Source organism: Oncorhynchus keta, unplaced genomic scaffold, assembly GCF_023373465.1.
Source record: "Oncorhynchus keta strain PuntledgeMale-10-30-2019 unplaced genomic scaffold, Oket_V2 Un_contig_1254_pilon_pilon, whole genome shotgun sequence".
NCBI lineage: Eukaryota > Metazoa > Chordata > Actinopteri > Salmoniformes > Salmonidae > Oncorhynchus > Oncorhynchus keta.
In genome coordinates this window covers 410962-555140 of record NW_026277910.1, presented here as the reverse complement: position 1 = coordinate 555140, position 144179 = coordinate 410962, and the positions used below count along the sequence as shown (strand labels likewise).

General features: G+C 44.5%; 2 protein-coding genes, 1 long non-coding RNA gene and 1 other non-coding gene across 4 annotated transcripts; 2 read left to right on the top strand and 2 right to left on the bottom strand.

The window, feature by feature from the left end:
- Positions 1–4884: 4884 nt before the first annotated feature.
- On the bottom strand, positions 4885–4966 carry trnas-aga (transfer RNA serine (anticodon AGA)). The gene has a single exon. It is a non-coding gene; the product is annotated as a tRNA-Ser (tRNA).
- A 17650-nt stretch (positions 4967–22616) lies between these two features.
- Positions 22617–67589, top strand: LOC127917967 (histone-lysine N-methyltransferase NSD2-like). The gene is given in 23 exon segments (XM_052501127.1): positions 22617–22744; positions 22746–23274; positions 23513–23678; positions 23851–24020; positions 24285–24791; positions 26483–26551; positions 26587–26647; positions 26930–27039; positions 32878–33183; positions 37245–37371; positions 38681–38866; positions 44127–44207; positions 44210–44305; positions 45102–45258; positions 46655–46857; positions 56097–56200; positions 56353–56622; positions 61032–61148; positions 63216–63291; positions 63294–63356; positions 63504–63613; positions 65296–65497; positions 66842–67589. Coding segments are annotated over 23 exon segments (3975 nt in total). The 5' UTR covers positions 22617–22643; the 3' UTR covers positions 67006–67589.
- On the top strand, positions 43200–44112 carry LOC127917984 (uncharacterized). The gene is made up of 3 exons (XR_008098236.1): positions 43200–43316; positions 43359–43573; positions 43616–44112. It is a non-coding gene; the product is annotated as an uncharacterized LOC127917984 (long non-coding RNA).
- A 762-nt stretch (positions 67590–68351) lies between the features above and the next one.
- LOC118376266 (protein Jade-1-like) lies at positions 68352–141231 on the bottom strand. Its single transcript, XM_052501126.1, has 11 exons — positions 140949–141231; positions 139406–139486; positions 133265–133329; positions 130466–130623; positions 125937–126034; positions 120166–120377; positions 107883–108050; positions 107554–107670; positions 105474–106016; positions 101536–101653; positions 68352–69585 (listed from the first exon to the last, which is right to left on the bottom strand). The coding sequence occupies exons 1-11, from the start codon at positions 141019–141021 to the stop codon at positions 68522–68524; spliced, it is 2697 nt and encodes an 898-aa protein (XP_052357086.1). The 5' UTR covers positions 141022–141231; the 3' UTR covers positions 68352–68521.
- Between the last annotated feature and the right edge of the window lie 2948 nt (positions 141232–144179).

Sequence of the window (144179 nt, the reverse complement as noted above, 5' to 3'; positions counted from 1 at the left end):
CCTGGCCTGGCCTGGCCTGGCCTGGCCTGGCCTGGCCTGGCCTGGCCTGGCCCTGGCCTGGGCCCTGGCCTGGCCTGGCCTGGCCTGGCCTGGCCTGGCCCCTGGCCTGGCCTGGCCTGGCCTGGCCTGGCCTGGCCTGGCCTGGCCTGGCCTGGCCTGGCCTGGCCTGGCCTGGCCCCTGGCCTGGCCTGGCCTGGCCTGGCCTGGCCTGGCCTGGCCTGGCCCTGGCCTGGCCTGGCCTGGCCTGGCCTGGCCTGGCCTGGCCTGGCCTGGCCTGGCCTGGCCTGGCCTGGCCTGGCCTGGCCTGGCCTGGCCTGGCCTGGCCTGGCCTGGCCTGGCCTGGCCTGGCCTGGCCTGGCCTGGCCTGGCCTGGCCTGGCCTGGCCTGGCCTGGCCTGGCCTGGCCTGGCCTGGCCTGGCCTGACCTGGCCTGGCCTGGCCTGGCCTGGCCTGGCCTGGCCTGGCCCTGGCCTGGCCTGGCCCTGGCCTGGCCTGGCCTGGCCTGGCCCTGGCCTGGCCTGGCCTGGCCTGGCCTGGCCTGGCCTGGCCTGGCCTGGCCTGGCCTGGCCTGGCCTGGCCTGGCCTGGCCTGGCCTGGCCTGGCCTGGCCTGGCCTGGCCTGGCCTGGCCTGGCCTGGCCTGGCCTGGCCTGGCCTGGCCTGGCCTGGCCCTGGCCTGGCCCTGGCCCTGGCCCCTGGCCTGGCCTGGCCTGGCCCCTGGCCTGGCCTGGCCCTGGCCTGGCCTGGCCTGGCCTGGCCCTGGCCTGGCCCTGGCCTGGCCTGGCCTGGGCCTGGCCTGGCCTGGCCTGGCCTGGCCCTGGCCTGGCCTGGCCTGGCCTGGCCTGGCCTGGCCTGGCCTGGCCTGGCCTGCCTGGCCTGGCCTGGCCTGGCCTGGCCTGGCCTGGCCTGGCCTGGCCTGGCCCTGGCCTGGCCTGGCCTGGCCTGGCCTGGCCTGGCCCCTGGCCTGGCCTGGCCTGGCCTGGCCTGGCCTGGCCTGGCCTGACTGGCCTGGCCTGGCCTGGCCTGGCCTGGCCTGGCCTGGCCTGGCCTGGCCTGGCTGGCCTGGCCCTGGCCTGGCCCCTGGCCTGGCCTGGCCTGGCCTGGCCCCTGGCCTGGCCTGGCCTGGCCTGGCCCCTGGCCTGGCCTGGCCCTGGCCTGGCCCTGGCCTGGCCTGGCCTGGCCCCTGGCCTGGCCTGGCCTGGCCCTGGCCCCTGGCCTGGCCTGGCCTGGCCTGGCCCTGGCCTGGCCTGGCCTGGCCCTGGCCTGGCCTGGCCTGGCCCCCTGGCCTGGCCTGGCCTGGCCTGGACCTGGCCTGGCCCTGGCCTGGCCCTGGCCTGGCCTGGCCTGGCCTGGCCTGGCCCCTGGCCTGGCCTGGCCTGGCCTGGCCTGGCCTGGCCTGGCCTGGCCTGGCCTGGCCTGGCCTGGCCTGGCCCTGGCCTGGCCTGGCCTGGCCTGGCCCCTGGCCCTGGCCTGGCCTGGCCTGGCCTGGCCTGGCCTGGCCCTGGCCTGGCCTGGCCTAACCCCTGGCCTGGCCCTAACCTGGCCCCTAACCCTGGCCCTGGCCTGGCCTAACCTAACCCCCTAACCCCTAACCCTAACCCCTAACCCTAACCCCTAACCCTAACCTAACCCTAACCTAACCCTAACCCTAACCCTAATGTGTACCATTACCTAACCAGGGTTCTCATCCTATCTCCCTCCCTCACCCTAACCCTGACTCCCCTATGGAAAGTGATCTGCACCAACCACTAAACCGGAACACTTCCTCTGTCTCCCCTCCTTTGTCATCAATACTCAATCAACAGACAACTATCATCCCCCTAGTAACCACATTTTCACATAGAATTAGACCCCTACATCAATCATTCAAACACAACTTCTCTACAGTTCAGCACACTTACATACCACTCAAACCATACAGAATTATCTCAGCATTTAGAAAGAACAAAAACTTAAAGGATATGCTTACCAAAGCAAGATTCAGTAGCAAGCCATCACAAGACCTCAAACCTCATAACTTCCATTTTCGACAGATAAAGTTCATTACAAATATACATAGCCACACATCAGCACCAGTACAGGAATCCTATTCATTGAACACACATAACACCATTTATATCATTACATGTACACTTTGCAATAAACAATACATTGGAGAAACCAAACACACCATAGAAACAAGACTCAAACAACACCTGTATAACATTAAAAGGGCACACCTACAAACGGAACTCATAACCCACTTCCAGGAGCATCCCATCACTCACCTTACCATATCAGGGTTACAGGCACATATGGGCTGGACCTGTGGGTAGCGAATAATAACGCCAAATGGCCTGAACGAGAGTTTTAGAAAATGGGTTTTAACAAAATGGGTTTTTAGCCTGGTTAGTACTTGGATGGGAGACCGCCTGGGAATACCAGGTGCTGTAAGCTTTTGTCAATGCCTTGTGGAATTTCAACTCTTTGTCCGTTTCTTCCCACAACGCTGAAATATGTGCCCTCGCTTTGAAATAAGTAAGCAAGATTAGTTTGTATTTCATCCAACAATCTGTGCTACAAATTATGGCTGCAGTATATGCAATTTCTTCCACTTTTTGAGTGACACAAAGATGCTTATCTACATGGTGAAAATGCAACAGCTGTTAATCACACTCACTTTGACTTTGTATAGTGCACCAAGAGACCTATGACCTTCAATGGAAAGAGTAGTAAATCGTCATTGAATGAACGCTAAACTGGCCTCAGAATATGGCCATTCTGATATAAATGATCAAATTCCTCAGATAAGACCGAGAAAGTGTATGGAAATATCAGCAATCATCAGGGTAAGAGTGACAACAGGTCCACATGGGGGAAATCTTAACAAATGGCTTAACCTCTTGGTCCTACCTGGCACGCAGGCGTCCCATCTAGAGCTCTGGAAATGCAAATGCGCTACGCTAAATGCTAATAGTATTAGTTAAAACTCAAATGTTCATTAAAATACACATGCAGGGTATTGAATTAAAGCTACACTCGTTGTGAATCCAGGCAACAAGTCAGATTTTTACAATTATTTTCGGCTTTGTAGCATGAGAAGCTATTATCTGATAGCATGTAACACCCCAAAAGACCCGCAGGGGGGACGTAAACAAAATAATGAGCATAGTCGTCGCTACACAAACCGCACAAATAAAATATAAAACATTCATTACCTTTGACCATCTTCTTTGTTGCCACTCCTAGATGTCCCATAATCACTATTGGGTCTTTTTTTTCGATTAAATCGGTCCATATATAGCCTAGATATCGATCTATGAAGACTGTGTGATAAACGGAAAAAAATAGCGTTTCATAACGTAACGTCATTTTTAATATTCAAAAGTCGATGATAAACTTTCACAAAACACTTGAAATACTTTTGTAATGCAACTTTAGGTATTAGTACACGTTAATAAGCGATAAAATTCATCAGGAGGCGATGTCAATTCTATAGGTGTCTGTTTCGAAAAAATGTCTTGGAGAGAGCTCGACCAAAACATCCGGTCGGAGACCGGAGGGAATCAATTCCCTTGATTCGGTTAGACCAAGAATCAATTGCGAATCAAATGACAAGACTCTAGACAACGTGTGGAAGCTGTAGGCACTGAAACCTCGGTCTCATGTAATTCGATTCACTTTGAACAATTCCTTGAAGTCGCGGATGGATATTTATTTCCATTTTCAGTGATCAGATATTCCTGCACTTTTCGATGAAACGCACGTTCTGTTATAGTCACAGCCGTGATTTAACCAGTTTTATAAACGTCTGAGTGTTTTCTATCCACACATACTAATCATATGCATATACTATATTCCTGGCCTGAGTAGCAGGGCGCTGAAATGTTGCGCGATTTTTAACAGAATGTTCGAAAAAGTAGAGGGTCGACTTAACAGGTTAATGGGTATTTTCAACGCAATCGTGTTATTGTTTATTTTTCGGGTTTAACAAGGCAGCTCACCTGTGACCTGTGGCTTGACATTAGATGCGGCGACTTCGATTACCCTGCAGACGATATTTTTGTTCTTCCCGCCAATACAATCCACTGACAACGACCGCCGAGTTGTGTGTTCCGAGATGCTTTTGTTATTCGCATGTTTGTGGCCCGCCTGTGAAATTGCGCGATTCTTGCAATTCTCTTTCAGCCTCTCATCAACTAGCTGTTTTTGCAGAATATTAAAAATACGATAGTTATTCACTACTCATATTAACGAGGTGTCATTTACATTACCTTAAGTCATTTATTTTTCAACTGGATTTTACAAGGTGCATGACATGCAGGCGCTAAAAGTTGTCAGGAGTGGGTTTCAAACCATGCCTATAGGGGAGTCTGCGACCTGAATCACTTAATGGTTATTTTCAATGCAATTGTGTTTTTACTTTTTCTTTTAGGGTTTAACAAGGTTTCTTACCAATGACTTTAGATGTGGCCAGTTCGATTACCCTGCAGACTTTAAGAGTGTCTTCAGAATATGGCCATTTTGACATGAATTTAAAAATGCCTCAGATAGGACCAAAAAGTGTCTGGAGCTATCTGTCGGGGTAAGAGTGACAACAGGTTTCCACATGTGAAAATGGGTGAAATCTTAGCAAATGGCTTAATGGTTATTCATGAGAATCGTGTTGTTGTATTGTTGAGTGTATCATGAGATCTCACCTGAAATCTGTGGCTTGACTACAAACCTGTAACCTATGCTACTGTGGCCTATAGAGCTAGAAGGATGGATAACCAGGTGTGTAAAGGTGTGAGCCTATCCCAAATGGACAACTAATCCCTATGTACTTGTGGAGATCTGTTAGGATATGATTGGTATAAGAAACACGACTAAACTTCAACCTCCGGTGGGGTCAAGAATATCTAATTTCGTTGTCGGCAGGATTCGAACCTGCGCAGGAAGATCCTAATGGTTTTCTAGTCCATCGCCTTAACCACTTGGCCACGACAACAGGCTTGCCAGCAGTGAATGGGCCACCAGGCATAGCCTACAGAAAGTGATAATTTTACAACTGAAAGACAATGCAGTAACTCATTAACTCATTATGCAATAACATGAATTGTTCCCCTCATTCATTTGTTATTATGTACAGCTGTTTTCTTATTTTCCTTGATCTTTGCCCATTGTATTGTTGTTAGGTGTGCTTGATCTCTACTCTAACTGCCCATCCACTTTACTGCATCTCCATTCCAATCTCACCTTTATCTGAACCCTCCACACCACAACCTGTTACTGGCTATACTACCTAGTAACAGTACAGACCAATCAAAAATAACCTAAGCCACCTGGCTCACACATGCACACACCAGAGAGGTAGCACTCCTCACAGCTTACAGGAGACCACCGGACAGGCAGCATTTCGCTCCATACACCCAACCAGGACTACATTCAAGGCAAGTAAATTACACAGTACACCCTACTGTACATGTAGATATATATACATACATTTTTACTACTTTTTGCACCTTTTATTTCAATTTTATTTATATATTCTCCTCCCTGCTACCTGATGAAGCCGAGCAAGGCAGAAACGCGTCGTGGCTGGGTTGCCCCTAGACCCGTGTGAGACTGTAAGGAAGGCAGATTCCACACGGACTTCCTTTTGGCTACTCTTTTATTTGTACATTTTGCTTTCCTTAATTGGATTTTTACACAGCTCTCATATATATGCACACACTAGGATGTAGTGGATTGTGACTTTGTATGTTATCCCTCACACCACTTGTGGTGTTGTATGTGTATGCTTTTGTATATGTTAAAAATATGTGTATAGGCACATCCCCTTTTATGTTCATGTTGGTATACATGTGTACCCCCACCTCATCCTTGGCCCCAAGCCTACTGACAGACAGACATCAATACTTAGCCATCGGGCCTTTTTACCAGTAGGCTCCCTAAAATTATAAAGGTGACCATAAGGACCGTAAAATAGTTCCTTTATAGTATTCCAGAGCTACAATGACTACGGACTCTTAAAAATGTACTTTATATTTATCCTTATTGATCCCTTGGATCCTGTAACAATAATCACTAGGGAACCAATTTATATTTAACAAAATATCTCATTTTCTTTTCTGGGGTTACCATGACCATGGAGCCTTGACCAATAGGAAACAACTACATTTAAAAACAAAAGAATACAATAAAAATAAAATAAAAAATTAATACATGTGTACGTAAATATATGTATTATTTTATTTTCAAAGTCTCTTGAACTCAGGGTTACCATGACCATGGACCCTTGATGAAAATAAACAATAAAATAGAACACAAATAGACCAAATTTAAACCAAAAAACCTTCACCAACCCACCATCCCTCTAAAATATTTTTGGAGACACCCACCAGCACCCCCAACGGACGAGAACCTTTTTTCTCCAACAACTCTGGGGACCCCGACCTTGGCGACTCCCCGCAGCGATTACACCCTAAGCAATTAGGCCCTTCCATACACCAAGCAAGAAGACAGGAGGATATGGATAGACCGGACTCCTTCGGGACCTCTCGGGGTTCTGTTGGCAGACCAATCAGCTCAACCTTCCCGGCCCCATTACATACGGGAGACTCACGTACCGCACTGGACGACTATCTACCCCAGTTTAGAATTGGATTGGCAGTATGTTCAGTAGCGCGTGGGTGGTCCTAGCGGGTTGGGGCAGTTAAATCTTCGAAAAGAGGGGCTTTTGGGTCAGGCGCTGCGGCTGGAGGACTCGCATTGGCCGTGTAATCCCTGGGGTGCCCAGATAATGTCTGGCGGAGAATTGGATCCCACGGAATAATTTCCCATGCGGGGATCCCTTACCCCGCCGTACTTAGCCTGGACAACCGAACCACTTTTTTACCTGGACTACGAACAAATTCACTGTCTAGGGATGATATACCTCTGGAAACATTACGATCCTAGAAGGGAGTAACTCCACTGGTCACTATTACCCAAAACCACTGAATCACCTACGACTGAGATGGTGGGGGTGGACACATGACAATGAACTTCTACTACTGCCGGACGTTTTATACGTAAGCCAGAGAAGGTTTGTCTGTTCCTAAACCCTCCATACACCGACCGTAACACAGGACGTGACTCCAAGGGTGGATGCATGACAACCGTAGAGAGGGCTCGCCTTCTGGGTTTTTGTCTGCTCAAAGCACTGGTAGTTTAAAGACTGACCACTTGACAGGGACACATGGCAACCGACTGAGGTACGGACCTGCACAAGGTACGCAACTCGATGGTTTTGCCTGATCCTACGCCGAGTATACCCATACAGACCAGCTGGATTCGACTAGACATGGGTTAATTTGGAATTAGGATCCTGGAAGGGAATAACTCCTAATCACACACATAATTGAAAACATCCAGGACCAAAGACTGACGAACACTGAAGTAAATACATAGACAACGTGGAGCTAAAAAAGAAGGATCCGAAAGAGAGTAAACTCCTAGGTTGCACTATGCTTTCCACTTCCGTTGACATAGCGGACCTAGACATCATGACCATACCACTCGACATGGACACATGGCAACCAACCGAGGACCGGACCTGCATAAGGTACGCAACTCAAGGGCTTTGCCTGATCCTAAGTTGAGTTGACAGACCTACCTAAACCTAACCTTAACCATTCTGAAAAACTATACCTAACCCTAACCTTAACCACTCTAAAAAACCTGACCTAAACCTAACCTTAACCTCTCTAAAAAAATATATATATTTTTTTTTAAATATATAAAAACAAAAAAAAAAAAACTATTCCTTACCCTAACTTTAAACCTAACCTTAACCACTCTAAAAACTATATCTAACCCTAAAACCTACTGACAGACAGTCTTTTAACCCAACCAACGGGTTAATCTACAAGTGGGCAACCATGGAGCCTACTACTTTGGCCGGGCGCGCCCGGACCCCTCCGGCCCGCGCGTATATGATGTGGAGTGCACCCCTCCCTTCCCCCTTCGGCTTCCACGTGTCAGAGATGGAAGTGGATCAACCGACTCAAAACTAGACAAACTAACCCTAACCCTAACCCCTAACCCTAACCCTAACCCAACCCTAACCCTAACCCTAACCCACAGCCCCAGTTGTGGGCCCCAGCAGTGGCCCAATTTGGGACTAATTTGACGGGGAAGGAGAATTTGACCAGAAAGCTCACCTCGCTGTCTCTTTACTCATGAAAGGCTGTATGGCTTAATGGTTAGGGCACTTGACTCACAATCACCGGGTCAAGTGTTCATGCCATGCCTGGGTAATCTTTTTTTTCCCACAGGGGCCTGGTAACCCAAAAAAGGCCCATAGGCCCATAGGCCAGAAAGCCACTGGCTTGGCCTGGGACAAAAGCCACTGCCCTGGCCTGGGACAAAAGCCACTGCCCTGGCCTCAAGGCCTTATTTGACCTAACCGGTTGACATGCCTTTTTCTGGGAATGAGAGGACACAGAGAGGCATAAAAGGCCTTTACACCCCTACCCAGGTTATATGCCTCTATCTGGGCATCAGAGGTCACAAACAGGCCTCAAGGCCTTATTTGACCTAACCGGTTGACATGCCTTTTTCTGGGAATGAGAGGACACAGAGAGTCATAAAAGGCTAAACTCTCTCTCATGGGATGAAGGGACAGACAGGCCTAAAGGCCTTACACCCCTACCCAGGTTATATGCCTCTATCTGGGCATCAGAGGTCACACACAGCTTGTCCACTCTCTCTCTGGGCCTATGGACTATTGACTTACCCACAAGGTAATAGCTGGGATAGAGCACCTGCCCAGGACAAGGCTCAATATCCTCCCACCACCAAGCTGGGAAACATGGATCATAAGTTAGGACAAATCGGGCGCCGAAGGGGCTGGTCAAACCCACTAAATCGGTCGCCAGCGGAAAATGTCCAAAGTACCATGGTTCTGAGTGGCTCACATCCCTCAAAAGTGTCCATTACTCATTTTCTATCCGGGCTGAGCAGTTTGACACCACCCCGTCTCTCTAGGACATGGAAGTCTGTTTGTCAAAACCAGGTTACTGATTTCGCACCGGTACCTGTCTGGTCGACCCGCCACTGAGTGTGTCATCAACGGGCAGGCCAATCTATCGATGGAATCCCGGAAACTCTCAGGGCTACTGTGTGCTCCGCCATCTTGGATCACATTCCGTTACACCAAAACGTGAATAAATCAAAAAGTACATATCCAATCTGGATGGTTTTTTTTTGCACGAAAGGACACACATAGACGAGCATTTTCTATTGAATTCAAACCGTTTTTGTATAAAACCTTTTAATAGGAAAAATGTGTTTTAAGTTTTGGGGAAAAATTGCATGTTACCGGAAACATAGGTGCCTGTGGATGCTAAATGTTTTTTACATGCTCTACTTGTTGCCCATTGATTGTTGCCCATTGAGAGAGAGGGTATGAGACGAGATTTGGGACCTCTTGAATGAATCTCTCACCACATCGACTTCTGCACTGCCACCCAGAAAAGAGGCAACTTGGAGCTTACGTCAGTTTAATTTATGATCCTAGGAGGACATCTACGGGCCTTTTTAAGTACTACACCTATTATATTAGATCATCAGAAATGGGAGGGATAAACAGGAGATAGTTTTACGGTGCACAGGCCTAACTAGTTGAAACGAAACACATTTATATTCAAAACCTAACCCTAGCCCGTGCCATCCCTGGGTTGTCCCTCTACAAGCATAGCACTGCCCTCAGGTGCTGGCTTCTGCTCCCCGGGTGGCGTGTTGCTCCTCCGCTGTCCACGGGTCATACACATCTGGACGCACCGGGAGAGCAATAGCGCTTGTCAATCACAGCAACATATAACATTGATTCACTCTTCTCTCCCCCAACACTGTTATTCATTTTTATTTATTTGATTTGTCTCATTGTGCTAGAGGGATCGAATTGTATCCATATATAGAACCACACATAACTACTATGGAAATAGAAAATGTAATATAATTGAACAGAGTAACAAGACGGGGACAGAATAGGGAGGGAAAGTTAGGGAAGTAAAGTATCAGAGAGGGAAATATTGGGATAAATGAGGGACTATCATGACAAAGGATATTTAACTGATAGAAGATCTGACTGGGGATATCGCTAGGTTAATTTAGAACAAAGTCTGGAAACTGAACGGAAAAGCAAACAGAAGAAAGAGGAGCTCAACATATAAGCTCTTGTAAGGCCATACATTTCCCGCCTTTGAGTATCTCCCGTGGGTAAATTGAACCAATAAGATAACAGAAAGATAGAAACGCCCAATTTGGGCGCAGTGGTTGGGTCTCTCCCTCCTAATTGCGCCCATTTTAAAAGGTACGGGGTTCTCGGTCGAGGAAAAGATCCCTCTGAAGAAGCAGAAAATTCTGCGAAACGTCAGGGTTTTTGCAAACAGGACTTCACAGTGGATTTTAACATTGCTTGGCTTTTAATCACCTTTTTGATTTTAACCAATATAATTAAAAGTTACGTTTTAGAGTTAAGATGTGGAGGGGTAAGGGGAGCTCATTGCCTAAAGGTGCACAGACACTTGGGGAAACAATCGGGATTTTAACCTGTGGGATCAGATCTTTTAACAGGATTGAACCCAGAAAGAACAACGGATCACTGCCCCAGCCTTTGAACTCGGGAACGTTAAGAAACAATCGGTACACCTCATCTCCATCTCTATATGGCAATAACCCGGTCTGCAAAGAACACGGCGAAAGAACAACGGATCACAGCCCCAGCCCTGGAATTCGGGAACATCAAGAAACAACCATAACCTCATCTCTACCTTCATACTTCAATAAACCCGGCAGACAAAATAACAAGGCGGTAAGGATTGGCTCTGAGCAGCACAAAAGTATCGTGCTGTTAAGGCCTTCACATCTTCTATTTCTAAATATAGTATTGCCCTGCTTTTTGAATTACACTGTCCGGTCCTCCTCGACCGAGAACAACCTGATTGTAGTCTATTAACTAGGAAGCGCAGTATTTAGGTATTTTAGCCTCAGGGTTTAGGAACAATGCAGGCACTAATGAATCTAAAGACCAGGTCATATGATAGGACACCACAAACCCAACCCTATGCATACAGACGGCCGGGCCGATACGAACCCCCAGATGAGGAGACAAGACAGACTGCCAAACTGTATTTTAAATTAATACAGGCAACCCACCACATGGAGGTGGTGGAAAAAGCATTTAAAAACCAGACATTCCCCACTGGCATGATGAGACAGGTGCATCGTGTCACCAACTTTATCAAACCATCTTCACCCACAGATAACACCACAACAAAATTATCACAGAACACACACCAGTGGATGCAAAACAACATGAACATACTACAGGCACATTACCGGTCAATCACCTACACTATTACACAACAAATAAACAGACCCAACACTCTGGCACTGACAATCGCAACAGGCTGGGCACATAAGAGGTACAAACATAAATTGACACCCACCACCATCATTAGAGTCGAAACCACCCTGAAACCCCCTCAGACCACTTCCTCTCCCCAACAAATAACTATACAGTCAACTTCTTAGACACAACAGTTTTTTTCAGTAATAACAATCAATCACAGAAAACACTACACACTAGAGTTTACTTCAAACCAACAGACACACATGCTTTACTTCATAAACACAGTTACCACCCCAAACATACATTTAAGGGAATAATAAAATCACAAATTATACGGTTCTACAGGATATCATCTTGCAAGCAAGACCTGGATTATGCAATAAATATACTATTCAACGCACTTAGAAGAAGAGGATATTCAAAACGATTTTTAAGAACTATTAAAAACAACACATTGGCCGCCCTCCCTCCCATTCATCCAACACTCACAGACCACAGCAAATCATCCACCTCTCTTAACCTTAACCTCAATCCTACTCCTAACCTTAACCCCTCCCCAAACCTCACGCCTAACCTTAACCCTTCCCTTAACCCCACGCCTAACCTTAACCTTTCCCGTAACCCAACACCTAACCTTAACCTCTCCCCAAACCCCACGCCTAATCCTAACCTCTCCCAAAACCTCACGCCTAACCTTAACTTTAACCTTTCCCTTAACCCCAAGTGTAACATTAACCTTTCCCCAAACCCCACGCCTAATCCTAACCTCTCCCCAAACCTCACGCCTAACCTTAACCTTTCCCTTAACCCCAAGTGTAACCTTAACCTTTCCCCAAACCCCACGCCTAATCTTAACCTCTTCCCAAACCTCACGCCTAACCTTAACCTTTCCCTTAACCCCACGTCTAATCTTAACCTCTCCCCAAACCCCACGCCTAATCCTAACCTCTCCCCAAACCCCACGCCTAATCCTAACCTCTGCCCAAACCTCACGCCTAACCTTAACCTTTCCCTTAACCCCAAGTGTAACCTTAACCTTTCCCCAAACCCTGCGCCTAATCTTTACCTCTTCCCAAATCTCACGCCTAACCTTAACCTTTCCCTTAACCCCACGCCTAACCTTAACCTTTCCCTTAACCCCACGCCTAACCTTAACCTTTCCCTTAACCCCACGCCTAACCTTAACCTTTCCCTTAACCCCACGCCTAACCTTAACCTTTCCCTTAACCCCACGCCTAACCTTAACCTTTCCCTTAACCCCACGCCTAACCTTAACCTCAACCTTTCCCCAAACCTAACACTAATGTGTACCATTACCCTAACCAGGGTTCTCATCCTATCTCCCTCCTTCACCCTAACCCTGACTCCCCTATGGAAAGTGATCTGCACCAATCACTAAACACTTCCTCTGTCTCTTCTCCCTTGTCATCAATACTCAATCAACAGACAAGTATCATCCCCTTAGTAACCACATTTTCACATAGAATTAGACCCCTACATCAATCATTCAAACACAACTTCTCTACAGTTCAGCACACTTACATACCACTCAAACCATACAGAATTATTTCAGCATTTAGAAAGAACAAAAACTTAAAGGACCTGCTCACCAAAGCAAGATTCAGTAGTAAGCCACCACAAGACCTCAAACCTCATAACGTCCATTTTCGACAGATAAAGTTCATTACAAATATACATAGCCACACATCAGCACCAGTACAATAATCTTATTCATTGAACACACATAACTGTCATGTATTGTCATATTATGTCTTGTTCCTGTTCTTTCTCTTCACTCCGTCTCCCTCTGCTGGTCGTATTAGGTTACCATCTCTTTCTCTCCTCCTCCAGCTGTTCCTCATCTCCTCTAACTACCTCGTTCACCCTTTTCCCACCTGTTCCCTTTTCCCCTCTGATTAGGTCTCTATTTCTCTCTCTGTTCCTGCTTCTGTCTTTGTCAGATTCTCGTTTGAGTTTCTCATGCCAGAACCAAACTATCGTCTTGTTTGCTTCACCCTTGTCCTGTCGGAATCTACCTGTTCTTCTGATGCTACATGTGATCAGGTACCTCTGTCCTCTACGACCCGCGCCTACCCAGAGAGACCAGCAGTCTGTCGCCGCTCACCCAGCTATTATCCTCGGCTGCTAGAAGGGGACTCTAACCCAGCTACTGTCCTCTGCTGCAAGAAGGGGACTCTTCTGTCATATTCAGAGGGACTTTATTATTCTTTTGTCGCCCTCTCTGCGGGTTGTCTATATTTTGCCATTTTTATACATCTGAAGAGGATCTATGTCTTCCCTGTGATTTGACATTAAAAGACTCTGTATCTGTTAAACCGCTTTTGGGTCCTCACTCACGTGCACAACACATAACACCATTTATACATGTTACATTACACTTTGCAATAAACAATACATTGGAGAAACCAAACACACCATAGAAACCAGACTCAAACAACACCTGTATAACATTAAAAGGGCACACCTACAAACGGAACTCATAACCCATTTCCAGGAGCATCCCATCACTCACCTTACCATATCAGGGTTACAGAGGCTGGACCTGTGGGCAGCGAAAGAGGGTAGAACGGGAGTGGATCCAGCACCTACAGACAATAACGCCAAATGGCCTGAACGAGAGGTTTTAGAAAATGGGTTTGAACAGACAGGAAAATGGATGGAGAAGAACATGGTTTTATTCATAATTTATTTTTAATCTCTATATATTTATGGTTTGTTTGGTTTTAGTTTGGCACTTCCTCTTTTAGGTTTTCCTGTCCTTTAACAAAACAATAAAACCATTTAAATGCACAATATGGCGTTTATGTTCACATTTAACAACATTATGGTTGAATGAATCTCTCACCACATCGACTTCTGCACTGCCACCCAGAAAAAGAGGCAACTTGGAGCTTACCTCAGTTTAATTTATGATCCTAGGAGGACATCTACAGGCCTTTTTAAGTACTACACCTATTATATTAGATCATCAGAAATGGGAGGGATAAACAGGAGATAGGCCTGTGCACCGTAAAACTAACTAGTTGAAACTAAACACAATTATATTCAAAATCTAACCTTAAACCCTAACCTTAACACTAAACCCTAAACCTTAAACCCTAACCTTAACACTAACACTAAACCCTAACCTTAACACTAAACCTTAAACCCTAACCTTAACACTAACACTAAACCCTAACCTTAACACTAAACCTTAAACCCTAACCTTAACACTAACACTAAACCCTAACACTAAACCCTAAACCCTAAACCCTAACCTTAACACTAACACTAAACCCTAAACCCTAACTGCAAGGAGCTGTTAATGATGATGCATATTCAATGAACTGATGAAAACTAACCAAGCGCTCCAGGACAAGTTGTCTACAGAAATAAAGGAACTTAAAATCAAGAAATTCAACCAAGACAAAAAGACAAGGCCGAGGACAAAGTCTACTTCTGGAGAAACCCTGATAAAAGAGGTCCTCCTCGTCATGACAGACGCAGGAGGGATGACGCTTACTTCTATCCACCCCCGTCTGACCAACGCTCTACAACTAGCGCCTCTTCCGCTTCCAGTGGCAGTTTTTTATCCAACGAGAGACTGGGCCGATGGAAGTGCGGAGGTGGCCGCGGGCGCCCGCACCGATGAGATGCCGCACCCGACTATCAGAGGCAGAGGAGACCGTTCCTACGGGACTGAGTGTGTCTTCATTTATCAAGCAAGATATTGAGCCCTGCCCATATCTCCTTGTTTAATAAAGGGTTATATTTTGTGCCTACTACTCAGTGCAACGATTTGCAAGTTAAGTTGGACATGTTTGTTTTTTTTAGAAACATTGTAAAGGACACCACTAGCATGATCTCCATTATTGAATATCTTGATCCTCTCCCTGAGAATACTTTGTTAGTGACGTTTGATGTTGAGTCGTTATACACAAATATTCCACACGAGGGCGGTATTGAAGCTATTGAGCATTTTCTTCTGCAATGTGACCCTAATGAACTACCTTCCAGTCCCTGCATTATAACATTGGCTGAAATAGTACTCACACACAACTACTTTATGTTTCTAAATTATTTCTTTATTCAGATGAAGGGTACTGCTATAGGATCCCCCATGGCTCCTAACTATGCTAATTTGTATGTGGGTTACATGGAGAAAAAGTATATTTTCATCCCTCTCAAAAATGTTTTCTTGCCTCACATCATTATGTGGAAACGGTATATTGATGATATTTGTGTTCTTTGGAGGGGTGATGCAAAACAGTTCCAGGCGTTTTATGCTTTTCTTAACTCCTGTTCTGAGCATCTGAGATTTACTATGCAATCTGATACACGTCAAATCAGTTTCCTTGATCTTCTGATCTTGTGTGAAGATAATGTTCTATACACCGATCTTTACAGGAAACCTACTGATCGTAACAGTGTGTTGAGGGCTGATAGTTGTCACCCACTTCCCTTGAAAAACAGTTAGCCCTACAGCCAATTCTGTCGAATCAAAAGAATTTGTCAAAAACAATCCGACTTCGACAGAAATATGGCTGAGACTCAAAGAAAATTCAAGGAGAGCGGGTACAAAAATGGTCAGATTAATACGAGACGAGATTAATACTGCCATTGAGAAAATTCTAAACAAAACATGACCTTTTTCAAGGTCAGTCTCGCAAAAAGAAGCATTCTTGCATTCTAACTGCTCGCTATTCAAAGTGCTCTGAATAAATTAAGGGAATCGTTCACAAACATTGGCACATTGTAAGATCCGATGATAGTATTTGTAATGTGTTTTCAGACCTTCCCTTGGTCGTATTCTCTCGGGGCAGAAATCTCAGAGATCAAATGGTAAACTGATTTACCACCCCAATATATCCCTGCACAACGTCTATTTGCTCTCCGACTGGATGGAAACTACAAATGTAACGGCTGTGCTCAATGCAATGGCACTTATACATGTAGATCCTTCAAACACCCCCAAACAGGGAAACAGATCCCAATCAAAGGCGCTATCACGTGCTCCACTAAAGGCAGTTATTTATCTTATAACTTGTCCTTGTGGTAAAATTAATGTGGGTAAAACAAAGCGCGAATTAAAAGTACATATGTCGGAGCATCGTAGAACCTTTAGATGCAGAAACTCGATTTTGGAAGAAAACCACTCGATTTCGTCTCTACGTTAGGTTGGCATCGAACATGTTACCCTCCCTAGAAGACGGGGTGACCTCGACAATTTATTGTTAAAACGAGAGGCTGCCTTGATCTTTAATTTAAAGACCCTTCGCTCACTTCGGTCTCAACGTGGACTTTGATCTGAAACCATTTTTGTGATTATTATGATTTTGCTATTGTAAATGTTTGTAGGTTTATGTAGCCAAATTGTATCTATGATCGTACACTATCCATCCAGGTCGCAGTTGCAAATGAGAACTTGTTCTCAACTAGCCTACCTGGTTAAATAAAGGTGAAATAAAATAAATAAATAAAAATATGGACAGTATATAAGTATAGAATATATAGTATATCTGAAGAATAGTATATTACAGCAATATGAAGTGGGTATAAGCAGTAGGTAAACATTATTAAAGCGACCAGGGAGGGGCGGCAGGTAGCCTAGTGGTTAGAGCGTTGGCTCAGTAACCGAAAAGTTCCTGGATCGATTCCCCAAGCTTAGCTAAAAATCTGTCGTTTTGCCCCTGAACAAGGCACTGTTCCCTGGTAGGCTGTCATTGTAAATAAGAATTTGTTCTTAACTGATTTGCCTAGATAAATTTCAACAACAAAAAAATCCCTGACTATGTACATTGGGCAGCGGTCTCTAAGGTGCATGTTAAAGTACCTGGGTGGTAGCAGGGTGACAGTGACTAAAGGTGGGTACTGGGCAGGTACTGCATAAAAGTTGTATCTCCTTCTATCTTTCTACGACAAAACACAGAAAAGCACAGATGTTGGGGTGGTATTGGAGATGATGATTTTTCCCCCCTTTAACTCCGACCACTACCCTTACTATAACCCTTACCTGACCGTATCCATTTAAAATGTAAACTTCAATGGGGTAGGGACGTCCCAAGGATCTCAGATAGCACAGACATTTTTGAAAGGGCCGGTTAAACGCGTCGCTCCTCCCAACCAATCAGAAGTGAGTATTTTTCGCGCTGATTGGGAGTAGAGTTTCCCGCAAGCTTTGATTCAAGTTGAATGAAATCGGGGTTTTCAAGATGATTCAAACAGACTATTTTCAAATTTGATAACTATTCGAGAAATTCAACAGGTAATTTAACACATTACTACAATTATGGGAGGACAATGCGAGCGTGGTCATCTTTCAATAAACGTGTTTATTCTAACATAGCGAGTTAGTTAGCAATGTAACGTTAGCTAGCTAGCTGTAGCTGCGCATGTCAGTCAAGTTGGCACGTCGCTAGCTAACGTTGAATGGTGGCTAGATGGCCAGCTAGCTACTCTAGTTCTAGTTAGCTACTCCAGTTAGCTACTATAGTTAGCTAACTTTGAATGGTGGCTAGATGGCCAGCTAGCTACTCCAGTTAGCTACTTTGAATGGTGGCTAGATAGCCAGCTAGCTACTCTAGTTAGCTACTCCAGCCAGCTACTCTTGTTAGCTACTCCAGCTAGCTATTCCAGTCAGCTACTCTAGCCAGCTACTCCAGCTAGCTACTCCAGTTAACTACTCCAGCTAGCCACTCTATCCAGCTACTCTAGCTAACTACTCTTGTTAGCTACTCTAGTTAGCTACTCCAGCTAGCCACTCTAGCCAGCTACTCCAGACAGATAATTTTGCTAGCTACTCTAGTTACCTACTCCAGCTAGCCACTTTAGCCAGCTTCTCCAGTTAGCTACTTAAGCCAGCTACTCTAGTTAGCTACTCCAGCCAGCTACTCCAGCCAGCTACTCTTGTTAGCTACTCCAGCCAGCTACTTTTGTTAGCTACTCCAGCTAGCCACTTTAGCCAGATACTCTAGCTAGCCACTCTAGCCAGCTACTCCAGCCAGCTACTTTAGCCAGCTACTCTAGTTAGCTACTCTAGTTAGCTACTCTAGTTAATTACTCTAGCCAGCTACTCCAGTTATCTACTCTAGCCAGCTACTCCAGTTATCTACTCTAGCCAGCTACTCCAGTTATCTACTCTAGCCAGCTACTCCAGTTATCTACTCTAGCCAGCTACTCTATCCAGCTACTCTAGCCAGCTATCTACTCTAACCAGCTACTCTAGCCAGCTATCTACTCTAACCAGCTACTCTTGTTAGCTACTCTAGCTGTGTCATTGAGCGTCGGTTAGTTGAAATGCTTTTTGGATGCATTTCATTATGTTTAGTAGCTAACAGAACATTCATGCCATGGTTTAGTTGACGCTACGGCTATGGTTTAGTTGACGCTACCGCTATGGTTTAGTGACGCTACCGCCATGGTTTAGTTGACGCTACGGCTATGGTTTAGTTGACGCTACCGCTATGGTTTAGTTGACGCTACCGCTATTGTTTAGTGACGCTACCGCCATGGTTTAGTTGACGCTACCACTATGGTTTAGTGACGCTACCGCCATGGTTTAGTGATGCTACCGCCATGGTTTAGTTGACGCTACCGCTATGGTTTAGTGACGCTACCGCCATGGTTTAGTTGACGCTACCGCTATGGTTTAGTGACGCTACTGCTATGGTTTAGTTGACGCTACTGCTATGGTTTAGTGACGCTACCGCCATTGTTTAGTTGACGCTACCGCCATGGTTTAGTGACGCTACCGCCATGGTTTAGTTGACGCTACGGCTATGGTTTAGTTGACGCTACCGCCATGGTTTAGTTGACGCTACCGCCATGGTTTAGTTGACGCTACCGCTATGGTTTAGTTGACGCTACCGCTATGGTTTAGTTGACGCTACTGCTATGGTTTAGTTGATGCTACCGCCATTGTTTAGTTGACGCTACTGCTATGGTTTAGTGACGCTACCGCTATGGTTTAGTTGACGCTACCGCTATGGTTTAGTGACGCTACCGCTATGGTTTAGTGACGCTACCGCTATGGTTTAGTTGACGCTACCGCTATGGTTTAGTTGATGCTACCGCCATGGTTTAGTTGACGCTACTGCTATGGTTTAGTGACGCTACCGCTATGGTTTAGTTGACGCTACCGCTATGGTTTAGTGACGCTACCGCTATGGTTTAGTTGACGCTACCGCTATGGTTTAGTGACGCTACCGCTATGGTTTAGTTGACGCTATGGTTTAGTGACGCTACCGCTATGGTTTAGTGACGCTACCGCCATGGTTTAGTTGACGCTACCGCTATGGTTTAGTGACGCTACCGCCATGGTTTAGTTGGTTTACGCTACCGCCATGGTTTAGTTGACGCTACGGCTATGGTTTAGTTGACGCTACCGCTATGGTTTAGTGACGCTACCGCCATGGTTTAGTTGACGCTACGGCTATGGTTTAGTTGACGCTACCACCATGGTTTAGTGACGCTACCGCCATGGTTTATTGACGCTACCGCTATGGTTTAGGTGACGCTACCGCTATGGTTTAGTTGACGCTACCGCTATGGTTTAGTTGATGCTACCGCCATGGTTTAGTTGACGCTACCGCTATGGTTTAGTGACGCTACCGCTATGGTTTAGTTGACGCTACCGCTATGGTTTAGTGACGCTACCGCTATGGTTTAGTTGACGCTACCGCTATGGTTTAGTTGATGCTACCGCCATGGTTTAGTTGACGCTACCGCTATGGTTTAGTGACGCTACCGCTATGGTTTAGTTGACGCTACCGCTATGGTTTAGTGACGCTACCGCTATGGTTTAGTTGACGCTACCGCTATGGTTTAGTGACGCTACCGCCATGGTTTAGTTGACGCTACCGCTATGGTTTAGTTGACGCTACCGCTATGGTTTAGTGACGCTACCGCCATGGTTTAGTTGACGCTACCGCTATGGTTTAGTGACGCTACCGCCATGGTTTAGTTGACGCTACCGCCATGGTTTAGTTGACGCTACGGCTATGGTTTAGTTGACGCTACCGCTATGGTTTAGTGACGCTACCGCCATGGTTTAGTTGACGCTACCGCTATGGTTTAGTTGACGCTACCGCTATGGTTTAGTTGCTATGCTACCGCCATGGTTTAGTGACGCTACCGCCATGGTTTAGTGACGCTACCGCCATGGTTTAGTTGACGCTACCGCTATGGTTTAGTTGACGCTACCGCTATGGTTTAGTTGACGCTACCGCTATGGTTTAGTTGACGCTACCGCTATGGTTTAGTTGACGCTACCGCTATGGTTTAGTGACGCTACCGCTATGGTTTAGTTGACGCTACCGCTATGGTTTAGTGACGCTACCGCCATGGTTTAGTTGACGCTACCGCCATGGTTTAGTTGACGCTACCGCTATGGTTTAGTTGACGCTACCGCTATGGTTTAGTTGACGCTACCGCTATGGTTTAGTTGACGCTACCGCTATGGTTTAGTTGACGCTACCGCTATGGTTTAGTTGACGCTACCGCTATGGTTTAGTTGACGCTACCGCTATGGTTTAGTGACGCTACCGCCATGGTTTAGTTGACGCTACCGCTATGGTTTAGTGACGCTACCGCTATGGTTTAGTGACGCTACCGCTATGGTTTAGTGACGCTACTGCTATGGTTTAGTTGACGCTACTGCTATGGTTTAGTGACGCTACCGCCATTGTTTAGTTGACGCTACCGCCATGGTTTAGTGACGCTACCGCCATGGTTTAGTTGACGCTACCGCCATGGTTTAGTTGACGCTACCGCCATGGTTTAGTTACGCTACCGCTATGGTTTAGTGACGCTACCGCTATGGTTTAGTTGACGCTACCGCCATGGTTTAGTGACGCTACCGCCATGGTTTAGTTGACGCTACGGCTATGGTTTAGTTGACGCTACCACCATGGTTTAGTTGACGCTACGGCTATGGTTTAGTTGACGCTACCACCATGGTTTAGTTGACGCTACCGCTATGGTTTAGTTGACGCTACCGCCATGGTTTAGTTGACGCTACCGCTATGGTTTAGTTGACGCTACCGCCATGGTTTAGTTGACGCTACCGCTATGGTTTAGTTGACGCTACCGCCATGGTTTAGTTGACGCTACCGCTATGGTTTAGTTGACGCTACCGCTATGGTTTAGTTGACGCTACCGCTATGGTTTAGTGACGCTACCGCTATGGTTTAGTAGACGCTACCGCTATGGTTTAGTTGACGCTACCGCCATGGTTTAGTTGACGCTACCGCTATGGTTTAGTGACGCTACCGCTATGGTTTAGTTGACGCTACCGCCATGGTTTAGTTGACGCTACCGCTATGGTTTAGTGACGCTACCGCTATGGTTTAGTAGACGCTACCGCTATGGTTTAGTTGACGCTACCGCTATGGTTTAGTGACGCTACTGCTATGGTTTAGTTGACGCTACCGCTATGGTTTAGTAGACGCTACCGCTATGGTTTAGTTGACGCTACCGCTATGGTTTAGTAGACGCTACCGCTATGGTTTAGTGACGCTACTGCCATGGTTTAGTTGACGCTACTTTATCTATCTGCAACTGACCTGGGCCATTAACGAGAGATCCTAGCAAAGTCAGTATCTCAAAATAGGAAATATGTTACCATATTCCTAAAGAGTGAGACTTTAAAAAAAAAAAGTGTATTGACTTTTATTTATTCGTGATATGTGATTGGCAATGTCTACATTTTTCTGTTGAAATATAATAACTAGTTAGTCTGTCTTTTCATGGTCGGCGATTCTGGCTGCGTTACTGTTGGTTTGGGCCACATTGCATGTGGTTAGCAAGCGAGCTGTTCCTTGCATGTATTAGCCATTCATTCAATGTTGGGACATTGCAGTAGTAAGTAAGCCAACTATTATAGAGTGCTTAGCGACCTGGTAAGTTTTCTGATTGCTACATTTCACATCATATACTGTAACAAAAGTGTCCACTCGGTGCGCATCAGATGACCAAGTTTCTAGCTGTAGTTGGTTGGCATGTTATCAAAGTAGCTAACTGTACTACTAGCTAATTTGCACTGTTCAGATTTGAATGTGGAGCCATTTTAGTGCGTTAACGACGCAGCTTAATCAGCTTTCAGTCCAGTGTTTGATGTATCCGCCTGTGCATTTTCACTCACTATTCGTTTGCACTATTGTTTTGTTATATTGGAGTGTTGAGTTAGACTTTCTGCATCACCCTAGATCCAACATGCATTGCTAAACCACTCATTATTTCTCTCCTTCCCCCTCTGTGCAGTAGCTGAGTGAGGCTGGAGTTGGATGGGATGGACCGTAAGGGATGGTCTGGGATGGACAGTACCAGTAAGGGGCGGTCTCTGCCCTCGGTGCCAGAGGCCCTCAACCCAGTCAGCATGAAGCAGCCATCTGAGCCCCTGGGGGAGGATGGGTCGGGGTGGGGGTGACCTGGGGGTGGACCCTGCCCTGCTGATGGACAAGGCAGCTTCCCAGTTGGCCGTGACGCTCCAGGACAGTGTTCTAAACCAGATGGCCTCTCATGGTCATAGTCATGAGAGGCTGAAGGACCTGACGTCCCGCATGCTGAACGGAGACCAGGACAAGCTGCCCAAGCTGTGCCCCTCCGAGCCCCCCATCCTGAAGGGTACTGAGGCCCCCTCCTCCCACCCCAGCCCCCAGAGGAAGGCCACCTCCCCCGAGATTAAACTGAAGATCACCAAGATGGTGTCCAAGGGGAAGCCGGCGCGCTTCGAGACGTTCTGTGGAGAGGGGCCCAACCTGCCTACTGAGGACCTCCTGGTTCCAGCCAGTAGGGCGGGGAGGAAGAGGAGACTCATCAAACCCAAACCTCTGCACAAACTTGCCTCCAACCATGACCCAGTTCCAGGGGAGATGTCAGCTGCCAGTCAGCCAGAGGAGGGCACTGCTGCACCACAACAGGTGGGTTCTATAGTTCAGTACACAGAACGCCAGATCATTGACATAGAACAACTGTTGTGTCTCTATGGGCTGGACCCTGACCAAATGAAAGGTTGATCATAGAGTGTCACTTGTGCCTGTCAGTCTTTGTGATTCAATAGAACTTTATCGTACACTCGTTGTGAGTCCTTGTTTGTGAGAGTCCTCCTGATCCTCAGTGTTAATATTGAGGTTTCTGACAGCATGCTGTTCCTCTCAGATCCAGCAGGCCAGTCCTCTGGTGGAACAGAGACAGGAAGAGGAGCTCCCTGTCAATACAGTGTTCTCTGTGGGTGATGTCGTGTGGACCAAGGTGTCAGGATACCCATGGTGGCCCTGCATGGTCTCTACCGACCCAGAACTCAACACACACCTCAAACACAAAGGTAAAAACACGTAGTAACAGAACAGACTACCTGCCAAGTCCTTATACACACAGTTTGGTTAGATTGAAAAGAGACATTAGAAATAATGTTTTAGATGGCAATATTAACCAGTGGAATATTTTTGCACAGAAGTTCTAACTAATGTTTTTAATTTAACTTTTTTTTTTTTTAGCAATTAACAGCCATACGCCTGGCATCCTATATCACGTCCAGTATTTTGGGAACACCCCGGAGAGGGGCTACATCTTTCAGAAGAACATGGCCTCCTTCAGTAGGGAGGAACAATATGTTGAGCTCTGCCATGGCAACAAACAACCATCTTCCCAGGTCTTCCACAGAAAGGTACAGTAACCTTAAACTCTTGCTCAATTACTCAAGTTTTCTTCAGGAAATCTACCTTTTCTAGCAATGTCATCGCTGTCCTCTGAGCTGTACTGTCAGCCTGAGCTCTACTGTCAGCCTGAGCTCTACTGTCAGCCTGAGCTCTACTGTCAGCCTGAGCTCTACTGTCAGCCTGAGCTCTACTGTCAGCCTGAGCTCTACTGTCAGCCTGAGCTCTACTGTCCTTTACTAGTAGTTCTGAGTTTTACTGTCCTCTGTCCCCAGAGTACCACTTCTTCCGTACCTCGGAAGCTCCATGCCCAATGGGTGGTGGGCATCACTCAGGCCAAGGAAGCTGCCAGCCTGGCCCTGGAGGAACGCCTGGCCAAGTACACCTTTACCTACGATACTAACGGGCCACACCTCAACCCCCGCCTGCAGGCTGAGCCCGGCTGTGCTGAGCATGTCCCCGCTGAGCTCGGTCCCGCTGAGTTCGGTCCCGCTGAGCATGGCCTCGACCTTGGACCAAAGCAGACAAAGGCCCAAACCCCGGACCAGGAGCTATCCAGGCTGACCCTCCTGTCTCCCAGCCCAACCAGTTCCCAGGCCCAGCCCACCCCCACAGACTGCAGCACTTCACTGGAGAAAAAGAAGAGCGGCAGCCCCAGAACAACAGATGGAACTGAGAAACAAGGGAAATGGAAGCAGACCACTTCAACACTGAAAAAGGAAACAACTAAGAAGACTAAAGTCCTGGTCTCCCATAAAGGACAAACAGAGATGCCCTCTCAGGTCTGGATAAACTAGAATCATTTTCATGGTCTTATATACCTGTCCCTCCAGGATTTCGCAACAGTTTTTTGTGATTTCTACGGCAAAAAATGCTTGATTTTTGCGGCAGCTTTTCTGAAATCCTATGTTTTTTCTGTTTTTTTCCACGTTAATTTCATATAAATTAATAAAAAGTCTCATGTGCTCAGTTTTAGGATGGTTTCCAGCAGATAACAAAAACAATTAGAAACATCTAAAGTGCCCATTTGTGTTTATTTTCCTGAACAAATCCACACACACCTCTCCTCTCCATCATGCTTGGGGCTTGCTATCAGCACGGATGCACCATTCCTTCTCTCTCTCAAAAGCCCCCAAATAGATTCAAAGGTGATCAATCACTTTCAATTTGAAGATCGATATTTCTTTCTAATAATTTTTTAATGAGATTGTGATTTAAAAAAAAAAAAAATCCTGAAAGGGTCATAATGAAGATGTACTTTTAAAACAGTATTACAATTTATTTATTTTTATCCAGAAAGATTTGTTAATTCGTGATCCGTGTAAATGTTTAGAGTTTAAAACGGCTGGCAAATTGCACTCGGTGCTTTGAGCAGTGCTCGCCATAGACAGACTGGGGAGAGCAGAGTGCCGACCGCCCTACCAAAGCCAAGGTTAGCAGAGTGCCAACCGCCCTACCAAAGCCAAGGTTAGCAGAGTGCCGACCGCCCTACCAAAGCCAAGGTTAGCAGAGTGCCGACCGCCCTACCAAAGCCAAGGTTAGCAGAGTGCCGACCGCCCTACCAAAGCCAAGGTTAGCAGAGTGCCGACCGCCCTACCAAAGCCAAGGTTAGCAGAGTGCCGACCGCCCTACCAAAGCCAAGGTTAGCAGAGTGCCGACCGCCCTACCAAAGCGGCACTCCCTCTGATTCTTTCAGCGGGGATTGGTCAAAATTGCGAGCTCTCGCACTATGCGCTGATTGGTTGATTTTTGCTGTGAATTATGCGATTGCAGAATCATGGGAATCCTGGAAGGGACTGAAATACTGTTATTTACAGGAAGGGGCTGATATACTATGTTATTTACAGGAAGGGACTGACATACTGTTATTTACAGGAAGGGACTGACACTACTATGTTATTTACAGGAAGGGACTGACATACTGTTATTTACAGGAAGGGACTGATACTATGTTATTTACAGGAAGGGACTGACATACTATGCTATTTACAGGAAGGGACTGACATACTGTGTTATTTACAGGAAGGGACTGACATACTGTTATTTACAGGAAGGGACTGACATACTGTTATTTACAGGAAGGGACTGACATACTGTTATTTACAGGAAGGGACTGATATACTGTTATTTACAGGAAGGGACTGACATACTGTGTTATTTACAGGAAGGGACTGACAATACTATGTTATTTACAGGAAGAGACTGACATACTGTTATTTACAGGAAGGGAATGACATACTATGTTATTTACAGGAAGGGACTGACATACTGGTATTTACAGGAAGGGACTGACATACTGTTATTTACAGGAAGGGACTGACATACTGTTATTTACAGGAAGGGACTGATATACTATGCTATTTACAGGAAGGGACTGATATACTATGCTATTTACAGGCCAAATGTATTGTGTTTAGAAGGGACTGTTTTCACTCTTGTGTTGTCCTTATTTTGAGGAAGTTGTTGTTTGTAGGATCTTGTCTCCCTAGCTCAGAGACTGAACTACTTGAACCTCACGAGCAGAAACAGAAGACGTCCAAACTGAAATCTCAACTACCTGCCAAGACAGGGAGGAAGAGGTCCAAGGGGGTTGCCTTGACTACCAACATGCTAGAAACCCTGTCACATGCACCTGTAGGTAAGTTGGGGTCATATCAAAATATCGTCAGTGATAGGTAGGGGTTAGTTTAGTTTTGTAAAAAGTGTCAGAGATTAGCTAACATTTTCGGTTTTCCACCTAGCTAAAAAAAGGTACCGGTACATTTCCTGTTAAAGAACAGCTGAAGGCAGAACCTAAAGGTGAAAAGTTGTTGTTCATACTTGCCGTTAGTTCCACAGTCTCTACTGATCAGGTGAATGTTTCTCATGAGGGTCTGTCAGTTGTAGTTTTACCACAATCTGGCCTCTAACTTGTTTCCAGCTGAGAAGGATTGTCAGAAGAAGCAGCTGCCTTGTAAACAAGCTCTAGAAATCGATGAGGACAAGGACCAACAACCCAAGAAGAAACGCGAAGTTGGCGACAAACAGAAGGTGAGTTATTATACGGTATGACACAGTGGTGTGTCCAGTGAGTTATTATAAGGTATGAAACAGTGGTGTGTCCAGTGAGTTATAATACGGTATGACACAGTGGTGTGTCCAGTGAGTTATTATAAGGTATGACACAGTGGTGTGTCCAGTGAGTTATTATAAGGTATGACACAGTGGTGTGTCCAGTGAGTTATTATAAGGTATTACATTTACATTTAAGTAATTTAGCAGACGCTCTTATCCAGAGCGACTTACAAATTGGTGCATACACCTTATGACATCCAGTGGAACAGCCACTTTACAATAGTGCATCTAAATCTTTTTACGGGGGGGGGGGGAGAAGGATTACTTACCCTATCCTAGGTATTCCTTGAAGAGGTGGGGTTTCAGGTGTCTCCGGAAGGTGGTGATTGACTCCGCTGTCCTGGCGTCGTGAGGGAGTGTGTTCCACCATTGGGGGGCCAGAGCAGCGAACAGTTTTGACTGGGCTGAGCGGGAACTGTACTTCCTCAGTGGTAGGGAGGCGAGCAGGCCAGAGGTGGATGAACGCAGTGCCCTTGTTTGGGTGTAGGGCCTGATCAGAGCCTGGGGGTACTGAGGTGCCGTTCCCCTCACAGCTCCGTAGGCAAGCACCATGTTCTTGTAGCGGATGCGAGCTTCAACTGGAAGCCAGTGGAGAGAGCGGAGGAGCGGGGTGACGTGAGAGAACTTGGGAAGGTTGAACACCAGACGGGCTGCGGCGTTCTGGATGAGTTGTAGGGGTTTAATGGCACAGGCAGGGAGCCCAGCCAACAGCGAGTTGCAGTAATCAAGACGGGAGATGACAAGTGCCTGGATTAGGACCTGCGCCGCTTCCTGTGTGAGGCAGGGTCGTACTCTGCGGATGTTGTAGAGCATGAACCTACAGGAACGGGACACCGCCTTGATGTTAGTTGAGAACGACAGGGTGTTGTCCAGGATCACGCCAAGGTTCTTAGCGCTCTGGGAGGAGGACACAATGGAGTTGTCAACCGTGATGGCGAGATCATGGAACGGGCAGTCCTTCCCCGGGAGGAAGAGGAGCTCCGTCTTGCTGAGGTTCAGCTTGAGGTGGTGATCCGTCATCCACACTGATATGTCTGCCAGACATGCAGAGATGCGATTCGCCACCTGGTCATCAGAAGGGGAAAGGAGAAGATTAATTGTGTGTCGTCTGCATAGCAATGATAGGAGAGACCATGTGAAGTTATGACAGAGCCAAGTGACTTGGTGTATAGCGAGAATAAGAGAGGGCCTAGAACAGAGCCCTGGGGACACCAGTGGTGAGAGCGCGTGGTGAGGAGACAGATTCTCGCCACGCCACCTGGTAGGAGCGACCTGTCAGGTAGGACGCAATCCAAGCGTGGGCCGCGCCGGAGATGCCCAACTCGGAGAGGGTGGAGAGGAGGATCTGATGGTTCACAGTATCGAAGGCAGCCGATAGGTCTAGAAGGATGAGAGCAGAGGAGAGAGAGTTAGCTTTAGCAGTGCGGAGCGCCTCCGTGATACAGAGAAGAGCAGTCTCAGTTGAATGACTAGTCTTGAAACCTGACTGATTTGGATCAAGAAGGTCATTCTGAGAGAGATAGCGGGAGAGCTGGCCAAGGACGGCACGCTCAAGAGTTTTGGAGAGAAAAGAGAGAAGGGATACTGGTCTGTAGTTGTTGACATCGGAGGGATCGAGTGTAGGTTTTTTCAGAAGGGGTGCAACTCTCGCTCTCTTGAAGACGGGAGGGACGTAGCCAGCAGTCAGGGATGAGTTGATGAGCGAGGTGAGGTAAGGGAGAAGGTCTCCGGAAATGGTCTGGAGAAGAGAGGAGGGGATAGGTTCAAGCTGGCAGGTTGTTGGGCGGCCGGCCGTCACAAGACGCAAGATTTCATCTGGAGAGAGAGGGGAAAGAGGTCAGAGCATAGGGTAGGGCAGTGTGAGCAGAACCAGCGGTGTCGTTTGACTTAGCAAACGAGGATCGGATGTCATCGACCTTCTTTTCAAAATGGTTGACGAAGTCATCTGCAGAGAGGGAGGAGGGGGGATTCAGGAGGGAGGAGAAGGTGGCAAAGAGCTTCCTAGGGTTAGAGGCAGATGCTTGGAATTTAGAATGGTAGAAAGTGGCTTTAGCAGCAGAGACAGAGGAGGAAAATGTAGAGAGGAGGGAGTGAAAGGATGCCAGGTCCGCAGGGAGGCGAGTTTTCCTCCATTTCCGCTCGGCTGCCCGGAGCCCTGTTCTGTGAGCTCGCAATGAGTCGTCGAGCCACGGAGCGGGAGGGGAGGACCGAGCCGGCCTGGAGGATAGGGGACATAGAGAGTCAAAGGATGCAGAAAGGGAGGAGAGGAGGGTTGAGGAGGCAGAATCAGGAGATAGGTTGGAGAAAGTTTGAGCAGAGGGAAGAGATGATAGGATGGAAGAGGAGAGAGTAGCGGGGGAGAGAGAGCGAAGGTTGGGACGGCACGATACCATCCGAGTAGGGGCAGTGTGGGAAGTGTTGGATGAGAGCGAGAGGGAAAAGGATACAAGGTAGTGGTCGGAGACTTGGAGGGAGTTGCAATGAGGTTAGTGGAAGAACAGCATCTAGTAAAGATGAGGTCAAGCGTATTGCCTGCCTTGTGAGTAGGGGGAAGGTGAGAGGGTGAGGTCAAAAGAGGAGAGGAGTGGAAGGAAGGAGGCAGAGAGGAATGAGTCAAAGGTAGACGTGGGGAGGTTAAAGTCGCCCAGAACTGTGAGAGGTGAGCCGTCCTCAGGAAAGGAGCTTATCAAGGCATCAAGCTCATTGATGAACTCTCCAAGGGAACCTGGAGGGCGATAAATGATAAGGATGTTAAGCTTGAAAGGGCTGGTAACTGTGACAGCATGGAATTCAAAGGAGGCGATAGACAGATGGGTAAGGGGAGAAAGAGAGAAAGACCACTTGGGAGAGATGAGGATCCCGGTGCCACCACCCCGCTGACCAGGAGCTCTCGGGTGTGCGAGAACACGTGGGCGGACGAGGAGAGAGCAGTAGGAGTAGCAGTGTTATCTGTGGTGATCCATGTTTCCGTCAGTGCCAAGAAGTCAAGGGACTGGAGGGAGGCATAGGCTGAGATGAACTCTGCCTTGTTGGCCGCAGATCGGCAGTTCCAGAGGCTACCGGAGACCTGGAACTCCACGTGGGTCGTACGCGCTGGGACCACCAGATTAGGTGGCCGCGGCCACGCGGTGTGGAGCGTTTGTATGGTCTGTGCAGAGAGGAGAGAACAGGGATAGACAGACACATAGTTGACAGGCTACAGAAGAGGCTACGCTAATGCAAGGAGATTGAATGACAAGTGGACTACACGTCTCGAATGTTCAGAAAGTTAAGCTTACGTAGCAAGAATCTTATTGACTAAAATGATTAAAATGATACAGTACTGCTGAAGTAGGCTAGCTGGCAGTAGCTGCGTTGTTGACACTACACTAATCAAGTCGTTCCGTTGAGTGTAATAGTTTCTACAGTGCTACTATTCGGGGGCTAGCTGGCTAGCTAGCAGTGTTGTTTACGTTACGTTGCGTTAAAAGAACGACAATAGCTGGCTAGCTAACCTAGGAAATCGCTCTAGACTACACAATTATCTTTGAAACAAAGACGGCTATGTAGCTAGCTATGTAGCTAGCTACGATCAAACAAATCAAACCGTTGTGCTGTAATGAAGTGAAATGAAAATGTGATACTACCTGACCGGGTTGTTGAATTCGATTCAGTAGACGTGTGTGTGGTGACGTTGGCTAGCTGTTAGCTGTTAGCTGTTGGCTAGCTAGCAGAGTCTCCTACGTTAAGGACGACAAATAGCTGGCTAGCGAACCTCAGTGAATTAAGATAATCACTCCAAGACTACACACTCTAAACTACACAATTATCTTGGAAACAAAGACAGCTATGTAGCTAGCTAACACTAAACTAATCAAGTCGTTCAGTTGAGTGAATAGCACTACAGTGATGCTAATCTGTGGGCGTTAGCTAGCGTTTGCTAGCTCCTGGGCGAATAGCAGTGAAGGCTACGTTAGGGCGACGAAATACGATAATTATGCAATTATCTCTGATACAAGGACGGCTATGTAGCTAGCTAAGAAGAAATTGCTAAGATTAGACAAATCAAGGTATGACACAGTGGTGTGTCCAGTGAGTTATTATGAGTTATGACACAGTGGTGTGTCCAGAGAGTTATTATACGGTACAAAACAGTGGTGTGTCCAGTATGACAATTTGCACTGGTTGTCAGCTAAACAGCCGGTAATACTTTTTCCACTTCATATTAACCAGTCTACCTTTAATTTAAAAGTTTAAATTCTGTAGTCAGAAAATTAAGTTGAGCCCTCTCCTCCTAGAATGAACGATATGCATCTCTTAGCGATCTATTGAGAGGAAAGTCACCCGTCAGTCACAAAGCGAGCAATGACAGGGGACACTGCTGGTTTGACAGTCTGTTCCACCTCCTGGTACCTGTGTGATGTGTGCGCTGTAGCTGGTTGCAGTCAAATTTCATTACATTAAAGAGGGAGAGAGCATGATGCTCCTTCGAGTGAATTTGCACATACATTACAATGGTAAGGGGTAACGAATGATGAGTCGAAATTAACTTAGCCTAGTTTTCTGGCAAATTATTTTCTTTTCTTTTGTGTTTCACATAGCCAGCCACGCAGAGTCGTGGTGCATAGGCCATTTACTCAAATTTGAATTGCCACATGCTCTGTAGACAACGGGTGTAGACGAACAGTAAAATGCTTACTTATGGGTCCGTTTCCAACAACGCAGAGTTAAAGATATTATTAAATAGAAATAGTGACCTGAGGAATAAAAATAACTTCGCTATACACACACAGTAATTAGAAAAGACCATGGCTGTGTGTAGGGAGCATGAGAAGACCATGGCTGTGTGTAGGGAGCATGAGAAGAGCATGGCTGTGTGTAGGGAGCATGAGAAGAGCATGGCTGTGTGTAGGGAGCACGAATACGCACTGCATCGATTATATTCAACGCAGGACACGCTAGATAAACTAGTATCATCAACCATGTAGAATTACCTAGTGATTATGATTGATTGATTGTTTTTTATAAGATAAGTTTAATGCTAGCTAGCAACTTACCTTGTCTTCTACTGCATGCGCGTAACTGGCAGGCTCCTCGTGGAGAGCAATGAGAGGCAGGTGGTTAGAGCGTTGGACTAGTGAACTGTAAGGTTGCAAGATTGAATCCCCGAGCTGACAATGTAAAAATCTGTCGTTCTGCCCTTGAACAAGGCAAGTTAACCCTAACCGTTCCTAGGCCTAGGTCATTGAAAATAAGAATGTGTTCTTAACTGACTTGCCTAGTTAAATAAAGGTGTAAAACAAATTAGGCCAAATCTGTGTCCATAAATACCGATTTCGGATTGTTAAGAAAACTTGAAATCGGCCCTAATTAATCGGCCATTCCGATTACTCGGTCGACCTCTACTACACATCAATACGCACACACGCAGCCCGACAGCTGCAGCTTAACTAGGTCTATCCTTGCAGCACTCGACCACAGGACTGGACAATAATCAAGATAAGACAAAACTAGACCCCGCAGGACTTTTTCTCTGGGAAGTAAACTCAATTAAAGCATTAAATCATTTAGCTGCGTGTTTTGGATGGAATCAAGGCATTAGAATGTACCGGAGGCCACCAACACCAAGCTGGCCCGTGGGGACCTGTCTGGCCCCTTTTTCTAGTTGGCTGGCTACTCCATATGCTTTTGGAAAACACTGCCAGTATGTTGCCTTTTTAGATGTCCATGATGATGATGACGAGTCGGATCTTCCTCTCCTAACTCTAACCCCAGGCTGTGTCAGCAGAGTCCTCCGCCCCCACGAAGAAGAGAAACAGAAAGAAAACAGAGACACATGTTAAAGGATTCCCTTGTTCTAAAGAACTAGAGAAGACAAAGCCAATCAGGAAGAGGAGGCTGGACTCAGCCAGCCAGTTAGCAGCCTCCCAGACCAAGAAGAGGAAGAGAGCAGCAGCCAGTCCTGAGCCAGAGGGCTCTGGCAGTGAGGAGCGTCCAGAGTCCCCCAGTGACAGCATAGACCAGGCCAACGGGGCCAAGAAGACTAACGGAGGAGGCCCCAAGAAGGAATCTGTCTGTCAGGTGAGAACAGCTCATCTCCTAGTGTTGGGGGAGGAGTTTCAGTGTGTTCTGTTTGTAGATGTGTGGGTCACTATGTTGCTGTCTGTTGTCGGTGTGGGGTTCACTATGCTGCTGTCTGTTGTCGGTGTGGGGTTCACTATGTTGCTGTCTGTTGTCGGTGTGGGGTTCACTATGTTGCTGTCTGTTGTCGGTGTGGGGTTCACTATGTTGCTGTCTGTTGTCGGTGTGGGGTTCACTATGTTGCTGTCTGTTGTCGGTGTGGGGTTCACTATGTTGCTGTCTGTTGTCGGTGTGGGGTTCACTATGCTGCTGTCTGTCGGTGTGGGGTTCACTATGTTGCTGTCTGTCTGTTGTCGGTGTGGGGTTCACTATGTTGCTGTCTGTCGGTGTGGGGTTCACTATGTTGCTGTCTGTTGTCGGTGTGGGGTTCACTATGCTGCTGTCTGTTGTCGGTGTGGGGTTCACTATGCTGCTGTCTGTTGTCGGTGTGGGGTTCACTATGCTGCTGTCTGTTGTCTGTGTGGGGTTCACTATGCTGCTGACTGTTGTCGGTGTGGGGTTCACTATGTTGCTGTCTGTCTGTTGTCGGTGTGGGGTTCACTATGTTGCTGTCTGTCTGTTGTCGGTGTGGGGTTCACTATGTTGCTGTCTGTCTGTTGTCGGTGTGGGGTTCACTATGCTGCTGTCTGTTGTCGGTGTGGGGTTCACTATGCTGCTGTCTGTTGTCGGTGTGGGGTTCACTATGCTGCTGACTGTTGTCTGTGTGGGGTTCACTATGCTGCTGACTGTTGTCGGTGTGGGGTTCACTATGTTGCTGTCTGTCGGTGTGGGGTTCACTATGTTGCTGTCTGTTGTCGGTGTGGGGTTCACTATGCTGCTGTCTGTTGTCGGTGTGGGGTTCACTATGTTGCTGTCTGTTGTCGGTGTGGGGTTCACTATGTTGCTGTCTGTTGTCGGTGTGGGGTTCACTATGTTGCTGTCTGTTGTCGGTGTGGGGTTCACTATGCTGCTGTCTGTCGGTGTGGGGTTCACTATGCTGCTGTCTGTTGTCGGCGTGGGGTTCACTATGCTGCTGTCTGTCGGTGTGGGGTTCACTATGCTGCTGTCTGTCGGTGTGGGGTTCACTATGCTGCTGTCTGTCGGTGTGGGGTTCACTATGTTGCTGTCTGTTGTCGGTGTGGGGTTCACTATGTTGCTGTCTGTTGTCGGTGTGGGGTTCACTATGCTGTTGTCGGTGTGGGGTTCACTATGTTGCTGTCTGTCTGTTGTCGGTGTGGGGTTCACTATGTTGCTGTCTGTCGGTGTGGGGTTCACTATGCTGCTGTCTGTTGTCGGTGTGGGGTTCACTATGCTGCTGTCTGTTGTCGGTGTGGGGTTCACTATGCTGCTGTCTGTTGTCGGTGTGGGGTTCACTATGCTGCTGACTGTTGTCGGTGTGGGGTTCACTATGTTGCTGTCTGTCTGTTGTCGGTGTGGGGTTCACTATGCTGCTGACTGTTGTCGGTGTGGGGTTCACTATGCTGCTGTCTGTTGTCGGTGTGGGGTTCACTATGTTGCTGTCTGTCTGTTGTCGGTGTGGGGTTCACTATGCTGCTGTCTGTTGTCGGTGTGGGGTTCACTATGCTGCTGACTGTCTGTGTGGGGTTCACTATGCTGCTGTCTGTCTGTTGTCGGTGTGGGGTTCACTATGCTGCTGACTGTTGTCGGTGTGGGGTTCACTATGTTGCTGTCTGTTGTCGGTGTGGGGTTCACTATGTTGCTGTCTGTTGTCGGTGTGGGGTTCACTATGTTGCTGTCTGTTGTCGGTGTGGGGTTCACTATGTTGCTGACTGTCTGTTGTCGGTGTGGGGTTCACTATGCTGCTGTCTGTCGGTGTGGGGTTCACTATGTTGCTGACTGTCTGTTGTCGGTGTGGGGTTCACTATGTTGCTGTCTGTCTGTTGTCGGTGTGGGGTTCACTATGTTGCTGTCTGTCGGTGTGGGGTTCACTATGTTGCTGTCTGTCTGTTGTCGGTGTGGGGTTCACTATGTTGCTGTCTGTCTGTTGTCGGTGTGGGGTTCACTATGTTGCTGTCTGTCTGTTGTCGGTGTGGGGTTCACTATGTTGCTGTCTGTCTGTTGTCGGTGTGGGGTTCACTATGTTGCTGTCTGTCGGTGTGGGGTTCACTATGTTGCTGTCTGTCGGTGTGGGGTTCACTATGCTGCTGTCTGTTGTCGGTGTGGGGTTCACTATGCTGCTGTCTGTTGTCGGTGTGGGGTTCACTATGCTGCTGACTGTTGTCGGTGTGGGGTTCACTATGTTGCTGTCTGTCGGTGTGGGGTTCACTATGTTGCTGTCTGTCTGTTGTCGGTGTGGGGTTCACTATGTTGCTGTCTGTCTGTTGTCGGTGTGGGGTTCACTATGTTGCTGTCTGTCTGTTGTCGGTGTGGGGTTCACTATGCTGCTGTCTGTTGTCTGTGTGGGGTTCACTATGCTGCTGTCTGTCGGTGTGGGGTTCACTATGCTGCTGTCTGTTGTCTGTGTGGGGTTCACTATGTTGCTGTCTGTTGTCGGTGTGGGGTTCACTATGCTGCTGACTGTTGTCGGTGTGGGGTTCACTATGTTGCTGTCTGTCTGTTGTCGGTGTGGGGTTCACTATGCTGCTGACTGTTGTCGGTGTGGGGTTCACTATGTTGCTGTCTGTTGTCGGTGTGGGGTTCACTATGTTGCTGTCTGTTGTCGGTGTGGGGTTCACTATGTTGCTGTCTGTCTGTTGTCGGTGTGGGGTTCACTATGTTGCTGACTGTTGTCGGTGTGGGGTTCACTATGTTGCTGTCTGTCTGTTGTCGGTGTGGGGTTCACTATGCTGCTGACTGTTGTCTGTGTGGGGTTCACTATGCTGCTGTCTGTTGTCTGTGTGGGGTTCATTATGCTGCTGACTGTTGTCGGTGTGGGGTTCACTATGTTGCTGTCTGTCTGTTGTCGGTGTGGGGTTCACTATGCTGCTGTCTGTTGTCGGTGTGGGGTTCACTATGCTGCTGTCTGTTGTCGGTGTGGGGTTCACTATGTTGCTGTCTGTCTGTTGTCGGTGTGGGGTTCACTATGCTGCTGTCTGTCTGTTGTCGGTGTGGGGTTCACTATGTTGCTGTCTGTCTGTTGTCGGTGTGGGGTTCACTATGCTGCTGTCTGTCTGTTGTCGGTGTGGGGTTCACTATGCTGCTGACTGTTGTCGGTGTGGGGTTCACTATGTTGCTGTCTGTCTGTTGTCGGTGTGGGGTTCACTATGTTGCTGTCTGTTGTCGGTGTGGGGTTCACTATGCTGCTGACTGTTGTCGGTGTGGGGTTCACTATGTTGCTGTCTGTTGTCGGTGTGGGGTTCACTATGTTGCTGTCTGTTGTCGGTGTGGGGTTCACTATGCTGCTGACTGTTGTCGGTGTGGGGTTCACTATGCTGCTGACTGTTGTCGGTGTGGGGTTCACTATGCTGCTGACTGTTGTCGGTGTGGGGTTCACTATGTTGCTGTCTGTCTGTTGTCGGTGTGGGGTTCACTATGTTGCTGTCTGTTGTCGGTGTGGGGTTCACTATGTTGCTGTCTGTTGTCGGTGTGGGGTTCACTATGCTGCTGTCTGTTGTCGGTGTGGGGTTCACTATGTTGCTGTCTGTCGGTGTGGGGTTCACTATGCTGCTGTCTGTCGGTGTGGGGTTCACTATGCTGCTGTCTGTTGTCGGTGTGGGGTTCACTATGCTGCTGTCTGTCGGTGTGGGGTTCACTATGCTGCTGTCTGTTGTCGGTGTGGGGTTCACTATGCTGCTGTCTGTTGTCGGTGTGGGGTTCACTATGTTGCTGACTTGTCGGTGTGGGGTTCACTATGTTGCTGTCTGTCGGTGTGGGGTTCACTATGCTGTTGTCTGTTGTCGGTGTGGGGTTCACTATGCTGTTGTCTGTTGTCGGTGTGGGGTTCACTATGTTGCTGTCTGTTGGTGTGGGGTTCACTATGTTGCTGTCTGTCGGTGTGGGGTTCACTATGTTGCTGTCTGTCGGTGTTGGGTTCAATATGTTGCTGACGGTGTTTGTTGTAGGTGTGTGAGCAGGCTGGAGAGGATGTGGTGCCATGTGAGGGTCAGTGCTGTGGGTCCTTTCACCTCTCCTGTCTAGGATCCACCCTGAAACCACAGGACAAGCTGCTCTGTCCAGACTGCACCTCAGGTAAGAACAGGGTCATCCTGTCTGTAGCACCTCAGGTAAGAACAGGGTCATCCTGTCTGTAGCACCTCAGGTAAGAACAGGGTCATCCTGTCTGTAGCAGCTCAGGTGATGACTGGTTAACCCCATCTCTCCGTCTCTCTCCAGTGTTTCACCCTGACTCCGTCTCTCTCCAGTGTTTCACCCTGACTCCGTCTCTCTCCAGTGTTTCACCCTGACTCCGTCTCTCTCCAGTGTTTCACCCTGACTCCGTCTCTCTCCAGTGTTTCACCCTGACTCCGTCTCTCTCCAGTGTTTCACCCTGACTGTGTTTCACCCTGACCTGACTGACTCCGTCTCTCTCCAGTGTTTCACCCTGACTCCGTCTCTCTCCAGTGTTTCACCCTGACTCCGTCTCTCTCCAGTGTTTCACCCTGACTCCGTCTCTCTCCAGTGTTTCACCCTGACTCCGTCTCTCTCCAGTGTTTCACCCTGACTCCGTCTCTCTCCAGTGTTTCACCCCCTGACTCCGTCTCTCTCCAGTGTTTCACCCTGAGTGTTTCTGACTCCGTCTCTCTCCAGTGTTTCACCCTGACTCCGTCTCTCTCCAGTGTTTCACCCTGACTCCGTCTCTCTCCAGTGTTTCACCCCGTGTGTTTCACCCTCCGTCTCTCTCCAGTGTTTCACCCCTGACTCCGTCTCTCTCCAGTGTTTCACCCTGACTCCGTCTCTCTCCAGTGTTTCACCCTGACTCCGTCTCTCTCCAGTGTTTCACCCTGACTGACTCCGTCTCTCTCCAGTGTTTCACCCTGACTCCGTCTCTCTCCAGTGTTTCACCCTGACTCCGTCTCTCTCCAGTGTTTCACCCTGACTCCGTCTCTCTCCAGTGTTTCACCCTGACTCCGTCTCTCTCCAGTGTTTCACCCTGACTCCGTCTCTCTCCAGTGTTTCACCCTGACTCCGTCTCTCTCCAGTGTTTCACCCTGACTCCGTCTCTCTCCAGTGTTTCACCCTGACTGACACCCTGACTCCGTCTCTCTCAGTGTTTCACCCTGACTCCGTCTCTCTCCAGTGTTTCACCCTGACTCCGTCTCTCTCCAGTGTTTCACCCTGACTCCGTCTCTCTCCAGTGTTTCACCCTGACTCCGTCTCTCTCCAGTGTTTCACCCTGACTCCGTCTCTCTCCAGTGTTTCACCCTGACTCCGTCTCTCTCCAGTGTTTCACCCTGACTCCGTCTCTCTCCAGTGTTTCACCCTGACTCCGTCTCTCTCCAGTGTTTCACCCTGACTCCGTCTCTCTCCAGTGTTTCACCCTGACTCCGTCTCTCTCCAGGGGTGCACCAGTGTTTCAGCTGTAAGCTATCGGAGGGGGAGGTGCATCGCTGTAACGTGCAGCACTGTGGGAAGTTCTACCATGAAGCCTGCGTCCGCCCCAACGCCCTCACGGTTTTCGACAAGGGCTTCCGCTGCCCCCTCCACTCCTGTCTCAGCTGCCACTCTAAACCCAAGGCTACCAAGGGTGAGTCAGTACCCTAACCCTAGGCTACCAAGGGTGAGTCAGTACCCTAACCCTAGGCTACCAAGGGTGAGTCAGTACCCTAACCCTAGGCTACCAAGGGTGAGTCAGTACCCTAACCCTAGGCTACCAAGGGTGAGTCAGTACCCTAACCCTAGGCTACCAAGGGTGAGTCAGTACCCTAACCCTAGGCTACCGGGGTGAGAGTCAGTACCCTAACCCTAGACTACCGAGGGTGAAGCAGACTGGGTCCCTGACCCCAGACTACCGAGGGTGAAGCAGACTGGGTCCCTAACCCTAGACTACCGAGGGTGAAGCAGACTGGGTCCCTAACCCTAGACTACCGAGGGTGAAGCAGACTGGGTCCCTAACCCTAGACTACCGAGGGTGAAGCAGACTGGGTCCCTGACCCTAGACTACCGAGGGTGAAGCAGACTGGGTCCCTGACCCTAGACTACCGAGGGTGAAGCAGACTGGGTCCCTAACCCTAGACTACCGAGGGTGAAGCAGACTGGGTCCCTGACCCTAGACTACCGAGGGTGAAGCAGACTGGGTCCCTTACCCTAGACTACCGAGGGTGAAGCAGACTGGGTCCCTAACCCTAGACTACCGAGGGTGAAGCAGACTGGGTCCCTAACCCTAGACTACAGAGGGTGAAGCAGACTGGGTCCCTGACCCTAGACTACCGAGGGTGAAGCAGACTGGGTCCCTAACCCTAGACTACCGAGGGTGAAGCAGACTGGGTCCCTGACCATTAAACACTTTCCCTGAGATGATTTAGTCAATGGCTAGTTTTAACTCTGAGATCTGTCGGCTGTTGGTCAGGGACCGAAATGTCTTTAGTTGAGCAGTCGGAAATAGAACTTTCTTTTTCTTCCATGGTGTCTGACTGGCTCCTGTCTGAGTGGACTGATCCGTTGGGATGGCCCAGTCCGTCACTCTAAGACGTGCTACTGAAATTGCATATGGTTATATGTGGTTATATTAAGTAAGAACATTGGTGCAACACTAATAAAAATGATTTTATAACATGCGCGTTCTCCTGCATTGGATAGTGGTCGCTGTCCGTGGTTCTGAAACACATCAGTGTGGTTTTAAATTGGCGCCTTTTCCTAGACCAAGTTGCGATTGGCATAATGGCGTTGAGAACAATGGAGGCAGCAGCAGAGGGAGGTATTAAGGAAACAGCCCTTGACTTATTTTCTAAGAAAAGTGAGGAGAGAGGAAACTCCAACTTAATTATGTCTATAATCAATATCCTAACTGTTAATGTCCCGGGCTTTATAAATCAAAATCAAATTTTATTTGTCACGTGCGCCAAATAGAAAAGGTATTGTGAAATGCTTACTTACGAGCCCTTAATCAACAATACAGAGGTTTAAAAAACAAAATAATATGTCTATATAGGAGTATCAGTACCGAGTCAATGTGCAAAGGTATGGTTAGTAGAGGTAATTGAGGTAATATGTACATATAGGTAGGTGTATAGTGACTATACATAGTTAATAAACAGAGTGGCAGCAGCATCATATGCGTGTTGTAGTGTTTGGGTAGAGACAAGGGAGTGTGTTTGAGTAGAGTCAAGGGAGTGTGTTTGGGTAGAGACAAGGGAGTGTGTTTGGGTAGAGACAAGGGAGTGTGTTTGGGTAGAGACAAGGGAGTGTGTTTGGGTAGAGACAAGGGAGTGTGTTTGGGTAGAGACAAGGGAGTGTGTTTGGGTAGAGACAAGGGAGTGTGTTTGGGTAGAGACAAGGGAGTGTGTTTGGGTAGAGACAAGGGAGTGTGTTTGGGTAGAGACAAGGGAGTGTGTTTGGGTAGAGTCAAGGGAGTGTGTTTGGGTAGAGACAAGGGAGTGTGTTTGGGTAGAGTCAAGGGAGTGTGTTTGGGTAGAGACAAGGGAGTGTGTTTGGGTAGAGTCAAGGGAGTGTGTTTGGGTAGAGTCAAGGGAGTGTGTTTGGGTAGAGACAAGGGAGGGTGTTTGGGTAGAGACAAGGGAGGGTGTTTGGGTAGAGACAAGGGAGGGTGTTTGGGTAGAGACAAGGGAGGGTGTTTGGGTAGAGACAAGGGAGGGTGTTTGGGTAGAGACAAGTGAGTGTGTTTGGGTAGAGACAAGTGAGTGTGTTTGGGTAGAGACAAGTGAGTGTGTTTGGGTAGAGTCAAGGGAGTGTGTTTGGGTAGAGTCAAGGGAGTGTGTTTGGGTAGAGTCAAGGGAGTGTGTTTGGGTAGAGTCAAGGGAGTGTGTTTGGGTAGAGTCAAGGGAGTGTGTTTGGGTAGAGTCAAGGGAGTGTGTTTGGGTAGAGTCAAGGGAGTGTGTTTGGGTAGAGTCAAGGGAGTGTGTTTGGGTAGAGTCAAGGGAGTGTGTTTGGGTAGAGTCAAGGGAGTGTGTTTGGGTAGAGTCAAGGGAGTGTGTTTGGGTAGAGACAAGGGAGTGTGTTTGGGTAGAGACAAGGGAGTGTGTTTGGGTAGAGACAAGGGAGTGTGTTTGGGTAGAGTCAAGGGAGTGTGTTTGGGTAGAGTCAAGGGAGTGTGTTTGGGTAGAGTCAAGGGAGTGTGTTTGGGTAGAGTCAAGGGAGTGTGTTTGGGTAGAGACAAGGGAGTGTGTTTGGGTAGAGACAAGGGAGTGTGTTTGGGTAGAGTCAAGGGAGTGTGTTTGGGTAGAGTCAAGGGAGTGTGTTTGGGTAGAGTCAAGGGAGTGTGTTTGGGTAGAGTCAAGGGAGTGTGTTTGGGTAGAGTCAAGGGAGTGTGTTTGGGTAGAGACAAGGGAGTGTGTTTGGGTAGAGACAAGGGAGGGTGTTTGGGTAGAGACAAGGGAGGGTGTTTGGGTAGAGTCAAGGGAGGGTGTTTGGGTAGAGTCAAGGGAGTGTGTTTGGGTAGAGACAAGGGAGTGTGTTTGGGTAGAGACAAGGGAGGGTGTTTGGGTAGAGACAAGGGAGTGTGTTTGGGTAGAGTCAAGGGAGTGTGTTTGGGTAGAGTCAAGGGAGTGTGTTTGGGTAGAGTCAAGGGAGTGTGTTTGGGTAGAGACAAGGGAGTGTGTTTGGGTAGAGACAAGGGAGTGTGTTTGGGTAGAGACAAGGGAGTGTGTTTGGGTAGAGACAAGGGAGTGTGTTTGGGTAGAGACAAGGGAGGGTGTTTGGGTAGAGACAAGGGAGGGTGTTTGGGTAGAGACAAGGGAGTGTGTTTGGGTAGAGACAAGGGAGGGTGTTTGGGTAGAGACAAGGGAGGGTGTTTGGGTAGAGACAAGGGAGTGTGTTTGGGTAGAGTCAAGGGAGTGTGTTTGGGTAGAGTCAAGGGAGTGTGTTTGGGTAGAGACAAGGGAGTGTGTTTGGGTAGCTCCTTTACCCTCCTTACAGCAGCCTTGTAGAACCACCATGGAGCTGGAGACCTACAATACACCACGATATTTACCTGTTTCCAGTTAGTTTTTCACTTCCTCTTCATCCATTTTTTTGTTACGGTGTTCAGAGTTTATAACCATTTTTATTGATGCGATGACAGGCTATAGGTCAGTCTTTATTGGTCACATGCGCGCAACGCTTACATGTTTTACATTGAGGGAATGTTTTTCCTAAACAAATTAGGGATTTCTGAAAAATAACTTTTCAGTCAGTGAAACAAGTAAAAAAAACAACATGGCTGAAATTGTTGCCGCTTCAGCTGTAGAAGGGAGGAGAGCGACTATAAGCACCAATCACACAGGCACCGGCGATCTTTCTGCTGTAGAAGGGAGGAGAGCGACTATAGGCACCAATCACACAGGCACCGGGATCTTTCTGCTGTAGAAGGGAGGAGAGCGACTATGGGCACCAATCACACAGGCACCGGCGATCTTTCTGCTGTAGAAGGGAGGAGCGCGACTGTGGGCACCAATCACACAGGCACCTGCCGTCTTTCAGCTGTAGAAGGGAGGAGAGCGACTATGGGCACCAATCACACAGGCACCGGCGATCTTTCTGCTGTAGAAGGGAGGAGAGCGACTATGGGCACCAATCACACAGGCACCGGCGATCTTTCTGCTGTAGAAGGGAGGAGAGCGACTATGGGCACCAATCACACAGGCACCGGCGATCTTTCTGCTGTAGAAGGGAGGAGAGCGACTGTGGGCACCAATCACACAGGCACCTGCGGTCTTTTTCTTTTTTACACAGCATGGCCATCTTGAGTCATTTGAGACTTAATTATTCAATCAAACAGTGTGCTTAAAGCGTCCGACATGCTCGGTGCAAATAGTTTATTTTATTCAAAAACACAGGGTGGAACAATTAAAATGGGTTGGTCTGGGGGGAAATCAGCTTTAGACACAGAACTCTTGGTCGACCAACATTTATTTTGGGAGGGAGGGGGACAGCCCTAGAGATCTGACTGTCCATGGTCTATGAGGTCAGATGTGTTAATATCATGTGGTGTATTGTAGGTAAGCTGATGGCAGGTGTGTTAATATCGTGGTGTATTGTAGGTAAGCTGATGTCAGGTGTGTTAATATTGTGGTGTATTGTAGGTAAGCTGATGTTAGGTGTGTTAATATAATAGTGTATTGTTGGTAAGCTGATGTTAGGTGTGTTAATATTGTGGTGTATTGTAGGACAGGTGTGTTAATATAATAGTGTATTGTAGGTAAGCTGATGTTAGGTGTGTTAATATAATAGTGTATTGTTGGTAAGCTGATGTCAGGTGTGTTAATATTGTGGTGTATTGTAGGTAAGCTGATGTTAGGTGTGTTAATATTGTGGTGTATTGTAGGTAAGCTGATGTTAGGTGTGTTAATATCGTGGTGTATTGTAGGTAAGCTGATGTCAGGTGTGTTAATATCGTGGTGTATTGTTGGACAGGTGTGTTAATATAATAGTGTATTGTAGGTAAGCTGATGTTAGGTGTGTTAATATCGTGGTGTATTGTAGGTAAGCTGATGTCAGGTGTGTTAATATCGTGGTGTATTGTTGGTAAGCTGATGTCAGGTGTGTTAATATCGTGGTGTATTGTTGGACAGGTGTGTTAATATAATAGTGTATTGTAGGTAAGCTGATGTCAGGTGTGTTAATATAATAGTGTATTGTAGGTAAGCTGATGTCAGGTGTGTTAATATAATAGTGTATTGTAGGTAAGCTGATGTCAGGTGTGTTAATATCGTGGTGTATTGTAGGTAAGCTGATGTCAGGTGTGTTAATATCGTGGTGTATTGTAGGTAAGCTGATGGCAGGTGTGTTAATATCGTGGTGTATTGTTGGTAAGCTGATGTCAGGTGTGTTAATATCGTGGTGTATTGTAGGTAAGCTGATGCGTTGCCTGCGCTGCCCGGTGGCGTACCATACAGGAGAGGTGTGTGTTGCGGCTGGCAGTGAGATGTTGACCCCACCACCATCATCTGCACCAACCATTTCTCACCCAAGAAGGGCTACAGCCACCACTCTCATGTTAACGTCAGCTGGTGCTTCGTCTGCTCCAAAGGTACAGATGCACAACTACACAGATACACAACCAACTACACTTATCAACTATACACACACTCTAACTACACAGATGCACAGCCACGAACTAGTCAACTTGTCCATTGTTTGGTCAATAGGCTGTTGGTCGACAGATCTTTTTGTTGTTGTCGCGCAGTAGCATATAAAGTGCATTCAGACCCCTTGACTCCCCCCTCATCAATCTACAAACAATACCCCATAATGACAGCACAATACCCCATAATGACAGCACAATACCCCATACTGACATCACAATACCCCATAATGACAGCACAATACCCCATAATGACAGCACAATACCCCATAATGACATCACAATAGCCCATAATGACAGCACAATACCCCATAATGACAGCACAATACCCCATAATGACAGCACAATACCCCATAATGACATCACAATACCCCATAATGACATCACAATAGCCCATAATGACAAAGCACAAAAAACAGATTCCTTATTTACATAAGTATTCAGACCCTTTGCTAAGAGACTAAATAGAGCTCAGGTGCATCCTATTTCTATTGATCATCCTTTAGATGTTTCAACAATTGTATTTGAGTCCACCTGTGGTAAATTCTATTGATTGGACATGATTTGGAAAGGCACACACCTGTCTATGTAATGTCCCACAGTTGACAGTGCATGTCAGAGCTGAAACCACCACTCACACGTCAGCTACACAATTGTGTTCTGAACAGTAGTTAGTCTGTAGTCCAAGCAGGAGAGACATGTTGCCTTGTGCATTAGTCAGATACTGTCTGTCGTCCTGTAGGTGGTCAGCTCCTGTGCTGTGAGTCGTGTCCAGCTGCGTTCCATCCAGACTGTCTGAACATCGACATGCCGGATGGCAGCTGGTTCTGTAACGACTGCCGGGCCGGAAAGAAACCCAAATACAGAGACATCATCTGGGTCAAACTGGGCAACTACAGGTCAGTGCAGAGACCTTTTAAAATTGTATTTTTTTTATTTCACCTTTATTTAACCAGGTAGGCTAGTTGAGAACACCTTTATTTAACCAGGTAGGCTAGTTGAGAACACCTTTATTTAACCAGGTAGGCTAGTTGAGAACACCTTTATTTAACCAGGTAGGCTAGTTGAGAACACCTTTATTTAACCAGGTAGGCTAGTTGAGAACACCTTTATTTAACCAGGTAGGCCAGTTGAGAACACCTTCATTTAACCAGGTAGGCTAGTTGAGAACACCTTTATTTAACCAGGTAGGCCAGTTGAGAACACCTTTATTTAACCAGGTAGGCTAGTTGAGAACACCTTTATTTAACCAGGTAGGCTAGTTGAGAACACCTTCATTTAACCAGGTAGGCCAGTTGAGAACACCTTTATTTAACCAGGTAGGCTAGTTGAGAACACCTTTATTTAACCAGGTAGGCTAGTTGAGAACACCTTTATTTAACCAGGTAGGCCAGTTGAGAACGCCTTTATTTAACCAGGTAGGCTAGTTGAGAACACCTTTATTTAACCAGGTAGGCTAGTTGAGAACGCCTTTATTTAACCAGGTAGGCCGGTTGAGAACGCCTTTATTTAACCAGGTAGGCTAGTTGAGAACACCTTTATTTAACCAGGTAGGCTAGTTGAGAACACCTTTATTTAACCAGGTAGGCTAGTTGAGAACAAGTTCCCTTTATTTAACCAGGTAGGCCAGTTGAGAACAAGTTATCATTTACAACTGCGACCTGGCCAAGATAAAGCATAGCATTACAACAACACAGAGTTACACATGGAATAAACAAACATACAGTAGAAAAATCTATATACAGCATGTGCAAATGAGGTAGGATAAGGGAGGTAAGGAAATAAATAGGCCATGGTGACAAAGTAATTACAATATAGCAAGTAAACACTGGAATGGTAGATGTGCAGAAGATTAATGAATGTGCAAGTAGAGATACTGGGGTGCAAAGGAGCAAGATAAATAAATAAATACAGTATGGGGATGAGGTAGATAGATGGGTTGTTTACAGATGGGCTATGTACAGGTGCAGTGATCTGTGAGCTGCTCTGACATCTGGTGCTTAAAGCTAGTGAGGGAGGTAAGTGTATCCAGCTTCAGAGAGTTTTGCAGTTCGTTCCAGTCATTGGCAGCAGAGAACTGGAAGGAGAGGCGGCCAAAGGAAGAATTGGCTTTGGGGATGACCAGTGAGATATACCTGCTGGAGCGCGTGCTACGGGTGGGTGCTGCTATGGTGACCAGTGAGCTGAGATATGGCGGAGCTTTACCTAGCAGAGACTACGGGTCAGTCAGCAGTATGTTTGTGTAGAGCACTGCCTCCTCTCTCCCTTGGCCTAACTAACCCTAATCCTGTCCAGGTGGTGGCCTGCAGAGATCCATCACCCTCGGAACATCCCCACCAACATCCAGCACCTTCGCCACGAGATCGGAGAGTTCCCAGTCTTCTTCTTTGGTTCTAAGGACTACTTCTGGACGCACCAGGGCCGAGTTTTCCCCTACATGGAGGGAGACCGGGGCAGCAGGTTCCAGAGGAATGGGATAGGGAAGGTCTTCAAGAACGGTGAGCTGGAGTATACAGCCCGCCCCCATCTTGATCATATTGTATCCTCTAAGCCAGGGTTTCCCTAACTCTGTCCTGCCACTCCCCCACCTGTTAGCCGTTGTGTCGTGCCAATGAACAGCCCTTAGCCGTTGTATATTGGTATATATATTAGCCGTGGTATATTGGTATATATATTAGCCGTGGTATATTGGTGTATATATATTAGCCGTGGTATATTGGTATATATTAGCCGTGGTATATTGGTATATATAGTAGCCGTGGTATATTGGTATATATAGTAGCGGTGGTATATTGACACCCCTTTGGGCCTTATTGCTTAATTATAGTATCACTTACAGTAACTGTCAACATGCGTACATAACATGGTCAAAGGTATGTGGACACCCTTCAAATTAGTGAATTAGGCTATTTTAGCCACACCTGTTGCTGACCGGTGTATAAAATCGAGCACACAGCCATACAGTCTCCATAGACAAACATTGGCAGTAGACTAGAACTCAGCGACTTTCAACGTGCACCGTCATTTCCAACTAGTCAGTTCACCAGATTTCTGCCCTGATTTACTAAGTGCTGTAATTGTGAAGTGGAAACGTCTAGGAGCAACAACGGCTCAGCCATGAAGTGGGGCGGCAGGGGAGCCTAGTGGTTAGAGTGTTGGACTAGTAACCGAAAGGTTGCAAGTTCGAATCCCCGAGCTGACAAGCAACAAGTCTGTCGTTCTGCCCCTGAACAGGCAGTTAACCCACTGTTCCTAGGCCGTCGTTGAAAATAAGAATTTGTTTTTAACTGACTTGCCTAGTAAAATAAAGGTTAAAAAAAAATATTAAAAAAAATAAAAAGTGGCAGGCCACACAAGCTCACAGAACGGGACTGCAGAGTGCTGAAGTGCGTAACGCGTTTAAATGACCTGTCCTCGGTTGCAACACTCACTACTGAGTTCCAAACTGCCTCTGGAAGCAACATCAGCACAAGAACTGTTCGTCTGGAGCTTCATGAAATGGGTTGACAGCCACAAACAAGACTAAGATCACCGTGTGCATTTCCAAGCGTCGACTGGATTGTGTAAAGCTCGCCGCCATTGGATTTTTGAGCAGTGGAAACGAGTCTTGAATCACCCTTCACCATCTGGCACATCTGAAGGGACAAATTTGGGTTTGGCGATGCCAGGAGAACGCTACCTGCCCCAATGCGTAAGTGCCAACTGTAAAGTTTGGTGGAGGAGGGATAGTTCCAGTGAAGGGACATCTTAACGCTACAGCATACAATCACATTCTAGACGATTCTGTGCTTCCAACTTTGTCGTAACAGCCCTTTCCTGTTTCAGCATGACAACGCCCCTGTGCACAAAGCAAGGTCAGACAGAAATAGTTTGTCGATCGGTGTGGAAGAACTTGACTGGCCTTGAGAGCCCGACCTCAACCCCATCAAACACCTTTGGGATGAATTGGAATGCTGACTAAGAGCCAGGCCTAATCGCCCAACATCAGTGCCCGACCTCACTTATGCTCTAGTGGCCGAATGAAACGGGGACTTGCTTCCAATGTTCCAACATCTAGTGGAACGCCTTCCCAGAAGAGTGGAGGCTGTTATAGCAGCAATGTTCCTACATCTAGTGGAAAGCCGTCCCAGAAGAGTGGAGGCTGTTATAGCAGCAATGTTCCTACATCTAGTGGAAAGCCTTCCCAGAAGAGTGGAGGCTGTTATCGCAGCAATGTTCCTACATCTAGTGGAAAGCCTTCCCAGAAGAGTGGAGGCTGTTATAGCAGCAATGTTCCAACATCTAGTGGAAAGCCTTCCCAGGGGAGTGGAGGCTGTTATAGCAGCAATGTTCCAACATCTAGTGGAACGCCTTCCCAGAAGAGTGGAGGCTGTTATAGCAGCAATGTTCCTACATCTAGTGGAAAGCCTTCCCAGAAGAGTGGAGGCTGTTATAGCAGCAATGTTCCTACATCTAGTGGAAAGCCTTCCCAGAAGAGTGGAGGCTGTTATAGCAGCAATGTTCCTACATCTAGTGGAAAGCCTTCCCAGAAGAGTGGAGGCTGTTATAGCAGCAATGTTCCAACATCTAGTGGAACGTCTTCCCAGAAGAGTGGAGGCTGTTATAGCAGCAATGTTCCAACATCTAGGGGAAAGCCTTCCCAGGGGAGTGGAGGCTGTTATAGCAGCAATGTTCCAACATCTAGTGGAAAGCCTTCCCAGAATAGTGGAGGCTGTTATAGCAGCAATGTTCCAACATCTAGTGGAAAGCCTTCCCAGAGGAGTGGAGGCTGTTATAGCAGCAATGTTCCAACATCAAGTGGAAAGCCTTCCCAGAAGAGTGGAGGCTATTATAGCAGCAGTGTTCCAACATCTAGTGGAAAACCTTCCCAGAAGAGTGGAGGCTATTATAGCAGCAATGTTCCAACATCTAGTGGAAAGCCTTCCCAGAAGAGTGGAGGCTGTTATAGCAGCAATGTTCCAACATCTAGTGGAAAGCCTTCACAGAATAGTGGAGGCTGTTATAGCAGCAATGTTCCAACATCTAGTGGAAAAGCCTTCCCACAAGAGTGGGGGCTGTTATAGCAGCAATGTTCCTACATCTAGTGGAAAGCCTTCCCAGAAGAGTGGAGGCTGTTATAGCAGCAATGTTCCAACATCTAGTGGAAAGCCTTCCCAGAATAGTGGAGGCTGTTATAGCAGCAATGTTCCAACATCTAGTGGAAAGCCTTCCCAGAAGAGTGGAGGCTGTTATAGCAGCAATGTTCCAACATCTAGTGGAAAGCCTTCCCAGAAAAGTGGAGGCTGTTATAGCAGTAAGGGGGGGACCAACTCCATATTAATGCCAGAGATGTTGGAATGACATGTTAGAGCAGACTTTTGATCATGTAGTGTGTGAATGTACAGTTGAAGTCGGAAGTTTACATACACCTTAGCCAAATACATTTAAATTCAGTTTTTCACAATTCCTGACATTTAATCCAAGTAAATATTCCCTGTTTTAGGTCAGTTAGGATCACCACTTGCGAAATGTCAGAATAATAGTAGAGAGAGTGATTTATTTCAGCTTTTATTTCTTTGATCACATTCCCAGTGGGTCAGAAGTTTACATACACTCAATTAGTATTTGGTAGCATTGCCTTTAAATTGTTTAACTTGGTTCAAACATTTCGGGTAGCCTTCCACAAGCTTCCCACAATAAGTTGGGTGAATTTTGGCCCATTCCTCCTGATAGAGCTGCTGTAACTGAGTCAGGTTTGTAGGCCTCCTTGCCCGCACACGCTTTTTCAGTTCTGCCCACACATTTTCTATGGGATTGAGGTCAGGGCTTTGTGATGGCCACTCCAATACCTTGACTTTGATGTCCTTAAGCCATTTTGCCACAACTTTGGAAGTATGCTTGGGGTCATTGTCCATTTGGAAGACCCATATGCGACCAAGCTTTAACTTCCAGACTGTCTTGAGATGCTGCTTCAATATATTCACATAATTTTCCTCCGTCGTGATGCCATCTATTTTGTCAAGTGCACCAGTCCCTCCTGCAACAAAGCACCCCCTCAACATTATGCTGCCACCCCGTGCTTCGTGGTTGAGATGGTGTTCTTCGGCTTGCAAGCCTCCCCTTTCTCCTCCAAACAAAATGATGGTCATTATGGCCAAACAGTTACATTTTTGTTTAATCGGACCAGAGGACATTTCTCCAAAAAGTACAATCTTTGTCCCCATGTGCAGTTGCAAACCGTAGCCTGGCTTTTTTTTTTTTTTTTATGTCGGTTTTTGAGCAGTGGCTTCTTCCTTGCTGAGCAGCCTTTCAGGTTATGTCGATTATAGGACTCGTTTTACTGTGGATATAGATACTTTTGTACCTGTTTTCTTCAGCATCTTCACAAGGTCTTTTGCTGTTGTTCTGGGATCGATTTGCACTTTTCTCACCAAAGCACGTTCATCTCTAGGAGACTTAACGCGTCTCTTTCCTGAGCGGTATGATGGCTGCATGGTCGCATTGTGTTTATACTTGCGTACTATTGTTTGTACAGATGAACGTGGTACCTTCAGGCATTTGGAAATTGCTCCCAAGGATGAAGCAGATTTGTGGAGGTCTAGAATTTTGTGATTTGAGGAGGTTTTGGCTGATCTCTTTTGATATTCCCATGGTGTCAAGCAAGGAGGCACTGAGTTTGAAGGTAGACCTTGAAACATCCACAGGTACACCTCCAATTGACTCGAAGGATGTCAATTAGACTATCAGAAGCTTCTAAAGCCGTGACATAATTTTCTGGAATTTTCCAAGCTGTTTAAAGGCATAGTCAATGTAGTGTATGTAAACTTCTGACCCACTGGATTTGTGATACAGTGAAATCATCTGTCTGTAATCAATTGTTGGAAAAATGACTTGTGTCATGCACAAAGTAGATGTCCTAACCGACTTTCCAAAACTATCGTTTGTTAATAAGAATTTTGTGGAGTGGTTGAAAAAGGAGTTTTGATGACTCCAACCTAAGTGTAGGTAAACTTCTGACTTCAACTGTGTGTGTGATAGATATATATATATATATAAGTGAAGCACTTACAATGCAAGTGGCGCATTGATACTTTTTCCAGTTTTCAGTGATCAGTTTTCCTTGGGCTTTTCGATGAAACGCAGGCTCTGTTATAGTCACAGCCGTGATTTAACCAGTTTTAGAAACGTCAGTGTTTTCTATCCACACATACTAATCATATGCATATACTATATTCCTGGCATGAGTAGCAGGACGCTGAAATGTTGCACGATTTTTAACAGAATGTTTGAAAAAGTAGGGGGTAGGATTAACAGGTTTTAAGACTGTTGGAAAAGCATTCCAGGTGAAGCTGGTTGAGAGAATGGGTGGCTTCTTTGAAGATTCAAAAAAATATTATGATTTAACTCTTTGATTTTCTACATGATACCATATGTGAAGAGGTGATTTCGGGATGCTGGCCTTCTAGGCAGAGTTGCAAAGAAAAAGCCACATCTCAGATGGGCCAATAAAAATAAAAGATGGGCAAAAGAACACAGACACTGGACAGAGGAACTCTGCCTAGAAGGCCAGCATTCCTGAGTCGCCTCTTCACTGTTGACGTTGAGACTGTGGTTTTGCGGGTACTATTTAATGAAGCTGCCAGTTGAGGCGTCTGTTTCTCAAACTAGACACACTAATGTACTTGTCCTCTTGCTCAGTTGTGCACCGGGGCCTCCCACTCTTTCTTTTCTTGTTAGAGACAGTTTGCGCTGTTCTGTGACGGGAGTAGTCCACAGTGTTGTATGAGATCTTCAGTTTCTTGGCAATTTCTCGCATGGAATAGCCATCATTTCTCAGAACAAGAATAGACTGACGAGTTTCAGAAGAAAGTGATTTGTTTCTGGCCATTTTGAGCCTGTAATCAAAGTCATAGCTGATGATGCTCCAGATACTCAACTAGTCTAAAGAAGGCCAGTTTTATTGCTTCTTTAATCAGGACAGTTTTCACCTGTGCTAACATAACTGCAAACAGGTTTTCTAATGATCAATTAGCCTTTTAAAATGATAAACTTGGATAAGCTAACACAGCATGCCATTGGAAAACGAGTGAGGGTTGCTGATAATGGACCTATGTAGATATTCCATTTAAAAATCTGCATTTTCCAGTTTAACAATTTCTACACTGTATTTCTGATCAATTTGATGTTATTTTAATGGACAAATAATTGCTTTTCTTTCAAAAACAAGGACATTTCTACATTTCTACTTCTACTTTTGAACGGTAGTGTGTATATATATATATATATATATATATACCTCAAGTCTTGGGTATGATTCTAAGTTAGGGACACCTGTGTTTGGGGAGTTTCTCCCCTTTTCTGCAGATCCTCTCAAGCTCTGTCAGGTTGGATGGGGAGTGTCTCTGCACAGCTATTTTCAGATCTCTCCAGAGTTGTAAGATCGTGTTCAAGTCCGGGCTCTGGCAGGGCCACCCAAGGACATTGAGACTTGTCCTGAAGCCACTCGTGCCTTGTCTTGGCTGTGTGCTTAGGGTTGTTGTCCTGTTAGGTCAACCTTCGCCCCAGTCTGAGGTCCTGAGTGCCTCGAGCAGATTTTCATCAAGGATATCTCTGTACTTTGCTCTTTCCCTCGATCCTGACGAGTATTTTTGTATTTATTATGGATTCCCTTTAACTGCTGCCCTACTCTTCCTGGGGTCCAGCAAATTTAAGGCAGTTCTAACATTTTAAAAGCATTACAATACATACACAGATTTCACAACACACTGTGTGCCCTCAGGCCCCTACTCCACCACTACCACATCTACAGTATGTGTGTTTGTATAGTCCGTATGTTATTGTGTTTATGCATGTCTGTCCCTATGTTTGTTGCTTTCACGGTCACTGATGTTCCATAATTATCTTTAATCTTTATTTTAATTATACTGTGTGTGTGTGTGTGTGTGTGTGTGTCTCTTCACAGTCCCCGCTGTTACATAAGGTGTATTTTTCTGTTTTTTAAATCTAATTTTACTGCTTGCATCAGTTACTTGATGTGGAATGAATAGAGTTCCATGTAGTCATGGCTTGATGTGGAATAGAGTTCCATGTAGTCATGGCTCTATGTAGTACTGTGGAATAGAGTTCCATGTAGTCATGGCTCTATGTAATAGTACTGTGGAATAGAGTTCCATGTAGTCATGGCTCTATGTAGTACTGTGGAATAGAGTTCCATGTAGTCATGGCTCTATGTAGTACTGTGGAATAGAGTTCCATGTAGTCATGGCTCTATGTAGTACTGTGGAATAGAGTTCCATGTAGTCATGGCTCTATGTTGTACTGTGGAATAGAGTTCCATGTAGTCATGGCTCTATGTAGTACTGTGGAATAGAGTTCCATGTAGTCATGGCTCTATGTAGTACTGTGTGCCTCCCATAGTCTGTTCTGGACTTGGGGGCTGTGAGGTGGGGTATCCATGGGTGTCTGAGCTGTGCACCAGTAATTTAAACAGACAGCTCGGTGCATTCATCTTGTCAATACCTCTCATAAATACAAGCAGTTATGAAATCAATCTCTCCTCCACTTTGAGGCAGGAGAGATTGACATGCATATTATTGACGTTAGCTCTAAAACTAGGGCCTGTAGGACCTGCCTTGCTGATAGTGTTTAAGAAGGCAGCGCAGCGCTTTATTATGGACAGACTTCTCCCCATCTCAACTACTGTTGTATCAATATGTTTTGACCATGACAGTTTACAATCCAGGGTTACTCCAAGCAGTTTAGTCACCTCAACTTGCTCAATTTTCACATTATTTATTACAAGATATAGTTTAAGTTTACAGTTTAGTGAATGATTTGTCCCAAATACAATGCTTTAATGATTTCATAAACCTTGTTTCTTAAAGCTACATATGTTAACATGGGCTATTTTGAGCACTTCTTCTCGGATGCTTGTTTCTATTGTTTTACTGGGAAGCTTAGCAGAAGTAGATATGGTCATGTTGTTTATGTTAGTGTAGGGTGAGCTGCACACAGTGGACTTTTTTTATGGCCTCAGTGCTATCAGTATTAAATCTGGTTCGTAGGCACATGATTACTGCATACAATAGCTGTAGGAACAGGGCAGTTAGAGGGACACATATTAGGTTACTTTGTCTTTCAACGCCCCTGGTATAATGTACATTAACTGAGCTGGGCTTGGGTCATTGATAGGTCATTGTCTCAATGTATAATTCTCTGAAGTAATCCAGGAACCCAATGATTTGTCCACAAAAGTTACACCCATTAAACTGCAATCACGTAGCCAGTTGTGAAGAGAGATTCCTGCTAAAGTGTTCAATGCCACTATTCAGCGAGGGCACAGGGCCAGATTTGATGGGTCTTTTATTAGTGTCTAGCAGAGAGCCAATCAGCTCACATTTCTTGCCATGGAGCAAGAAACACTTACTTTTGGTCAAAGTTCAAAAGTACGTACTGCAGTGCATCTCTTAATGGACTGCACTAGATTTGACAGTTCTTGCTGTGAGATGTCAACCCACTTTTCCACCAAGGTCCCGGACATTTCTGTGGGGAATGGCCCTAGCCCTCACCCTCCGATCCAACAGGTCCCAGACGTGCTCAATGGGATTGAGATCCGGGATCTTCACTGGCCATGGCAGAACACTGACATTCCTTTCTTGCAGGAAATCAGACTTACTGCTCGTTCTATGCGTGGTGGCATTGTCATGCTGGAGGGTCATGTCAGGATGAGCCTGCAGGAAGTGTACCACATGAGGGAGGAGGATGTCTTCCCTGTAACACACAGCGTTGAGATTGCCTGCAATGACAACAAGCTCAGTCCGATGATGCTGCGACACACCGACCACGACGGACCCTCCACCTGCAAATCGATCCCGCTCCAGAGTACAGGCCTCGGTGCAACGCATTCCTTCGATGATAAACGCAAATCCGACCATCACCCCTTGTGAGACAAAACGGCGACTCGTTAGTGAAGAGCACTTTTTGCCAGTCTTGTCCGGTCCAGCGATGGTGGGTTTGTGCCCATAGGCAATGTTGTTGCCAGTGATGTCAAGTGAGGACCTGCCTTACAACAGGCCTATAAGCCCTCAGTCCAGCCTCTCTCAGCCTATTGGGGACAGTCTGAGCACTGATGGAGGGATTGTGCGTTCCTGATGTAACTCGGGCAGTTGTTGTTGCCCTCCTGTACCTGTCCCGCAGGTGCGATGTTCAGATGTAGCAATCCTGTGCAGGTGTTGTTACACGTGGTCTGCCACTGTGAGGACGATCAGCTGTCCGTCCTGTCTCCCTGAAGCGCTGTCTAAGGCGTCTCACAGTACGGACGTTGCGATTTATTGCCGTGGCCACATCTGCAGTCCTCAGGCCTCCTTGCCGAAGGCACGTTCACGCAGATAAGGATCTCTGGGCATCTTTTGGTGTTTTTCAGAGTCAGTAGTAGAAAGGCCTCTTTAGTGTCCTAAGTTTTTATAACTGTGACCTTAATTGCCCACCGTCTGTAAGCTGTTCGATTCTTAACGACCGTTCCACAGGTGCATGCTCATTAATTGTTTATGGTCCATTGAACAAGCATTGGAAAAAGTGTTTAAACCCTTTACAATGAAGATCTGTGAAGTTATTATGATTTTTACTAATTATCTTTGAAAGACAGGGTCCTGAAAATGGATGTTTCTTTTTTTGCTGAGTTTATAATTACATGTTATAAATATATTGGTTATAGTATAACTGTAAGACAACAGAATATAACAATATAATCTCTCTCCAGCGCTGTTGGAGGCGGAGACTCGCTTCAAGGAGATCAAGATGGAACGTGAGGCCAAGGAAGCGCAGGAGAACAACCGGAAACCACCTCCGTACAAATACATCAAGGTCTGAACTCTAACCCTTTAACGGTACTCTTAATTCTGTCGTGAAACTGTCTAACCCAGTCCATCAAACTCAGTTCAACCCAGTCCAGTTTTGATATATTCCATGTATGTAATAGTTGTTCTCCCCTGTGTGTGTGTGTGTGTGTTCTGCAGATCAACAAGCCCTGTGGCCGGGTGCAGGTCTACACAGCCGACGTGTCGGAGATTCCCAAGTGTAACTGTAAGCCCACGGACGAGAAGCCGTGTGGGTTTGAGTCAGAATGCCTGAACAGGATGTTGATGTACGAGTGCCACCCTCAGGTCTGTCCCAACGCAGAGCGATGCTGCAACCGGGACTTCACCAAGAGACACTACCCAGAGACGAAGATCATCAAGACTGCTGGCAAGGGCTGGGGCCTGGTGGCACTACGGGATATTAAGAAGGTATATTTATTATATATACAGTGCATTTGGAAAGTATTCAGACCCCTTGACTACATTTTGTTACTTTTACAGCCTTATTCTAAAATTTATTATTTCGTTTTTTCCTTCATCAATCTACACACGATATAATGACAAAGCAAAATAGCATTTTTATAATTTTTCAAATGTATTAAAAATATCCAATTTACCAAGAATTCAGACCCTTTATTCAGAACTTTGTTGAAGCACCTTTGGCAGCGATTACAGCCTCGAGTCTTCTTGGGTATGATGCTACAAGCTTGCCACACCTGTATTTGGGGAGTTTCCTCTCAAGCTCTGTCAGGTTAGATGGGGAGCGTCGCTGCACAGCTATTTTCAAGTCTCTCCAGAGATGTTCGAGTCCAGGCTCTGGCTGGGCCACTCGAGGACATTCGGAGATTTGTCCTGAAGCCACTCCTGCGTTGTCTTGGCTGTGTGCTTAGTGTCATTGTCCTGTTGGAAGGTGAACCTTCGCACCAATCTGAGGTCCTGACTGCTCTGGAGCAGGTTTCCATCAAGGATCTCTGTACTTTGCTCGGTTCATCTTTCCCTTGATCCTGACTAGTCTCCCAGTCCCTGCCACTGAATAATGCTGCCACCACCATTCTTCACCATAGGGATGGTGCCAAGTTTCCTCCAGACGTGACGCTTGGCATTCAGGCCAAAGAGTAAACTCTTGGTTTCATCAGACCAGAGAATCTTGTTTCTCATTGTCTATGTCGTTTAGTTGCCTTTTTGGCAAACTCCAAGTGGGCTGTCGTGCCTTTAACTGAGGAGTTGCTTCCGTCTGGCCACTCTACCATAAAGGCCTGATTTGGTGAAGTGCTGCAGAGATGGTTCTGGAAGGTTCTCCCATCTCCACAGAGGAGCTCGGGTGTCAGTGACCATCGGGTTCTTGGTCACCTCCCTGACCAATGCCCTTCTCCCCCAATTGCTCAGTTTGGCCGGGTGGTCAGCTCTAAGAAGAGTCTTGGTGGTTCCAAACTTCTTCCACTGGGAGGCCACTGGGGACCGTCAATGCTGCACGATCCTGTCTCTGAGCTCTATGGAGAATGAACTTCAACGCTGCAGAAATGTATTGGTACCCTTCCCCAGATCTGTGCCTCGACACAGTCCTGTCTCTGAGCTCTATGGAGAATTCCTTCCACCTCATGGCTTGGTTTTTGCTCTGACATGTACTGTCAACTGTGGGACCTTATATAGACAGGTGTGTGCCTTTCCAAATCATGTCCAATCAATTGAATTGACCACAGGTGGACTCCAATCAAGTTGTAGAAACATCTCAAGGATGATCAATGGAAACAGGATGCAGCTGAGCTCTATTTCAACTCTCATAGCAAAAGGTCTGAATACTTATGTAAATAACGTATTTCTGTTTAAAAATACAGTGGGGCAAAAAAGTATTTAGTCAGCCACCAATTGTGCAAGTTCTCCCACTTAAAAAGATGAGAGGCCTGTAATTTTCATACTTATTTTCCACCATAATTTGCAAATAAATTCATTAAAAATCCTACAATGTGATTTTCTGGATTTTTTTTTTCTAATTTTGTCTGTCATAGTTGAAGTGTACCTATGATGACAATTACAGGCCTCCCTCATCTTTTTAAGTGGGAGAACTTGCACAATGGGTGGCTGACTAAATACTTTTTTTGCTCCACTGTATATATATACATTTGTGAAATGCAACAGGTGTAGTAGACCTCACAGTGAAATGCTGAATACAACAGGTGTAGTAGACCTTACAGTGAAATGATGAATACAACAGGTGTAGTAGACCTCACAGTGAAATGCTGAATACAACAGGTGTAGTAGACCTTACAGTGAAATGCTGAATACAACAGGTGTAGTAGACCTCACAGTGAAATGCTGAATACAACAGGTGTAGTAGACCTCACAGTGAAATGCTGAATACAACAGGTGTAGTAGACCTCACAGTGAAATGCTGAATACAACAGGTGTTGTAGACCTCACAGTGAAATGCTGAATACAACAGGTGTAGTAGACCTCACAGTGAAATGCTGAATACAACAGGTGTAGTAGACCTCACAGTGAAATGATGAATACAACAGGTGTAGTAGACCTCACAGTGAAATGCTGAATACAACAGGTGTAGTAGACCTCACAGTGAAATGCTGAATACAACAGGTGTAGTAGACCTCACAGTGAAATGCTGAATACAACAGGTGTAGTAGACCTCACAGTGAAATGCTGAATACAACAGGTGTAGTAGACCTTACAGTGAAATGATGAATACAACAGGTGTAGTAGACCTCACAGTGAAATGCTGAATACAACAGGTGTAGTAGACCTCACAGTGAAATGCTGAATACAACAGGTGTAGTAGACCTCACAGTGAAATGCTGAATACAACAGGTGTAGTAGACCTCACAGTGAAATGCTGAATACAACAGGTGTAGTAGACCTCACAGTGAAATGATGAATACAACAGGTGTAGTAGACCTTACAGTGAAATGATGAATACAACAGGTGTAGTAGACCTTACAGTGAAATGCTGAATACAACAGGTGTAGTAGACCTTACAGTGAAATGCTGAATACAACAGGTGTAGTAGACCTCACAGTGAAATGCTGAATACAACAGGTGTAGTAGACCTCACAGTGAAATGATGAATACAACAGGTGTAGTAGACCTCACAGTGAAATGCTGAATACAACAGGTGTAGTAGACCTCACAGTGAAATGATGAATACAACAGGTGTAGTAGACCTCACAGTGAAATGCTGAATACAACAGGTGTAGACCTAGTGAAATGCTGAATACAACAGGTGTAGTAGACCTCACAGTGAAATGCTGAATACAACAGGTGTAGTAGACCTCACAGTGAAATGATGAATACAACAGGTGTAGTAGACCTCACAGTGAAATGCAACAGGTGTAGTAGACCTACAGTGAAATGCTGAATACAACAGGTGTAGTAGACCTCACAGTGAAATGATGAATACAACAGGTGTAGTAGACCTCACAGTGAAATGCTGAATACAACAGGTGTAGTAGACCTCACAGTGAAATGCTGAATACAACAGGTTACCAAGTAATGTAGACCATAACCACAATGAAAAAAATAGTTGAAAATACTAAATAAAGTAATAAATTAACAATGGCTACATACAGGGGTTACTGATGACATGTTTACCTTCCTTTGAACAGGTGGTAGTAGACCTGGACGTCAGTGAAATGATGAATACAACAGGTGTAGTAGACCTTACAGTGAAATGATGAATACAACAGGTGATAGTAGATGCCCTCAGGTTCAGTGAAATGAGAACTTTTTACAGGTGTAGTAGACCCATTCAGTGAAGTCTGCTGAATACAATGGTGTTGTCTTTAATAGTGAAATGCTGAATGGGAACATTATAGACCTCAAGTGAAATCTGAATACAAACAATGCTACCTAATAAATGTTTACTTACAAGTCCATAACCATCTCATATGTAGTTCAAAAATAGTTAAGAAAATATTTACTAAATAAAGTAATAAATTAACAATGGCCACATATGCAGGGGTTTACATACTCATCTCATATGTTTAGGGCCTTCCTTACCATCTACTGTATCTTGCCTATGCTCCTGTACCATCACTCATTCATATATCTTTATGTACATATTCTTTATCACTTTACACTTGTGCACCTACGGTCAGAGTTTTGAGAACCATGTTAGCTAGATTACTTGTTGGTTATTACTGCATTGTCGGAACTAGAAGTTCAAGCTTTAGAACTTTTTAACATCTGGGGACCCATTCCAAATATTTTGAGATTTCCTGAAGGGGAAATGATGTTGTCTTTAATAATGGGAATTGATGGGAAATTTGGTGAAATATATCACTAGCCACTTTAAACAATGCTACCTAATATAATGTTTACTTACCCTACATTATTCATCTCATATGTATATGTATATACTGGACTGTATATCATCTACTGCATCCTTATGTAATACATGTATCACTAGCCACTAACTATGCCCCTTTGTTTACATACTCATCCCATATGTATATACTGCACTCAATACCATCTACTGTATCTTACCTATGCTGCTCTGTACCATCACTCATTCATCCCTTTATGTACATATTCTTTATCACTTTACACTTGTGTATAAGGTAGTAGTTTTTGTTAGTACAATCCTTGTTAGTACACTATCCTCCCTGGTGTAGCTACACTACTTGTTGGTTATTACTGCATTGTCGGAACTAGAAGCACAAGCATTTCCTCCACTGGTGTTAACATCTGCTAACCATGTGTATGTGACAAATAAAATTTGATTTTGATTTGGTTGGACCATGATAGTTCCCTGGTGGGCAACAAGGAAATCTGTAATCTGATTTGGTGAGGGTATATCTGTGATCTGATTGGTGAATACTTCTCCGCAGGGTGAGTTTGTGAATGAGTACATCGGAGAGCTGATCGATGAAGAGGAATGTCGCTCCAGGATCAAGTACTACCAGGAGAATGACATCACTCACTTCTACATGCTCACCATCGACAAGGTATCCTCCCTGGTGTAGTACACTATCCTCCCTGGTGTAGTACACTATCCTCCCTGGTGTAGTACACTATCCTCCCTGGTGTAGTACACTATCCTCCCTGGTGTAGTACACTATCCTCCCTGGTGTAGTACACTATCCTCCCTGGTGTAGTACACTATCCTCCCTGGTGTAGTACACTATCCTCCCTGGTGTAGTACACTATCCTCCCTGGTGTAGTACACTATCCTCCCTGGTGTAGTACACTATCCTCCCTGGTGTAGTACACTATCCTCCCTGGTGTAGTACACTATCCTCCCTGGTGTAGTACACTATCCTCCCTGGTGTAGTACACTATCCTCCCTGGTGTAGTACACTATCCTCCCTGGTGTAGTACACTATCCTCCCTGGTGTAGTACACTATCCTCCCTGGTGTAGTACACTATCCTCCCTGGTGTAGTACACTATCCTCCCTGGTGTAGTACACTATCCTCCCTGGTGTAGTACACTATCCTCCCTGGTGTAGTACACTATCCTCCCTGGTGTAGTACACTATCCTCCCTGGTGTAGTACACTATCCTCCCTGGTGTAGTACACTATCCTCCCTGGTGTAGTACACTATCCTCCCTGGTGTAGTACACTATCCTCCCTGGTGTAGTACACTATCCTCCCTGGTGTAGTACACTATCCTCCCTGGTGTAGTACACTATCCTCCCTGGTGTAGTACACTATCCTCCCTGGTGTAGTACACTATCCTCTCTGGTGTAGTACACTATCCTCTCTGGTGTAGTACACTATCCTCCCTGGTGTAGTACACTATCCTCCCTGGTGTAGTACACTATCCTCCCTGGTGTAGTACACTATCCTCCCTGGTGTAGTACACTATCCTCCCTGGTGTAGTACACTATCCTCCCTGGTGTAGTACACTATCCTCCCTGGTGCAGTACACTATCCTCCCTGGTGCAGTACACTATCCTCCCTGGTGCAGTACACTATCCTCCCTGGTGCAGTACACTATCCTCCCTGGTGCAGTACACTATCCTCCCTGGTGCAGTACACTATCCTCCCTGGTGTAGTACACTATCCTCCCTGGTGTAGTACACTATCCTCCCTGGTGTAGTACACTATCCTCCCTGGTGTAAGTACACTATCCTCCCTGGTGTAAGTACACTATCCTCCCTGGTGTAAGTACACTATCCTCCCTGGTGTAGTACACTATCCTCCCTGGTGTAAGTACACTATCCTCCCTGGTGTAAGTACACTATCCTCCCTGGTGTAAGTACACTATCCTCCCTGGTGTAGTACACTATCCTCCCTGGTGTAGTACACTATCCTCCCTGGTGCAGTAAATGTACATTTTTGTCATTTAGCGGATGCTCTAATCCAGAGCGATTTACTGTCACTGCATTCATCTTAAAATAGCTAGGTGGGACAGCCACATATCATAGACGGCTACTTTATTAATAAAAATATATATCAGCGTATCAGAGCTAGTAAAGGGGAGGGGGTTTGTGGGTGGTGCTGTGGGATTATTTAAAATTCTTATTGAAGAGGTTGGGTGTCAGATGTTTACGGAAGATGGGCAGGGACTGCTGTCCTAGCGTCAGCGTTCCACCACTGGGTTGCCAGGACAGAGAAGAGCTGTCTGCTCCAGCATTGGAGGACCTGCCTGTCTGTGGCCGTGTCTTTGACTGCCAGAGCCAGAGGAACAGTATTGCTTTGGGGATGTTACACTCAAGATCTCTGTGACATTACAGAAAACAATACTACATACTATATAGCTATAACTAGCTCTAAGTCAATACTAGACATCTGTAGCTCTACTTCAATACTAGACATCTGTAGCTCTACTTCAATACTAGACATCTGTAGCTCTACTTCAATACTACACATCTGTAGCTCTACTTTAATACTACACATGTAGCTCTACTTCAATACTACACATCTGTAGCTCTACTTTAATACTATACATCTGTAGCTCTACTTTAATACTATACATCTGTAGCTCTACTTTAATACTACACATCTACAGCTGTATCAATCTTCATCTGTTACTGCATACCTCTTCACCAGCCTGACCTGTGTTTCCAGGATCGGATTATAGACGCCGGCCCTAAAGGGAACTACTCCCGCTTCATGAACCACAGCTGCCAGCCCAACTGTGAGACGAGAAATGGACGGTGAACGGAGATACCAGGGTTGGGCTCTTCGCTGTCTGTGACATCCCTGCTGGTGAGAATCAACCATCTCCTTGGTTAGGTCATTATTGTAAAATACTTTACTCAATGACTTGTGTGGTTAGAGACGTCTAATGCTGTTTGGTTTATTGTCATAATGTCAGAGTTAGTTGTGGTAATATTCTATTGTTGTGGTATACAGGGACAGAGCTCACCTTCAACTACAACCTGGATTGCCTTGGTAACGAGAAGACTGTGTGTCGCTGTGGGGCTCCCAACTGTAGTGGTTTCCTTGGAGACCGCCAAAGGTGAGTTGGCATCTCTTGGTACATACAGAAAAGACGAGTAGATTTTCAACATCCATACTTTTCCAACAGTTCCATCTGTTCCACGGGGTCATCTAACAGACCTCTGACTGTTGTTTCCTGTCCAGGCCTCTGACTGACTGACTGTTGTTTCCTTTCCTGACTGACTGACTGTTGTGTCCTGTCCAGACCTCTGACTGTTGTTTCCTGTCCAGACCTCTGACTGTTGTTTCCTGTCCAGACCTCTGACTGTTGTTTCCTGTCCAGACCTCTGACTGTTGTTTCCTGTCCAGACCTCTTGACTGTTGTGTCCTGTCCAGACCTCTGACTATTGTTTCCTGACCAGACCTCTGACTATTGTTTCCTGACCAGACCTCTGACTATTGTTTCCTGACCAGACCTCTGACTGTTGTGTCCTGTCCAGACCTCTTGACTGTTGTGTCCTGTCCAGACCTCTTGACTATTGTTTCCTGTCCAGACCTCTTGACTGTTGTTTCCTGTCCAGGCCTCTGACTAACTGACTGTTGTTTCCTGTCCAGACCTCTGACTGTTGTTTCCTGTCCAGACCTCTGACTGTTGTTTCCTGTCCAGACCTCTTGACTGTTGTTTCCTGTCCAGACCTCTTGACTATTGTTTCCAGACTCTGTCCAGACCTCTGACTATTGTTTCCTGTCCAGACCAGACCTCTGACTGTTGTTTCCTGTCCAGACCTCTTGACTTACCTAGACCTCTGACTATTGGGTAGACCTCTGACTGGTTTCCTGTCCAGACCTCTGACTGTTGTTTCCTAGTAAGTAATCCTTCTCACCCCCCAACAAGATTTAGATGCAAGTGGCTGTTCCACTGGTTGTCATAAGGTGTATGCACCAATTTGTAAGTCGCTCTGGATAAGAGCGTCTGCTAAATGACTTAAATGTAAATGTAATGTGTGTCCTGTCCAGACCTCTTGACTATTGTGTCCTGTCCAGACCTCTGACTGTTGTTTCCTGTCCAGACCTCTGACTGTTGTTTCCTGTCCAGACCTCTGACTGTTGTTTCCTGTCCAGACCTCTGACTGTTGTTTCCTGTCCAGACCTCTTGACTGTTGTGTCCTGTCCAGACCTCTTGACTGTTGTGTCCTGTCCAGACCTCTTGACTGTTGTGTCCTGTCCAGACCTCTTGACTGTTGTGTCCTGTCCAGACTTCTGACTATTGTTTCCTGACCAGACCTCTGACTGTTGTGTCCTGTCCAGACCTCTTGACTATTGTTTCCTGTCCAGACCTCTTGACTGTTGTTTCCTGTCCAGACCTCTTGACTGTTGTGTCCTGTCCAGACCTCTTGACTATTGTTTCCTGTCCAGACCTCTTGACTGTTGTGTCCTGTCCAGACCTCTGACTGTTGTTTCCTGTCCAGACCTCTTGACTATTGTGTCCTGTCCAGACCTCTTGACTGTTGTGTCCTGTCCAGACCTCTTGACTGTTGTTTCCTGTCCAGACCTCTTGACTGTTGTTTCCTGTCCAGACCTCTTGACTGTTGTGTCCTGTCCAGACCTCTTGACTATTGTTTCCTGTCCAGACCTCTTGACTGTTGTTTCCTGTCCAGACCTCTTGACTGTTGTGTCCTGTCCAGACCTCTTGACTGTTGTGTCCTGTCCAGACCTCTTGACTGTTGTGTCCTGTCCAGACCTCTGACTGTTGTGTCCTGTCCAGGCCTCCGGTTTCCAGGCCGCGGAGCCCAAGGGGAAGAAAGCCAAGAAGAAAGTGAAGAAGCGTCGGACACGGAACGAGGGGAAGGAGTCTGAGGACGAGTGTTTCCGCTGTGGAGACGGAGGGCAGCTGGTTCTGTGTGACAAGAAGAGCTGCACCAAGGCCTTCCACCTCTCCTGCCTGGACCGAACCAAGAGACCCTTTGGTAGACCCAAACTTCTAACTCTGGACAGATGGCTATTCTAATGTTATGTGTATATTATATTTCAGGGCGCTGGGACTGTGTACAGTACCAATCAAAAGTTTGGACACCTACTTATTCCAGGGTTTTTCTGTATGTTTACTATTTTCTACATTGTAGAATAAGTGTTGACATCAAAACTATTAAATAACACATATGGAATCATGTAGTAACCAAAAAAGTTTTAAACAAATCAAAATATATTTTATATTTGAAGTTCTTCAAAGTAGTCACCCTTTGCCTTGATGACAACTTTGCACACTCTTAGCGTTCTCTCAACCAAAACATTTCTGCAGCATTGAAGGTCCCCAAGAAGACCGTGACCTCCGTCAGTCTTAAATGGAAGCTTGGAAACACCAAGGCCTTGGTCAGGGAGGTGACGGGAGTAGAAGCCAGGCGTTGTACAAGATCTTCAGTTTCTTGGCAATTTCTCGCATGGAATAGCCTTTCTTTCTCAGAACAAGAATAGACTGACGAGTTTCAGAAGAAAGTTCTTTGTTATCCTGATTTAAAGATGCCAGAAACAGTTTTCAGCTGTGCTAACATAATTGCAAAAGGGTTTTCTAATGATCAATTGGCTAATCCAAGTTTATCATTTTAAAAGGCCAACACAACGTGCCATTGGAAAACAGGAGTGATGGTTGCTGATAATGGGCCTCTATATTCTATAAAAAAATCTGCAGTTTCCAGCTACAAGTCATTTACAACATTAACAATGTCTACACTGTATTTCTGATCAATCAATATTATTTTAATAGACAAGGACATTTCTAAGTGACCCCAAACTTTTGAACGGTAGTGTATATGCTGAACAAAAATATAAATCCAACAATTTCAAAGATTTTACTGAGTTATAGTTCATAGAAGCAAATCAGTCAGTTGAAATAAATTCATTGGGCTCTAATCTATACATTTAACATGATTGGGCAGGGGAGCAGCCATGATTGGGCAGGGGAGCAGCCATGATTGGGCAGGGGAGCAGCCATGACTGGGCATAGACCCACCCAGTTGGGTGAAAGGTCTGCCCAGCCAATCAGAATCAGTTTTTACCCACAAAATGGCTTTATTACAGACAGAAATACTCCTCAGCACTATTTGTGATCTTTTATTGTCCCCAGCACAAGTGTAATGATCATGATGTGCCACACCTGTCAGGTGGATGGATTATCTTGGCACAGGAGAAATGCAAACAACATTGACGATAAGCTTTTTGAATATAACATTTCAGGGATTGTTTTATATATTTCAGCTCATGAAAAAACACACGTTGCATTTTATATTTTTGTTCAGTGTATGTTTATGTTTCAGGGCGCTGGGACTGCCCGTGGCACCACTGTGACGTGTGTGGGAAGCCATCTGAGGCCTTCTGCCAGCTGTGCCCCAACTCATTCTGCAAGAACCACCAGGAGGGGGCGCTACGGCCCTGGCTCCACACCGGACAACTCTGCTGCCAGGAGCACGATGACCCCTGACCTGGAGCGGACTGACTGATCAGGTGCCTCTAAATGCTCCAAGAGAGGCCGACCTGCAGCAGAACATGACCCAACTCCATAATAATGTTTTCAATATGACTGACAGCACTGTATGTCTCTCTCATCAGGGATTTTCTCAACAGCTCATTCAACCAATCGGGTCCTTCCACTCAGCTTGTACCTGTTGTGTTTGTCTGCACTGTGGTAGAAAGCACAAAGACAACATGGCACCTCAGACAGATACAGCATTAGTCTCATCATTCCTCTCCCCAGTAGTTGTGTGTGTGTATATATATATATATATATATATATGTGTGTATGTATATGAAAGACCAAAATGAAAATACTGGAATATTGTTAGTACCAGGTTGAAACTGTTTTTATCTGAAGTAATATCGTAAGGCACTATGGATAAGTCTTGACTTACGTTTACTATAGGCAAGTACTGCATATTGTTTTCATTTGAGTAATGTGATGCCCACCTGTTCAGAGTTATTAGAGCTGAAACTCCATCACGTTGCTGCTGACCTCTATATGTACCTGTGGCTTTAATACCGGAATAAAGAGGACTTTATTTGAAGTTAGTTCAGTACACTCTTAATTTTTTGTCCAGTTTGTGGTCCACGATCTGCTGGAGAAGTCTAACATTTACACATTGTCTAATGACAGCTGATTCTCAATCCCTTAACCTGTCCAGGAAACACATTGAGGTGTTTTTAAGAGTGAATTTATTTAAGACATGACAGAACTGGTCATAACAATGATGCAGCCGTCAATGGTACAAAATACTTTTCTGTAAAAATAATTTGTTCCAAGCCCAGCCATCCTGTGTCTTTAGTGCAAACACTAATAATAAAGGTGGTTTCAGTCTTAAGCTCTGGGCCGTTTTGCCTTATAGACAGGTCCTAGATCAGACCCGCCCTGCTCATACCGTATCGCTGAAGGTCAGTGTTAGTGGAGGCAGCATTTGTCCACTCAATCAGAAATTCAGAAATGACCTTTAAACGTCGATCCCACCATCTAACACATCAGCGATCGCTTAAACACTAACCTTCCTGACTGTCTATCTAGTTCATTACTCAAACACCACAGCATCAGCAATTGTTGGTTCAAGGGTTTCTAGAAATATTATTCTGACTCATTGTATGGTTTCAGGTTAAATTTCCATTCATTTTCTACTAATCATTAATGCTTGACCATTCTTTGATTGCAAGTGCTATAATGTGATTTCCAAACTACAAATTAAATACATGGCTTATGCTTCAACAAAAAAAGTTGTCAGGTGTGATTTTGTTGAGGCTATGAGCATGTCTAGAGTTAATTGTTATAATACATTCACTGAAAAATAATCTTAACTTTTTATTGATAACAATTGAAAATATATACAACATTACAAATGATAAAATAAATATCAGTTCTGTAAATTTGATTATAAAAAGCAACCTTGGGCTAGCTTCATTTTCTATAAACATGGTGCTGTTTGTTTCAAGTGTTGCATCTCAGCAGGATGATGTCATCAGGAGGCTAGAACCCCTTGGTGGATGATGTCAGAGCCATAGGCCCCACCCCTCAGCTGGTGGGCGTGACATGCCTTCATGTCCAGCCCACTGGGCGGAGTTTCAGAATTAGCAGAAGAGTACCCATCGCTCTCTGTACGGAGTCGTCTCCTGGGGTACGACAGCTCACTGTGCAGTGGTCTGCGCTGTGGGGGGTTGGGGTTAGGAGGTCTGCGCTGTGGGGGGTTGGGGTTAGGAGGTCTGCGCTGTGGGGGGTTGGGGTTTGATGGCTCCTCCTTTGGCCTCTCGCTCCTCTTCGGGATTCTGAACTTACCCCAGTTCTTAAGATGGCTTCCACCAGGCCCACTGGCCAGCCAACTGTTGTGTTTGGTTGTCATGGATACATTGGTGTCTCTAGGATCAGATTGGCTGTCTGTTCCGCTGAGCCTCACCTTCCTTCCCTTCACTTCAGTCACATGATCAGTAACCCTAACCCTCGTTAACCTGACCCTAGCCTCAGTCACATGATGAACCTTGATCCTAGTTAACCTAACCCTAGCTTCACTCATTCTATTGGCTGGTTTAGCATCAGTCATATCACTGACCCTACTGGCTGGTTTCTCACTGGCCTTTGACCCCAGTCTGGTTTTGGCTTTGATTGGAGAGCTTTCCTCTCCTCCTCTCCTCTCTGTTCCATTGTCCTCCTCTCCTGTCCTCTCCTCCATTCCCTGTTCCTTCTCTCCTCTCCTCCTCCTCCTCCTCCTCCTCCTATCCACCCTTCCCTGGTCCTCCTCTCTCCTCCTGCTAATGCTCTTCTGCTGCTGCTCAGGTTCTTGGGCCTCCTTCCTCAGGCTCCTCCTACCCTCTATTCTGGGTCTGCTACTTTCTGTCTTCAGTTTGCTGGAGTTGTCCGTCTGTCCTCTGACGTGTCTACCCCCCTCAGTCAGACTGTGTAGTAGATGTAGGCCTCCTCTCCGGTGCCCTCCCCTCCCTCGGTCTCTCCTCTGGGTCTTCAGGCCACTGTACCCCAACACCGCCACTGGGGCCGAAACCACACTGAGACGCACGCTGTCGTTCAGACACCCTGATGAAGACAACACAGGGTTAGCACAGGTTCAACTGGACATTACACTGCTCTGCCTAAAGAGGGAAATATTCCACATTTAAACATCAGGAACATTAATATCCAACAAGGACACAGTAAACAAGTCATCCCCATGAATGAACATCCATCCCATTTAGAATCAGAACATCCATCCCATTTAGAATCAGAACATCCATCCCATTTAGAATCAAAACAGGACAACCACCCCATTTAGAATCAGAACATCCCTCCCATTTCGAATCAGAACAGAACATCCACCCCATTTAGAATCAGAACAGAACATCCACCCCATTTAGAATCAGAACATCCATCCCATTTAGAATCAGAACATCCACCCCATTTAGAATCAGAACATCCATCCCATTTAGAAATCAGAACAGGACACCCATCCCATTTAGAATCGGAACAGGACATCCATCCCATTTAGAATCAGAACAGGACATCCATCCCATTTAGAATCAGAACAGGACACCCACCCCGTTTAGAATCAGAACAAGACACCCATCCCGTTTAGAATCAGAACAGGGCACCCATCCCATTTAGAATCAGAACAGGGCACCCATCCCATTTAGAATCAGAACATCCCTCCAATTTAGAATTAGAACATCCCTCCCATTTAGAATCAGAACACCCATCCCATTTAGAATCAAAACAGGACAACCACCCCATTTAGAATCAGAACATCCCTCCCATTTCGAATCAGAACATCCCTCCCATTTCGAATCAGAACACCCTCCCATTTCGAATCAGAACAGAACATCCACCCCATTTAGAATCAGAACATCCATCCCATTTAGAATCAGAACAAGACACCCATCCCATTTAGAATCAGAACAGGACACCATCCCATTTAGAATCAGAACAGGGCACCCATCCCATTTAGAATCAGAACATCCCTCCCATTTAGAATCAGAACATCCATCCCATTTTAGAATCAGAACATCCATCCCATTTAGAATCAAAACAGGACATCCATCCCATTTAGAATCAAACAGGACATCCACCCATTTAGAATCAGAACCCCTCCATTTAGAATCAACAACATCCATCCCATTTAGAATCAGAACAGGAACACCCATCCCATTTAGAATCAGAACACCCATCCCATTTAGAATCAGAACAGGACACCCATCCCATTTAGAATCGGAACATCTATTCCATTTAGAATCAGAACATCCATCCCATTTAGAATCAAAACATCCATCCCATTTAGAATCAAAACATCCATCCCATTTAGAATCGGAACAGGACATCCATCCCATTTAGAATCGGAACAGGACATCCATCCCATTTAGAATCAGAACAGGGCACCCATCCCATTTAGAATCAGAACATCCCTCCCATTTAGAATCAGAACAAGACATCCCATTTAGAATCAGAACAGGACACCCATTCCATTTAGAATCAGAACAGGACATTCATCCCATTTAGAATCAGAACAGGACATCCACCCCGTTTAGAATCAGAACAAGACACCCATCCCGTTTAGAATCAGAACAAGACACCCATCCCGTTTAGAATCAGAACCCATCCCATTTAGAATCAAAACATCCATCCCATTTAGAATCAGAACAGAACATCCATCCCATTTAGAATCAGAATAGAACATCCATCCCATTTAGAATCAGAACAGAACATCCATCCCATTTAGAATCAGAACAGGACATCCATCCCATTTAGAATCAGAACAGGACACCCATCCCATTTAGAATCAGAACAGGACACCCATCCCATTTAGAATCAGAACAGGACACCCATCCCATTTAGAATCGGAACAGGACATCCATCACATTTAGAATCAGAACAGGACATCCACACCGTTTAGAATCAGAACAGGACACCCATCCCATTTAGAATCAGAACAGGGCACCCATCCCATTTAGAATCAGAACATCCCTCCCATTTAGAATCAGAACAAGACATTCCATTTAGAATCAGAACAGGACACCCATTCCATTTAGAATCAGAACAGGACATTCATCCCATTTAGAATCAGAACAGGACATCCACCCCGTTTAGAATCAGAACACCCATCCCATTTAGAATCAGAACAGGGCACCCATCCCATTTAGAATCAGAACAGGGCACCCATCCCATTTAGAATCAAAACATCCATCCCATTTAGAATCAGAACAGAACATCCATCCCATTGAGAAACAGAACAGAACATCCATCCCATTGAGAATCAGAACATCTATTCCATTTAGAATCAGAACATCCATCCCATTTAGAATCAGAAGAGGACATCCCATTTAGAATCAGAAGAGGACATCCATCCCATTTAGAATCAAAACAGGACATCCATCCCATTTAGAATCAAAACAGGACATCCATCCCATTTAGAATCAAAACATCCATCCCATTTAGAATCAAAACATCCATCCCATTTAGAATGAGAACATCCATCCCATTTAGAATCCAAACAGGACATCCATCCCATTTAGAATCAGAACAGGACATCCATCCCATTTAGCATCAGAACAGGACATCCATCCCATTTAGTATCAGAAAATCCATCCCATTTAGAATCAGAACAGGACATCCATCCCATTTAGAATCAGAACAGGACATCCATCCCATTTAGAATCAGAACAGGACATCCATCCCATTTAGAATCAGAACAGGACATCCATCCCATTTAGAATCAGAACAAGACACCCATCCCGTTTAGAATCAGAACACCCATCCCATTTAGAATCAGAACAGGGCACCCATCCCATTTAAAATCAGAACAGGACACCCATTCCATTTAGAATCAGAATAGAACATTCATCCCATTTAGAATCAGAAAGAACATCCATCCCATTGAGAATCAGAACAGAACATCCATCCCATTTAGAATCAGAACATCATTCCATTTAGAATCAGAACATCCATCCCATTTAGAATCAGAAACAGACATCATCCCATTTAGAATCAAAACAGGACATCCATCCCATTTAGAATCAAAACAGGACATCCATCCCATTTAGAATCAAAACATCCATCCCATTTAGAATCAAAACATCCATCCCATTTAGAATGAGAACATCCATCCCATTTAGAATCCAAACAGGACATCCATCCCATTTAGAATCAGAACAGGACATCCATCCCATTTAGAATCAGAACAGGACATCCATCCCATTTAGCATCAGAACAGGACATCCATCCCATTTAGTATCAGAAAATCCATCCCATTTAGAATCAGAACATCCATCCCATTTAGAATCAGAACATCCATCCCATTTAGAATCAGAAGAGGACATCCCATTTAGAATCAGAAGAGGACATCCCATTTAGAATCAAAAGGACATCCATCCCATTTAGAATCAAAACATCCATCCCATTTAGAATCAAAACATCCATCCCATTTAGAATCAAAACAGGACATCCACCCCATTTAGAATCAAAACATCCATCCCATTTAGAATCAAAACAGGACATCCACCCCATTTAGAATCAGAACATCCCTCCAATTTAGAATCAAAACATCCATCCCATTTAGAATCAAAACATCCATCCCATTTAGAATCAAAACATCCATCCCATTTAGAATCAAAACATCCATCCCATTTAGAATCAAAACATCCATCCCATTTAGAATCAAAACATCCATCCCATTTAGAATCAAAACATCCATCCCATTTAGAATCAAAACATCCATCCCATTTAGAATCAAAACATCCATCCCATTTAGAATCAGAACATCCATCCCATTTAGAATCAGAACATCCATCCCATTTAGAATCAAAACAGGACATAAATCCCATTTAGAATCAAAACAGGACATCCATCCCATTTAGAATCAAAACATCCATCCCATTTAGAATCAAAACATCCATCCCATTTAGAATCAGAACATCCATCCCATTTAGAATCAGAACATCCATCCCATTTAGAACCGGAACAGGACATCCATCCCATTTAGAATCAGAACAGGACATCCATCCCATTTAGAATCAGAACAGGACATCCACCCCGTTTAGAATCAGAACAAGACACCTATCCCGTTTAGAATCAGAACACCCATCCCATTTAGAATCAAAACATCCATCCCATTTAGAATCAGAATAGAACATCCATCCCATTTAGAATCAGAACAGAACATCCATCCCATTGAGAAACAGAACAGAACACCCATCCCATTGAGAATCAGAACATCCATCCCATTTAGAATCAGAACATCCATCCCATTTAGAATCAGAACAGGACATCCATCCCATTTAGAATCAGAACAGGACATCCACCCCATTTAGAATCAGAACATCCATCCCATTTAGAATCAGAACATCCATCCCATTTAGAATCAGAACATCCATCCCATTTAGAATCAGAACAGGACATCCATCCCATTTAGAATCAAAACAGGACATCCACCCCATTTAGAATCAGAACATCCATCCCATTTAGAATCAGAACATCCATCCCATTTAGAATCAGAACATCCATCCCATTTAGAATCAGAACATAAATCCCATTTAGAATCAAAACAGGACATCCATCCCATTTAGAATCAAAACATCCATCCCATTTAGAATCAAAACATCCATCCCATTTAGAATCAGAACATCCATCCCATTTAGAATCAGAACATCCATCCCATTTAGAATCAAAACATCCATCCCATTTAGAATCAAAACATCCATCCCATTTAGAATCAAAACATCCATCCCATTTAGAATCAAAACATCCATCCCATTTAGAATCGGAACAGGACATCCATCCCATTTAGAATCGGAACAGGACATCCATCCCATTTAGAATCGGAACAGGACATCCATCCCATTTAGAATCGGAACAGGACATCCATCCCATTTAGAATCGGAACAGGACATCCATCCCATTTAGAATCAGAACAGGACATCCACCCCGTTTAGAATCAGAACAAGACACCATCCCATTTAGAATCAAAACAAGACACCCATCCCGTTTAGAATCAGAACACCCATCCCATTTAGAATCAGAACAAGACATCCCATTTAGAATCAGAATCCATTTAGAATCAGAACATCCATCCCATTTAGAATCAGAACAGGACATCCATCCCATTTAGAATCAGAACAAGACAGAGAATCAGAACACCCATCCCATTTAGAATCAGAACAGGGCATCCATCCCATTTAGAATCAGAACAGGACATCCATCCCATTTAGAATCAAAACATCCATCCCATTTAGAATCAGAACAGGACATCCATCCCATTTAGAATCAGAACAGAACACCATCCCATTGAGAATCAGAACAGAACATCCATCCCATTTAGAATCAGAACATCATTCCATTTAGAATCAGAACATCCATCCCATTTAGAATCAAAACATCCATCCCATTTAGAATCATCCATCCCATTTAGAATCAGAACAGGACATCCATCCCATTTAGAATCAAACAGGACATCCATCCCATTTAGAATCAGAACATCCATCCCATTTAGAATCAGAACATCCATCCCATTTAGAATCAGAACATAAATCCCACAAAACATCCATCCCATTTAGAATCAAAACATCCATCCCATTTAGAATCAAACAGGACATCCATCCCATTTAGAATCAGAACATCCATCCCATTTTAGAATCAGAACATCCATCCCATTTAGAATCAGAACATCCATCCCATTTAGAATCAAAACAGGACATCCACCCCATTTAGAATCAAAACAGGACATCCACCCCATTTAGAATCAAAACAGGACATCCACCCCATTTAGAATCAGAACATCCATCCCATTTAGAATCAGAACATCCATCCCATTTAGAATCAGAACATAAATCCCATTTAGAATCAAAACAGGACATCCATCCCATTTAGAATCAAAACATCCATCCCATTTAGAATCAAAACATCCATCCCATTTAGAATCAAAACATCCATCCCATTTAGAATCAAAACATCCATCCCATTTAGAATCAAAACATCCATCCCATTTAGAATCAAAACATCCATCCCATTTAGAATCAAAACATCCATCCCATTTAGAATCAGAACAGGACATCCATCCCATTTAGAATCAGAACAGGACATCCATCCCATTTAGAATCAGAACAGGACATCCATCCCCATTTAGAATCAGAACAGGACATCCATCCCATTTAGAATCAGAACAAGACACCATCCCATTTAAATCAGGACACCCATCCCATTTAGAATCAGAACACCCATGCCATTTAGAATCAGAACATAAATCCCATTTAGAATCAAAACAGGACATCCATCCCATTTAGAATCAAAACATCCATCCCATTTAGAATCAAAACATCCATCCCATTTAGAATCAGAACAGGACATCCACCCCGTTTAGAATCAGAACAAGACACCCATCCCGTTTAGAATCAAAACAAGACACCCATCCCGTTTAGAATCAGAACACCCATCCCATTTAGAATCAGAACAAGACATCCCATTTAGAATCAGAACAGGACACCCATTCCATTTAGAATCAGAACAGGACATTCATCCCATTTAGAATCAGAACAGGACATCCACCCCGTTTAGAATCAGAACAAGACACCCATCCCATTTAGAATCAGAACATCCATCCCATTTAGAATCAGAACATCCCATCCCATTTAGAATCAGAACAGGGCACATCCATCCCATTTAGAATCAAAACATCCATCCCATTTAGAATCAGAACAGAACATCCATCCCATTTAGAATCAAAACATCCATCCCATTTAGAATCAGAACATCCATCCCATTTAGAATCAGAACATCAGAACATCCATCCCATTTAGAATCAAAACAGGACATCCATCCCATTTAGAATCAAAACATCCATCCCATTTAGAATCAGAACAGGACATCCATCCCATTTAGAATCAGAACAGGACATCCATCCCATTTAGAATCAAAACAGGACATCCATCCCATTTAGAATCAGAACAGGACATCCACCCATTTAGAATCAGAACAGGACATCCATCCCATTTAGAATCAGAACAGGGCATCCATCCCATTTAGAATCAGAACATCCATCCCATTTAGAATCAGAACAAGACATCCCATTTAGAATCAGAACAGGACACCCATCCCATTTAGAATCAGAACAGGACATCCATCCCATTTAGAATCAGAACAGGACATCCATCCCATTTAGAATCAGAACACATCCATCCCATTTAGAATCAGAACAGGGCATCCATCCCATTTAGAATCAGAACAGGGCATCCATCCCATTTAGAATCAAAACATCCATCCCATTTAGAATCAGAACAGAACATCCATCCCATTTAGAATCAGAACAGAACATCCATCCCATTTAGAATCAAACATCCATCCCATTTAGAATCAGAACATCCATCCCATTTAGAATCATCCATCCCATTTAGAATCAGAAGAGGACATCCATCCCATTTAGAATCAAAACAGGACATCCATCCCATTTAGAATCAAACAGAACATCCATCCCATTTAGAATCAAAACATCCATCCCATTTAGAATCAAACATCCATCCCATTTAGAATCAGAACATCCATCCCATTTAGAATCAAACAGGACATCCATCCCATTTAGAATCAGAACAGGACATCCATCCCATTTAGAATCAGAACAGGACATCCATCCCATTTAGAATCAAAACAGGACATCCATCCCATTTAGAATCAAAACATCCATCCCATTTAGAATCAGAAAATCCATCCCATTTAGAATCAGAACAAGACATCCCATTTAGAATCAGAACAGGACACCCATCCCATTTAGAATCAGAACAGGACATCCATCCCATTTAGAATCAGAACAGGACATCCACCCCGTTTAGAATCAGAACAAGACACCCATCCCGTTTAGAATCAGAACACCCATCCCATTTAGAATCAGAACAGGGCACCCATCCCATTTAGAATCAGAACAGGGCACCCATCCCATTTAGAATCAAAACATCCATCCCATTTACAATCAGAATAGAACATTCATCCCATTTAGAATCAGAACAGAACATCCATCCCATTGAGAAACAGAACAGAACATCCATCCCATTGAGAATCAGAACATCTATTCCATTTAGAATCAGAACATCCATCCCATTTAGAATCAAAACATCCATCCCATTTAGAATCAAAACATCCATCCCATTTAGAATCAAAACAGGACATCCATCCCATTTAGAATCAAAACAGGACATCCACCCCATTTAGAATCAGAACATCCATCCCATTTAGAATCAGAACATCCATCCCATTTAGAATCAGAACATCCATCCCATTTAGAATCAGAACATCCATCCCATTTAGAATCAGAACATCATCCCATTTAGAATCAGAACAGGACATCCATCCCATTTAGAATCAAAACAGGACATCCACCCCATTTAGAATCAAAACATCCATCCCATTTAGAATCAAAACAGGACATCCATCCCATTTAGAATCAAAATCCATCCCATTTAGAATCAAAACAGGACATCCACCCCATTTAGAATCAAAAATCAGAACATCCATCCCCATTTAGAATCAAAAAATCCATCCCATTTAGAATCAGAACATCCATCCCATTTAGAATCAAAACATCCATCCCATTTAGAATCAAAAGGACATCCATCCCATTTAGAATCAAAACATCCATCCCATTTAGAATCAAAACATCCATCCCATTTAGAATCAAAACATCCATCCCATTTAGAATCAAAACATCCATCCCATTTAGAATCAAAACATCCATCCCATTTAGAATCAAAACATCCATCCCATTTAGAATCAAAACATCCATCCCATTTAGAATCAAAACATCCATCCCATTTAGAATCAGAACATCCATCCCATTTAGAATCAGAACATCCATCCCATTTAGAATCAAAACAGGACATCCATCCCATTTAGAATCAAAACAGGACATCCATCCCATTTAGAATCAAAACAGGACATCCATCCCATTTAGAATCAAACATCCATCCCATTTAGAATCAGAACATCCATCCCATTTAGAATCAGAACATCCATCCCATTTAGAATCAAAACATCCATCCCATTTAGAATCAAACAGGAACATCCATCCCATTTAGAATCAGAACAGAACATCCATCCCATTTAGAATCAGAACAGGACATCCATCCCATTTAGAATCAGAACAAGACATCCCATTTAGAATCAGAACACATCCCATTTAGAATCAAACAGGACATCCATCCCATTTAGAATCAAAACAGAACATCCATCCCATTTAGAATCAGAACAGGACATCCATCCCATTTAGAATCAGAACAGAACACCCATCCCATTTAGAATCAGAACATTTAGAATCAGAACATCCATCCCATTTAGAATCAGAACATCCATCCCATTTAGAATCAGAACAGGACATCCATCCCATTTAGAATCAGAACAGGACATCCATCCCATTTAGAATCAGAACATCCATCCCATTTAGAATCAGAACATCCATCCCATTTAGAATCAAAACAGGACATCCATCCCATTTAGAATCAAACAGGACATCCACCCCATTTAGAATCAAAGCAGAACATCCATCCCATTTAGAATCAGAACATCCATCCCATTTAGAATCAGAACATCCATCCCATTTAGAATCAGAACATCCATCCCATTTAGAATCAGAACATCCATCCCATTTAGAATCAAAACAGGACATCCATCCCATTTAGAATCAAAACATCCATCCCATTTAGAATCAAACATCCATCCCATTTAGAATCAAACATCCATCCCATTTAGAATCAAAACATCCATCCCATTTAGAATCAAAACATCCATCCCATTTAGAATCAAAACATCCATCCCATTTAGAATCAAAACATCCATCCCATTTAGAATCAAAACATCCATCCCATTTAGAATCGGAACAGGACATCCATCCCATTTAGAATCGGAACAGGACATCCATCCCATTTAGAATCGGAACAGGACATCCATCCCATTTAGAATCGGAACAGGACATCCATCCCATTTAGAATCAGAACAGGACATCCATCCCATTTAGAATCAGAACAGGACATCCATCCCATTTAGAATCAGAACAGGACATCCATCCCATTTAGAATCAGAACAGGACATCCCATTTAGAATCAGAACATCCATCCCATTTAGAATCAGAATCAGGACATCCATCCCATTTAGAATCAGAACAGGACATCCATCCCATTTAGAATCAAAACAGGACATCCATCCCATTTAGAATCAAAACATCCATCCCATTTAGAATCAGAACATCCATCCCATTTAGAATCAGAACATCCATCCCATTTAGAACCGGAACAGGACATCCATCCCATTTAGAATCAGAACATCCATCCCATTTAGAATCCAAACAGGACATCCATCCCATTTAGAATCAGAACAGGACATCCATCCCATTTAGCATCAGAACAGGACATCCATCCCATTTAGTATCAGAACATCCATCCCATTTAGAATCAGAACATCCATCCCATTTAGAATCAGAACATCCATCCCATTTAGAATCAGAACAGGACATCCCATTTAGAATCAAAACAGGACATCCATCCCATTTAGAATCAGAAGAGGACATCCATCCCATTTAGAATCAAACAGGACATCCATCCCATTTAGAATCAAACAGGACATCCATCCCATTTAGAATCAAACAGGACATCCATCCCATTTAGAATCAAAACAGGACATCCATCCCATTTAGAATCAAAATCCATCCCATTTAGAATCAGAACATCCATCCCATTTAGAATCAGAACATCCATCCCATTTAGAATCAAAACATCCATCCCATTTAGAATCAAAACATCCATCCCATTTAGAATCAAAACATCCATCCCATTTAGAATCAAACATCCATCCCATTTAGAATCAAACATCCATCCCATTTAGAATCAAAACATCCATCCCATTTAGAATCAAAACATCCATCCCATTTAGAATCAAACATCCATCCCATTTAGAATCAAAACATCCATCCCATTTAGAATCAGAACATCCATCCCATTTAGAATCAAAACAGGACATCCATCCCATTTAGAATCAAAAGGACATCCATCCCATTTAGAATCAAAACAGGACATCCATCCCATTTAGAATCAAAACATCCATCCCATTTAGAATCAGAATCAAAACATCCATCCCATTTAGAATCAAAACAGGACATCCATCCCATTTAGAATCAAAACAGGACATCCATCCCATTTAGAATCAAAACAGGACATCCATCCCATTTAGAATCAGAAACAGGACATCCATCCCATTTAGAATCAGAACAGGACATCCATCCCATTTAGAATCAGAACAAGACATCCATCCCATTTAGAATCAGAACATCCATCCCATTTAGAATCAGAACATCAATCCCATTTAGAATCAAAACAGGACATCCATCCCATTTAGAATCAAACAGGACATCCATCCCATTTAGAATCAGAACACATCCATCCCATTTAGAATCAAAAGAACATCCATCCCATTTAGAATCAGAATCAGAACATCCATCCCATTTAGAATCAGAACAGAACATCCATCCCATTTAGAGAACATCATCCCATTTAAATCAGAACATCCATCCCATTTAGAATCAGAACATCCATCCCATTTAGAATCAGAACATCTATCCCATTTAGAATCAAACAACATCCATCCCATTTAGAATCAGAACAGGACATCCATCCCATTTAGAATCAGAACAGGACATCCATCCCATTTAGAATCAGAACAAGACATCCATCCCATTTAGAATCAGAACATCCATCCCATTTAGAATCAGAACAGACACCCATCCCATTTAGAATCAGAACATCCATCCCATTTAGAATCAGAACATCCATCCCATTTAGAATCAGAACATAAACATCCCATTTAGAATCAAACAGGACATCCATCCCATTTAGAATCAAACAGGACATCCATCCCATTTAGAATCAAAACAGGACATCCATCCCATTTAGAATCAAACAGGACATCCATCCCATTTAGAATCAGAACAGGACATCCATCCCATTTAGAATCAGAACATCCATCCCATTTAGAATCAGAACAAGACATCCCATTTAGAATCAGAACAGGACATCCATCCCATTTAGAATCAGAACAGGACATCCATCCCATTTAGAATCAGAACAGGACATCCATCCCATTTAGAATCAGAACAGGACATCCATCCCATTTAGAATCAGAACAGGACATCCATCCCATTTAGAATCAAACAGAATCAGAACATCCATCCCATTTAGAATCAGAACATCCATCCCATTTAGAATCAGAACAGGACATCCATCCCATTTAGAATCGTAGAAATCGGAACAGAACATCCATCCATTTAGAATCAGAACATAAATCCCATTTAGAATCAAAACAGGACATCCATCCCATTTAGAATCAGAACATCATCCCATTTAGAATCAGAACATCCATCCCATTTAGAATGAAAACAGGACATCCATCCAATTTAGAATCAGAACATCCATCCCATTTAGAATCAGAACATCCATCCCATTTAGAATCAAAACAGGACATCCATCCCATTTAGAATCAAAACATCCATCCCATTTAGAATCAAAACATCCATCGCATTTAGAATCAAAACATCCATCCCATTTAGAATCAAAACATCCATCCCATTTAGAATCAGAACATCCATCCCATTTAGAATCAAACAGGACATCCATCCCATTTAGAATCAAACAGGACATCCATCCCATTTAGAATCAAACAGGACATCCACCCCATTTAGAATCAGAACAAGACACATCCATCCCATTTAGAATCAGAACAAGACACCCATCCCATTTAGAATCAGAACATCCATCCCAAGACACCCATCCCATTTAGAATCAGAACATCCATCCCATTTAGAATCAAACATCCATCCCATTTAGAATCAAAAACATCCATCCCATTTAGAATCAGAACATCCATCCCATTTAGAATCAAAACATTCCCATTTAGAATCAAAACATCCATCCCATTTAGAATCAGAACATCCATCCCATTTAGAATCAAAACATCCATCCCATTTAGAATCAAAACAGGACATAAATCCCATTTAGAATCAAAACAGGACATCCATCCCATTTAGAATCAAAACAGGACATCCATTTAGAATCAGAACATCCCATTTAGAATCAGAACAAGACACCCATCCCATTTAGAATCAGAACACCATCCATTTAGAATCAGAATAGAATCATCCATCCCATTTAGAATCAGAACAGAACATCCATCCCATTTAGAATCAGAACAGAACATCCATCCCATTGAGAAACAGAACAGAACACCCATCCCATTTAGAATCAGAACATCCATCCCATTTAGAATCAGAACATCCATCCCATTTAGAATCAGAACATCTATTCCATTTAGAATCAGAACATCCATCCCATTTAGAATCAGAACAGGACATCCATCCCATTTAGAATCAGAACATCATCCCATTTAGAATCAGAACATCCATCCCATTTAGAATCAAACACATCCATCCCATTTAGAATCAAACATCCATCCCATTTAGAATCAGAAGAGGACATCCATTTAGAATCAGAACAGGACATCCATCCCATTTAGAATCAGAAGAGGACATCCACCCCATTTAGAATCAAAACAGAATCAGAACATCCATCCCATTTAAATCAGAACATCCATCCCATTTAGAATCAAACAGGACATCCATCCCATTTAGAATCAGAACATCCATCCCATTTAGAATCAGAACATCCATCCCATTTAGAATCAGAACATCCATCCCATTTAGAATCAGAACATCCATCCCATTTAGAATCAGAACATCCATCCCATTTAGAATCAGAACATAAACCATTTAGAATCAGAACATAAATTTTAGAATCAAAACATCCATCCCATTTAGAATCAAAACATCCATCCCATTTAGAATCAGAACATCCATCCCATTTAGAATCAAACATCCATCCCATTTAGAATCAGAACATCCATCCCATTTAGAATCAGAACATCCATCCCATTTAGAATAAAAACAGGACATCCATCAGAACCATCCCATTTAGAATCAAAACAGGACATCCATCCAAATTTAGAATCAAACATCCATCCCATTTAGAATCAGAACAGGACATCCATCCCATTTAGAATCAGAACAGGACATCCATCCCATTTAGAATCAGAACAGGACATCCATCCCATTTAGAATCAGAAGGACATCCATCCCATTTAGAATCAGAACAGGACATCCATCCCATTTAGAATCAAAACAGGACATCCATCCCATTTAGAATCAGAACAGGACACATCCCATTTAGAATCAGAACAGGACACCCATCCCATTTAGAATCAGAACAGGACACCCATCCCATTTAGAATCAGAACAGAACACCCATCCCATTTAGAATCAGAACAGGACATCCATCCCATTTAGAATCAGAACAGGACATCCATCCCATTTAGAATCAAAACAGGACATCCATCCCATTTAGAATCAAAACAGGACATCCATCCCATTTAGAATCAAAACATCCATCCCATTTAGAATCAAAACATCCATCCCATTTAGAATCAAAACATCCATCCCATTTAGAATCAAAACATCCATCCCATTTAGAATCAAAACATCCATCCCATTTAGAATCAAAACATCCATCCCATTTAGAATCAAAACATCCATCCCATTTAGAATCAGAACATCCATCCCATTTAGAATCAGAACATCCATCCCATTTAGAATCAGAACATCCATCCCATTTAGAATCAGAACATCCCATTTAGAATCCAGGAATCATCCATCCCATTTAGAATCAAACAGGACATCCATCCCATTTAGAATCAGAACAGGAACATCCATCCCATTTAGAATCAGAACAGGACACCCATCCCATTTAGAATCAGAACCATCCCATTGAGGAACATCCATCCCATTTAGAATCAGAACATCTATCCCATTTAGAATCAGAACAGGACATCCATCCCATTTAGAATCAGAACAGGACATCCATCCCATTTAGAATCAGAACAGGACATCCATCCCATTTAGAATCAGAACAGGACACCCATCCCATTTAGAATCAGAACAGGACACCCATCCCATTTAGAATCAAAACATCCATCCCATTTAGAATCAGAACATCCATCCCATTTAGAATCAGAATCAAAACATCCATCCCATTTAGAATCAGAACATCCATCCCATTTAGAATCAAAACAGAACATCCATCCCATTTAGAATCAGAACATCCATCCCATTTAGAATCAAAACAGGACATCCATTTTAGAATCAAAACAGGACATCCACCCCATTTAGAATCAAACAGGACATCCATCCCATTTAGAATCAAAACATCCATCCCATTTAGAATCAGAACATCCATCCCATTTAGAATCAGAACATCCATCCCATTTAGAATCAAAACAGGACAACCACCCCATTTAGAATCAGAACATCCCTCCCATTTCGAATCAGAACAGAACATCCCTCCCATTTCGAATCAGAACAGAACATCCACCCCATTTAGAATCAGAACAGAACATCCACCCCATTTAGAATCAGAACATCCATCCCATTTAGAATCAGAACATCCATCCCATTTAGAATCAGAACATCCATCCCATTTAGAATCAAAACAGGACATCCATCCCATTTAGAATCAAAACAGGACATCCATCCCATTTAGAATCAAAACATCCATCCCATTTAGAATCAAAACATCCATCCCATTTAGAATCAAAACATCCATCCCATTTAGAATCAAAACATCCATCCCATTTAGAATCAAAACATCCATCCCATTTAGAATCAAAACATCCATCCCATTTAGAATCAAAACATCCATCCCATTTAGAATCAAAACATCCATCCCATTTAGAATCGGAACAGGACATCCATCCCATTTAGAATCGGAACAGGACATCCATCCCATTTAGAATCGGAACAGGACATCCATCCCATTTAGAATCGGAACAGGACATCCATCCCATTTAGAATCAGAACAGGACATCCATCCCATTTAGAATCAGAACAGGACATCCATCCCATTTAGAATCAGAACAAGACATCCATCCCATTTAGAATCAAAACAAGACACCCATCCCATTTAGAATCAGAACACCCATCCCATTTAGAATCAGAACATAAATCCCATTTAGAATCAAAACAGGACATCCATCCCATTTAGAATCAAAACATCCATCCCATTTAGAATCAAAACATCCATCCCATTTAGAATCAGAACATCCATCCCATTTAGAATCAAAACAAGACATCCATCCCATTTAGAATCAGAACACCCATCCCATTTAGAATCAGAACAAGACATCCATCCCATTTAGAATCAGAACAGGACATCCATCCATTTAGAATCAGAACAGGACATCCATCCCATTTAGAATCAGAACAGGACATCCACCCCTATTTAGAATCAGAACAAGACACCCATCCCATTTAGAATCAGAACATCCATCCCATTTAGAATCAGAACAGGGCACCCATCCCATTTAGAATCAGAACAGGACATCCATCCCATTTAGAATCAAACAGGACATCCATCCCATTTAGAATCAGAATAGAACATTCATCCCATTTAGAATCAGAACAGAACATCCATCCCATTTAGAATCAGAACAGAACATCCATCCCATTGAGAATCAGAACATCCATCCCATTTAGAATCAGAACATCCATCCCATTTAGAATCAAAACATCCATCCCATTTAGAATCAAAACATCCATCCCATTTAGAATCAGAACATCCATCCCATTTAGAATCAAACAGGACATCCACCCCATTTAGAATCAGAACATCCATCCCATTTAGAATCAGAACATCCATCCCATTTAGAATCAAACATAAATCCACCCCATTTAGAATCAAAACATCCATCCCATTTAGAATCAAAGGACATCCATCCCATTTAGAATCAGAACATCCATCCCATTTAGAATCAAACAGGACATCCATCCCATTTAGAATCAAACAGGACATCCACCCCATTTAGAATCAAAACAGGACATCCACCCCATTTAGAATCAAAACAGGACATCCACCCCATTTAGAATCAAAACAGGACATCCACCCCATTTAGAATCAAAACAGGACATCCATCCCATTTAGAATCAGAACATCCATCCCATTTAGAATCAGAACATCCATCCCATTTAGAATCAAAACAGGACATCCATCCCATTTAGAATCAAAACAGGACATCCATCCCATTTAGAATCAAAACATCCATCCCATTTAGAATCAAAACATCCATCCCATTTAGAATCAAAACATCCATCCCATTTAGAATCAAAACATCCATCCCATTTAGAATCAAAACATCCATCCCATTTAGAATCAAAACATCCATCCCATTTAGAATCAAAACATCCATCCCATTTAGAATCGGAACAGGCCATCCATCCCATTTAGAATCGGAACAGGACATCCATCCCATTTAGAATCGGAACAGGACATCCATCCCATTTAGAATCGGAACAGGACATCCACCCCATTTAGAATCAGAACAGGACATCCACCCCGTTTAGAATCAGAACAAGACACCCATCCCGTTTAGAATCAAAACAAGACACCCATCCCGTTTAGAATCAGAACACCCATGCCATTTAGAATCAGAACATAAATCCCATTTAGAATCAAAACAGGACATCCATCCCATTTAGAATCAAAACATCCATCCCATTTAGAATCAAAACATCCATCCCATTTAGAATCAAAACATCCATCCCATTTAGAATCAGAACATCCATCCCATTTAGAATCGGAACAGGACATCCATCCCATTTAGAATCGGAACAGGACATCCATCCCATTTAGAATCGGAACAGGACATCCATCCCATTTAGAATCGGAACAGGACATCCATCCCATTTAGAATCGGAACAGGACATCCATCCCATTTAGAATCGGAACAGGACATCCATCCCATTTAGAATCGGAACAGGACATCCATCCCATTTAGAATCGGAAAAGGACATCCATCCCATTTAGAAATCGGAACAGGACATCCATCCCATTTAGAATCAGAACAGGACATCCACCCCGTTTAGAATCAGACCAAGACACCCATCCCGTTTAGAATCAAAACAAGACACCCATCCCGTTTAGAATCAGAACACCCATCCCATTTAGAATCAGAACATAAATCCCATTTAGAATCAAAACAGGACATCCATCCCATTTAGAATCAAAACATCCATCCCATTTAGAATCAAAACATCCATCCCATTGAGAATCAAAACATCCATCCCATTTAGAATCAAAACATCCATCCCATTTAGAATCGGAACAGGACATCCATCCCATTTAGAATCGGAACAGGACATCCATCCCATTTAGAATCGGAACAGGACATCCATCCCATTTAGAATCGGAACAGGACATCCATCCCATTTAGAATCGGAACAGGACATCCACCCCGTTTAGAATCAGAACAGGACATCCAACCCGTTTAGAATCAGAACAAGACACCCATCCCGTTTAGAATCAAAACAAGACACCCATCCCGTTTAGAATCAAAACAAGACACCCATCCCGTTTAGAATCAGAACACCCATCCCATTTAGAATCAGAACAGGGCACCCATCCCATTTAGAATCAGAACACCCATCCCATTTAGAATCAGAACATCCATCCCATTTAGAATCAAACATCCATCCCATTTAGAATCAGAACATAAATCCCATTTAGAATCAAAACCATCCCATTTAGAATCAAACAGGACATCCATCCCATTTAGAATCAAAACATCCATCCCATTTAGAATCAAAACATCCATCCCATTTAGAATCAGAACATCCATCCCATTTAGAATCAAAACATCATCCCATTTAGAATCAAAACATCCATCCCATTTAGAATCAAAACATCCATCCCATTTAGAATCAGAACAGGACATCCATCCCATTTAGAATCAGAACAGGACATCCATCCCATTTAGAATCAGAACAGGACATCCATCCCATTTAGAATCAGAACAGGACATCCATCCCATTTAGAATCAGAACAAGACACCCATCCCATTTAGAATCAGAACACCCATCCCATTTAGAATCAGAACATCCCTCCCATTTAGAATCAAAACAGGACATCCATCCCATTTAGAATCAAAACATCATCCCATTTAGAATCAAAACATCCATCCCATTTAGAATCAAAACATCCATCCCATTTAGAATCAAAACATCCATCCCATTTAGAATCAGAACATCCATCCCATTTAGAACCAGAACAGGACATCCATCCCATTTAGAATCAGAACAGGACATCCATCCCATTTAGAATCAAAACAGGACATCCATCCCATTTAGAATCAGAACAGGACATCCATCCCATTTAGAATCAAAACAGGACATCCATCCCATTTAGAATCAGAACAGGACATCCATCCCATTTAGAATCAGAACAGGACATCCATCCCATTTAGAATCGGAACAGGACATCCATCCCATTTAGAATCAAACAGGACATCCATCCCATTTAGAATCAGAACAGGACATCCATCCCATTTAGAATCAGAACAGGACATCCACCCATTGAGAATCAGAACAGACACCCATCCCATCAAATCAAGACACCCATCCCATTTAGAATCAGAACATCTATCCCATTTAGAATCAGAACATAAATCCCATTTAGAATCAAAACAGGACATCCATCCCATTTAGAATCAAAACATCCATCCCATTTAGAATCAAAACATCCATCCCATTGAGAATCAAAACATCCATCCCATTTAGAATCAAAACATCCATCCCATTTAGAATCAGAACAGGACATCCATCCCATTTAGAATCAGAACAGGACATCCATCCCATTTAGAATCAGAACAGGACATCCATCCCATTTAGAATCAGAACAGGACATCCATCCCATTTAGAATCGGAACAGGACATCCATCCCATTTAGAATCAGAACAGGACATCCAACCCGTTTAGAATCAGAACAGGACATCCAACCCGTTTAGAATCAGAACAAGACACCCATCCCGTTTAGAATCAAAACAAGACACCCATCCCGTTTAGAATCAAAACAAGACACCCATCCCGTTTAGAATCAGAACACCCATCCCATTTAGAATCAGAACAGGGCACCCATCCCATTTAGAATCAGAACACCCATCCCATTTAGAATCAAAACATCCATCCCATTTAGAATCAGAATAGAACATCCATCCCATTTAGAATCAGAACAGAACACCCATCCCATTGAGAATCAGAACATCCATCCCATTGACAATCAGAACATCTATTCCATTTAGAATCAGAACATCCATCCCATTTAGAATCAGAACAGGACATCCATCCCATTTAGAATCAGAACAGGACATCCATCCCATTTAGAATCAGAACAAGACACCCATCCCGTTTAGAATCAGAACACCCATCCCATTTAGAATCAGAACAGGGCACCCATCCCATTTAGAATCAGAACATCCCTCCCATTTAGAATCAGAACATCCCTCCCATTTAGAATCAGAACAAGACATCCCATTTAGAATCAGAACAGGACACCCATCCCATTTAGAATCAGAACAGGACATCCATCCCATTTAGAATCAGAACAGGACATCCACCCCATTTAGAATCAGAACAGGACATCCACCCCGTTTAGAATCAGAACAAGACACCCATCCCGTTTAGAATCAGAACACCCATCCCATTTAGAATCAGAACACCATCCCATTTAGAATCAGAACAGGGCACCCATCCCATTTAGAATCAGAACAGGGCACCCATCCCATTTAGAATCAAAACATCCATCCCATTTAGAATCAGAATAGAACATTCATCCCATTTAGAATCAGAACAGAACATCCATCCCATTGAGAAACAGAACAGAACATCCATCCCATTGAGAATCAGAACATCTATTCCATTTAGAATCAGAACATCCACCCCATTTAGAATCAAAACATCCATCCCATTTCAAATCAGAACATCCATCCCATTTAGAATCCAAACAGGACATCCACCCCATTTAGAATCAGAACATCCATCCCATTTAGAATCAGAACATCCATCCCATTTAGAATCAGAACATCCATCCCATTTAGAATCAGAACATAAACCATTTAGAATCAGAACATAAATCCCATTTAGAATCAAAACAGGACATCCATCCCATTTAGAATCAGAACATCCATCCCATTTAGAATCAGAACATCCATCCCATTTAGAATGAAAACAGGACATCCCTCCAATTTAGAATCAGAACATCCATCCCATTTAGAATCAGAACATCCATCCCATTTAGAATCAAAACAGGACATCCATCCCATTTAGAATCAAAACATCCATCCCATTTAGAATCAAAACATCCATCGCATTTAGAATCAAAACATCCATCCCATTTAGAATCAAAACATCCATCCCATTTAGAATCAAAACATACATCCCATTTAGAATCAAAACAGGACATAAATCCCATTTAGAATCAAAACAGGACATCCATCCCATTTAGAATCAAAACAGGACATACACCCCGTTTAGAATCAGAACAAGACACCCATCCCGTTTAGAATCAGAACAAGACACCCATCCCGTTTAGAATCAGAACACCCATCCCATTTAGAATCAGAATAGAACATCCATCCCATTTAGAATCAGAACAGAACATCCATCCCATTTAGAATCAGAACAGAACATCCATCCCATTGAGAAACAGAACAGAACACCCATCCCATTGAGAATCAGAACATCCATCCCATTGACAATCAGAACATCTATTCCATTTAGAATCAGAACATCTATTCCATTTAGAATCAGAACATCAATCCCATTTAGAATCAGAACAGGACATCCATCCCAATTAGAATCAGAACATGCATCCCATTTAGAATCAGAACATCCATCCCATTTAGAATCAAAACATCCATCCCATTTAGAATCAAAACATCCATCCCATTTAGAATCAGAAGAGGACATCCCATTTAGAATCAGAAGAGGACATCCACCCCATTTAGAATCAAAACATCCATCCCATTTAGAATCAGAACATCCATCCCATTTCAAATCAGAACATCCATCCCATTTAGAATCCAAACAGGACATTCACCCCATTTAGAATCAGAACATCCATCCCATTTAGAATCAGAACATCCATCCCATTTAGAATCAGAACATCCATCCCATTTAGAATCAGAACATCTATCCCATTTAGAATCAGAACATCTATCCCATTTAGAATCAGAACATAAATCCCATTTAGAATCAAAACATCCATCCCATTTAGAATCAAAACAGGACATCCACCCCATTTAGAATCAGAACATCCATCCCATTTAGAATCAGAACATCCATCCCATTTAGAATCAGAACATCCATCCCATTTAGAATCAGAACATCCACCCCATATAGAATAAAAAAACAGGACATCCACCCCATTTAGAATCAAAACAGGACATCCACCAAATTTAGAATCAGAACATCCATCCCATTTATAATCAGAACAGGACACCCTTCCCTATTTAGAATCAGAACAGGACACCCATCCCATTTAGAATCAGAACAGGACATCCATCCCGTTTAGAATCAGATCAGGACACCCATCCCGTTTAGAATCAGAACAGGACACCCATCCCGTTTAGAATCAGAACAGGACACCCATCCCGTTTAGAATCAGAACAGGACACCCATCCCGTTTAGAATCAGAACAGGACACCCATCCCGTTTAGAATCAGAACAGGACACCCATCCCGTTTAGAATCAGAACAGGACACCCATCCCGTTTAGAATCAGAACAGGACACCCATCCCATTTAGAATCAGAACAGGACACCCATCCCATTTAGAATCAAAACAGGACATCCATCCCATTTAGAATCAAAACAGGACATCCATCCCATTTAGAATCAAAACATCCATCCCATTTAGAATCAAAACATCCATCCCATTTAGAATCAAAACATCCATCCCATTTAGAATCAAAACATCCATCCCATTTAGAATCAAAACATCCATCCCATTTAGAATCAAAACATCCATCCCATTTAGAATCAGAACATCCATCCCATTTCGAATCAGAACATCCATCCCATTTCGAATCAGAACATCCATCCCATTTAGAATCAGAATATCCATCCCATATAGAATTAAAAAAACAGGACATCCACCCCATTTAGAATCAAAACAGGACATCCACCCAATTTAGAATCAGAACAGGACACCCTTCCCTATTTAGAATCAGAACAGGACACCCATCCCATTTAGAATCAGAACCGGACATCCATCCCATTTAGAATCAGAACACCCATCCCGTTTAGAATCAGAACAGGACACCCATCCCGTTTAGAATCAGAACAGGACACCCATCCCATTTAGAATCAGAACAGGACACCCATCCCATTTAGAATCAGAACAGGACACCCATCCCGTTTAGAATCAGAACAGGACACCCATCCCATTTAGAATCAGAACAGGACACCCATCCCATTTAGAATCAGAACATATATCCCATTTAGAATCAGAACAGGACATCTATCCCATTTAGAATGAAAACATCCATCCCATTTAGAATCAGAACAGGACATCCATCCCACCCTACCTGACACCCTAGACCCACTCCGATTTGCTTACCGCCCAAATAGGTCCACAGACGATGCAATCTCAACCACACTGCCCTAACCCATCTGGACAAGAGGAATACCTACGTGAGAATGCTGTTCATCGACTACAGCTCGGCATTTAACACCATAGTGCCCTCCAAGCTCGTCATCAAGCTCGAGACCCTGGGTCTCGACCCCGCCCTGTGCAACTGGGTACTGGACTTCCTGAAGGGCTGCCCCCAGGTGGTGAGGGTAGGCAACAACATCTCCACCCCGCTGATCCACCCCGCTGTCCTCCCTGTTCACCCACGACTGCGTGGCCACGCACGCCTCCAACTCAATCATCAAGTTTGCGGACGACACAACAGTGTAGGCTTGATTACCAACAACGACGAGTCGGCCTACAGGGAGGAGGTGAGGGCCCTCGGAGTGTGGTGTCAGGAAAATAACCTCACACTCAACGTCAACAAAACTAAGGAGATGATTGTGGACTTCAGGAAACAGCAGAGGGAACACCCCCCTATCCACATCGATGGAACAGTAGTGGAGAGGGTAGTAAGTTTTAAGTTCCTCGGCGTACACATCACAGACAAACTGAATTGGTCCACCCACACAGACAGCATCGTGAAGAAGGTGCAGCAGCGCCTCTTCAACCTCAGGAGGCTGAAGAAATTCAGCTTATCACCAAAAGCACTCACTAACTTCTACAGATGCACAATCGAGAGCATCCTGTTGGGCTGTATCACCGCCTGGTACGGCAACTGCTCCGCCCACAACCGCAAGGCTCTCTAGAGAGTAGTGAGGTCTGCACAACGCATCACCGGGGGCAAACTACCTGCCCTCCAGGACACCTACACCACCCGATGTCACAGGAAGGCCATAAAGACCATCAAGGACAACAACCACCCGAGCCACTGCCTGTTCACCCCGCTATCATCCAGAAGGCGAGGTCAGTACAGGTGCATCAAAGCTGGGACCGAGAGACTGAAAAACAGCTTCTATCTCAAGGTCATCAGACTGTTAAACAGCCACCACTAACATTGAGCTCATTGAACTCCAGTCACTTTAATAATGGGAATTGATGGGAAATGATGTAAATATATCACTAGCCACTTTAAACAATGCTACCTAATATAATGTTTACATACCCTACATCCATCCCATTTAGAATCAGAACATCCATCCCATTTAGAATCAGAACATCCATCTAATTTAGAATCAAAACATCCATCCCATTTCGAATCAGAACAGAACATCCATCCCTCGATCCTGACTAGTCTCCCAGTCCCTGCCGCTGAAAAACATCCCCACAGCATGATGCTGCCACTACCATGCTTCACCATAGGGATGGTGCCAGGTTTCCTCCAGAAGTGAAAATTGGCATTCAGGCCAATCTTGGTTCTTGGTTTCATCAGACCAGAGAATCTTGTTTCTCTTTAGGTGACTTTGGCAAACTCCAAGCGACTTCCGTCTGGCCACACTACTATAAAGGCCTGATTGGTGGAGAGATGATTGTCCTTCTGGAAGATTCTCTCATCTCCACAGAGGAACTCTCTCAGAGTGACTATTAGGTTCCTGATCAAGGCCCTTCTCCCCCGATTGCTCAGTTTGGCTGGGCCGCCAGCTCTAGGAAGAGTCTTGGTGGTTCCAAACTTCTTCCATTTAAGAATGATGGAGGCCACTGTGTTCTTGTGGACCTTCCAATGCTCCAGATATTTTTTGGTACTCTTCCCCAGATCTGTGCCTCAAGGTGACCAAGAACCCGATGGTCACTCTGACAGAGCTCCAGAATTCCTCTGTGGAGATGGGAGAACCTTCCAGAATCAAAACAAAGTTTATTTGTCACGTGCGCCGAATACAACAGGTGTAGTAGACCTTACAGTGAAATGCTTACTTACAGGCTCTAACCAATGGTGCGGAGAAAAAAGGTATGTGTGTGTAGGTAAGTAAAGAAATAAAACAAAAAAGACATTTGAAAAAAGAGTAGCAAGGTTATATACAGACACCTGTTAGTCAGGCTGATTAAGGTAATATGTACATGTAGGTATCGTTAAAATGTGACTATGGATATATGATGAACAGAGAGTAGCAGAAGCATAAAAAGAGGGGTTGGCGGGTGGTGGGACACAGTTCAGATTGCCCGGTTAGCCAATGTGCGGGAGCACAGGTTGGTCGGGGCACACAATGCAAATAGTCCGGGTAACCGTTTGGTTATCTGTTCAGGAGTCTTATGGCTTGGGGGTAAAAACTGTTGAGAAGCCTTTTTTCCTAGACTTGGCACTCCGGTACCACTTGCCATGCGGTAGTAGAGACAACAGTCCATGACTGGGGTGGCTGGGGTCTTTGACAATTTTTAGGGCCTTCCTCTGACACCGCCTGGTGTAGAGGTCCTGGATGGCAGGCAGCTTTGCCCCAGTGATGTACTGGGCCGTATGCACTATCCTCTGAAGTACCTTGCCGAGCAATTGCCGCACCAGGCAGTGATGCAACCTGTCAGGATGCTCCCGATGTTGCAGCTGTAGAACCTTTTGAGGATCTCAGGACCCATGCCAAATCTTTTTAGTTTCCTGAGGGGGAATAGGCTTTGTCGTGCCCTCCTCACAACTGTCTTCGTGTGTTTGGATCATTCTAGTTTGTTGGTGATGTGGACACCAAGGAATTTGAAGCTCTCAACCTGCTCCACTACAGCCCCGTCGATGAGAATGGGGACGTGCTCGGTGCTCCTTTTCCTGTAGTCCACAATCATCTCCTTAGTCTTGGTTACGTTGAGGGATAGATTGTTATTCTGGCACCACAATGCCAGGTCTCTGACCTCCTCCCTATAGGCTGTCTCAGCGTTGTCGGTGATCAGGCCTAACACTTGTGTCGTCAGCAAACTTAATGATGGTGTTGGAGTCGGGCCTGGCCATGCAGTCGTGGGTGAACAGGGAGTACAGGAGGGGACTGAGCACACACCCCTGGGGAGCTCCAGTGTTGAGGATCAGCGTGGCAGATGTGTTGCTACCCACCCTCACCACCTGGGGGTGGCCTGTCAGGAAGTCCAAGATCCAGTTGCAGAGGGAGGTGTTTACGCCGAGGATCCTTAGCTAAGTGATGAGCTTTGAGGGTACTATGGTGTTTAACGCTGAGCTGTAGTCAATGAATAGCATTCTCACATAGGTGTTCCTTTTGTCTAGGTGGGAAAGGGCAGTGTGGAGTGCAATAGAGATTGCATCATCTGTGGATCTGTTTGGGCGGTATCCAAATTGGAGTGGGTCTAGAGATTCTGGGATAATGGTGTTGATGTGAGCCATTACCAACCTTTCAAAGCACTTCATGGCTACAGACGTGAGTGCTACGGGTCTATAGTCATTTAGGCAGGTTGCCTTTGTGTTCTGGGCACAGGGACTATGGTGGTCTGCTTGAAGCATGCTGGCATTACAGACTCAATCATGGACATGTTGAAAATGTCAGTGAAGAGACCTGCCAATTGGTCAGCACATGCCCGGAGCACACGTCCTGGTAATCCATCTGGCCCCGCAGCCTTGTGAATGTTGACCTGTTTAAAGGTCGGCTACAGAGAGCGCGATCACACAATCGTCCGGAACAGCTGTTGCTCTCATGCACGCCTCAGTATTGCTTGCCTCGAAGCGAGCATGAAATTATTTAGCTCGTCTGGTAGACTCATGTCACTGGGCAGCTCGCGGCTGTGCTTCCCTTGTTTGCAAGTCCTGCCACATCCGACGAGTGTCGGAGCCGGTGTAGTATGATTCAATCTTAACCCTGTATTGACGCTTGCCTGTTTGATGGTTCGTCGCAGGGCATAGCAGGATTTCTTGTAATCTTCCGGGTTTGAGTCCTGCACCTTGAAAGAGGCAGCTCTACCCTTTAGCTAAGTGCGGATGTTGCCTGTAATCCATGGCTTCTGGTTGGGGTATGTACTAGAGGTCAACCGACTATGATTATTCAATGCCGATACCGATTATTGGAGGACCAAAAAAGCCGATACCGATTAAATCGGCCGATTTTTGTAATAATAACAATACTGAATTAACACTCATTTTAACTTAATATAAAACATCAATAAAATCAATTTTGCCTCAAATAAATAATGAAACATGTTCAATTTGGTTTAAATAATGCAAAAACAAAGTGTTCTAGAAGAAAGTAATATGTGCCATCTAAAAATGTGTCCCATGTAAAATATGTGCCATGTAAAAAACCTAACGTTTAAATTCCTTGCTCAGAACATATGAAAACTGGTGGTTCCTTTTAACATGAGACTTCAATATTCCAAGGTAAGAGGTTTTAGGTTGTAGTTAATATAGTATTTATAGGACTACTTCTCTCTATACCATTTGTATTTCATATACAGTGGGGCAAAAAAGTATTTAGTCAGCCACCAATTGTGCAAGTTCTCCCACTTAAAAAGATGAGAGGCCTGTAATTTTCATCATAGGTACACTTCAACTATGACAGACAAAATGAGAGAAAAAAAAATCCAGAAAATCACATTGTAGGATTTTTTAATGAATTTATTTGCAAATTATGGTGGAAAATAAGTATTTGGTCACCTACAAACAAGCAAGATTTCTGGCTCTCACAGACCTGTAACTTCTTTAAGAGGCTCCTCTGTTCTCCACTCATTACCTGTATTAATGGCACCTGTTTGAACTTGTTATCAGTATAAAAGACACCTGTCCACAACCTCAAACAGTCACACTCCAAACTTCACTATGGCCAAGACAAAAGAGCTGTCAAAGGACACCAGAAACAAAATTGTAGACCTGCACCAGGCTGGGAAGACTGAATCTGCAATAGGTAAGCAGCTTGGTTTGAAGAAATCAACTGTGGGAGCAATTATTAGGAAATGGAAGACATACAAGACCACTGATAATCTTCCTCGATCTGGGGCTCCACGCAAGATCTCACCCCGTGGGGTCACAATAATGGTGAGCAAAAATCCCAGAACCACACGGGGGGACCTAGTGAATGACCTGTAGAGAGCTGGGACCAAAGTAACAAAGCCTACCATCAGTAACACACTACGCCACCAGGGACTCAAATCCTGCAGTGCCAGACATGTCCCCCTGCTTAAGCCAGTACATGTCCAGGCCCGTCTGAAGTTTGCTAGAGAGCATTTGGATGATCCAGAAGAAGATTGGGAGAATGTCATATGGTCAGATGAAACCAAAATATAACTTTTTGGTAAAAACTCAACTCGTTGTGTTTGGACGACAAAAAATGCTGAGAATGGGGGTGGAAACATCATGCTTGGGGCTGTTTTTCTGCAAAGGGACCAGGACGACTTGCACAATTGGTGGCTGACTAAATACTTTTTTGCCCCACTGTACCTTTGACTATTGGATGTTCTTATAGGCACTATAGTATTGCCAGTGTAACAGTATAGCTTCCGTCCCCCTCCTCGCCCCTACCTGGGCTCGAACCAGGAACACATCGACAACAGCCACACTCGAAGCATCGTTACCCATGCAGAGCAAAAGCCGCGGCCCTTGCAGCGCAAGGGGAATAACTACTCCAAATCTAAAAGCGAGTGACGTTTGAAACAGTATTAGCGCACACCCAGCTAACTAGCTAGCCATTTCACATTGGTTACACCAGCCATTAGGCTGATAGGCTTGAAGTCATAAACAGCGCTGTGCTTGCGAAGAGCTGCTGACGAAAGTGCTGTTTGAATGAATGATTACGGGCCTGCTGCTGCTCAGTCAGACTGCTCTATCAAATCAGACTTAATTATAACATAATAACACACAGAAATACGAGCCTTTGGTCATTAATATGATCGAATCTGGAAACTATCATTTCGAAAACAAAATGTTTATTAATTCAGTGTAATACGGAACCTTTCGGTATTTTATCAAACGGGTGGCATCCCTAAGTCTAAATATTCTTGTTACATTGCACAACCTTCAATGTATGTCATAATTATGTAAAATTCTGGCAAATTAGTTAGCCAGGCAGCCCAAACTGTTGCATATACCCCGACTCTGGGTGCAATGAACGAGAGAAATGACCATTTCAAATGGTTAATATTGCCTGCTAAACTGAATTAGTAGTTATCACTAGTGATTATGATTGATTGTTTTTTTATAAGATAAGTTTAATGCTAGCTAGCAATTTACCTTGGCTTTTACTGCATTCGTGTAACAGGCAGGCTACTCGTGGAGAGCAATGGTTAGAGCGTTGGACTAGTTAACTGTGCGGTTGCAAGATTGACCATTTTTTTATCGACTGAGTCACTGGTGCTTCACAAATTATCATCACATTCCCAGTGGGAATTCGTTTTTGGTAGCACTGAATTAAATTGTTTAACTTGGGTCAAATGTTTCAGGTAGCCTTCCACAAGCTTCCCACAATAAATTGGGTGAATTTTGGCCCATTCCTCCTGACAGAGCTGGTGTAACTGAGTCAGGTTTGTAGGCCTCCTTGCTCATACATGTTTTTTTCAGTTCTGCCCACAAATGTTCTATTGAATTGAGGTCAGGGCTTTGTGATAGCCACTCCAATACCTTGACTTTGATGTCCTTAAGCCATTTTGCACAACTTTGGAAGTATGCTTGGGGTCATTGTCCATTTGGAAGACCCATTTGCGACCAAGCTTTAACTTCCTGACTGTCTTGAGATGTTGCTTCAATATGTCCACATAATTGTCCCTCCTCATGATGCCATCTATTTTGTGAAGTGCACCAGTCCTTCCTGCAGCAAAGCACCCTACAATATGATGCTGCCTCCCCCATGCTTCACGGTTGGGATGGTGTTCTTCGACTTGCAAGCCTCCCCCTTTTTACTCCAAACATAACGATGGTCATTATGGCCAAAGTGTTATATTTTTGTTTCATCAGACCAGAGGACATTTCTCCAAAAAGTACAATCTTGTCCCCATGTGCAGTTGCAAACCGTTGTCTGGCTTTTTTATGGCGGTTTTTGAGCAGTGGCTTCGTCCTTGCTGAGCGGCCTTTCAGGATATGTCGATATAGGACTTGATTCACTGTGGATATAGATACTTTTGTACCTGTTTCCTTCAGCATCTTCACAAGGTCCTTTGCTGCTGTTCTGGGATTGATTTGCACTTTTCGCACCAAAGTATGTTCATCTCTAGGAGACAGAACGTGTCTCCTTCCTGAGCGGTATGATGGCTGCGTAGTCCGATGGTGGTTATACTTGCGTACTATTGTTTGTACAGATGAACGTGGTACCTTCAGGCGTTTGGAAATTGCTCCCAAGGATGAATCAGACTTGTGGAGGTCTACAATTTTTTCCCTAACCACTTACGTACCAGCCTCATCCTAACCGCGACGTACCAGCCTCATCCTAGCCGCGACGTACCAGCCTCATCCTAGCCGCGACGTACCAGCCTCATCCTAGCCGCGACGTACCAGCCTCATCCTAGCCGCGACGTACCAGCCTCATCCTAGCCGCGACGTACCAGCCTCATCCTAGCCGCGACGTACCAGCCTCATCCTAGCCGCGACGTACCAGCCTCATCCTAGCCGCGACGTACCAGCCTCATCCTAGCCGCGACGTACCAGCCTAATCCTAGCCACGAAGTACCAGCCTAATCTTAACCACGACTACCAGCCTAATCCTAACCACGACGTACCAGCCTAATCCTAACCACGACGTACCAGCCTAATCCTAACCACGAAGTACCAGTCTAATCCTAACCACGAAGTACCACCCTAATCCTAACCACGACTACCAATCTAATCCTAACCACGACTACCAATCTAATCCTAACCACATCTACCAGTCTAATCCTAACAACGACTACCAGCCATTATAATCCTAACCACAAAGTACCAGCCTAATCCTAACCGTGACAACCAGCCTCATCCTACCCGTGACAACCAGCCTCATCCTACCCGTGACAACCAGCCTCATCCTACCCGTGACAACCAGCCTCATCCTACCCGTGACAACCAGCCTCATCCTACCCGTGACAACCAGCCTCATCCTACCCGTGACAACCAGCCTCATCCTACCCGTGACAACCAGCCTCATCCTACCCGTGACAACCAGCCTCATCCTACCCGTGACAACCAGCCTAATCCTACCCGTGACAACCAGCCTAATCCTACCCGTGACAACCAGCCTAATCCTACCCGTGACAACCAGCCTAATCCTACCCGTGACAACCAGCCTAATCCTACCCGTGACAACCAGCCTAATCCTAACCGTGACAACCAGCCTAATCCTACCCGTGACAACCAGCCTAATCCTACCCGTGACAACCAGCCTAATCCTACCCGTGACAACCAGCCTAATCCTACCCGTGACAACCAGCCTAATCCTACCCGTGACAACCAGCCTAATCCTACCCGTGACAACCAGCCTAATCCTACCCGTGACAACCAGCCTAATCCTACCCGTGACAACCAGCCTAATCCTACCCGTGACAACCAGCCTAATCCTACCCGTGACAACCAGCCTAATCCTACCCGTGACAACCAGCCTAATCCTACCCGTGACAACCAGCCTAATCCTACCCGTGACAACCAGCCTAATCCTACCCGTGACGTACCGTTGATGATTTCATGGTCCAGCAGCTCGGCCTGATGAGTGAAGATCTGTTCCTGGATCCTCCACAGAGTCCTCTTTATCTTCTCCCTCCGCGTCACCATGTAGGTCAGGTTACGCGCCTGCAACATAACCAGGTGACACGCAATTTACAGACTCAAACCTCCCACACATAACCCCACAATACAAACCTATTATATCTCATCTAGTCATACACAACTAAAACATGTGTAGGGTGACAATCTGGTCCTCTGTCACTCACTGTCTCCAGATGCTGTCAGTCTAGTAGAGTAGTACTGTCAGTCTGTCTAGTAGAGTAGTACTGTCAGTCTGTCTAGTAGAGTAGTACTGTCAGTCTGTCTAGTAGAGTAGTACTGTCAGTCTGTCTAGTAGAGTAGTACTGTCAGTCTGTCTAGTAGAGTAGTACTGTCAGTCTGTCTAGTAGAGTAGTACTGTCAGTCGAGTAGAGTAGTACTGTCAGTCGAGTCGAGTAGTACTGTCAGTCGAGTAGTACTGTCAGTCAGTCAGTCTAGTAGAGTAGTACTGTCAGTCAGTCTAGTAGAGTAGTACTGTCAGTCAGTCTAGTAGAGTAGTACTGTCAGTCAGTCTAGTAGAGTAGTACTGTCAGTCAGTCTAGTAGAGTAGTACTGTCAGTCAGTCTAGTAGAGTAGTACTGTCAGTCAGTCTAGTAGAGTAGTACTGTCAGTCAGTCTAGTAGAGTAGTACTGTCAGTCAGTCTAGTAGAGTAGTACTGTCAGTCTAGTAGAGTAGTACTGTCAGTCTAGTAGAGTAGTACTGTCAGTCTAGTAGAGTAGTACTGTCAGTCTAATAGAGTAGTACTGTCAGTCTAATAGAGTAGTACTGTCAGTCTAGTAGAGTAGTACTGTCAGTCTAGTAGAGTAGTACTGTCAGTCTAGTAGAGTAGTACTGTCAGTCTAGTAGAGTAGTACTGTCAGCCAGTCAGTCTAGTAGAGTAGTACTGTCAGTCAGGCAGGTCTAGCAGAGTAGTACTGTCAGTCAGTCAGTCTAGCAGAGTAGTACTGTCAGTCAGTCAGTCTAGTAGAGTAGTACTGTCAGTCAGTCAGTCTAGTAGAGTAGTACTGTCAGTCAGTCAGGTCTAGTAGAGTAGTACTGTCAGTCAGTCAGGTCTAGTAGAGTAGTACTGTCAGTCTAGTAGAGTAGTACTGTCAGTCTAGTAGAGTAGTACTGTCAGTCAGTCAGTCTAGTAGAGTAGTACTGTCAGCCAGTCAGTCTAGTAGAGTAGTACTGTCAGCCAGTCAGTCTAGTAGAGTAGTACTGTCAGCCAGTCAGTCTAGTAGAGTAGTACTGTCAGCCAGTCAGTCTAGTAGAGTAGTACTGTCAGTCAGCCAGTCAGTCTAGTAGAGTAGTACTGTCAGCCAGTCAGTCTAGTAGAGTAGTACTGTCAGTCAGTCAGTCAGTCTAGTAGAGTAGTACTGTCAGTTAGTCTAGTAGAGTAGTACTGTCAGTCTAGTAGAGTAGTACTGTCAGTCAGTCAGTCTAGTAGAGTAGTACTGTCAGTCAGTCAGTCAGTCTAGTAGAGTAGTACGGTCAGTCTAGTAGAGTTGTACTGTCAGTCTAGTAGAGTTGTACTGTCAGTCTAGTAGAGTTGTACTGTCAGTCTAGTAGAGTTGTACTGTCAGTCTAGTAGAGTTGTACTGTCAGTCTAGTAGAGTAGTACTGTCAGTCTAGTAGAGTAGTACTGTCAGTCGAGTAGAGTAGTACTGTCAGTCTAGTAGAGTAGTACTGTCAGCCAGTCAGTCTAGTAGAGTAGTACTGTCAGCCAGTCAGTCTAGTAGAGTAGTACTGTCAGCCAGTCAGTCTAGTAGAGTAGTACTGTCAGTCTAGTAGAGTAGTACTGTCAGTCTAATAGAGTAGTACTGTCAGTCTAGTAGAGTAGTACTGTCAGCCAGTCAGTCTAGTAGAGTAGTACTGTCAGCCAGTCAGTCTAGTAGAGTAGTACTGTCAGTCAGTCAGTCAGTCTAGTAGAGTAGTACTGTCAGTCAGTCAGTCAGTCTAGTAGAGTAGTACTGTCAGTCAGTCAGTCAGTCTAGTAGAGTAGTACTGTCAGTCAGTCAGTCTAGTAGTACTGTCAGTCAGTCAGTCTAGTAGAGTACTGTCAGTCAGTCAGTCAGTCTAGTAGAGTAGTACTGTCAGTCAGTCAGTCTAGTAGAGTAGTACGGTCAGTCTAGTAGAGTTGTACTGTCAGTCTAGTAGAGTTGTACTGTCAGTCTAGTAGAGTTGTACTGTCAGTCTAGTAGAGTTGTACTGTCAGTCTAGTAGAGTTGTACTGTCAGTCTAGTAGAGTAGTACTGTCAGTCTAGTAGAGTAGTACTGTCAGTCAGTCAGTCTAGTAGAGTAGTACTGTCAGCCAGTCAGTCTAGTAGAGTAGTACTGTCAGCCAGTCAGTCTAGTAGAGTAGTACTGTCAGTCTAGTAGAGTAGTACTGTCAGTCTAGTAGAGTAGTACTGTCAGTCTAGTAGAGTAGTACTGTCAGTCTAGTAGAGTAGTACTGTCAGTCTAGTAGAGTAGTACTGTCAGTCTAATAGAGTAGTACTGTCAGTCTAATAGAGTAGTACTGTCAGTCTAGTAGAGTAGTACTGTCAGCCAGTCAGTGTAGTAGAATAGTACTGTCAGTCTAGTAGAGTAGTACTGTCAGTCTAGTAGAGTAGTACTGTCAGTCTAGTAGAGTAGTACTGTCAGTCTAGTAGAGTAGTACTGTCAGTCTAGTAGAGTAGTACTGTCAGGTTGGTAGAGTAGTACTGTCAGCCAGTCAGTCTAGTAGAGTAGTACTGTCAGCCAGTCAGTCTAGTAGAGTAGTACTGTCAGTCTAGTAGAGTAGTACTGTCAGCCAGTCAGTCTAGTAGAGTAGTACTGTCAGTCTAGTAGAGTAGTACTGTCAGTCTAGTAGAGTAGTACTGTCAGTCTAGTAGAGTAGTACTGTCAGCCAGTCAGTCTAGTAGAGTAGTACTGTCAGTCAGTCAGGTCTAGTAGAGTAGTACTGTCAGCCAGTCAGTCTAGTAGAGTAGTACTGTCAGCCAGTCAGTCTAGTAGAGTAGTACTCTCAGCCAGTCAGGTCTAGTAGAGTAGTACTGTCAGTCAGTCAGTCTAGTAGAGTAGTACTGTCAGTCAGTCAGGTCTAGTAGAGTAGTACTGTCAGTCAGTCAGTCAGTCAGTCTAGCAGAGTAGTACTGTCAGTCAGTAAGTCTAGTAGAGTAGTACTGTCAGTCAGTCAGGTCTAGTAGAGTAGTACTGTCAGTCAGTCAGTCTAGCAGAGTAGTACTGTCAGTCAGTAAGTCTAGTAGAGTAGTACTGTAGAGTAGTACTGTCAGCCAGTCAGTCTAGTAGAGTAGTACTGTCAGTCAGTCAGGTCTAGTAGAGTAGTACTGTCAGTCAGTCAGTCTAGCAGAGTAGTACTGTCAGTCAGTCAGTCTAGTAGAGTAGTACTGTCAGTCAGTCAGTCTAGTAGAGTAGTACTGTCAGTCAGTCAGGTCTAGTAGAGTAGTACTGTCAGTCAGTCAGTCTAGCAGAGTAGTACTGTCAGTCAGTCAGTCTAGTAGAGTAGTACTGTCAGTCAGTCAGGTCTAGTAGAGTAGTACTGTCAGTCAGTCAGTCTAGCAGAGTAGTACTGTCAGTCAGTCAGTCTAGTAGAGTAGTACTGTAGAGTAGTACTGTCAGTCAGTCAGTCTAGTAGAGTAGTACTGTCCCTCAGTATGTCTAGTAGAGTAGTACTGTCAGTCAGTATGTCTAGTAGAGTAGTACTGTCAGTCAGTATGTCTAGTAGAGTAGTACTGTCCCTCTGTCTGTCCAGCTGAGAAGCCATCGCCGGCTGCCTGGGCGTGGCTGGCCCGGGAGGCATGGCTTGTGAACATATGGCACCTTGACCCCTCCCCTAGGGCAACGGGAAGTGGAAGTAGAACCTACCCTCTCCAGATCCTGGCGGAGGTGAGTGAACAGCTGTAAGCGGTGAAGGAGGACATCATGCTCTCTCCTAGCCAGACTCTCCTCCTCCTCCTTCTGGGGGGTCAGCAATGGCTGGCTGTGATTGGCTCGGCGCTTCAGCTTCCAGTACTGATACAGGAAGTCTACTGTTTCCCGGGGCAACTGCAGGTGATTGGCTACCTCCTTAACGTCAACAAACTGGTAGAACTGCTCCTCTAGCTGCTGCAGTTTGATCTGACGCAGGTTCACCGCCTGCTGGGTCACCCTGCTCTCCTCCAGGGGGGCTGGGACGGGGGCTGGAACTTCATCACGTCTGACTCTGTCACTCTTCCGCCACTTCTTGTCTCTGGTCCCCTCCTTTCCCTCCTCCCCCTCTCCGTCCTGTCCTCCCTTCAGACCAGAGTGTTTGGGGCAAAAGGATTTGAACTTGACCTCATCCTGCTCTGTCAGGATGGTGTTCATCTCCAGGCTGCTCTGTAAGGCACAGCTCACATGGAATGCTGTCCGACAGCTCTTTGCTGAACACTGAGGGAATACAGAGTTAAAGGTCTTAGTGAACACTGAGGGGATACAGAGAGTTAGAGCTCTTAGCTGAACCCTGAGGGGATACAGAGAGTTAGAGCTCTTAGCTGAACCCTGAGGGGATACAGAGAGTTAGAGCTCTTAGCTTAACACTGAGGGAATACAGAGAGTTAGAGCTCTTAGCTGAACACTGAGGGAATACAGAGAGTTAGAGCTCTTAGCTGAACCCTGAGGGGATACAGAGAGTTAGAGCTCTTAGCTGAACCCTGAGGGGATACAGAGAGTTAGAGCTCTTAACTGAACCCTGAGGGAATAGAGAGTTAGAGCTCTTAGCTGAACCCTGAGGGGATACAGAGAGTTAGAGCTCTTAGCTGAACCCTGAGGGGATACAGAGAGTTAGAGCTCTTAGCTGAACCCTGAGGGGATACAGAGAGTTAGAGCTCTTAGCTGAACCCTGAGGGGATACAGAGAGTTAGAGCTCTTAGCTGAACCCTGAGGGGATACAGAGAGTTAGAGCTCTTAGCTTAACACTGAGGGAATATTTATTTTATTTCACCTTTATTTAACCAGGTAGGCCAGTCTATATACATTGTGTGCAAAAGGCATGAGGAGGTAGGCAATAAATAGGCCGTAGGAGAGAATAGTTACAATTTAGCAGATTAACACTGGAGTGATAAATGAGCAGATGATGATGTGCAAGTCGAGATACTGGTGTGCAAAAGAGCAGAAAAGTAAATAAAATAAAAACAATATGGGGATGAGGTAGGTAGATTGGGTGGGCAATTTATCGATGGACTATGTACAGCTGCAGCGATCGGTTAGCTGCTCAGAATGCAGATGTTTAAAGTTGGTGAGGGAAATAAAAAAAAGTCTCAAACTTCAACGATTTTTGCAATTCGTTCCAGTCACTGGCAGCAGAGAACTGGAAGGAAAGACGGCCAAATGAGGTGTTGGCTTTAGAGATGAACAGTGAGATACACCTGCTGTAACGTGTGCTACGGGTGTGTGTTGTTATCGTGACCATTGAACTGAGATAAGGCGGAGCTTTACCTAGCATAGGTTTATAGATGACCTGGAGCCAGTGGGTCTGGCGACGAATATGTAGTGAGGGCCAGCCGACTAGAGCATACAGGTCGCAGTGGTGGGTAGTATAAGGTGATTTGGTGACAAAACGGATGGCACTGTGATAAACTGCATCCAGTTTGTTGAGTAGAGTGTTGGAGGCTATTTTATAGATGACATCGCCGAAGTCGAGGATCGGTAGGATAGTCAATTGTACTAGGGTGAGTTTGGCGGCATGAGTGAAGGAGGCTTTGTTGCGAAATAGAAAGCCGATTCTAGATTTAGTTTTGGATTGGAGATGCTTAATGTGAGTCTCGAAGGAGAGTTTAGTCGAACCAGACACCCATGAATACAGAGAAAAAGTTACAGCTCTCGGCTGAACACTGAGGGAATACAGAGAGAGAGGATTGTTGAGGTAACTACCAGGTAGAAAGCCTTGTCAATGCAGTAGCTACATAGCTCCAGTGTCCGTGTGTACCTGTATACAGGCTCCAGTCTGGTCTTTACAGAGACAGCAGGTCAGAGCCCATCTGTTACTAGGGATGTGGGACATGTTGGTGATCGGCTCCATCTTCTCTGGGTTCCCAATGCTCACCTACACACACATAATCATTAGACAATACACTCCTTGCCAAAATGTGAAAGTCCCCTTTATGCAACCATCATTGAAACACTAGGATACTATCACTTGATAACTTCAAGCCTCCTTGATGAGACCGCATACCAGGATAGGCTTGGACAAAGACATATGATTGGACAGACCATAGAGACTTAGAGACTTGGGGGTCAGAGGTTAGGGTTCATCACCTCGGGGATCCACAGGGCACAGCTGACGTGAACCCACTTGGTTCCGCTGCGAGTGGGTTTCATGGCCCCGCCCTTCTTGGGGCAGAGTTGGCATTTTGGCGAGATGCCGAGGTCACAGGTCCGACACAGCCAGCTTCCCTTTGGCACCTTCAGAATCCCATAACACGCCTGGAACACAGAACATACAGAACATAACCACTAGGTCAGAGCGTTGGGCCAGTCACCGAAAGGTTGCTGGTTCGAATCCCCGAGCTGACAAGGTAAAAATATGTCGTTCAACCCCAGTTAACCCACTGTTCCCCGAGAGCCGAAGAAGTGGGTGTCGATTAAGGCAGCACCCGCATTTCTCTGATTCAGATGGGTTGGGTTAAATGCATAAGACACATTTCAGTTGAAGGCATTCAGTTATATAACTGGTTAGGTTTCCCCCTTCCCCTTTTCTTAGAACAGTCACCTATACTCCCTCTCTGGCCTCTAGGTCATCAGGCTTCTGATTATCCCACACACCTGTCACCATCGTCTCACACACCTGCACCTCATGTCACTCACCTGGACTCCCATTACCTCCTTGATTATCTTCTCTATATCTGTCACTCACCTGGACTCCCATCACCTCCTTGATTATCTTCTCTATATCTGTCACTCACCTGGTCCGATTATCTTCTCTATATCTGTCTCTCCCCTTGGTTCTTTCCTCAGGTGTTATTGACTCGGTTTTCATGTCGGTGCGTTGCTTAAAACACTCACTCCCTGAACTTGCTTCCCGACTCTCATCGCACATCGTTACAGGAACACAGAGCATAATAACACACCTATAAGATACATGATTTATCAGCAGAATAAGTAAGGGATAAACGGTTCTGTACATTACCTTGGATATGGATGGTGGAGTTCGTAAAGATAGTTCTCAAATAAAATTATATGAAAGCACACATTTATCGGAAGATAATATTTTTTTTGGAGTGGGGGGGGGGGTTAAAATTTACATTTTTATAAGCAAATTCATACTCTGTCATCTTCTGGTTACTAGACCCAGTCGTTCGTTCCATTAGTATATTTACGGACGTGAACCAGTCATTAGTTTATGTTCTGTTGCTATGTTCAGTGGAACCGTTCCTGTCCCTTGCTCGCTGCTAGGTAGCCAACTAGCTATGGCTACACAGTCACTACCTCTTCTGCCAGAATAACAGAAACATTTATTCCGTTGCGTTTAAGCTGCTTATCCAGCTTATACCACAGTTGCCATAGAAACCATACTAAGCACACAAACATGAATGTGTGCATGAATGTGTGCATGAGGCAGATGGTCATGTTTATTGATTTCACCTTTATTTAACCAGGTAGGCTCGTTGAGAATAAGTTCTCATTTATAACTGCGACCTGGCCAAGATAAAGCAAAGCAGTGTGAAACAGAGTTACACGTGGAGTAAACAATCGTGCAGCCAATAACACAAGCAAATCAATGACACAGTAGAAAAAAGAAAGCAGTGCAACATAAACAACATAGTTACACTACAATAGGAAAATCTGTATACAGTGTTGAAGGAAGGAGGTAAGGAAATAAATAGGCCGTAGTGGCAAAGAAATGACAATTTAGCAATTAAACACTGGAGTGATAGATGTGCAGATGAGGATGTGCAAGTAGAAATACTGATGTGCAAAAGAGAAGAAAAACAAAAACAAATCTGGGATGAGGTAGGTAGTTGGTTGGATGGGCTGTGTACAGATGGGCTATGTACAGATGGGCTGTGTACAGATGGGCTATTTACAGATGGGCTGTGTACAGATGGTATATTTACAGATGGGCTGTGTACAGATGGGATATTTACAGATGGGCTATTTACAGATGGGCTGTGTACAGATGGGTTATTTACAGATGGGCTGTGTACAGATGGGCTGTGTACAGATGGTCTATTTACAGATGGGCTGTGTACAGATGGGCTATTTACAGATGGGCTGTGTACAGATGGGCTGTTTACAGATGGGCTATTTACAGATGGGCTGTGTACAGATGGGCTATTTACAGATGGGCTGTGTACAGATGGGCTGTGTACAGATGGGCTATTTACAGATGGGCTGTGTACAGATGGTCTATTTACAGATGGGCTGTGTACAGATGGGCTATTTACAGATGGGATGTGTACAGATGGGCTATTTACAGATGGGCTGTGTACAGATGGTCTATTTACAGATGGGCTATTTACAGATGGGCTATTTACAGATGGGCTGTGTACAGATGGGCTGTGTACAGATGGGCTGTGTACAGATGGGCTATTTACAGATGGGCTGTGTACAGATGGGCTGTGTACAGCTGGACTGTGTACAGATGGGCTGTGTACAGATGGGCTGTGTACAGATGGGATGTGTACAGATGGGCTGTGTACAGATGGGCTGTGTACAGATGGGCTGTGTACAGATGGGCTATTTACAGATGGGTTGTGTACAGACGGGCTATTTACAGACGGGTTGTGTACAGATGGGCTATTTACAGATGGGCTATTTACAGATGGGATATTTACAGATGGGCTTTTTACAGATGGGCTTTTACAGATGGGATATTTACAGATGGGCTGATGGGACTTTTACAGATGGGCTGTGTACAGATGGGCTGTGTACAGATGGGCTATTTACAGATGGGCTGTGTACAGATGGGCTATTTATAGATGGGCTGTGTACAGATGGGCTATTTACAGATGGGCTGTGTACAGATGGGCTATTTACAGATGGGCTGTGTACAGATGGGTTATTTACAGATGGGCTGTGTACAGATGGGTTATTTACAGATGGGCTGTGTACAGATGGGATATTTACAGATGGGCTGTGTACAGATGGGCTATTTACAGATGGGCTGTGTACAGATGGGCTATTGTACAGATGGGCTATTTACAGACGGGCTGTGTACAGATGGGCTATTTACAGACGGGCTGTGTACAGCTGCAGCGATCGGTAAGCTGCTCTGACAGCTGACGCTAAAAGTTAGAGAGGGAGATATAAGACTCCAAAAATTCAGTGATTTTTGCAATTCGTTCCAGTCATTGGCAGCAGAGAACTGGAAGGAAAGGTGGCGAATGGAGGTGTTGGCTTTGGGGATGACCACTGAAATATAACGTTGAAGTCGGAAGTTTACATACACCTTAGCCAAATACATTTAAACTCAGTTTTTCACAGTTCCTGACATTTAATCCTAGTAGAAATTCCCTGTCTTAGGTCAGTGAGGATCACCACTTTATTTTAAGAATGTGAAATGTCAGAATAATAGCAGAGAGAATTATTAATTTCAGCTATAATTGTTTTTCATCACATTCCCAGTGGGTCAGGAGTTTACATACACTCAATTAGTATTTGGTAGCATTGCCCTTAAATTGTTTAACTTGGGTCAAACGTTTCGGGTAGCCTTTCACAAGCTTCCCACAATAAATTGGGTGAATTTTGGCCCATTCCTCCTGACAGAGCTGGTGGAACTGAGTCAGGTTTGTAAGGCCACCTTGCTAGTACACGATTTTTCAGTTCTGTCCACAAATGTTCTATAGGATTGAGGTAAGGGCTTTGTGATGGCCACTCCAATACCTTGACTTTGATGTCCTTAAGCCATTTTGCCACAACTTTGGAAGTATGCTTGGGGTCATTGTCCACTTGGAAGACCCATATGCGACCAAGCTTTCACTTCCTGACTGACGTCTTGAGATGTTGCTTCAATATATCCACAATTTTCCTCCCTCGTGATGCCATTTATTTTGTGAAGTGCACCAGCCCTTCCTGCAGCAAAGCACCCCCACAACAGGATGCTGCCACCCCTGTGCTTCACAGTTGGGATGGTGTTCTTCGGCTTGCAAGCCTCCCCCTTTTCCTCCAAACATAACGATGGTCATTATGGCCAAAGTGTTTTATTTTTGTTTCATCAGACCAGAAGACATTTCTCCAAAAAGTACAATCTTTGTCCCCATGTGCAGTTGCAAACCGTAGTCTGGCTTTTTTATGGCGGTTATGGAGCAGTGGCTTCTTCCTTGCTGAGTGGCCTTTCAGGTTACGTCTATATAGGACTCGTTTTACTGTGGATATAGATACTTTTATACCTTTTTCCTCCAGCATCTTCACAAGGTCCTTTGCTGTTGTTCTGGGATTGATTTTCACTTTTCGCACCACATTCATCTCTAGGACACAGAACGAGTCTCTTTCCTGAGCGGTATGACGGCTGCGTGGTCCCATGGTGTTTATACTTGCGTACTATTGTTTGTACAGATGAACGTGGTACCTTCAGGCGTTTGGAAATTGCTAGGTACACCTCCAAATTGTACATAGGTACACCTCCAATTGACTCAAATTATATCAATTAGCCTATCAGAAGCTTCTAAAGCCATGACATAATTTTCTGGAATTTTCCAAGTTGTTTAACTTCTTGGTGACAGGGGGCAGTATTTTCACTTCCAGATGAAATGCATGCCCAAATTCAACTGCCTGCTACTCATCCCCAGAATATAAGATATGCATATTATTAGTAAATTTGGATAGAAAACACGTTTCTAAAACTGTTTGAATCATGTCTGTGAGTATAACAGAACTTATTTAGCAGGCGAAACCCAGAGGACAAACCATTCAGAATTATTTTAAATTAATCATTTAATCAAAGTTTGATATTTATAGTAATTTATTTGAATTTGGCGCTCTGCATTTTCCCTGGCTTGACGCCAGCATCCCCCCACATATCCCAGAGGTTAAAGGCACGGTCAACTTAGTGTATGTAAACTTCTGACCAACTGGAACTGTGATACAGTGAAATAATCTGTCTGTAAACAGTTGTTGGAAAAAATTACTTGTGTCATGCACACAGTAGATGTCCTAACTGACTTGCCAAAACAATCATTTGCAAACAAGATATTTGTGGAGTGGTTGAAAAACCAAGTTAATGACTCCAACTTAAGTGTAACTTAACTTCCGACTTCAACTGTACCTGCTGGAACACGTGCTGCGGGTGGGTGCTGCTATGGTGACCAGTGAGCTGAGATAAGGCGGGGCTTTACCTAGCAAAGACTTATAAATGACCTGGAGCCAGTGGGTTTGTCTATGAATATGAAGCGAGGGCCAGCCAACGAGGGCATACAGGTCGCAGTGGTGGGTAGTATATGGGGCTTTGGTGACAAAACAGATGGCAATGTGATAGACTACATCCAGTTTGCTGAGTAGAGTCTTGGAGACTGTTTTGTAAATGACATTGCCGAAGTCAAGGATCGGTAGGATAGTCTGTTTTACTAGGGTATGTTTGGCAGCATGAGTGAAGGAGGCTTTGTTGCGAAATAAGAAGCCGATTCTCGATATAACTTTGGATTGGAGATGCTTAATGTGAGTCTGGAAGGAGAGTTTACAGTCTAGCCAGACACCTAGGTATTTATAGTTGTCCACATATTCTATGTCGGAACCGTCCAGAGTAGTGATGCTAGTTGGGCGGGCGGGTGCGGGCAGCGAACGGTTGAAGAGCATGCAATTAGTTTTACTAGCATTTAAGAGCAGTTGGAAGCCATGGAAGGAGTGTTGTATGGCGTTGAAGCTTGCCTGGAGGGTTGTTAACAAAGAAGGGCAAGATGTATACAGAATGGTGTCGTCTGCGTAGAGGTGGATCAAAGAATCACACGCAATAAGAGCAACATCATTGATGTATACAGAGAAAAGAGTTGGCCCGCGAATTGAACCCTGTGGCACCCCCATAGAGACTGCCAGAGGTCCAGAAAACATGCCCTCCGATTTGACACACTGAACTCTATCAGAGAAGTAGTTGGTGAACCAAACGAGGCAGTCATTAGAGAAACCAAGGCTGTTGAGTCTGCTGATAAGAATACGGTGATTGACAGAGTCGAAAGCTTTGGCCAGGTCGATGAAGACGGCTGCACAGTACTGTCTTTTATCGATGGAGGTTATGATATCGTTTAGGACCTTGAGCGTGGCTGAGGTGCATCTGTGACCAGCTCGGAAGAGTTGCCACGGATGCTTGGCCGGGGTTTGGGTAGCCAGGTGGAAAGCCTGGCCAGCGTAGAGAAATGCTGATTGAAATTCTCAATTATTGTGGATTCATCAGTGGTGACACTGTTTTCCAGCCTCAGAGCTGTGGGCAGCTGGGAGGAGGTACTCTTATTCTCCATGGACTTTACTGCGTCCCAAAACGTTTTGGAATTAGGGCTGCAGGATACAAAAGTCTGTTTGAAATAGCTAGCCTTTGCTTTCCTAATTGACTGTGTGTATTGGTTCCCGACTTCCCTGAAAAGTTGCATATCGCGGGGACTAATTGAAGCTAGTGCAGTACGCCACAGGATGTTTTTGTTCTTGACTGCCCTTACAAGTCTGGAGTGAACCAAGGGCTGTTCTTAGATCTTCATTTTGTGAACGTGGCTTATTATTATATGACATTATATTACATGTTATTATATAACATGCTTATTTAAAATGGTGAGGAAGTTACTTTTAAAGAACAACCAGGCATCATCTACTGATGGGATGAGGTCAGTATCCTTCCAGGATACCCAGACCATGTCGATTAGAAAGGCCTGCTTGCAGAAGTGTTTTAGGGAGTGTTTGACAGTGATGAGGGGTGGTCGTTTGACCTTTGATCCATAGCGGATGCAGGCAATGAGGCAGTGATCGCTGAGATCCTGGTTGAAAACAGCAGAGGTGTATTTAGAGGGCAAGTTGGTCAGGATGATGTCTTTGAGGGTGCCCATGTTTACGGATTTGGGGTTGTAGCTGGTATATTTGTTGATAATTTGTGTGAGGTTGAGGGCATCTAGCTTATATTGTAGGACGGCCGGGGTGTTTAGCATATCCCAATTTAAGTCTCCTAGCAGTACGAACTCTGACAATAGATGGGGGGCAATCAATTCACATATGGTGTCCAGGGCACAGCTAGGAGCTGAGGGGGGGTCTATAACAAGCGGCAACAGTGAGAGACTTATTTCTGGAGAGATGGATTTTTAAAACTGTTTGGGCATAGACCTGGATAGTAAGACACAACTCTGCAGGCTATCTCTACAGTAGATTGCAATTCCGCCCCCTTAAGCAGTTCTGTCTTGATGGAAAATGTTGTAATTGGGGATGGAAATGCCAGAGTTTTTGGCGGCCTTCCTAAGCCAGGATTCAGACACGGCTAGGACATCAGGGTTGGCGGAGTGTGCTAAAGCAGTGAATAAAACAAACTTAGGGAGGAGGCTTCTGATGTTAACATGCATGAAACCAAGGCTATTACGGTTACAGAAGTCAACAAATGAGAGCACCTGGGGAATAGGAGGGGAGCTAGGCACTGCAGGGCCTGGATTAACCTCTACATCACCAGAGGAACAGAGGAGGAGTAGGATAAGGGTATGGCTATAAGAACTGGTCGTCTAGTGCGTTGGGAACAGAGAATAAAAGGAGCACATTTCTGGGCGTGGTAGGGTAGATTCAGGGCATAATGTACAGACAAGGGTAAGGTAGGGTGCAAGTACAGTGGGGGTAAACCTAGGCATTGAGTGACGATGAGAGAGGTTGCATCTCTGAAGGTACCAGTTAAGCAAGGTGAGGTCTCCGCATGTGTGGGGGGGTGGGACAAGGGGGCTATCTGAGGCATGTTGAGCAAGACTAGGGGCTCCGCTGTAAAATAAAACAATGAGAGCTGCCCTAAACAACAGTATACAAGGCATATTGACATTAGAGAAAAGCATAAGCAATCACAGGTGTTGATTGGGAGAGCGAAGACAACAATGAGTGAGATAATAACGGGTAGACAGCTAGGACAACAACAACGGGTATATGGCGATGAATGGGCAGAGAGGGTCAGTTGGCTTCACACAGTGCCTGAGTTTGAGGCTGGGGCAGACAGATAAACAAAATGAAGTACCGTGTTAATGGACAGTAACATGAATATGTGCATGAGGCAGATGGTCATAGGAACAAAATGAATTTGTCTACGAGACAGATGGTGAAACTCGAGTCGCACAGCATCAGATGGAAGGCGGAGGCCCCTCTCTCTGGTCAGTCTCACCGGAGGAAAGGAAGGAGAGAGCAGGAACGGTAAGAGTCAGACTCTCCATCCACTGAGTCTAATGCCGTATTCAAAAACATCTGGGAACTCTGGGGGAAAAAAACTAAATCCGATCGTGAAATAGTTTTGAACGCTCATCAAACTCAGAATTCCAAGTCGGAGAGGTGTGATCTTTCCAACCTGAAAATCACTGATGCCCCCCCCCCAGAGTTCCCAGTTGTCCTGAAAGCACCATGACCATCAGATGCAGGTACCATCAGTCATGTAAAAATAATATAAAAAAATATGCTGATCTATTTGCTCTAGTTTTGATACATAATATGGTCTGATAAGAACAATATTGGCAGGCCAGGCACATGGCCACTATGCTGTGATAATGTATTAGGCCAGGCACATGGCCACTATGCTGTGATAATGTATTAGGCCAGGCACATGGCCACTATGCTGTGATAATGTATTAGGCCAGGCACATGGCCACTATGCTGTGATAATGTATTAGGCCAGGCACATAGCCACTATGCTGTGATAATGTATTAGGCCAGGCACATAGCCACTATGCTGTGATAATGTATTAAGACAGGCATATAGCCATTATGCTGTGATAATGTATTAGGCCAGGCATATAGCCATTATGCTGTGATAATGTATTAGACCAGGCACATGCCCACTATGCTGTGATAATGTATTAGGCCAGGCATATAGCAAATATACTGTGATACTGTATTAGGCCAGGCATATAGCCACTATGCTGTGATAATGTATTTGGCCAGGCATATAGCCACTATGCTGTGATAATGTATTAGGCCAGGCATATAGCAAATATACTGTGATAATGTATTAGGCCAGGCATATAGCCACTATGCTGTGATAATGTATTAGGCCAGGCATATAGCCACTATGCTGTGATAATGTATTAGGCCAGGCATATAGCCATTATGCTGTGATAATGTATTAGGCCAGGCATATAGCCATAATGCTGTGATAATGTATTAGGCCAGGCATATAGCCGTTATGCTGTGATAATGTATTAGGCCAGGCATATAGCCACTATGCTGTGATAATGTATTAGGCCAGGCATATAGCCGCTATGCTGTGATAATGTATTAGACCAGGCACATAGCCACTATGCTGTGATAATGTATTAGGCCAGGCATATAGCCGCTATGCTGTGATAATGTATTAGACCATGCATATAGCCATTATGCTGTGATAATGTATTAGGCCAGGCATATAGCCGCTATGCTGTGATAATGTATTAGGCCAGGCATTACATTTACATTTAAGTCATTTAGCAGACGCTCTTATCCAGAGCGACTTACAAATTGGTGCATTCACCTTATGACATCCAGTGGAACAGCCACTTTACAATAGTGCATCTAAATCTTTTAGGGGGGAGAAGGATTACTTATCCTATCCTAGGTATTCCTTAAAGAGGTGGGGTTTCAGGTGTCTCCGGAAGGTGGTGATTGACTCCGCTGTCCTGGCGTCGTGAGGGTGTTTGTTCCACCATTGGGGGGCCAGAGCAGCGAACAGTTTTGACTGGGCTGAGCGGGAACTGTACTTCCTCAGTGCATATAGCCACTATGCTGTGATAATGTATTAGGCCAGGCATATAGCCGCTATTCTGTGATAATGTATTAGACCAGGCACATAGCCACTATGCTGTGATAATGTATTAGGCCAGGCATATAGCCGCTATGCTGTGATAATGTATTAGACCATGCATATAGCCGCTCTGCTGTGATAATGTATTAGGCCAGGCATATAGCCACTATGCTGTGATAATGTATTAGGCCAGGCATATAGCCATTATGCTGTGATAATGTATTAAACATACTGCACAAACCTCATTCCTACAGAACTGGTTTTATTAGGTTAATGTTACATTTTAAAGTCATGTTTCAAACAAAAAAGATCTGCGTGGTAGATCTCGCCTTACTTTTTGACTGTGAAAGTGATCTTTACTCAGAACAGGTTGGTGACCACAGCGCTAAGTGCTCTGTTGACATTTCACAGAGCTCCGCTTGTTTTGGGAGAAGAAAAATAATCATTTCAAATGAATATGAAAATACGTCATCTCTTACCTCTTTTGTTTCATGTCCTGAGGATTCGAGAAGACAGATGACAAGTTCAATGGGAAAGTGAGCCTGTCAGGTAGCCAGTTTTCTTGCAGAGAATCCTAGCTTACGAGATGCAATTTTCCAGATTTTTGAACACTCATTTTCTCTGGCTTCCATTGATTTTGTCAGCATAATTCTGGTCATCTTACAAAGGGTAAAAACTCCCAATAACTTTTGATCAGATTATGACAGGCATGAAGGTTGGACCAATGGTTTTCTTAGAGGAATATCTACATAATTTACATATTATTTTACCCATTGTTGAGGTTGTTAGGAGTGAGATAATGCTGAGGGGTTGTTAGGAGTGAGATAATGCGGAGGTTGTTAGGAGTGAGATAATGCCGAGGGGTTGTTAGGAGTGAGATAATGCCGAGGGGTTGTTAGGAGTGAGATAATGCTGAGGGGTTGTTAGGAGTGAGATAATGCGGAGGTTGTTTGGAGCGAGATAATGCGGAGGTTGTTTGGAGTGAGATAATGCCGAGGTTGTTAGGAGTGAGATATTGCAGAGGGGTTGTTAGGAGTGAGATAATGCGGGGGTTGTTTGGAGCGAGATAATGCCGAGGTTGTTAGGAGTGAGATAATGTGGAGGTTGTTTGGAGTGAGATAATGCGGAGGTTGTTTGGAGTGAGATAATGCAGAGGGGTTGTTAGGAGTGAGATAATGCAGAGGGGTTGTTAGGAGTGAGATAATGCTGAGGTTGTTAGGAGCGAGATAATGCTGAGGTTGTTAGGAGTGAGATAATGCTGAGGCTGTTAGGAGTGAGATAATGCTGAGGCTGTTAGGAGTGAGATAATGCCGAGGGTTGTTAGGAGTGGGATAATGCCGAGGGTTGTTAGGAATGAGATAATGCAGAGGGGTTGTTAGGAGTGAGATAATGCAGAGGGTTGTTAGGAGTGAGATAATGCAGAGGGGTTGTTCGGAGCGAGATAATGCGGAGGTTGTTTGGAGCGAGATAATGCAGATGTTGTTAGGAGTGAGATAATGCAGATGGGTTGTTATGAGTGGGATAATGCGGAGGTTGTTTGGGGCGAGATAATGCTGAGGTTGTTAGGAGTGAGATAATGCAGAGGGGTTGTTAGGAGTGAGATAACGCGGGGGTTGTTTGGAGCGAGATAATGCAGAGGTTGTTAGGAGTGAGATAATGCGGAGGTTGTTTGGGGTGAGATAATGCAGAGGTTGTTAGGAGTGAGATAATGCGGAGGTTGTTTGGAGTGAGATAATGCGTATGTTGTTTGGAGTGAGATAATGCGTATGTTGTTTGGAGTGAGATAATGTGAAGGTTGTTTGGAGTGAGATAATGCTGAGGCTGTTAGGAGTGAGATAATGCTGAGGCTGTTAGGAGTGAGATAATGCGGAGGCTGTTAGGAGTGAGATAATGCGGAGGCTGTTAGGAGTGAGATAATGCGGTGGCTGTTAGGAGTGAGATAATGCTGAGGCTGTTAGGAGTGAGATAATGCTGAGGCTGTTAGGAGTGAGATAATGCGGAGGCTGTTTGGAGTGTGAAGTGTGATGGATGTGACATCCATGCTGAGAAGAAGCCCTTTACATCAGAGTTGTTTGTCCCTGTTGAAATACAAGACTAAGTCTCCATTGAATAGACACTGATGCCAACATCTCTTGACATTTTTTAAAAAGTAGTAAAATAACGAGATGTATCCACCAATCCAAAAAGGGGAATAGGCGGGAGCTTGACAGGCCGCCGTTCTGCTCTGTGGACAACAAATCCCACTGTTAGGGAGGCGACTCATCTCATCTGCTCCTTCCATGGAGGGACTAGTGTCTGCTGGTTTTTGGTTTTTCTTTTCAATTAAGACCTAGACAACCAGGTGAGGGGAGATCCTTACTAATCAGTGACCTAGACAACCAGGTGAGGGGAGATCCTTACTAATCAGTGACCTAGACAACCAGGTGAGGGGAGATCCTTACTAATCAGTGACCTAGACAACCAGGTGAGGGGAGATCCTTACTAATCAGTGACCTAGACAACCAGGTGAGGGGAGATCCTTACTAATCAGTGACCTAGACAACCAGGTGAGGGGAGATCCTTACTAATCAGTGACCTTAATTTATCAATCAAGTACAAGGAAAGAGGAAACCCCACAGAGACTCAGTGCTCTGGGTTGAGTTGGACGCGTGCTAGGGCTGGATTACAGAACCGTACCTGGTGAACACAGATGTTGCACTTGTCACAGAAAACCATCTCGTTGTTGTCCTCGCTGTCAGGTGACCGACAGATGTCACACACAACATCCTCGTCGTACTCCATGCCAAGCCCCTCCTCCGTTGCCATGGCATGGCTCATTCTGTCATAGCAACGCCTCTCAAACTCCTCCATCACTCTCTCCATGGTCATCTCGTCCAGCAGCACCATGCCTGGAGAACAGATAACATTAAACACTACACAGCGCTGGACCACGACACAGTTGATACTACACAGCGCTGGACCACAACACAGTCGATACTACACAGCGCTGAACCACAACACAGTTGATACTACACAGCGCTGAACCAAGACAGTAGATACTACACAGCGCTGAACCACAACACAGTTGATACTACACAGCGCTGAACCACAACACAGTCCATACTACACAGCGCTGAACCACAACACAGTCCATACTACACAGCGCTGAACCACAACACAGTCCATACTACACAGCGCTGAACCACGACAATCGATACTACACAGCGCTGAACCACAACACAGTCCATACTACACAGCGCTGAACCACAACACAGTTGATACTACACAGCGCTGAACCACAACACAGTTGATACTACACAGCGCTGAACCAAGACAGTCGATACTACACAGCGCTGAACCACAACACAGTTGATACTACACAGCGCTGAACCACAACACAGTTGATACTACACAGCGCTGAACCACGACACAGTCGATACTACACAGCGCTGGATCACAACACAGTTGATACTACACAGCGCTGGACCACGACACAGTTGATACTACACAGCGCTGAACCACGACACAGTTGATACTACACAGCGCTGAACCACAACACAGTTGATACTACACAGCGCTGAACCACGACACAGTCAACACTACACAGCGCTGGACCACGACACAGTCCATACAACACAGCGCTGAACCACGACAGTCCATACTACACAGCGCTGGACCACGACACAGTCCATACGACACAGCGCTGAACCACAACACAGTTGATACTACACAGAGCTGAACCACGACACAGTTGATACTACACAGAGCTGAACCACGACACAGTCCATACTACACAGAGCTGAACCAAGACACAGTCCATACTACACAGCGCTGGACCACGACACAGTCCATACGACACAGCGCTGAACCACAACACAGTTGATACTACACAGCGCTGAACATTACATTACATTTACATTTAAGTCATTTAGCAGACGCTCTTATCCAGAGCGACTTACAAATTGGTGCATTCACCTTATGACATCCAGGAACCACGACAGTCGATACTACACAGCGCTGAACCACAACACAGTTGATACTACACAGCGCTGAACCACAACACAGTCCATACTACACAGCGCTGAACCAAGACAGTTGATACTACACAGCGCTGAACCACAACACAGTCCATACTACACAGCGCTGAACCAAGACAGTCCATACTACACAGCGCTGAACCAAGACAGTCCATACTACACAGCGCTGGACCAAGACACAGTCCATACTACACAGCGCTGAACCAAGACAGTCGATACAACACAGCGCTGAACCACAACACAGTCCATACAACACAGCGCTGAACCACAACACAGTCCATACTACACAGCGCTGAACCAAGACAGTCCATACTACACAGCGCTGGACCAAGACACAGTCCATACTACACAGCGCTGGACCAAGACACAGTCCATACTACACAGCGCTGAACCAAGACAGTTGATACTACACAGCGCTGAACCACAACACAGTCCATACTACACAGCGCTGAACCACAACACAGTTGACACTACACAGCGCTGAACCACAACACAGTCGATACTACACAGCGCTGAACCACAACACAGTTCATACTACACAGCGCTGAACCACAACACAGTCCATACTACACAGCGCTGAACCACAACACAGTCCATACTACACAGCGCTGAACCAAGACAGTCGATACTACACAGCGCTGAACCAAAACACAGTCCATACTACACAGCGCTGAACCAAGACAGTCCATACTACACAGCGCTGAACCAAGACAGTTGATACTACACAGCGCTGGACCACAACACAGTCCATACTACACAGAGCTGAACCACAACACAGTTCATACTACACAGCGCTGAACCACAACACAGTCCATACTACACAGCGCTGAACCAAGACAGTTGATACTACACAGCGCTGAACCACAACACAGTCCATACGACACAGCGCTGAACCACAACACAGTCCATACTACACAGCGCTGAACGAAGACAGTTGATACTACACAGCGCTGAACCAAGACAGTCGATACAACACAGCGCTGAACCACAACACAGTCCATACTACACAGCGCTGAACCAAGACAGTTGATACTACACAGCGCTGGACCACAACACAGTTGACACTACACAGAGCTGAACCACAACACAGTCCATACTACACAGAGCTGAACCACAACACAGTCCATACTACACAGCGCTGAACCGAGACAGTTGATAATACACAGCGCTGAATCAAAACACAGTCCATACTACACAGTGCTGAACCAAGACAGTCGATACTACACAGCGCTGAACCACAACACAGTTGATACTACACAGCGCTGAACCACAACACAGTTGATACTACACAGCGCTGAACCACAACACAGTTGATACTACACAGCGCTGAACCACAACACAGTTGATACTACACAGCGCTGAACCAAGACAGTTGATACTACACAGCGCTGAACCAAGACAGTCGATACAACACAACGCTGAACCAAGACAGTCCATACTACACAGCGCTGAACCAAGACAGTTGATACTACACAGCGCTGGACCACAACACAGTTGACACTACACAGAGCTGAACCACAACACAGTCCATACTACACAGAGCTGAACCACAACACAGTTGATACTACACAGCGCTGAACCACAACACAGTCCATACTACACAGCACTGAACCACAACACAGTCCATACTACACAGCACTGAACCACAACACAGCGCTGAACCAAGACAGTCGATACTACACAGCGCTGAACCAAGACAGTCGATACTACACAGCGCTCAACCAAAACACAGTCCATACTACACAGCCCTGAACCAAAACACAGTCCATACTACACAGCGCTGAACCAAGACCGTTGATACTACACAGCGCTGAACCAAGACAGTCGATACTACACAGCGCTGAACCAAGACAGTCGATACTACACAGCGCTGAACCAAGACAGTCCATACTACACAGCGCTGAACCAAGACAGTCCATACTACACAGCGCTGAACCAAGACAGTTGATACTACACAGCGCTGGACCACAACACAGTTGACACTACACAGAGCTGAACCACAACACAGTCCATACTACACAGAGCTGAACCACAACACAGTTGACACTACACAGCGCTGAACCAAGACACAGTCGATCCTACACAGCGCTGAACCACAACACAGTCGATACTACACAGCACTGAACCACAATACAGTTGATACTACACAGCGCTGAACCACAACACAGTTGATACTACACAGCGCTGAACCAAGACACAGTCGATACTACACAGCGCTGAACCCCAACACAGTTGATACTACACAGCGCTGAACCAAGACAGTTGATACTACACGGAGCTGAACCACAACACAGTCCATACTACACAGCGCTGAACCACAACACAGTCCATACTACACATCGCTGAACCAAGACAGTTGATACTACACAGCGCTGAACCAAGACAGTCAATACAACACAGCGCTGAACCACAACACAGTCCATACTACACAGCACTGAACCAAGACAGTCCATACTACACAGCGCTGAACCACGACAGTCCATACTACACAGAGCTGAACCACAACACAGTCCATACTACACAGCGCTGAACCACAACACAGTCCATACTACACAGCGCTGAACCACAACACAGTCCATACTACACAGCGCTGAACCACAACACAGTCCATACTACACAGCACTGAACCAAGACAGTCGATACTACACAGCGCTGAACCAAGACAGTCGATACTACAAAGCGCTGAACCAAGACAGTCGATACTACACAGCGCTGAACCAAGACAGTCGATACTACACAGCGCTGAACCAAAACACAGTCCATACTACACAGCGCTGAACCAAGACAGTCGATACTACACAGTGCTGAACCACAACACAGTCCATGCTACACAGCGCTGAACCAAGACAGTTGATACTACACAGCGCTGGACCACAACACAGTCCATACTACACAGAGCTGAACCACAACACAGTTGACACTACACAGCGCTGAACCAAGACACTGTCGATACTACACAGCGCTGAACCACAACGCAGTCGATACTACACAGCGCTGAACCACAACACAGTTGATACTACACAGCGCTGAACCAAGACAGTTGATACTACACAGCGCTGAACCACAACACAGTCCATACTACACAGCGCTGAACCACAACACAGTCGATACTACACAGCGCTGAACCACAACACAGTCGATACTACACAGCGCTGAACCACAACACAGTCGATACTACACAGCGCTGAACCACAACACAGTCGATACTACACAGCGCTGAACCACAACACAGTCGATACTACACAGCGCTGAACCAACACAGTCGATACTACACAGCGCTGAACCAAGACAGTTGATACTACACAGCGCTGAACCACAACACAGTTGACACTACACAGCGCTGAACCACAACACAGTTGATACTACACAGCGCTGGACCACAACACAGTTGACACTACACAGAGCTGAACCACAACACAGTCGATACTACACAGCGCTGAACCACAACACAGTCGATACTACACAGCGCTGAACCACAACACAGTCGATACTACACAGCGCTGGACCACGACACAGTCCATACTACACAGCGCTGAACCACAAAACAGTCGATACTACACAGCGCTGGACCACGACACAGTCAATAGTACACAGTAAGCTGTACAACCGTAGATGAGGGGGTAAATCTACTGACCCATCAGCTGCTGGTTGAACCACAACACAGTCAGTGTCGTTGAGCGCTGAACGTCCCACAACACAGGGTCTGGATGTCCACGTACACAGCGCCCCTGAACCACAACACACTTCTTAGAGAACATCACTACATCCCCGCTGAACCACTCCCCTACAGAGCAGAGATATGATTACAGAGTTAGATATGACGAGAGAACAGAGATGGTTAGATATGACTAGAGAACAGAGATGATCAGATATGACTAGAGAACAGAGATGATCAGATATGACTAGAGACCAGAGATGATCAGATATGACTAGAGACCAGAGATATGACTAGAGAACAGAGATGGTTAGATATGACTAGAGAGCAGAGATGGTTAGATAATAATATAATAATAATATATGCCATTTAGCAGACGCTTTTATCCAAAGCGACTTACAGTCATGTGTGCATACATTCACAGGGTGGTCCACAACACTACCCTGTTACAAGCGCCATGCTACAACTGAGCTGAACCACAACTAGAGACAGTGGTTAGATATGACTAGACAGAGATGGTTAGATATGACTAGAGAACAGAGATAGTTATACATAAACAGCAAAAAAGAAATGTCCCTCATTGTCAACTCGATTTTCAGCTAACAATGTGTAAATGTATGACCAGAACAAGATTCAACATACAGACATAAACTGAACCACAAAGACATGTGACTAAAATAAATGGAGTAATGTGTCCCTGAACAAGGAGGGGGGTCAAAATCAAAGTAACAGTCAGTATCTGTACAACCAGCTGATGAGGGGTGCATCTCCTGGACCCATCAGAGTGAACTGCTGGATGTTACCCCACTCTTCCACCAAGGGACCTGAGTTCCCAGCCAGGCCAGCCCACACCCTCCAATGGTCTAGTGAGGTCCTGCCGTACAACAAGCCCTCAGTCCCCTCAGCCTAGGGACAGTCTGAGCACTGATGGAGGGATTGTGCGTTCCTGGTGTAACCGGGCAGTTGCCATCCTGTACCTGTCCCGAGGTGCGATGTTCTGATGTAGCAATCCTGTGCAGGTGTTGTTACACGTGGTCTGCCACTGCGAGGACATCAGCTGTCCGTCCCCTCCCTGAAGCTGTCTAAGGCATCTCACCTACAGAGCTAGATTGATATCTGAGTTACCTCCTTGCAGATGCCTAGACCTATGACGCAGAGAGCAGAGATGGTTTATTTTGATATGACTAGAGAACAGAGATGATCAGATATGACTAGAGACCAGAGATGATCAGATATGACTAGAGACCAGAGATGTTCAGAATTGTTTATGACTGAACAAGATTAGAAACAGTGTTTCAACCTTTACAATGAAGATCAGAGATTTGGTTTTTAGAATCATCTTTGAAAGAGGGTCAAAGACGGTTAGCTGACTTTATATATCAATGAATTGGTAGGCACATTCTGCAGCACCCAGCCTCACCCTACTAGAATCTGACAGTCATGTCTACATGTTTGCTGATGATCTGGTGGTCCCGGGGAAGGAGGGCCTACAGCAGCACCTAGATCTTCTGTACAGATTCTGTCAGACCTGGGCCCTGACAGTAAATCTCAGTAAGACCAGGACCACAAATACAAAGTCCATCTAGACACCGTTGCCCTAGAGTATACAAAAAAAACTATACATACCTCGGCCTAAACATCAGTGCCACAGGTAACTTCCACAAAGCTGTGAACGAACTGAGAGACAAGGGAAGAAGGGCCTCTCTGCCATCAAAAGGAACATAAAATTCGACATATTAGGATCAGGCTAAAAATACTTGAATCAGTTATAAAACACACTGCCCTTCATGGTTGTGAGGTCTGGGGTCCGCTCACCAACCAAGACTTCACAAAATGGGACAAACATCAAATTGAGACTGCATGCAGAATTCTGCAAAAATATCCTCTGTGTACAACATAAAACACCAAATGATGCAGAGCAGAATTAGGCCGATACCCACTAATTGTCAAAATCCAGAAAAGAGCTGTTAAATTCTACAACCACCTAAAAGGAAGCGATGCCCAAACCTTCCATAACAAAGCCATCAACTACAGAGAGATGAACCTGGAGAAGAGTCCCCTAAGCAAACTGGTCCTGGGGCTCTGTTCACAAACACACCCCACAGAGCCCCAGGACAGCAACACAATTAGACCCAACTAAATCATGAGAAAACAAAAAGATAATTACTTGACACATTGGAAAGAATTAACAAAAAAAATTAGAACTAGAATACCTGACCACTGTGACTGACCCAAACTTAAGGAAAGCTTTGACTATGTACAGAATCAGTGAGCATAGCCTTAGCCTGTCTTCTCTTGAGAGCCAGGTCTGCCTTACTTACCTATTGGTTAAATTGCCCTGCTTGTAAGCATTTCACTGTAAGGTCCACCTGTTGTATTCGGCACACGTGACAAATAAACTTTGATTTGGTCAGGCCCCAGAACTACAACCACTACTGTTAGCTGTGTAACCTGGTCAGGCCCCAACCACTACTGTTAGCTGTGTAACCTGGTCAGGCCCCAACCACTACTGTTAGCTGTGTAACCTGGTCAGGCCCCAACCACTACTGTTAGCTGTGTAACCTGGTCAGGCCCCAACCACTACTGTTAGCTGTGTAACCTGGTCAGGCCCCAACCACTACTGTTAGCTGTGTAACCTGGTCAGGTCCCAACCACTACTGTTAGCTGTGTAACCTGGTCAGGTCCCAGAACTACAACCACTACTGTTAGCTGTGTAACCTGGTCAGGCCCCAGAACTACAACCACTACTGTTAGCTGTGTAACCTGGTCAGGTCCCAGAACTACAACCACTACTGTTAGCTGTGTAACCTGGTCAGGTCCCAGAACTACAACCACTACTGTTAGCTGTGTAACCTGGTCAGGTCCCAGAACTACAACCACTACTGTTAGCTGTGTAACCTGGTCAGGTCCCAGAACTACAACCACTACTGTTAGCTGTGTAACCTGGTCAGGTCCCAGAACTACAACCACTACTGTTAGCTGTGTAACCTGGTCAGGTCCCAGAACTACAACCACTACTGTTAGCTGTGTAACCTGGTCAGGTCCCAGAACTACAACCACTACTGTTAGCTGTGTAACCTGGTCAGGTCCCAGAACTACAACCACGACTGTTAGCTGTGTAACCTGGTCAGGTCCCAGAACTACAACCACTACTGTTAGCTGTGTAACCTGGTCAGGTCCCAGAACTACAACCACTACTGTTAGCTGTGTAACCTGGTCAGGTCCCAGAACTACAACCACTACTGTTAGCGGTGTAACCTGGTCAGGCCCCAACCACTACTGTTAGCTGTGTAACCTGGTCAGGCCCCAGAACTACAACCACTACTGTTAGCTGTGTAACCTGGTCAGGTCCCAGAACTACAACCACTACTGTTAGCTGTGTAACCTGGTCAGGTCCCAGAACTACAACCACTACTGGCTACTATTTCTCCTCTTCCTGTTTGGACACGCTCATGTCCTGTAACCTCAAAGACTTGGAATCAACCTTGTCCACATAGTTTCAGTGGGTAAAAGAGGGAAATGTTAGAGCTGTACATATCCACGACGAGAGTAGCTGACTGTAGTAATACAGGAACCTGGTTACACTACTATGTGCTTGTGTTGTAAAAAAAACACTGACAAGCTAATTGTCCTCAGCTATTCAAACAAAACAGAGGCATGGCAGTGCCACTCATAGTCTAGTTATACCAAGAGCCTTAGGAAACCCCTTAAAACACAATAAAACAAGACTAAATAAACCAGGGCAATTTATCTGCAGGTTGTTGTGGAAATAATCAGAATTGGTTGGTAACATAGATTAAGATGTTTTATATTCATCATATGTTTATAAGTTACTTCTCATCAGAATGTTATTTTTGTATAATACTGTGGCGAGGTTGCAGTTATCTGTTCTATGTCAAGACTAAGTTGTTTGGGCCGCAGAGAGGGGAGAGGTCAAAGTGTCATCATGTGTAAACATATCTTTTGCTCCACTGTGTCTGTGAGGAGTCACTCCCTACTTTTCCCATCGGGGAGAGGAGGATGGCAGTGTCTGGAATCATTCTATGCTCCCTCTAATGTTGTCCCTATCTTAACCTATAGCAATCATTCTCCTCTCCGTGAGTTTGTCCAGGATTGGTTGTATCTAAATGACAATTTGATATATGCCTGTTGATATGGAGGATTGGTTTATGGTTCTGGGGTTTGAGTAAGGAGACAAAGCTGAACGATATATTATGTCTATGCTATCTGACTATGTGTGTTCTTTGCTATTAAAGGATCTCAGTTGCAATGCAGAGGGGGCTCTCAGAGAATTCACTGAGAGACACTGAATTACCTGAGAGTCACAGGGTTGTGATAGAGCTCATATAATTAAAGATGGACTTTGATAACTAACTCTGACTTGTGTGTGTGGTTTGCTCCCATTATTTGGTAAATAGAGGAAATTTCCACGACAAGGTGAAGGTGTTTATGTTGGCCATAATGGATACAGAATAAAATGGATTTACACCACAACTCAGAAAAGAATGCCTCATCTACAAAAATCATATTTACATGAGATTTGTCCTCCATCAAATGGTAGTATGGCAGCCATATTGGATTTTGGACCCCAAAGATAAACCTGTGGTGGCCCCCTGACTAAATTGCAAGAGTAGTAGCTAAAGATACAAAACTCTTTAAGGAACCTTGGACCCCAAAATGTCATTTTGAAGTCTGAGCCCACTTGTTTTCCTTAGTGACGATTACAATAGCCACAGCATAGAAAAAACATGTTTACTGTGTGTATTCTTGTCAGACAGGCCCATAAACCACTGAATGAGAGAACATTTGACTTGGAAAGTCGTCTATTAATCAGCTAACACAAAGTAAAGCTTATATTCATTATAAATATTCATAGTTGATATATTCCCCTGTTGTATCTGTTTCCAGGTCTATGTTTCCTAGATGCATTAAGATATTATAATGCTGTTTGTTTGTTGTATGTAGTGCAGACAACTGACAACTTCTATTCCACATTTTAGCAATATCACAGCATGTAATATGGTGTTTAGGCTACATGTCCTACTGGGCTACCGGCTATATGTCCTACCGGGCTACAGGCTGGGGGATGGTGTGAGGGCTACATGTCCTACTGGGCTACATGTCCTACCGGGCTACAGGCTGGGGGATGGTCTGAGGGCTACATGTCCTACAGGCTACATGTCCTACCGGGCTACAGGCTGAGGGATGGTGTGAGGGCTACATGTCCTACAGGCTATATGTCCTACCGGGCTACAAGCTGGGGGATAGTGTGAGGGCTACATGTCCTACAGGCTACATGTCCTACCGGGCTACAGGCTGAGGGATGGTGTGAGGGCTGACAGGGACCTGGACTCCCTTCTCCCACTCCTGTCTCCAGGGGTCGGCCAGGACGTAGTAATCCTCAGGGTTCAGTTGGTACGTGTCATGGAGCTTCATGGCCGTGATGAAGTCTGTCCTGAACACCTGCACGACACAGGGACACAGACCAGACACTCACTTAATACCTGGGACACAGACAGATCACTCACTAAATGGGACATAGACAGATCACTCACTAACTGGGACATAGAGACACAAACAGATCACTCACTAACTGGGACATAGAGACACAAACAGATCACTCACTAACTGGGACATAGAGACACAAACAGATCACTCACTAACTGGGACAGAGACACAAACAGATCACTCACTAAATGGGACATAGAGACACAAACAGATCACTCACTCACTAACTGGGACATAGAGACACAAACAGATCACTCACAAACTGGGACATAGAGACACAGAGAGATCACTCACTAACTGGGACATAGAGACAGACAGATCACTCACTAACTGGGACAGAGACACAGACAGATCACTCGAGTCATGTTCTTTCGACCAAATGATTGAAGCATTTTTAAACAAGTATTTCTTCATATATTGACACACCCTGTGTTTTAATAAACTGTACGCACTGAGCTTGTCTGATTCTTTAAGCGCACTGTTTGATTAAATAATTAACACACACAAATTACTCTAGAATGAGTACGAGATTGATTTGATTGTGTAGGGCCGGGCTCAGACATGCTGCGCTGTGTTAAAAAAAGAAAGACTGACTGTAACTAGCACCTGCTGTCAGTCTCCTCCCTGCCGCGGCGACCACCACAGAACATCAGAGTTTATCGCGCTCGCCCTCTCAGGCTTGTTGCTGAAGCTGCAATATAATCACAGCCATTTCTGATTGAAAAGTTGTTACCGAAATCCCTCATTTGTTTAGGAATAACATTCCCTATTCCCTCAACCCTTTGCTCTCTCCATGTGAAACATGTATGTGTCACATGCACGTGATCAATTGCCTATCATAATCAAATCAATCCATTGGTTATAACCAACTCTGAACACCGTAACAGCAAAATGGACTCAACAGGCAAATGTTTACTGGTTGCTCAGGAGGGAAAGAGAAAGTCAGATGTGTGGAAGACATTTGACTTAGTTGTGGAAACTACTGGAGATCCAGACAAAGGAGGGTGAAGGAGCAGGCCTCCAGCTCCATGGTGGTTCTACAAGGCTGCTATAAGGAGGAGATCCAGACAAAGGAGGGTGAAGGAGCAGGCCTCCAGCTCCATGGTGGTTCTACAAGGCTGCTATAAGGAGGAGATCCAGGCAAAGGAGGGTGAAGGAGCAGGCCTCCAGCTCCATGGTGGTTCTACAAGGCTGCTAAAAGGAGGAGATCCAGACAAAGGAGGGTGAAGGAGCAGGCCTCCAGCTCCATGGTGGTTCTACAAGGCTGCTATAAGGAGGAGATCCAGACAAAGGAGGGTGAAGGAGCAGGCCTCCAGCTCCATGGTGGTTCTACAAGGCTGCTATAAGGAGGAGATCCAGGCAAAGGAGGGTGAAGGAGCAGGCCTCCAGCTCCATGGTGGTTCTACAAGGCTGCTATAAGGAGGAGATCCAGACAAAGGAGGGTGAAGGAGCAAGCCTCCAGCTCCATGGTGGTTCTACAAGGCTGCTATAAGGAGGAGATCCAGACAAAGGAGGGTGAAGGAGCAGGGCTGTGAGAGTATTGTGTGTGCCAAACAGGTGCTGTCAGATTACAATATTATTTCTGACCATTTGGAACAGTGGAAAAACTATAGTGATGCACCGATATGCCATTTTTGGATGATACCGATATCCGTTATTTTCCTAGCCAAAAACACTGATTTAAAATGGAGCAGCCATTTACACAATGGGTTAAATAGATAACACAAACACATGGACACAGTGGTCCAAGGCACTGCATCTTAATGCAAGAGGCGTCACTACAGTCCCTGGTTCAAATCCAGGCTGTATCACATCCAGCCGTGATTGAGAGTCCCATAGGGCGGAGCACAATTGGCCCAGCGTCGTCTGGGTTTGGTTGGGGTAGGCCGTCATTGTAAATAAGAATTTGTTCTCAACTGACTTGCCTAGTTAAATAAAGGTTAAACACACACTGACCCAAAAGTTATTTTGTTGGCATTTACGTATGTCCACATTACCAGTAAAACATAATCAAAAACTATTTATTTCACTTACTTGCTGTGCTGTTTCGTTGTTCAGTCGTTTCATTCTCAATCAGGATGTCTATGAAAAGGAGTTTGGGTCTTTGCGTGTCAAAAAAGATATATTACTATTTGACGTGGCTTGTTGACCAACCAGGACCTGAATACGGCTGCACGTCACATCATTTAACGCGTTCATCATTTTATCAACTGTGAATTTAGCCACATTTATTGTCAACATGTGTGTATTAAACACTATTTCAGAATTGGATCCCTCTCTTTCTACAGAATTGGTATATCGCCTACCCTACGATGGACACTATAGACTCACCGTCTCCCGCATTGGCCCGTTGTACAAACAAACAATTGACTGTCTCAACTGTTTTTGGGGAACAAGCGCCATAATGTAAAATGATGTAACAGGTGAAACTCAGAAATGGCAACCTGCTTCATCTCCCTAACATATTGTACAAGATGACTGTCGTTTTGAGCCTAAAATAGGGACAAACAGATCATTAAATAACTGGGACAGACGACATTCATCAGCACACAGCAACAAGCAGACAGAAGCTGGGTGAGGGGGTTAGGTGACTTACTTCTGAGGGCTTCTTCCAATTGGCTCTCCTGGGTTGAGAATGTTGGGACCAGGAAGTGGAGTTACCTTAAAGATGACAGAGAAAAGACATCAGACATCTCAATTATCTGACATTTCCTTACTTGTAGGCCAGTGGCAAGGCCCTACATTAGAGATACGCCTACCCGAGGTAGAACAAAACACAACTATGTTTTTTCACATCCCTAATGTCTCCCATTTGATGGTTGTGTAAAAGTGTTTTACTGTAAAAGAGATGAAATTGATCAATATTGTGACACACCCCTTTAACTGAAAAAGTGCAGAATATGCCTGGCAGGAAGGAGGATGGGCCACAAACTCATGTAACCCAATATTACATGCTGTGATATTGCTAAAATGTGGAATAGAAGTTGTCAGTTGTCTGCACTACATACAACAAACAAACAGCATTATAATATCTTAATGCATCTAGGAAACAGATACAACAGGGGAATATATCAACTATGAATATTTATGAAGTAGGGATGTAAACCTGAAAAACATTTGACCGGTCATGTTTAAAAGTAAAAATGTGCATCATTTTGTGGAATTAAATTGGCACGTGTATTTTCATTAGTCGTCATGCATTTTATTAAATCTCACACACACACACACACACACACACACACACACACACACACACACACACACTAGTTAGAGAGGAATAGTCTACCACCTGTCAGACAGCACCAGAGAATCTCCTCAAAGTCTGTAGACGACTGGAGTGAAACCTGTTTTTGTAAGGCCAGTCATTGGTCAGCCCAGCGTAACAAATAACAATTCTAAATGCAACTGCGTGTTAACTTGTGGCCACGATTTAAAAATAAGCTATTTTAATTTCTCAATCTCAACTGGTAAAGTGTGCCACCCTATTGCCATTCAGCTGCATAGGGTATAGTTAGCCTATAATACAATGTGAGCTGGAGACAGTACAATGTAACGTGGAGGCAGTATAATGTAATGTAGAGGCAGTATAATGTAATGTAGAGGCAGTATAATGTAATGTGGAGGCAGTATAATGTAATGTAGAGGCAGTATAATGTAATGTAGAGGCAGTATAATGTAATGTGGAGGCAGTATAATGTAACGTGTAATGAGGCAGTATAATGTAATGTAGAGGCAGTATAATGTAATGTAGAGGCAGTATAATGTAATGTGGAGGCAGTATAATGTAACGTGGAGGCAGTATAATGTAATGTAGAGGCAGTATAATGTAATGTAGAGGCAGTATAATGTAATGTAGAGGCAGTATAATGTAATGTGGAGGCAGTATAATGTAATGTGGAGGCAGTATAATGTAATGTGGAGGCAGTATAATGTAACGTGGAGGCAGTATAATGTAACGTGGAGGCAGTATAATGTAACGTGGAGGCAGTATAATGTAATGTAGAGGCAGTATAATGTAATGTAGAGGCAGTATAATGTAATGTGGAGGCAGTATAATGTAATGTGGAGGCAGTACAATGTAATGTAATGTGGAGGCAGTATAATATAATGTAGAGGCAGTATAATATAATGTTGAGGCAGTATAATGTAATGTAGAGGCAGTATAATGTAATGTGGAGACAGTATAATGTAATGTAATGTAGAGGCAGTATAATGTAATGTAGAGGCAGTATAATGTAATGTGGAGACAATATAATGTAATGTGGAGGCAGTATAATGTAATGTGGAGACAGTATAATGTAATGTGGAGACAGTATAATGTAATGTGGAGGCAGTATGATGTAATGGAGAGGCAGTATAATGTAATGTGGAGGCAGTATAATGTAATGTAATGTGGAGGCAGTATAATGTAATGTGGAGACAGTATAATGTAATGTAGAGGCAGTATAATGTAATGGAGAGGCAGTATAATGTAATGTGGAGGCAGTATAATGTAATGTGGAGGCAGTATAATGTAATGTGGAGGCAGTATAATGTAATGTAGAGGCAGTATAATGTAATGGAGAGGCAGTATAATGTAATGTGGAGGCAGTATAATGTAATGTAATGTGGAGGCAGTATAATGTAATGTGGAGACAGTATAATGTAATGTGGAGGCAGTATAATGTAACGTGAGCTGGAGACAGTATATTGTAACGTGAGCTGGAGACAGTATATTGTAACGTGGAGACAGTATATTGTAACGTGGAGACAGTATATTGTAACGTGGAGACAGTATAATGTAACGTGAGCTGGAGACAGTATAATGTAATGTGGAGGCAGTATATTGTAACGTGGAGACAGTATATTGTAACGTGAGCTGGAGACAGTATATTGTAACGTGGAGACAGTATATTGTAACGTGAGCTGGAGACAGTAAATTGTAACGTGAGCTGGAGACAGTATATTGTAACGTGGAGACAGTATATTGTAACGTGAGCTGGAGACAGTATATTGTAACGTGGAGACAGTATATTGTAACGTGAGCTGGAGACAGTATATTGTAACGTGAGCTGGAGACAGTATATTGTAACGTGGAGACAGTATAATGTAACGTGGAGACAGTATATTGTAACGTGGAGACAGTATATTGTAACGTGGAGACAGTATATTGTAACGTGAGCTGGAGACAGTATATTGTAACGTGGAGACAGTATATTGTAACGTGGAGACAGTATAATGTAACCAGTATATTGTAACGTGATATAACACTATTTGACGAGTTAAATACGTTTTTAATTTGACACGTTTCATCACACAGTTCTATCATAGAATGCCGTGTATTCTGAATTTGCACATGCAAGCCAAGCGCCACCACTACTATCAGTAGCACTGTCAAAGCTGTACAAAAAGTCTGCAAACAAGCAAACACCCACTCAAAACAATCCTATGTTGCACATTTTGTAGTGTGCATTCGGTTCAGGCCAGGAAGATACGACCATATTCTCTAGAATACCATAGCACCTAGCCATGGCCTACAGACAATGCCACAAACTCCCGGCACACACAACCAACATTGGAATGATATTCTAATAAGCTAAATAATTCCATATGTGATGCCTAGCGACCCATATCATTGCGATGCCTAGCGACCCATATCATTGTGATTTGTGTGTTGTGACTTCCTGGACCTACCATTTAACCAACACCCATCTATTGTTGTGACTTCCTGGACCTACCATTTAACCAACACCCATCTATTGTTGTGACTTCCTGGACCTACCATTTAACCAACACCCATCTATTGTTGTGACTTCCTGGACCTACCATTTAACCAACACCCACCCATTGTTGTGACTTCCTGGACCTACCATTTAACCAACACCCACCCATCTATTGTTGTGACTTCCTGGACCTACCATTTAACCAACACCCATCTATTGTTGTGACTTCCTGGACCTACCATTTAACCAACACCCCATCTATTGTTGTAACTTCCTGGACCTACCATTTAACCAACACCCATCTATTGTTGTGACTTCCTGGACCTACCATTTAACCAACACCCATCTATTGTTGTGACTTCCTGGACCTACCATTTAACCAACACCCATCTATTGTTGTGACTTCCTGGACCTACCATTTAACCAACTCCCATCTATTGTTGTGACTTCCTGGACCTACCATTTAACCAACACCCATCTATTGTTGTGACTTCCTGGACCTACCATTTAACCAACACCCATCTATTGTTGTGACTTCCTGGACCTACCATTTAACCAACACCCACCCATTGTTGTGACTTCCTGGACCTACCATTTAACCAACACCCACCCATCTATTGTTGTGACTTCCTGGACCTATCATTTGGTTGTTATGCATTGAAACAAAACCATATGATTTAAACGAAAAGTATTTTCATAAGCTACATGAAAAGGCGACTGTAAAAAGCACTCATTTCAAATAGGCAACATGTCGTAAAAACACTGAATAGGTCAGGAGCCAGACAGGAAGTTAATTATTTAGGCTAGATTAATAGCCTATTATTTCAGTTATTTCAAAGCTATAGCCTACAAATAAGTAAAGCATTTGCGAGTGACAAACTAGGCTGGCTCCGCATTTAAACATTTTGTTCTATTGAATCATCATAGTCTATAAATTCCAACATATAGGCTGTGACTTACTTAGAAATGAAATACAAATGAAAAGTGCCTTTGAATTAATTTTTTGAAATACGAGTTTGGCCAGAGTCTGTGGCTTCAGGCTCATACGATGGGGATGCTAAACACCCTTCGGGACATTCTTGCCAGTCTGGGCAGGGATGCCGATTTAAAAATATATATATATTTTTTAATTAGTTAGGCCTAAAGGGTTTTTATGCTAAATAACCAGATAAAAATGGAAACTTCCTTGAAAGAGGTAATATGTCTGGCCTATTGGGACACAAATCAATGACATCTATACAATAGGCTAATTTATTTATTTATTTTACCTTTATTTAACCAGGCAAGTCAGTTAAGAACATATTCTTATTTTCAATGACGGCCTGGGAACAGTGGGTTAACTGCCTGTTCAGGGGCAGAACGACAGATTTGTACCTTGTCAGCTCGGGGGTTTGAACTCGCAAACTTCCGGTTACTAGTCCAACGCTCTAACCACTAGGCTACCCTGCCGCCTCTACACTCTAACCACTAGGCTTCGCTGCCGCCCCTAATAGAATGAAATCAAACAACTTAAGAGATCAGATTTTTTGGTTCAGAAATACATTGCTACAATAACACACTTAGCTAGCTACCCACCTCAATCCTTTCTTTTAGCATGTGCACCTACTTAGTACACCATCATGCTTTCAGGATACACGTCTTTTCAGATTTCACAGTGATTCTTTAGTTGTGGACACAACATCACCACACTCCCTTTCTTGCTCTTCGTCCTCATCTTGGTAAGTCACCTTGATTTTGCATCTGTGTGTTTTATCAGTTTCTTCATGAAAATATTTAGCGAACTCCATGACAGTAAATAAAGCAAGGGGCTATAGCAGCACACAGTCATGTTTGACAAATATGATGAAAGAACTAATATTAACGTATAAAGGCTTGATTTTGTTGCTATACTCGAGGCACGGTTCAGATCAACTGGTCAGAAGACCAGAGTGAAGGACAGTGCCAGTTGAGCCCTGCCCATCAGCCATCTTGAATCCGAGCGGATGCAGTCAGCATTTTGAAACTATTTAACCATAAATGTAATTGTTTAAAATCTGAAATTGTCATTTTATGAAGCATGTCTTACCTTGTTTCAAAGTAGCCTTTTAAAAATACAATCTTAGGAATGTTGAGGGAATTATTTTATAAACACTTCATATGCCATGAAACCATGCTCTATTGGTTATCAAAACAACATTATGTTATTGTCCAGCAGCCAAACACACAATCCCATCCATATTAATAATCCATGCTAGTTGATGCATCTTTAGATCCCCCTCTTCATTTCTAACATATATTTGCATCTCTGTCATTTGAAACCACTTGTGCATGCAGTTTCCCGCTAATTACAGCACTTTGAGATATCAGCTGATGTACGAAGGGCTACATAAATACATTTGATTTAGATTTAATTGTGTTTCGGAACATTTGCACGTAGCCTACAGCTTATAATATGAAGAAATACAACTTGATCAACATTTTAAGAGAAGCGGTCTGATCCGTTGCATCATCCTCATTGCTATTTAACTTTTTTTGATATTGCAATGTAGCAATATCTTAGGCTACCAAGGGTACCTTGAAACAGGCTTGAATATGCAAAGAAGCTGATGGGCAGAGAGTAGCCTACTGTCAGATTCTCTATGGGGAAAGATAATACAGCAATGCATTTCATAAAAGGGGTTCCTTGCATTATACAAGTTGTATTTTTGGACAAGTGGCCCTAACCCTAATGTCAAGCCCTAGGGTTAGTCGGGTACAGAGGTTAGTCTGGGGTATGGGGTTAGTGTTATGCCATGTTCAAATCAACTGGGAACTCGGGAAAATCTCTGACTTCCGACTTCAGTGCGTTCAAAACAACTGGGAACTCTGAAGGGAAAAAAAAATTTGCTCCAACTGGGAAAAATCGATTTCAACGGTCACCCAACTCGGTATTCCAACTCTGGCCTTTTTCTAGAGACGACCTGAAAATCAATGGCGTCATGATTTGACCTCATATTTTTCCAGAGTTTCCAGTTGTTTTGAACGCAGTATTAGTCTAGACTAGAGAGAATGCTTACTTCCATTATCAGAGTCTTCTTCACTGCTGCTTGGATGCCGACTTCTCTTCATGGTCAGTCTTGGCGAGGTCAAGGTGTAATCTGAAAAGAGGAGATTCATAACCAACTGCCCAGTACAGACAGATTCCTTTGCCTCCATGTACAGAACTCTGTCACCAGACACTAAACATGGCTGTCATCAGCCTAACTGATGATCAATAATGTTATTGGACAGAGTTGATATATAATGGTAAATTATTTGTTTGCAATTATGAAGAAACAAAATATTAATCTTACTGGTCAGTTATAAAATGGTCACCGCCCCCACAAAAACATCACACAGAAGTACTAGTCACTCTTCATGCATTTGTTTCAAGCCTCCTAACTAGGAACAAGCGAAACACACCTGTGCTACTGACAGTGTTTATTCCCATACAATATATCAAGCAAAAAACACTTAACTACATCACAATGACCTCACGGCTGTGTCTGAACAATCAACAATTGCACTAGAGTTGTTTATTTTGTATTTATTTTTTCAGTATTTTTTCGTTAATGTATGATGTATGTAAGAATGTAAATTGTTGATCTGTATTTAGAATTTTTTTTTAATAAATAAAAATGCTGAACCCATGATGATCAAAGCCACGTTCCAAACAACTGGGAACTCGGGGAAAAAAACTCCGAATGGGATGTAGTTTTTGGAGCTGTCATCCAACTCGGGCCTCTTTCTAGAGCTCCGACTTCCCGACCTGAAGAGACGGCATGATTTTGACCTCGTATTTTGCGAGTTCCCAGTTGTCGTGAACGCATATGAACGCGCCCCGGGTAAAAACCGTGTCAGGTTAGAATGTGTTTTAGCTATAATAAAACCACCTCAATGTTCAAACAAATAGTTAGGCAGGAACAGACTCATATTAGACAACACTTTACGAATCTATTACCTCATGTTGTGACCAAGCACAACCTGCGACAACGTGTCAAAACAAACAAGCATTCGCAGCTAGTTTGAGTAGCTATACGAACAAGTAAATAAGAAAACATGTTTGTCACTGAAAGATAGCATGCCCTGACGTGCCAACTTGGCAGAGGCTGCTTGTCGCCGCAGCACCCCCCTAACTAGTAAAACACTGTAGTTAGTTAACTAGCTAAGCTATCTAGTAGCTATCCGCTTTAAGCCACGTAACGTTAGCTAGCCGAGCTAATGCTAAAAGTTCCCACTCAACGAATGTATAGCCGAAATGTAATAGTATCGCTTTGACCCCAGTATTGTGCCTCCACTCTGCATGTGGACGCGTTACAGAGTGTGGATATAATGAGTGTTTATATTGAAACATTATGCCAGATTCGATGGCTCGCGGAACTTTAATATTGGCGCCATTTTAAATGACGTAGAGACTGTGTGCTAACGGGTTGGGAATATGGCAGCGCAACCCGACCTGCCAAACACTCGTTCACATGGGCTGAAAAACATAGTTTTACATTAAAAATTCCCGTGTTAAAACCAGAGGAAGATTTTTTTTATTTATTTTTTTAAATTAAAAAAAAAAAATGGGACAATTACCTACAGCACGTCTGGCCGATGCGGTGGTGTATAAATACAGCTCGTGTAGCAGCGAGTACCACTCACCCCGCATTCCTCAAACACAAACAGTGGCGTATGCTCAACTACTGCCTGCTGTCGCAAGATGGGGTACTTTCATTGGGCAAACGCGTTTTTGCGTGATTAATCGAAATGGTGACCTAAAACCGCCTGGGGGAAAAAAAAAGGTTCACAATCGCCAATGCTCCTCGTTTACAACCTTCAACCGAATAACCATAGGTCGATTTATTTTTGGACCGCAAACCTGTACCTTGGCCTTTTCTCAATCACATTCCCCTCGTCTCCTTCTCAAAACCCATTGGAGCAGAAGGTCAGGGCGGAGGGACTTCTCTCTTTCTCATCCAATGGGTTTTGAGTTGTGGGTCTTGATTGTTGAAAAATGACCAGTCATCAGCTACTGGGCTGTCACTAGTTACCACAGCCACAATGTATATCAGAAAAATCCCTCATAACGAAAAAGTGTTTTTCAGTGTTCATTTAAGGTTAGCTTTAAAATCTCAAAATACTTAAGATACATTTTTTTTATTTTAAATACGCGGGGTTTAAGACTTTGTTGCTGTGGTAACTAGTGACGACCCCAGCAGTGGCGCAGCATTGTAACGACAAAAAATGTATAAAACAATACAAATCAAGGGAATTATGGTGCTATAAAGACTACTGGGAACTCGGTCTTTTCACAGTCGGGGCTCGTTTTTTTCGAGTTTCCAGTTGTTTTTAACGCACTGAAGTCCCCAATCTGAGTTCTCAGTTGTGTAGTGTGGCATTATACTGCACTTTTCAGTGGTGGGCCAACGCCGAAAACAGTGATTTGATCGATCTACGCCGAGGGAGGAGCTGAGTTTTTGTATCTGACAATTAAATATTCTTGATTACTGTAAAAATGTGTTTCACACTCAATTCTTGCAGTTTGTCAGTAAAAAAATATTTCAACACTGCCCAGGCATATTTGCAAACTGCTAAACTTGGAACCAATCAGAACTCCTGTACGTACCCCTTGTGATGAAGGCAGCCAATGGCCTACATCTATATACGATTTGTACTATACTAACAAGATACTTGTCTCTCCGTCCTAATGGTGCTTTCAAGACACATGGGAACCACTACGGTATAATGAGACTGCATCCAAGATAACCTTAAAAACAACGGGCGGACATCTACTCACATCAGAGAGGAAAATGAAGAGAGAGGCCCAACTCGGTTAAAAAAATATGTATCCCTCCAGAAGGTGGCATTATTTCATCCAACAAGCACTGAGGTCAATGAGAGTGTAGAATTTGGTCAACAACAAAAAATGAATGGCTTATTTGCTACATAAGGTTTATTTGTTCGAATATAAGTTTCATCATGCTTAAGTTGTTACGAGTGTATTGATATAAGTAGGGCACGCCACACGGCAACTTTGAGAAAAAAACATTATCGGAGTTGTTTCGAGATGGCTATGCATGTTCATGGCATGAGGCTAGTAGTGTGATATTATTTAAAATGCATTAATAATAACGAAATTATACAGAATCATAATGTGTACCAGTAAGTCATATTCTATTAATTTATCTAAATGTTGATAATACGATCTGTGTACTCTATTGATGTCTGATCTGAGTTTGATTGGTTAACCCTGTGAATTCCTATAGGGGCGCACTTGGCAGAACTACGGTTCTGGTTCAGGAAAAAGATAGCGGAAGTGAATGCTGAGTTCAAAATCAAGCCGTGCATCGAACAGTTGGTGAAGACAAAACGTTCTGAATGGACGACAGCAGTAACGAAAACTGCAACAAAAAGGACATTGTCTAAATTTGAATTGGAGAATACGTGTATGAATGATAATGAATCGCTTCTTGTTGGAATGCGTTTGTTGAGTAAGGATGCATATGTAGGAAGCCCGTGTGAGGTGTTAAAGGGTGAAGTATGCGCTGGGGAAAGTGTATTTAAATAGTGGAGTAGGGTGGTCGGTTGTTAAATACCCTACCGTCTACCCCTACACTAAAACTCCCCCACCCTACTCCACTATTTAAATACCCTACCATCTAACCCTACACTAAAACTCCCCCACCCTACTCCACTATTTAAATACCCTACCATCTAACCCTACACTAACTACAAACCCCCCACCCTACTCTACTATTTAAATACCCTACCATCTACCCCTACACTAAAACTCCCCCATCCTACTCCACTATTTAAATACCCTACCATCTAACCCTACACTAACTACAAACCCCCACACTAAAATACCCCATGACCCTACTCCAAACTCCCCCATCCTATTTAAATACCCTACCATCTACCCCTACACTAAAACCCCTGACGCTACTCCACTATTTAAATACCCTACCATCTAAACCCCTACACTAACTACCATCTAAACCCCCTCCACCCTACTCCACTATTTAAATACCCTACCATCTAACCCTACACTAAAACTCCCCCACCCTACTCCACTATTTAAATACCCTACCATCTAACCCTACACTAACTACAACCCCCCCACCCTACTCCACTATTTAAATACCCTACCATCTACCCCTACACTAAAACCCCCCCACCCTACTCCACTATTTAAATACCCTACCATCTAACCCTACACTAAAACTCCCCCACTCTACTCCACTATTTAAATACCCTACCATCTAACCCTACACTAAAACCCCCTACACTACTCCACTATTTAAATACCCTACCATCTAACCCTACACTAAAACTCCCCTACCCTACTCCACTATTTAAATACCCTACCATCTAAACCTACACTCACTACAACCCCCTCCACCCTACTCCACTATTTAAATACCCTACCATCTAACCCTACACTAAACCCCCCCCACCCTACTCCACTATTTAAATACCCTACCATCTAACCCTGCACTAAAAACCCTGACCCTACTCCACTATTTAAATACCCTACCATCTACCCCTACACTAAAACCCCCACCCTACTCCACTATTTAAATACCCTACCATCTACCCCTACACTAAAACTCCCCCACCCTACTCCACTATTTAAATACCCTACCATCTACCCCTACACTAAAACCCCTGACCCTACTCCACTATTTAAATACCCTACCATCTACCCCTACACTAAAACCCCCTACGCTACTCCACTATTTAAATACCCTACCATCTAACCCTACACTAAACCCCCCCACCCTACTCCACTATTTAAATACCCTACCATCTAACCCTGCACTAAAA

Bases quoted from the DNA above. Each gene is read 5' to 3' on its own strand.
- LOC118376266 (XM_052501126.1), bottom strand. From the start codon at position 141,021: ATGCGGGGTGAGTGGTACTCGCTGCTACACGAGCTGTATTTATACACC. The intron at 107,671-107,882 runs GTGATGAACCCT...ATGTGTGTGTAG, and splicing joins GTGCCCTGTGGATCCCCGAG to GTGAGCATTGGGAACCCAGA. The intron at 69,586-101,535 runs GTACGTCACGGG...TGTCTTCATCAG, and splicing joins GGACCATGAAATCATCAACG to GGTGTCTGAACGACAGCGTG.